Source organism: Convolutriloba macropyga, chromosome 5, assembly GCF_964194025.1.
Source record: "Convolutriloba macropyga chromosome 5, txConMacr16.3, whole genome shotgun sequence".
NCBI classification, from domain to species: domain Eukaryota; kingdom Metazoa; phylum Xenacoelomorpha; order Acoela; family Convolutidae; genus Convolutriloba; species Convolutriloba macropyga.
The window spans coordinates 11348682-11459217 of record NC_134472.1 but is presented as its reverse complement, the minus strand read 5'-3'; the positions used below and the strand labels follow the sequence as shown (position 1 = coordinate 11459217).

The 110536-nt window shown below is 36.1% G+C and overlaps 5 protein-coding genes across 6 annotated transcripts; 4 read left to right on the top strand and 1 right to left on the bottom strand.

Moving 5' to 3' along the window:
• Window positions 1-18764: 18764 nt before the first annotated feature.
• Window positions 18765-20555, top strand: LOC142339138 (D-3-phosphoglycerate dehydrogenase-like). Its single transcript, XM_075388888.1, has one exon. It carries the CDS (start codon window positions 18867-18869, stop codon window positions 20400-20402), a length of 1536 nt encoding a protein of 511 aa, XP_075245003.1. The 5' UTR covers window positions 18765-18866; the 3' UTR covers window positions 20403-20555.
• A 1528-nt stretch (window positions 20556-22083) lies between these two features.
• On the top strand, window positions 22084-24637 carry LOC142339137 (protein-associating with the carboxyl-terminal domain of ezrin-like). The gene has a single exon (XM_075388887.1). It carries the CDS (start codon window positions 22214-22216, stop codon window positions 24425-24427), a length of 2214 nt encoding a protein of 737 aa, XP_075245002.1. The 5' UTR covers window positions 22084-22213; the 3' UTR covers window positions 24428-24637.
• Window positions 24638-29453: 4816 nt separating this feature from the next.
• Window positions 29454-48024, bottom strand: LOC142339135 (uncharacterized). Of its 2 annotated transcripts, XM_075388886.1 has the most exons (8): window positions 47896-48024; window positions 47450-47570; window positions 44629-44812; window positions 43570-43690; window positions 35101-35239; window positions 34552-34666; window positions 30885-31052; window positions 29454-29744 (listed from the first exon to the last, which is right to left on the bottom strand). In XM_075388886.1, the coding sequence occupies exons 1-8, from the start codon at window positions 47900-47902 to the stop codon at window positions 29655-29657; spliced, it is 945 nt and encodes a 314-aa protein (XP_075245001.1). In that variant the 5' UTR covers window positions 47903-48024; the 3' UTR covers window positions 29454-29654. The 2 variants fall into 2 exon arrangements, with proteins under 2 accessions (XP_075245001.1, XP_075245000.1); XM_075388885.1 differs by having other exon boundaries at window positions 47450-48023.
• Window positions 48025-48270: 246 nt separating this feature from the next.
• Window positions 48271-59436, top strand: LOC142339794 (NAD-dependent deacetylase sir2A-like). The gene is made up of 2 exons (XM_075390063.1): window positions 48271-48731; window positions 59143-59436. The coding sequence occupies exons 1-2, from the start codon at window positions 48576-48578 to the stop codon at window positions 59332-59334; spliced, it is 348 nt and encodes a 115-aa protein (XP_075246178.1). The 5' UTR covers window positions 48271-48575; the 3' UTR covers window positions 59335-59436.
• Window positions 59437-60188: 752 nt separating this feature from the next.
• LOC142339134 (uncharacterized) lies at window positions 60189-98718 on the top strand. The gene is made up of 7 exons (XM_075388883.1): window positions 60189-60497; window positions 60817-61007; window positions 79394-79515; window positions 79946-80190; window positions 80608-80811; window positions 86348-86593; window positions 98035-98718. The coding sequence occupies exons 1-7, from the start codon at window positions 60326-60328 to the stop codon at window positions 98118-98120; spliced, it is 1266 nt and encodes a 421-aa protein (XP_075244998.1). The 5' UTR covers window positions 60189-60325; the 3' UTR covers window positions 98121-98718.
• The last annotated feature ends 11818 nt before the right edge of the window (window positions 98719-110536 follow it).

Genomic DNA, 110536 nt, shown 5'->3' with positions numbered 1-110536 from the left:
AAATTGTAAGTGCCTTCTCTTAGTAATTGAATTCTAATAAGTAAATAAATAACATGGCCTTGAAATGCAGAACAGTTTAAATAAGTCGCTTTGCATATTTGTATGAGTTATTTGAAATGTTTTTAAAGGTCTTTTTCCATGCAGGATCAATATGCCTGGTAACAAAACATTGGTCTTTAAACCATTCAATATTAACGGCTCCTTCAAAATATGTATTATTTTTGTGAGGAAATGGTATAATGTTTGTTAATAGCGATGTCAGTTGAATGAGTAGCTTAAATTTCACATTGCCAAAGCAGATCAAGAGTTTGAATATCAGTTGCGACGAAATTCCTTGCCGCAAATAATAAAATGAGGATTTTGGTAATCAAATTTAGACAAATGTTATAATTAGAAATTTATCTATTAAATTTGACGAATGGTTTCGCAACGCCGGAGAAGGGTAGTGGTGCTGAAGAAAAAAATATCAAGTTGTCTGTTCCAATCTTTGAGACCTCAATGTGACGGTCGCAGGTTTTGCTTTTGATGCCTAACTTTTTCGGCATAAACTGAAGTTGAAGTTCGGTGATAAGTTGTGGAGTTCATAAATTACGTATCAAGCTGAGGGATGAGATAAATTGTATGGTTAAACGGGACTTGTTTTGTTTTTCCTTGTGTGTTAATAGTCAGAAGCTATATCATATTTTGTGACACATAGCTTCCTAGGTTGAATTGATTTATTTTTGGTTTTATCTTGTGGCTGTTAACGTCTTGAAGGGGGTAGTTGTGTAGTGTGGAAGACTTATTGGTGACGATTAAATATTTGCTTTCTATATTGAGACTTTTGGTAAAGTGCCATTCGTCTTCGTTTTTTTCACTTCTGGCGCCGTTGCATGGTTAATTACTAGGCGGTTGTTTCTTGGAAATGGCGTCTGCTGAGTGTTTTTAAAGAAGTGATAACTGCTGTGGAGTCACAACTGATTGAAGAAAAATACAAGGTGTAGTTTAATGAGGAAGATATGGCTCGGAGTTTTTTTTAACTCTAGAGTGGAGCTTAGAAGTTGATTTGGTAATGAAGTCATCCAAACGCTCAAGGGTTCCTTTTGAAATGCCGGTGCTAGCTCGTCTTGAACATAAGATTGAGAAAATAGCATTTCTCTATGAGTATTTTTTGATTTTTTTTCGCTAGTATTTTGCTTTTCTTCTAGTATTCTGATTGCAATTAATTCGAGTTTTATTCTTATTTACTTTTTTTCTAGGAAAAAGTTTTAGCCTTTTGACCATTTTACAACTGACTTCAGGGTAGTATGCACGCTCAGCTCATTTTGTTTTTAATATATAAGGACAGCAAAAATTGTATGAATAGGTTGATGGAATGATTATTAATATTGAGGGAAGGGTCACTTGCCATTTTACGATGTTTTCAAATGAAACTGTTTAATAGCTCTCAAACGAAGTTTGTAGGAATTATATTAGTCCTGTTGGTCTTTTTAATGCGATTTTTCGCTTGACCAATTTTTGGTCTGACGCTTTCGACTTTTCGGCCTCAAAAACGGTATAAACAGGTAGCGCCCAGCGGGCATTAAGTAATCTTAGAGCCTTTCAGCTCACTAGTCCTCAAGTATGCGATTCACAGAATCTGTTTTGGAGACTTATACTTATGGTGCTAAGAGTTATTCTGAGAGATTGACCCCCCCCCCCCCTGTTGCCACCCCATCAGCCCCTCAGTGCACCCGCTGCGCTCACTCACGCCCCTTCAGTTAAGCTAAAGCTAACATCACGAAACCGTGCTTAGCTACTGACGATGCCATCCGCTAGCCAGTCGTTTGAGAGCATTTGGGCTGACATTAGTCGGTTATGTCTTCCAATAGTGATTACAAATATTGATAACCTACGGAGATCTTCAACTTGATACACTTGATCTTCACTTGCTACACTTTCATCGGGTTTGAACCGCTTGTAAATCCTCACGCTTCGCTTTAGAACAGCACAAGCTGAATTATTATCGTCATTGATGCATGGGAACGGAACAAAGCAGAGACAAAAGTTGTTAAAAGAAACATAAAAGTCTTTACCTTCTTTTGCAAGCTGTTTTCTGGCCTCGGCCTTCTTCACGTTGGGCAGGTGACACCAGAATTTCTTAGGCCCCAGGTACTCGATGTTCTGGTCAACTGGCCCGCAGCAGCTTCTCCGCATAACTTCACCAAGGTCGCCTGATACGAAGGGAAGAACCTGTCCTGTTTATTGGGTGACAATGATCTTTTTTGACGCGTTTCTTCGATTCCAAGGCCTTTGCAAACATCGATTGTACTTTTGTCCGATCTTGATCCAGCAGACATCGCGCCTCCGATCCAATGACAAAGGCAGGGCCACGCAAAGTGACAACTGAATGCGCGCCCACATTGTTGGCTGAACTACAAGGTTTTTGTGATCCTGAACATGAAAAGCTTCTTCCATTCTAGAGGAGAAATTTTGAGCTCTGAAGGAGATTAAGCTCTGAGCTCTGAATCTCAATGAAACGTTGTACAGTCCTGAGACGTCTAAGCTGCCATTGTGAAATAGTGATCTCGCTTGAGTAGATGAAAACTTTCGTTATCATCAAAACGGCGGCAATTGAGTCGCAGCACAAGCCTATGTGTGCGCTTCAGTGAACCAACTGGATGTACTGAGTTTTCCAGCGACAGCAGAGAACTGAAGACTTGTAGGGAGCTCGAAACTACTCAAGTGATCGACATTCAACGACCAGGCTCTGGTCTTTTCAAATTCGGCATCTTCGTTCTGCAAAACTTGTATGTAAATAATTTGCTGTTTTCCATTTCGTTTGACGTTACAGATCTCTGAAACAGCGTTCAAAGTGGTACACTTGCGGAGCTGGTCTGCAAATGCGTCTTTAGTAACAAACAGTCCAGGGTCCTTGACTTCTCCTGCATGCCTGACCCAATCTTCGTTGATACGAAATGTTCATTGCCCCCACTTTTCAACTTTTCGCAAATTTGAAGCCATGACTTGCAATTGCGACTATAGACTGCCAAACCTTCGATTTCCACGCTTCGATGCTGGAAGTTTTCACTCGAACTCTTCGAATGACAATTTCGTCATAATATTTTGAGAGCAGAATTTGAACAAAAGAAACACTAAATAGCTCTAGAATACGGTAGTGCTGAGACTAAAACGTTAGCGCTGAGAGAACGCAGCAAACAGTTGTATGGTGTCTCAGAATTGGCCGACAGTGCGTTTAGTTGAATCACAAGTCGTTGTATTTAATGCGCGCTCCATCTCCCCCCCCACCACCCTCTGGCGGTAGGCTGAATTTCTATTTAGTGTGTGGTTGGGTGGCACTCCATCTCCCCCCACCCTCTGGCTGGTTGGGTTATAGGCCCTTCCGGCCAATATATGTATTGTTAATAATAGCATTATGTGCTAATGAATATTATTAGTGAGTGTTAATATCTCAGGGGTGTTTATCAAGTAAATGACGCATGAAAGTAGTCGCATTCAAAAGTTAGTCACGTCAAAGACATTTGACGGGACTACCTGAGTGGTTGGGGTACCAAAGTGGGATGGGGGTATTCAAATTGAATGAGCGAATGAGTGTAAATTGAAGATTGTAAGGAAGTGAACGAGTGTAAATTAAAGAATGAACGTGCGGAGGTGAAAGAAGTGAACGAGTGTAAATTAAAGAGTGTGAAAGAGTACCGGTGAGTTGAACGAGTCCCAAAACTGTAACTTGAAGCAAGTTGTTTATTTAATCAAATCCATCTACATAAATTTTCCCTGATACCTATGGATATCTAATTTGTCTGACTTAAGATATTGTGTTACGATTTTGTGTGAAGATGGAGTGAATGATGATGCTTCATCATTCACGCTATCGCTTGGTACTAAAGTGGGAGGCATTGCCGTGTTGGTACCAAAGTGGGGGTTGTGTTGGGGATGGGTTATCAACAAGTAACCCAAGTGGGTTAAACGCAATAAAACAGTCACATTTTAAATGTAGTCCCAACTAATAACATCTGCAGCTGTCATTCAGTTGCTTAATTCAATCAACTGCTACCTGTAAAGATCTAAAATAACTTTTGTGGTTAAGTTGAGTAAAGTTTACAGATTCATTCCTTCAAAAGTAGAAAAGTCGATAATTTCGATGTTGTGCTTGCAAACATTGAGTTTATCTCCTCTCCCAATGACTGAATTTTCCACGTGCACTTAACTTGGCCCAGATTTCTTCATCCGTAAGAGATAGATGAATGTACTTGTAACTGGTTGAGAAGTAATTCCGGAGATCAACTGCTCCCAAACCAGATGTATCCTCAGATCGAATATGAAGATATTTTGATCGCCTCAGACATTCAAAAGCCCCAGTAACTGGCTTTTGAATAATTCCAGTGCTAATATTCTTGCACCTGGCACTTTGTAAATCTTCCACGTGCCTTTCTTTATCACGCAAATGGTTTTTGGTATACCAATTCTTAATAAAGGTTTAAAGCAGCTACAATTATAAAATAAGGATAAAGAAATTTAAGGAAATTTTTAAGAAAAGTAGAAGTTAAAGTCGGAAACAAGTTTAAGGCAAATATGCGAATAAAGTTAAGAGATTAAGAAAGAAACACTGAGTTCAGCAGACTTTAAAGGCAAGAAGCAAATATTACACTCAACGCATAACGTGCATAAAATTTGGGATAGATCACCTTCGGAATCTGTTACACACGCATAACTTCAATCCTTTAAAACATTTAAACATGATGAGTGTTCATACATTCCTTTTGTTGCAAAATAACGCCTCGGAACACAATAGTATTCATACATTCCTTTTGTTGCAAACTAACGCTCAGAACACTTGTTACCTGAAGCAAAACTGAACACAATTTAACTACCAATGAGCAAATACCGTATCTAAGTTAATTTTCATTTTTAAAGAATTGCCTCTTGTTAACGAACTAACCACGCATTAGTCAAGAAAAGAGCGTGTAAGCAATTTATGTAGTCAACAATTAGACTAATTGTTACTAGCTGAAACGACCCGCGGTTTGTTTACACAAAATAATCTTCTCATGAACAAATAATGAACCGAAATTCTGCAATAGTTAAGTCGCCTAAGGAAGTACGATTTTTACTCCCCTATTAGAGAGAATAGCTTCATATGTTTACCCACTCTACAACTCAGACATTATACTTGCACAATCGCTTGCACGAACCAAGTAATGTGTTCAAGCTTGAAACGAATAAAGTAGATGAGTCTGAAATTTCGAATTTGGAATTCATTTCTTGGTTCTTCTAGGTGTTCTCAAACTTTTTGCACGAACACAACTCTATTGAAACTTATAATTTCAAAAATCTAGATGAATTTGCAATCCATTTGTTTCGGGATAATTTTGATATTTCATAGACATAGCGAAAAATACAATTTGTTTTTGCTGTCGAACTCCTCAAATTTCGGAAAATAATCCAAACTGTGCAAAAACTTGCCTGAAGTCGGACAATATTGTAATACTTTTAACGCTCAGGTTGAATATTCATTTTCGACACTGAAGTTGAGACATCACACCTCTGAAAGGCACAAATTGAATGAGAAAAGGAAATTTTAGGGAGTGTTCCAAAAATTAAAAAGTAACTGGATCATGAATACTATCGTATGTCAAGCACACATTTTAGTACTACCATTGTTTCTTTGGGTTTTCTCAAATTCGCTTCCGTAGCAAATTATAACTTTCGCTACTCGGTCCGCAACTATAGAACGAGTTAGGGCCACGCAACGACAACTGAATGCGAGCCCACATTGTTGGCTGAACTAAAAGGTTTTTGTGATCCTGAACATGAAAAGCTCCCCATTCCAGAGGAGAAGTTTTGAGCTCTGAATCTCAATGAAACTTTGTACAGTCCTGAGACGTCTAAGCAGGCATTGTGAAATAGTGATCTCGCTTGAGTAGATGAAAACTTTCGTCATTATCAAAACGGCGGCAATTGAGTCGCAGCACAAGCCTATGTGTGCTCTTCAGTGAACCAACTGGATGTACTGAGTTTTCCAGCGTCAGCAGAGAACTGAAGACTTGTAGGGAGCTCGAAACTACTCAAGTGATCGACATTCAACGACCAGGCTCTGGTCTTTTCAAGTTTGGCATCTTCGTGCTGCAAAACTTGTATGTCAATAATTTGCTGTTTTCCATTTCCTTTGACGTTGCAGATCTCTGAAACAGCGTTCAAAGTGGTACACTTGCGGAGCTGATCTGCAAATGCATCTTTAGTAACAAACAGTTCAGGGTCCTTGACTTCTCCTGCATGCCTGACCCAATCCTCGTTGATACGAAATGTTCATTGCCCCCACTTTTCAACTTTTCGCAAACTTGAAGCGTTGACTTGCAATTAAGATCATAGACTGCCAACCCTTCAATTTCCATGCTTCGATGCTGGAAATTTTCACTCGAAACTCGTCAAATGACAATTTCGTCATAATATCTTGAAGAGCAGAATTTGGAACAAAAGAAACACGGTAAATAGCTCTAGAATACGATAGTGCTGAGACTAAAACGTTAGCGCTGAGAGAACGCAGCAAACAGTTGTACGGTGGCTCAAAATTGGCCGACAGTGCGTTTAGTTGAATCACAAGTCGTTGTATTTAATGTGCGCTCATCTCCTCCCCCCACCACCACCCTCTGGAGGTAGGCTGAATTTCAATTTAGTGTCTGGTTGGGTGGCGCTCCATCTCCCTCCACCCTCTGGCTGGTTCGGTTATAGGCCCTTCCGGCCAATATATGTAATGTTAATAATAGCAGTGTGTGCTAATGAATAATCGTTATGAGTGTTAATATCTCAGGGGGTTTTAACAAGTAAATGACGAATAAAAATAATAGAATTTTAAAATTAGTCATGTCAAAAAGACATTTGATGGGATTACTTGGGTGGTTGAGGTACCAAAGTGGGATGGGGGTATTCAAATTGAATGAGCGAATGAGTGTAAATTGAAGATTGTAAGGAAGTGAACGAGTGTAAATTAAAGAATGAACGTGCGGAGGTGAAAGAAGTGAACGAGTGTAAATTAAAGAGTGTGAAAGAGTACCGGTGAGTTGAACGAGTCCCAAAACTGTAACTTGAAGCAAGTTGTTTATTTAATCAAATCCATCTACATAAATTTTCCCTGATACCTATGGATATCTAATTTGTCTGACTTAAGATATTGTGTTACGATTTTGTGTGAAGATGGAGTGAATGATGATGCTTCATCATTCACGCTATCGCTTGGTACTAAAGTGGGAGGCATTGCCGTGTTGGTACCAAAGTGGGGGTTGTGTTGGGGATGGGTTAACAACAAATAACCCAAGTGGGTTAAACGCAATCAAGTAGTCGCATTTTAAATGTAGTCCCAACGAATAACATTTGCAGCTCTCATTCAGTTGCTTCATTCAACCAACTGCTACCGGTAAAGATCTCAAATAACATTTGTGGTTAATTTGATTAAAGTTCACAGATACATTCCTTCGATAATTATCGACTTTTCTAAGTAGAAAAGTCGATAATTTCGATGTTGTGCATGAGTTTATCTCCTCTCCCAGGGACTGAAATTTCCACGTGCCCTTAACTTGGCCCAGATTTCTTCATCCGTAAGAGCTAGATGAATGTACTTGTAACTGGTGGAGAAGTAATTCCGGAGATCAACTGGTCCCAAACCAGATGTATCCTAAGATCGAATATGAAGAGATTTTGATCGCCTCAGACATTCAAAAGCCCCAGTAACTGGCTTTTGAATAATTCCAGTGCTAATATTCTTGCACCTGGCACTTTGTAAATCTTCCACGTGCCTTTCTTTATCACGCAAATGGTTTTTGGTATACCAATTCTTAATAAAGGTATAAAGCAGCTACAATTATGAAATAAGGATATAGAAATTTAAGGAAATTTTTGATAAGAAAAGTAGAAGTTAAAGTCGGAAACAAGTTTAAGGCAAATTTGCGAATAAAGTTAAGAGATTAAGAAAGGAACACTGAGTTCAGCAGACTTTAAAGGCAAGAAGCAAATATTACACTCAACGCATAACGTGCATAAAATTTGGGATAGATCACCTTCGGAATCTGTTACACACGCATAACTTCAATCCTTTAAAACATTTAAACATGATGAGTGTTCATACATTCCTTTTGTTGCAAAATAACGCCTCGGAACACAATAGTATTCATACATTCCTTTTGTTGCAAACTAACGCTCAGAACACTTGTTACCTGAAGCAAAACTGAACACAATTTAACTACCAATGAGCAAATACCGTATCTAAGTTAATTTTCATTTTTAAAGAATTGCCTCTTGTTAACGAACTAACCACGCATTAGTCAAGAAAAGAGCGTGTAAGCAATTTATGTAGTCAACAATTAGACTAATTGTTACTAGCTGAAACGACCCGCGGTTTGTTTACACAAAATAATCATCTCATGAACAAATAATGAACCGCAATTCTGCAAAAGTTAAGTCGCCTAAGGAAGTCCGATTTTTACTCCCCTATTAGAGAGAATAGCTTCATATGTTTACCCACTCTACAACTCAGACATTATACTTGCACAATCGCTTGCACGAACCAAGTAATGTGTTCAAGCTTGAAACGAATAAAGTAGATGAGTCTGAAATTTCGAATTTGGAATTCATATCTTGGTTCTTCTAGGTGTTCCCAAACTTTTTGCACGAACACAACTCTATTGAAACTTATAATTTCAAAAATCCAGATGAATTTGCAATCCATTTGTTTCGGGATAATTTTGATATTTCATAGACATAGAGAAAAATACAATCTGTTTTTGCTGTCGAACTCAAATTTCGGAAAATAATCCAAACTGTGCAAAAACTTGCCTGAAGTCGGACAAAAATGTAATACTTTTAACGCTCAGGTTGAATATTCTTTTTCGACACTGAAGTTGAGACATCGCACCTCTGAAAGGCACAAATTTAATGAGAAAAGGAAAATTTAGGGAGTGTTCCAAAAATTAAAAAGTAACTGGATCATGAATACTATCGTATGTCAAGCACACATTTTAGTACTACCATTGTTTCTTTGGGTTTTCTCAAATTCGCTTCCGTAGCAAATTATAACTTTCGCTACTCGGTCCGCAACTATAGAACGAGTTAGGGCCACGCAAAGTGACAACTGAATGCGAGCCCACATTGTTGGCTGAACTAAAAGGTTTTTGTGATCCTGAAAATGAAAAGCTCCCCATTCCAGAGAAATTTTGAGCTCTGAAGGAGAATAAACTCTGAGCTCTGAATATCAATGACACTTTGTACAGTCCTGAGACGTCTAAGCAGGCATTGTGAATTAGTGATCTCGCTTGAGTAGATGAAAACTTTCGTCATTATCAAAACGGCGGCAATTGAGTCGCAGCACAAGCCTATGTGTGCTCTTCAGTGAACCAACTGGATGTACTGAGTTTTCCAGCGTCAGCAGAGAACTGAAGACTTGTAGGGAGCTCGAAACTACTCAAGTGATCGACATTCAACGACCAGGCTCTGGTCTTTTCAAATTTGGCATCTTCGTGCTGCAAAACTTGTATGTCAATAATTTGCTGTTTTCCATTTCCTTTGACGTTACAGATCTCTGAAACAGCGTTCAAAGTGGTACACTTGCGGAGCTGGTCTGCAAATGCGTCTTTAGTAACAAACAGTTCAGGGTCCTTGACTTCTCCTGCATGCCTGACCCAATCCTCGTTGATACGAAATGTTCATTGCCCCCACTTTTCAACTTTTCGCAAATTTGAAGCGATGACTTGCAATTGCGACCATAGACTGCCAACCCTTCAATTTCCATGCTTCGATGCTGGAAATTTTCACTCGAACTCTTCGAATGACAATTTCTTCATAATATTTTGAGAGCAGAATTTGAACAAAAACACTAATAGTGCTGAGACTAAAACGTTAGCGCTGAGAGAACGCAGCAAATAGTTGTATGGTGTCTCAGAATTGGCCGACAGTGCGTTTAGTCGAATCACAAGTCGTTGTATTTAATGTGCGCTCCATCTCCCCCCCCCCCCCACCACCCTCTGGCGGTAGGCTGAATTGACGTTACAGATCTCTGAAACAGCGTTCAAAGTGGTACACTTGCGGAGCTGATCTGCAAATGCGTCTTTAGTAACAAACAGTTCAGGGTCCTTGACTTCTCCTGCATGCCTGACCCAATCCTCGTTGATACGAAATGTTCATTGCCCCCACTTTTCAACTTTTCGCAAATTTGAAGCGATGACTTGCAATTGCGACCATAGACTGCCAACCCTTCAATTTCCATGCTTCGATGCTGGAAATTTTCACTCGAAATTCGTCAAATGACAATTTTGTCATAATATATTGAAGAGCAGAATTTGAACAAAAGAAACACGGTAAATAGCTCTAGAATACGTTAGTGCTGAGACTAAAACGTTAGCGCTGAGAGAACGCAGCAAACAGTTATGGTGGCTCAAAATTGGCCGACAGTGCGTTTAGTCGAATCACAAGTCGTTGTATTTAATGTGCGCTCCATCTCCTCCCCCCACCACCACCCCCTGGCGGTAGGCTGAATTTCTATTTAGTGTGTGTGGTTGGGTGGCGCTCCATCTCCCCCCACCCTCTGGCTGGTTCGGTTATAGGCCCTTCCGGCCAATACATGTAATGTAAATAATAGCAGTGTGTGCTAATGAATAATCGTAGTGAGTGTTAATATCTCAGGGGGTTTTAACAAGTAAATGATGCATAAAAGTAATAGAATTTTAAAATTAGTCACGTCAAAAATACATTTGACGGGACTACTTGGGTGGTTGAGGTACCAAAGTGGGATGGGGATAATCAAATTGAAGTAAGGATCTGAAGGAGTGTAAATTAAAGAATTTGAACGTGCGGGGATGAAAGAAGTAAATGAGTGTAAATTAAAGAGTGGGAAAGAGTACCGGTGAATTGAACAAGTCCCAAAACTGTAACTTGAAGCAAGTTGTTTATTTAATCAAATCCATCTACATAAATTTTCCCTGATACCTATGGATATCTAATTTGTCTGACTTAAGATATTGTGTTACGATTTTGTGTGAAGATGGAGTGAATGATGATGCTTCATCATTCACGCTATCTCTTGGTACTAAAGTGGGAGGTATTGCCGGGTTGGTACCAAAGTGGGGGGGGGTTGGGTTAACAAGTAACCCAAGTGGGTTAAACGCAATCAAGTAGTCGCATTTTGAATGTAGTCCCAACGAATAACATTTGCAGCTCTCATTCAGTTGCTTCATTCAACCAACTGCTACCGGTAAAGATCTCAAATAACATTTGTGGTTAATTTGAGTAAAGTTCACAGATACATTCCTTCGATAATTATTGACTTTTCTAAGTAGAAAAGTCGATAATTTCGATGTTGTGCATGAGTTTATCTCCTCTCCCAGGGACTGAAATTTCCACGTGCCCTTAACTTGACCCAGATTTCTTCATCCGTAAGAGCTAGATGAATGTACTTGTAACTGGTGGAGAAGTAATTCCGGAGATCAACTGCTCCCAAACCAGATGTATCCTCAGATCGAATTTGAAGATATTTTGATCGCCTCAGACATTCAAAAGCCCCAGTAACTGGCTTTTGAATAATTCCAGTGCTAATATTCTTGCACCTGCCACTTCGTAAATCTTGCGTGTGCCTTTCTTTATCACTTAAATGGTTTTTGTGTGCCTTTCTTCCGTGTGCTTTTCTTTATCACACAAATATGTTTACACACTCTACAACTCAGACATTATACTTGCACAATCGCATGCGCGAACAAAGTAATGTGTTCAAGCTTGAAACCAATAAAGTAGATGAGTCTTAAATTTCGAATTTGGAATTCATTTTTGGGTTCTTCTAGGTGTTCCCAAACTTTTTGCACGAACACAATTCTATTGAAACTTATAATTTCAGAAATTAGATGAATTTGCAATCGATTTGTTTCGGGATAATTTTGATATTTCATAGACATAGAGAAAAATACAATCTGTTTTTGCTGTTGAACTCCTCAAATTTCGGAAAATAATCCAAACTGTGCAAAAACTTGCCTGAAGTCGGACAAAAATGTAATACTTTTAACGCTCAGGTTGAATATTCATTTTCGACACTGAAGTTGAGACATCGCACCTCTGAAAGGCACAAATTTAATGAGAAAAGGAAAATTTAGGGAGTGTTCCAAAAATTAAAAAGTAACTGGATCATGAATACTATCGTATGTCAAGCACACATTTTAGTACTACCATTGTTTCTTTGGGTTTTCTCAAATTCGCTTCCGTAGCAAATTATAACTTTCGCTACTCGGTCCGCAACTATAGAACGAGTTAATAACTCTAAGCTACGCTCAGAACCTTATACAGTTCAACGAATGTTAACTAATACGAGATATGAAAAACAGCATGATTAAACAAACTAGAAGGAAACCTTGCATTGAAATGGTAAATTAATATTTTATCCGAAAGACTATTAATAAAACAGCTAGTTGAGAACTATGTAGTCCCAGATGATACCGATGAGGACTATGTTCTATATGATAAGCATAAGACAAACATGATGCTAACCGCGGAGCTCATCATGTCCTTCCACATTGGCCTCTATAAGTAACAACACATATTTCTAACCCTAACACTACGCTACAGCCAACCTTTATTTTACCGTTCACAAAAGATTCTGGCTTAAAGTCACTACAAACACGTGTAAATGATAATACGCATTTTCAAGGTGTAAGTTAGTCTAACTTGCTACACCCGCGCATTTCGAACTTATCCAATGGAAAATACAGATTCATCTAATAGCCCCAAAATATGGACATTTATCTGCCTAGTCTGATAATGCCATTAATAAACAATTTATTAGATTTCTAGGACAGTGTATCTAGATTCATTCATTTCACCGGACTTCTATAAAAGTAGGTTTTTTTGAGATTTTCGGGAAGTTGCAAAATATAATTGAACAATGGGGAATATTCCTTGAAGCTTTCATATTCATTAAGCTACTCAGCGATCTTATCCTATGTCTCGTCTGAGCAATGCATATTAAAAAGACTAAAGGGGCATCTTTTCGCTTTGTGAAGCACTCTGCTTTGAAGTTTGATTTACTATCAGTTTTGACGACGCTCTCAGCAGCTAGAGAAATAAATCGCCAGCCAAACTCCAACTGGAAACTCAAATCTGAAGCATCAACTCAACATCCGCCGTTCATCACAATGAGCGCTATGTGCGTGGAGTAATGAATTTTGTGGTTGTTGACGTTCAGTACCTTCGTTCTGCCTTGTTTCTCCGACGGTGACAAAAATTATTTAACTTGTTTGTTAAAACGCATAATTACTTCATGGAGTCGTTTGATCAGATAATTAGTTCCATTATTGGCATTTTTCCAACAAATCTGCCTTTCTGTCTGTATTGAAGAGTCAGGAGAGAATTCATTTATCTGTTCTTTGTATTCTGAACTTTGCATACTTAGTTAACTTCAATGCTCCCAACCAGGAGAGTATAAAATGGTGAGAGCTGCCAGGCTCAACTTGAAAAAGGTTAATTAGCACTATCTTCTAAACTATATCTTTAATAAAATTTATTGTTGGGAAGAAAATAAGGAAGATATTCCAAGTCATCTCAAGCTTATTTTGTGACTTAGATATGTCGTTCCTGAAAGTTTCCATCGTTAAATTTTGGCAAAGACTTAAGATTTTGGAATTTCGATTTAAAAATTTGTGACTGATAACTTAATGATTAGACTTAGGCTGAGTCTATTTAAAAGTAATAAGTTGCACGCAGAAGACGTAATTCTCAGAGTATCTAAAGTTATCCTGTAGTCTTCGAAAAAACTAATAAGCTTAAGCAATATACTTGGCAACGCCCAGCTATTTAATTTAGAATGACTGATGCTCCAGCTTCTTTAAGTATCTCGAACAACATTTTCGAATACTAAATAATGTATCTCCAATAAAATTTTCGAACACAAAATATTTTATCTCGAACAACCGATACTGCCTTAAAGAATGCATTTATTCAAGAAGGCTAACTGATAGAAAAAACTTTCAAAAGAACGTTGTTGGTTGAGTTTGGACAGAAGATTTAACAAATGTAAGTAGAACAAATATACCCGCCGCTGAAACGATGACATTTGTGAGGATTGTGAGGATTTTTGATTGAGCACCAAATAGCACACAATCTAACTTGCATAGTTGTTATTGAAATTTCGGCTAAACAACCGTCAGATAAAATATCGTCTTTAAAAAGCCAAATAAAAGAACTTACAAGCCTAATAACGAGTAGTGATCTCAGTGCGCATCTAGGAACAAATACTTTTACTCGTGGCCAAAATGTAAGAGGACGTGCAGATGATACTCGTTTTTGTGAATATAGTAGAAATGACGGAGATTCAATTTCCACTTCTGTTATCAGAACAAAACACATTGAACTTCTATTTATATACCAACTGAGCAAATTTGCGCAATGAATTCGGCTATGGCATTGCAGTCATTTTAATTTCTTGGAAGATTTTTTCATTTAATTCAGGATTGTATACAAATATTCTGTTTTTGTTAAATTCATCATTGAAATCAATATCGGGATGCTCACATATATTCTTTCAAAGATTTTCTATGTGTACTAAAATAGTTTGAATATTTAAAAATGGGTAAGAATATCTCTTTTCTGACTCTGAATAGAAAACGTTTTATATAGTTCCTCGATTGTTATCACTTTCATTCAAATCAATCTACAATCCAATCAGTTTTCAATTCCCTTCAAACATCACAATAAACTCTTTTATAAATAATTGCAATTATTTGTCATGATATCATTGATCCTTAAATCCGTAGTTATTTTATTCTCACAGTTATTTGCTAATAACATTTTCATTTCCAACCTTTTTTTATCCTTTAGAACTTTTTGAAGCTTTGTAAAAAAAAGCAGAAGCAACCAAAGTTTTAAATAAAATTCATTTAGCTTGCTTTTGCAGAGATGCTAGTTTTCCTGGATTTTGTTGATAGTTATTTGTTCCGGTTGGTATCAGTCTGTTTACATTGTTCAGGACTAATTCGCATTCCCATTGACTATTTATTTACAAAATCGCAGCCAGATCAAAATAAAAGCGCCAGAGTAACATAAAGAAAGAGACAAAGTATTGAACACAACATTTTTACGTGCCACAGTTAGATTTTTTACACTGAAATATTATTTGACTGTCAATATAAGTTTGTTCTAAAATCGTTGTAATAATGGATTCGCGTTGGAAGCAATTTATATCTCCAAATCAGTACTCTATTTCAGAAACTCTCCAGAATACTGAGAATATCGAATTAAATATAGAAATATAGATGAATTTGCAATAGATTTGTTTCGGGATAATTTTGATATTTCATAGACATAGAGAAAAATACAATTTGTTTTTGCTGTTGAACTCCTCAAATTTCGGAAAATAATCCAAACTGTGCAAAAACTTGACTGAAGTCGGACAAAAATGTAATACTTTTAACGCTCAGGTTGAATATTCATTTTCGACACTGAAGTTGAGACATCACACCTCTGAAAGGCAAAAATTGAGTGAGAAAGGAAATATTAGGGAGTGTTCCAAAAATTAAAAAGTAACTGGATCATGATTACTATCGTATGCCAAGCACACATTTTAGTACTACCATTGTTTCTTTGGGTTTTCTCAAATTCGCTTCCGTAGCAAATTATAACTTTCACTACTAGGTCCGCAACTATAGAACGAGTTAATAACTCTAAGCTACGCTCAGGACCTTATACAGTTCAACGAATGTTAACTAATACGAGATATGAAAAACAGCATGATTAAACAAACTAGAAGGAAACCTTTCATTGAAATGGTAAATTAATATATTACCCGGAAGACGATTAATAAAACAGCTAGTTGAGAACTATGTAGTCCCAGATGATACCGATGAGGACTATGTTCTATATGATAAGCATAAGACAACCATGATGCTAACGGCGGAGCTCATCATTTTCTTCCACATTGGCCTCTATAAGTAACAACACATATTTCTAACCCTAACACTACGCTACAGCCAACCTTTAACCTTTATTTTACCGTTCACAAAAGATTCTGGCTGAAAGTCACGTGTAAATGATAATATGCATATTCAAGGTGTAAGTTAGTCTAACTTGCTACACCCGCGCATTTCGAACTTATCCAATGGAAACTACAGATTCATCTAATAGCCCCAAATATGGACCTTTATCTGCCTAGTCTGATGATGCCATTAATAAACAATTTATTAGATTTCTAGGACAGTCTATCTAGATTCATTCATTTCACCGGACTTCTATAAAAGTAGGTTTTTTGAGATATTCGGGAAGTTGCAAAATATAATTGAGCAATGGGGAATATTCTTCGACGCTTTCATATTCATTAAGCTACTCAGCGATCTTATCCTATGTCTCGTCTGAGCAATGCATATTAAAAAGAATAAAGGGGCATCTTTTCGCTTTGTGAAGCACTCTGCTTTAAAGTTTGATTTACTATCATTTTTGATTCTGACATCTATATTTCTTGTAAAAAGTCCACAGTATAATAAGTGGTGAAATTCAGGAACGAGCAATGCCAGTTCCAAACTCTTATAAATAATTATGAGAGTAAAGGAACGTCCTGATTTACCTAATGATGAGAATAATCGAGACGAAAGCAAATAATCACAACGTTCCTGCGTCTCCAGCATTGGGTTAATTCCTCTATTACTACTGATGTCATTGAAGTATGTGATGCATACGTAGAAGACCGACTTTATTCTTATCACTGGCCGATGTTAGATTAGAATACCACATCTTTGTAGAATATGTGCAGCTTCAGTACAACCCGCTACTCATCTTAACTCCATCATCTAGGACTTTTTTTCATTAATCAAAGTCTCAGCATTACAAACTCAAGCAATTAGTTCAATAGCGATTACATCAAAGAAGAGAACTAGATCACCAGATACAATCTCGAAGAAACAACCACGCAATCAATGTATCAGAGATTCATTTAACGTATCGACGCTGCTAGATGTATTTATACCCAGAAAAAATACTGTACCTAGTGGTTCAGCAAACACTACAACTACTGAATCATCCAGACCAAATCTTCTTATTCTTCTATATTACACATCTGCCCGTCTGCAAGACCGCCATCAGAAACAACGTCACGCGGAAATACAAGCAAAACCCCCAATTTCAGTGGACACCCGAGGTACGATCAAATCTCACTAGCAGTTGCAACGGAACATCAACAGATTCTACCTCATTGGTTATCTATCACAAAAGATTTCCTGTTAACTAACTAGTCACACACTATAAGGACAAACAATACAATTGACGTTTAACAACATCACTGCTAGTCTCGCCTAAGCTTTTTATGTTTACTTAGCAAATACAGGAAAACTTTCTCTCGGAAGGACGACGCTCTCAGCAGCTAGAGAAAGAAATCGCCAGCCAAACTCCATTCAAATCAATCTACAATCCAATCAGTTTTCAATTCCCTTCAAACATCACAATAAACTCTTTTATAAATAATTGCAATTATTTGTCATGATATCATTGATCCTTAAATCCGTCGTTATTTTATTCTCACAGTTATTTGCTAATAACATTTTCATTTCCAACCTTTTTTATCCTTTAGAACTTTCAAGCTTTGTAAAAAAAAGCAGAAGCAACCAGAGTTTTTAAATTAAATTCATTTAGCTTGCTTTTGCAGAGATGCTAGTTTTCCTGGATTTTGTTGATAGTTATTTGTTCCGGTTGGTATCAGTCTGTTTACATTGTTCAGGACTAATTCGCATTCCCATTGACTATTTATTTACAAAATCGCAGCCAGATCAAAATAAAAGCGCCAGAGTAACATAAAGAAAGAGACAAAGTATTGAACACAACATTTTTACGTGCCACAGTTAGATTTTTTACACTGAAATATTATTTGACTGTCAATATAAGTTTGTTCTAAAATCGTTGTAATATTGGATTCGCGTTGGAAGCAATTTATATCTCCAAATCAGTACCCTATTTCAGAAACTCTCCGGAATACTGAGAATATCGAATTAAATATAGAAAGCCTAGAAAACGATTTTGATTACTTTCAATCCAATAACAAATTGCATTACAGTTGTTTAATCAGAGATATTTTGATACTGTTGTCATAAAGTAATACAAATGATATGGAAAGGGATTTCAGAATTTTCACTTTATACCAACTTCATTAGTAATATCTGAGTTTATTGCGTAACTTTGTTTTCGGGAATATATTGTATAAATGCGATTGGAGTAATACTACTGATTGAATTGTCTTGGATTCTCAGTATTATATACACTTGTAGTGTGTAGCTGATTATTTAAGTTCATCCTGAAAGGTGCTATTTTTCATTAAATATAAGTTTTAACACTGTTTTTTATCATTAGAATAATATGAATTCAGAACTGAAACATGTGCATAACACTTGTGAACCTATTGAATCTTCTGTTCAGTTTCGCTGATCTTGTATAACGCCACTCTCCAATTAGCTGAGTCATATCAATTTGCGTCGTTAGAAAATGTGGTTAACACAGATCAAGCCAGCTATTGTTAAAGTTTATTTGCTAGCAATATATCAGTGAGGATCAGCATTTGCTCCAAGGTGTCGTCCAGTTTCTAAACTTGTCAGTTTGCAACAGTTAATCAAGGTTATAACTGAGTGACTTTGACCTTGATTGTTAAAATGGTTCGTAATGCGCCAGAATATTTAATGACTTAGATCAGGTTGGTTCAATGACATCGGATCTACCACGCTGACATCTTCTGGCAAACCTTGGGTCGGAAAAATCCACGGCTTATCTCGAGTCGCCTATTGATTTAAGCTAATCGATGTTTGATTGTTTGACATAGCATCATTTAATGCTAGTAAGTACACTGCCAGAGAAATCATTGAAGTTTAAATTATCAATTTTCAGAGTCAATCATGTCTGGACTTCAGCACGTAGTACTTTTGGACAAGATTGATTTATCAGCCAGGGATATTCTTTCAAAAAATGGTATCAAAGTTGAGGTTTTCGAAAAATTCACTGAAATTCCGGCTGAAAGTTTATCAACCCTGGACGGTCTGATTGTGCGATCTGCAACCAAAGTCACGGCTGAAGTTATTGCGAAATGTCCATGCCTGAAAATCATCGGACGGGCGGGAACTGGTGTCGACAACATTGATGTTCCTGAGGCTACTAGCAAAGGAATAATAGTCATGAACACACCTGGTGGGAACACAATCAGTGCAGCGGAACACACCTGTTTTATGATTGTAGCCTTAGCACGAAATGCGGCCAACAACAACGCAACAATGAAAAGTCACAAATGGAGCAAGGGGACTGGTCAAGAGTTGATGGGAAAGACTTTAGGAATTGTGGGTCTCGGAAGAATTGGTCTAGAAGTTGCCAGTCGAATGCAGGCATTCGGTATGACAACTATTGGATTCGATCCTATTGTAGCTCCGGAGGATGTAGCTCCTTTGAACGTGCAATGGATGACCTTAGATGAAATGTGGCCCAAATGTGATTACATCACGGTCCACACACCTCTGATTCCTCAAACGAAGGATCTGATATCATCCAAAACTCTGGCTCTCTGCAAGAAAGGTGTGAAAATAATCAACGTTGCTAGAGGCGGAATTTTGAACGAAACAGAGCTTCTGGAAGCTTTGAATTCTGGGCAATGTGGTGGGGCTGGTTTAGACGTTTTTGTAGACGAACCAGTTAAAGACTGGACTTTGGTGGACCATCCCAATGTGGTTGCAACTGCCCATCTGGGAGCTAGCACTAAAGAAGGACAGTTGAAATGTGGACAAGATATCGCTAATCAGTTTGTCGATTTCTCAACTAATGCTTCATCAGTTAACGGAATTATTAACTCGCAAGCTTTAGTGGCCTCATTTTCAGCGGAATCTGCTCCTTGGCTAAAATTGGGAACTGGTTTGGGCAAACTGCTTTCGGCTATTTGTGGAAATTCATTAGCTGGCGATTGGAAAATTGAGATTACAGGGTCTGATTATCCGGGTAATCTGAAGAAGTTCATAACACCTGCTGTTGCGGCAGGGGCTATGCTCAAAGTTGCAGAGACTGCTAATCTAGTCAGTGGACCAGGTCTAGCTGAAAAGGCAGGTGTCAAGTTCACCTTTAGCGAGAACAGATCGAGTGGCGATTCACAAATTTTAAAAATTTCCGCCTTTGAACAAACAATTTCCGGAGTCATCATCAAGTCAATTCCATATCTGAAATCAGTTAATGGAGCTACGCTTCCGGAATTGTTTGATCTGGAATCGGCCAGTGGTAAATTTGTTGTTGGCGAGATTGATCAATCAAAATTTGCTGACGTCATGACAAAATTGCAAGCCTGTGACCTGCAACGTGTTAATTTTGCTTCGACAGAAAGTAAAATGCTGGTGGTAGGAGTGTGTGGAAAGACAGATGGCAGTTTGATTGAAATGGGAGTGAACTTTGCTGCTTAATTGAATTGATATTGATGTTTAATTATCGATTAATTGGACGATTTTGCTCCTTTGACTTGACAAGCGTAAAGAATTATCTTTTATGGGTGTGCGGAATAGTTATTTGAATTCACTATCATGTTGATGGTATAATTAATATATTATTGAAAGAAATATTTTGGGATTATTCATTTTAGCTTCCTATCAGTGAATAACTGATAATAATATCGCTGTTCCAGAAACTAGATCAGTGCTGTGAAACGTGCTGCAAGTAGGTATAGAAAGCATTCAATCAGCGGAACCGGTAAATTGCTTTACTCTTGTCCCAAAAATGATTGTAAAAAATGGACCCGAGATTTGCATTTCGCCTTTATTGGTTATCAATTCTTTTCTCTTGGACTCTCAATGTTTTAACTTCTGTTTAATGTTTTCACTCTCGTTTTCATGGTTTCCGATTATTCAAAATTTTTATCTCACTCATTTTGAGGCCAAGGTAAACTCGATTTTCCGTCAAAGCAGTGTCGGACTATCCACGGGTAATCAAAAGTATCAAATAAAATTTGAAAAACAACAAATCAAAAATACTGGCACTATAAGACGAGTAGTTACAATTTGTGAAGTGTCGCGTAAGATCATTTTTTGAGGCAGTTTTTTCTTTTTTAAAGCTTTTAGCTGATTTGGTAGATCATTCCAGTCCTCGAGATAATTTTTTGACAATTGAGCGCTCAATTTTTTGACTAGTAAATTCGGAGTTAAAAAGAGTTTCCCGAGTTCTTTTGTGCTCGTTTATACTCCAGGTATGGAGTGTGTTCTCTTCTGGTTTTCTAAATGATGGCAAGAGTTCAGTTTTCAGTTTCCAATTAGTGAACTAACAGTTCAGAATAATGCAAATGACTCAATACGAAATCGTTTAGAACTGTTTTCATTAGTGACACGGGGACGCAATTTTAAAGTGCACAAATGGTTTTTATCCCTCAGGCCATTTTTAAGATGATTTATTTCTGCGTAATCTAAATTTTTATCCAGGTGGACTCCTAAGTATTTCACAAACTCGACTCTTGGATGACTTCCTTACCAATAACTATTAAGCAAAAGAAGCGACTGTTTTGATCGAAAGCTTATCGGTCTGTGAGTAAATACCCTTGATTAAATTTTCCATGACTCAGTGCTGTAGTTAAATGTTTATCCGGTTGTCTTATGGTAATAATTTCAGCTGAGCTTGTTCTCGTTGTTTTAGTTCTGTTGATTTAAATTTTTGTCTAAGCCCGTTCAACCTTTTGTTTGACCGTTTCGATCCATTTTATGACGCTTTATACTAATTGGCATTAACGGCAGACCTTTGATCTCACCTAGCAGCAGCTACAAGCATAAAAGTTTCAGTTTAACTCGCAAGTTAACAGTTGCTCTCAAAAGTTTGTAGCGATTATGTTAGTCCTGGAGTTCTTTTTCTTTCGGTATTTAATCTGACCGACTTAACTTTTTTAGAAGAAAATCGATATCAAGAGGTAAAGCATGAGGGCTTTGCAGTTACGAGCTTCAATAGTAGCATAGATTGTGGCATAAAAAATGCGGAAAACCACATAAAACACAGACTATGTGATATTTCACCGGAATCATTTTAATGAGGGCAAATATTAATCTGCCTTGAATCCACAATTACTGCGAACTACCCACGCTTCTTCTATGATCTAATCATAAAATAACTGCTTAATTTTTTGTTCTAGATAATGAAACTCCCATGTTTTTAGACGCAATGTAGACTTTCAATACTCGAAATAGTGCAGTTTGTTATAATAGGCAGAAGGATTAAACTTATTCCCTACATCCTTGGAATGGGAACGTCAGACTCTTCTCTCCTCAAAGCAAACTTTGATGGCATCCATCCTGTGGAGACAACTCAAAGCCATTCCTATGTTATCCAGAGAGCCAAACCCAAACCGGTCGAAAGCCAGAAAAAGAACTCAGTTCTCATCTTCTCTGGCGATAAGCATTTAATGGAGAACTTGAAACACTTTTCACGGACTATAAAGCATCCAAGTCTGCTTTATTACATGGAAACTCATTCGTTGGAAGCGTCGTTGACCACGCACATAGTTTTTGAGAACGCCGTTCCGTTAGTGCAGTGCATTAAGGATATGACAGCTCAAGAGTTAGTGCACGGTATGCATAATATCACTAATGCACTTTTGTTCATCCACGATATATGCCTGTGCAGTTATAACAATGTTCTAATGTCATCAATTTTTGTAGCTGATAGCGGAGAATGGAAACTTGGATGTTTAGAAAATATGTCAAAGTTTACCAATTCATCCTGGCAGGTTTTTGCACAGAATAAAATTCCGTCTCATTTACTACCGCCTGAAGACAGCTGCGAGGCCGCAGTGCCCACAAACTTTGGATTTACTCGAGATGTATATATGCTGGGTCATTTGTTCAAAAACGAAATTCTAAATACAAATAATTATTCGAGACACAACAAGCTAACTTTAGATACTACTTTGACAGATTTTGTCGATTTTACTTCAAAAAATATGCTCAGCCAAGATTACAAATTGCGACCTAAATGTTCGTCAATTTTGAAACATTCCGTATTTAACAGTTACTACAGTTCTATTGTAAACTTCTTCCATAACTTTGTGACAAAAGATGACGACGAAAAAATTGAGTTCCTCGAAAGTTTGAGAGCAAATATATCAACTTTGGATTCGAAACTTGTTGTAACTAGGATTTTGCCCTTGCTACTTGCGGACTGGGTTGTTTACGAGACCACTGCTCAGAGAGTTATTGGCGACATTCTTAATCCGGCAGTATCCATCAAAAGCCCAAAATCATCGAGGGGGTTTCTTACGGAGAATTTGTACAAAGATCATGTTGTTCCTCAATTCCTGAAGTTACTCTACAGTCGCAGTATAGACACCAGATTGCTTCTGTTGTCGCATCTGAAGCCAATTCTACCTTACATTCCTAAAAAGGAGATTTCAAAAACACTATTGCCTAAGTTACTAGCAGGGCTGAGAGATACAAATGATGATATAGTTTCACTGACCTTTCACTGTTTGGGTGATTTGGTTCCATATTTGGGAAGCAATAGAGTTGTTGGAGGCTCTCGCCGAGTCGTGTTCGTGGAAATCAGACCACGAACGCAGGCCGCTAATGTTCTTCCGACTGTGGATAGTTCGTACTTCGCGGAGGAGGAAACGAATGATACGGATTCGGAAGTTGACTTGCTAGCTGAAGTGTCTCTTTCAAACTTCAGAAAGTCGAAGGTCAAAGCTGAAACGAAAAATCGCAATGAAAGACAGCCTAGCAGAATTCCAGCTGCAAATCAAAAGAGCAATGACAATTCAGCTGAAAATGCAATTCAAAATGCGAGATTAAACTCCAGGTCTGTTAAGAAAAAAGCACTTTCAGAATTGGCTGAAAGACTTGACCCGATCTCGGAAAAAACCGAGGAAGTTATCCCGAAGTCAATTTTAAAGACCTCTAACCGGATACCAGCTGCGCCTCCGATTGAAGAAAGTGCTGCGGTTACAAATTCTGAAAGTGATAATATTTCCATTAACAATTTGGAAACTCTGAGCGATTTGGAGCTCAAAATTATTCAAAACTATTCCACGGTAACCAATGCCAATGTGTCTGAGAATTCTGCGATTGAGCTGGATAATGCAGAATCAGGCATGGATGAGCCAACGCCTGTTATTTATCCCGAGTTAGCAGGTATTTGCAACAGAGTCAAGGTGTCGCTAAGCGATGACAGCGAAAATGACCAGCAGCCAGAAAGACTGTCATCAACTGAGTTTGAAAATGATCAACCTTCTAAATTAAACAGTTCAACGGAGCTTAATGATTATTGCTCTAATGGTTCGTTTGTAAAAGAAAACAGAGTGAGTTTAAGCGAAGGAAACCAAATCAGTCAAAGGAGATTGATTCAACCGAGTCCTGAAAGTTATACTCACTTCGAGTCATCATTATTGGAACAGAAATCAGAAGTTTTGGAGGGCTCAGGGGACAATGGATGGGATGACCTTGACTGGAACTCAGACTGAGCACTCTTATTCCAATTTTAATATCCAATTTGTATAGAGGAGCACAAAGAATGCGTTTACGATTTGTTAATCGCCTGTTATAATTTATTCATGCAAAACTCAGCCCTGATTGTACGGTTCTTTGGGTTTTCAAATGTAAGAACAGGGTCATTGTTTGCAGCATTAATTATCAATTGTAAATTCAGTGATTAAATTGTAGTTTGAAAGAAACTGGTTTTGATAAGGACGTTTACTAAAAATACAAAGAATGGGAGTTTGTCATGGTTTTGATAAGGATGTTTACTAAAAATACAAAGAATGGGAGTTTGTCATGGATTCCATTTCCAACATGTCCAACATATTCCAGAAACTCCAGCAGAAATTTCTCAGTTTGCAGATGATTTTGCATTATTTTACAGGTCACAGTCCAGTCAGTTATTACAAAGCAAACTCCAAGCTTCACTCAACATACTCATAAAGTGGTGTGAAAGGCTGAAAAGCAAAATAAATCCCGCCAAAACAAAATACATTCTATTCAGAAATCCTTCGAAGAAACAAACAAGTCTCAGCCTAAACATCAACCGAAGACAAATTGAAGAAGCAAAAACCATCAAGTTCCTAGGAATAACAATGACGCCACGCCTAAATTGGAGTGAACATTGTAAAAACGTCGTAACCAGAGCAAACGAGCGAATTTTCCAGCTGTGGCGTCTAAGCAACTTCAATATTGAGCAGGAAAGTTTACTTCTGCTGTACAAGACCTGGATCGGGCCTTTATTTCTATATGCGAACGCTTGCTGGCTCAACCAATCGCAAACGATTATCTATATTATGCAAAAAGCGCAAAACAGTGCACTAAGAATTTGTTTAAGTAAACTTCGATGGTATAGTGTGAAAAAATTACATGAAGAATCTAACTCACCATTTATAAGAAGCATTCAGATACGACTGGCAAAAGACTACATCAAGCGCGCAAAAAAAAACAAAATTGAACCAATTTTACGCCTTATAGAAAAGAAAAGGCAATGTCCAAAGAACAACTGTAAAAGCACATAAGACCTTCTGATTGGTTAGGTTACCTGAAAATCAAACATGTTCTTGTGATTTACTGATTTAAAAATCAGAGATCACCGGCTGAGACCCAAAGGATCCTTCGGATCAAAGTCAGGATCAAACCTAGGGTCAGGAAGCTTCTTCGATCCTTTCGAATCCGAAGTCGCCCGCCGTTTCCTAGGCTTTACAACACGCTTCTGACGCTTCCAAGCTCTAAGCCTCCGACAATCCATCCGGTATCAAACCCTCAGAGGAAGCTTCTTTCGGGCAATCTTCCGGGGATCCCTGTCTCCATCGCCGAAGCTTTCGAGAGGAATCACCCGAATTATACCGAGAGAAAACTTCTCCTCTGGAGGAGGACTCTCGGAAGTAATGCGTGCGGACATTTTGATATTCTCCTAAAGCGTGAAAACCAAGCATTTGTATAAGATACGAGACAAGTGGAAACCGGCAAACTTTGGAATCAATGAATTTGGAGTATCTCAATTATGCATATCAAATTCATTTCAAAACTCAAGACTTATTCATCAGCCACAAAAATTGAACGATAATTTTACCTTTAACGCAGTTCTCTAACACAAACGTGTGTATATTGGCGCAACACATCAGTACACGATATGGAAAACACAGCGGGAGTTCGATCCCCCAATGCGCCGCAGCTGTCTCGAGTAAACAGACACAGCTGATTGATGCTCAGCCCTTTTTCCAGTTCTAGCTTAATTCAATTTCTTTTATTTCTTTTCTTTCTCTTTTATTTACCTACTCTTTCTTTCTTCACCCTCTGTGACAAAACTTACCTTCATGCCTAACAACGTCCAATAACAACTGAAAACGCGGCTAGCCAGAAGTACCCAACGACAAGTAATAGCAATCAGGAGAAAAAAACATTAAAAACCCTCCACGGTGTTGAAAATGGTTTCGTACCCCAGTGTAACATTGTACAGTTTAGAGTCAACTTCCCAAATTCAATCTCAAACTCACAAACTCTTGAAACTGCTGTTGTAATAAACTTGATTGTTAGTGGTTGTACATGAATTTCTCTCGCAGATTCCATTTCCAACATGTCCTTCAAATGTTTTAGTTGATATATCATTGTCAGAGCGCCTCCAAATTTGTTTTGGGGGGGGGGGGGTTACGAACTTCGTGCAACTCACGTGGCCCCGTGCAGCCAAAGACCAAAGTTAGCAAAACACTCGTCAGTCGTTTGAGAGCAGTTCGCCCAAAGTTATTCGGTTATGTTTTGTATTTGCTTTAAGATCGTTGATCTAAGAGCTCAAACAAAATCTGGACTCAAAATCTCAAAATATTTCATTGTGTTTTCAATGACCAAAATGCTCTGCTGTCTTTATTTCTATTAGTCGTTTTTTTGTTGTAACCGTTTGATTGCGCGACAGGGAGTCAGGGAGACCTTCGTACTGACTTTGAAACTGAATTATTTTTTGTGATGTTATTTGGTACTCCCATGATGTAAGTTGTTTTGGTCAATCATATGCTCTTTTTTGGCGTTCATGACTTAGCACATGCAAGAAGATGACTTTGCACTCACCTATTGAATTTAAATTGAGAATGTGAAATCTTATTAAAATGGAGGTCATCCGAACTAGATTATTATAAAGCTGTGTTACTGAGATTGGTCTTTGAATTTTGCTTTAAAACTAAGCGAGCATTGTCCGGCAACTTGCGGGCTGTTTTATGAAATGTCGCATATTTAACATTTTTTTCGAAAACAAACGCTTCTTGCTTTCGTTTCGCCAACCTTTTCAATGCGCTATTCTACTGAGAGTTTCTTTATCATTTTTGATAGAAAATTTTATTTGAAAGCATTTTAATTTGAATTCTAAGAAATTGCTTACTTTGCTATATTTTTAGTATGAACCCCTAAAACCGAAATCAAAAACGGAAAATACGTTAACTGAACATTTTTTCAAGCAATTAAAACAGTTGATTTTTTTCATCTGTTAATGGACGAATAAATATTCTTGCTATCGAAAATATATGCTACAAGAGCTGTTGGAAAATAATAATTCTTCATTTTAATGGTTCTTTTTTTAATTTGTAGGAAATTGAATTCGAGTGCTTTCGATCATCATATTACAGTACTATATTCATAATTTTTTGAATATATATGGTTACATTGCCAATGACTACCTATTATTATTATCTTTATCGTTTAACATTGTTTTGAAATTACAACTCAAAATTTTTGGACCAGCTATCAAAATACAAAACTTTTTTTTTGTTTCTTCGCTTTATTTCCTAAAACGGTTAGAAATAGTCGAAGTTGTTAACTTTTGGTGCTTGAGTTGCAATGTTAAATTGAGCTCTAAAGTAAGTTGATTGTTCAGGAAATTTTCGTGCTTTTCAACTATCCTTACTCGATTACAAAGAGAACACAGTGTATCTGTTGTATATTAAATAGTTATAAAGACTTGACTCCGGTTATTTATCTATCAATTGATTGAAAAAGATTTCCTTGTTTTTGGTGTCCTTGTTTTTGATTGTTTTGCCGGCTTCGACTGATTGTACGTGGTATACTTAACGCGCAGAAGTAATTTCTTGATTTCTATTCAAATTGTAAGGTTTAAAGTGAAAAATTATCAAAGTTGCTGTTAAAAGAAGAAAAATTTCAGTCAATTTTATTTTAGCTGTCCTTTAAAATTTTTTCTCAGTATACGGTGAGTTTGACTGTTATCTGCAAATAAATGCGTAGTTTTCCGCAACATAGCGCCGATCATTCTAACAGCTAACCAACCTTCAAATCAATAGTTACTGCTCTAAAAATTGAACGAAATGATTTGTTTATGCGAACTTCAATTGTGCTATTTTAAAGTGTATCCAAAACGAAAAAGACCTGCTCTCCGTCAGTTTGGAAGCGTAGCAACTTTGTTTTGAGGGAACCAAAACATGAATGTAAAATTTCTCAATTGTGAGCTATACTACCGCTTTAATTTAATTTTTAACCTCAGTGATCAGAGGAATGGAGTAATTTGACCCCTTCACAGATTTAGAAAAACAAAGCACGAGAAATTGGGTAAATCGAAATATAAATTGTTTGTCCCTTTCCACTTTTCTTTCGTAGATTCGGCTCGTTGATCTGCTTATTCAAGGTTTTTATTTTCTTACAATCAAAGAGCTGTCTTCAAAATAATTTAAATATCAGGACCTGGAGAATAATTTTGCATTATACGTTTCATGTCAAACATGATTCTAGTTGTTGTGAAGTTTGCATGCTGAATTTCGCAACACCTGCGGATGTAATCAATCTCACAACTTGTCGGATAATCTCGAAAAGCAGATATATGAACAGAACAACTAGTTAGTTCAACTTGAGCGGTATTTTGAACTGACCTCAGTACATCAAGATTGTTCGCTATGCTTTTCTGCAACGGAAAGGAGAATGCTGAGAGAGTCGGTAAGAATGAGCCAGATGTTAGACAGCCAAACTACAAGGAGAAATTTGATCTTAATGGGAAGCTCCTTTTATAGATCACAAAATTGAAAATATTCCAAATTTTATCTTTGTGAAATACTTCATTGCGCAATTTTGAACGGCAGGAGAACAAAGTTCTATTGACGTTGGATAGCTCACAAAATTGGTTAAAAAATACGCTGATCGCCTGAGTAATTTATCACCCTGTAGTTCTGCGTAATCGAATTAATAAAAATTGCGCCATTGATCCCCGACACTGTTGTTCTTGTCTTCCTATTAAACAAGAGATACAAACACAATGGTAATTTACGATATACTTAAATGTAAATTTGAAGTGCATCAAATTTCACTTGAAAAAAAAACCACAAAATTCTTTCAAGATTGAAGCTACGTTTTCTTTTTGACCTATCTAAGTAGCACATTGACGGGGACTGTTTCGTCTGGTTTTTTGGGAATATTTTGTCCGGAATATTTTGGATTTGAGTGTTAATTTGTCTCGGACTGTTTTGTCTGTTCAACAAACTATCATCTTATGAAAGATGGCTCAAGCGGTTCCCAAGCCCAAAAGGATTATATTTGAATTTCAAAGCATACAGTAGTCAAACATAAATAACATAAACAAGAAAGGGTCAAATAAACATAGTCTGTCCTGAGAAGGTGGCACAGGAAACTTAATACAAATCTGTCATTTAGTTCAGTTTAATTGTGCTTAGGTTGCTTCGGGCAATTTAGCTTTTGGCTGATTTTTGCTCTAGAGAGTCCTGGTCATAGTCCCATGCGCATGCCTGTCTGTTTGTAGACGCCTTTTCGACCACTGCTTGAATTGTTGTTGAACCAGTGTCGTATTAAGTACACCTAAAGAAACTTGAATTGGGTCGAGTTTTAAGAGTCTTGAAGTTCTCTATTTTGATGAAAACCGAATTTTCTATTTCAAGTGACAGTCGAAATAGAAAATTTCTCCCCTCATAATTGGGAAAGAAGAGGAAATGCAGATATTTTTCAAGTCGCAATTCTGTGCATTTATCGTTTAAAGAGGGACAGAATGATGCTCGAAACTGAGCTGCAAATACTTGAAATTGAAGAGACCTGAACTTCGAAAAACTCAAGAATACTTAAAATAGACGAAAGGTCAATAGAAATGATTTTGATAGCCTAAATGAGGTACGTTGCGATATCGTATTTCAATTACCAATGGTTTGCGTTCTCCAAATCATCACCCAAATAATCTTTTAAGATAATTTTATCGTTCGGAAGGTATTTTGCTAAATTTGATCGAAGACATTTTTGATGACATCCTGCCAGCTGATGCAAAATGGATTTTTATAAAGTTTTAAAGGAGAGAATTAATCTCGGATGATTCTGCAGATCGCTTTTGCCATTGCCTTAAATAATAATAAGAATCCTAAAAAAGCCTACTCAAATCCAATAGTTGGTTCAGATCATTTTGCTCAAAATATGATGTTTGTTGCTAGGTACGTTTTGTAGTTCTCTGGGCCCGTTACCAATAAAATGAACTTAGAACGCTAAATAAGTAATCTACTCTCAAATTTGAATTTCTGTCGTCCTTTGAGTGAGTGAATATACTGAAATTTGAAAATTTAAAGTATTTTCAGTTATGATATTCAATTGATATTCAATTTAGTTCTAATGAGAAGAAGTAATGGTTATCTAAGAAACCTTAAAAGTTAGGCAACTGTTAACAGACGAATCGAATCGTCCTCTTAAAATAAAAGATCTCTTAACGTTAAAATTCTGGTTTTATATAAAATTACGTAATTTTAATTAAAAATACGTAATTTACTTATCCTGGAGATAATAATATTTGATCTCAATTTTTCGCTGGTGCTCATGGGTTTTGATCAATTTCAGTGGAAGATAAGAACCATAATTTAGAAAATTTGCAAAAACATTCTGTAAAAACTTTGTCAATTGCTGTTTAAAGATGTTTTGTGTAATTTTTTGAAAGCAGACAATCAATCGCGGTTCGATACTCACCTCTGCGAAGTATACGATGAACATAGAGACACAGACCAGACTTGACCAAGAGCTGATCCAAGTGTGCTGGTCTCTCTGGTAAAAGGCATCTGTGCGCATTAGAGACTTCAGACGAAAGATGTACATTTTCGTGCGTCCAATGTTCATCTGCAGCTTCCGTATCACGTTCTGAAATAATTATTTGTTAAGCAAGAAATTTTATCCCAGGCCTTTCAAAATTTTTTGATGTACACATGCCTCGAGCAGATCTAATCGACCCATTAAGTTTTTATATGCCTTTTGCATTTTGACGTATCGATTTATTAATAGATCGAAACGATGCTGGTCGGCCAAGTTTAACATTTATAACCAATGTCGAAAAAGTAGTTATTGTGCACTATAGTGGGGAGGGAGAAACTATATACTCAAATGGGTTCTTTTTGTTCGGACAATTTTGGCCGATCGATATCTTCATCGTAAAGAGTTGTGAGTGCTATCATTAAAAAGCACGTATGTCCTAGAATATGTAAAAAAAATTTTCTAACTTCTTTTTTACAGGGAAAGTTATCGAGGTTTAAGTTTTGTGACTATTCGACACTTTTTATTCACATTTTCAGTAATTGTTGCTAAAATTTGGCACAATTTTGATATAATTTAAAATAATTTAAAGTTTTTAGCAGTAGAGTTTTATTGTTCCCCTTAGACAGAAGAGCGTTGCTGAATTGTTTTATTGGAGTTCCTTTGGATAAAATTTTTGATAAAATTTTCAAAATTCAGACTTTTTCATCAAAAATTGCACAAAGTATGCTTTATTGGTCCACTTTGTTTGATCTTGCCGAATGTGGAGACCTACAAACTGCTGACACAATCTCTTTAAACTCAAAAAGAGCTAGTTGAAACTGGGCGCCCTACAAAATTTTTCTGGAATTAAAATTTTGCCGTTTTTTTGCAAATTTAACTCGATAATTATACAAAAAGCATCATTTTTTTTAAATATTTGAAGTATTTCACTCAACAATAGGTCTAATTCGCAAACATTTGGAACACTTGGTTGGTTTGTTGAGCGAGCGGTAAAATCAGAGATAGGTTTGATATCATGAACTCTTACCATCAGAAACTTCCTAATTTTATTCTGGTGATGCCGTTTTATTCTGGTGACAAAATTTTTTATTCACAGCTCCATTTAAGACAGCTCGCATTTACGTAAAATGAGGTCGAATGTAGATGTAATTACTGACGAAGTTTTCAATTCATGGCTCCATTAATGACATCTCTCATTTAAGTAAAAATGAGTACAAATGTAGATATATGATTTTAGAGAATCTAATGGTTTCATGGCTTTGAATAGTTTTAGAAAACTTTAACACAGTTCTTGTGCTTTGCCTTCAATTTTTCCTTTGCAGTCTGATTAATTTGTCTACAAAGATTCAAATGGCTTCTTAAATTGGTATAAATGAAACTGTACCATGCATTCGGTTGTTAACTAATGTCTCTTAGTTAATTGAATGTGTTTGTTTTAAGGAATTTCAGTGATTTTTTGAACTTGTGATATTTTATATTATTTCTATTAACTTTTAGCTTATTCTCAGTAAAAATAAGTCAGAATTTCTTTCTTATAGAATACAAACCAATTTTGTGGCGGATTAGTTTTAAAAGAACGGTTCCTTGGTTTTGGTACAACGAGTTTTCAATATTTTGGTGATTTTTTGCATTGCCTATTTGTTCTGTTATTTTTGTTTCTTTGGTAGATAGTCTCATTACGTAAGACTCAAACTGAAAAAAGCTTTGCAAAATTTGTAATTGAACATATTTATTGTTTTCTTAACGTATGGTTTAAGGACCTTCGGCACCGTTCTCTTGTAGAGTTTGGCAGAGTTTTATATTTTTGCCCTGTATTTGTTGTTAATTTATCTTGTCAAATGCCAAATTTTGTGTAATTAAAGATCTCAGTGGCCAACTAGTAATTGAGCTTAATAACTGATATAGGTATATAGCCAGTGGATTTATTGACTTTCAACATAAATTTTTTCAAAAAAAATTTAATTATTCAATCTGTCCATTTTTGTTCTTGTTTGCGTTTTTTTTCGTATTTTACAAAGTTGTCTTGAGAGATCTCTTTAATGTTTTGTTGAACCAAACAATAATTTTGTCTGTTGGCTAACCGTTTTGGTTGATGTATTCAGGGCTTAGACAATTTGTTTCAGAATTTTGTGAAATTTAGATACTCTCCAATTTTTGTTTTTTGCTGTCATTCTCAGATAGTTCATTACAAAACTACTTCATGATGTTCAAAGGAGACGCTAGTGAAGATTTAATTTTCTCGCCGTTAATATTTTAAGTTTTTAACGACTTCAACACTGTGGTTTCGTAAAGTTGTTTGAAGTTTTTGAGTTATGCTTGTATTTAATGTTATTTTATAGTCTTATGACTGAACCTCACTAATAGCAGGCGCAATTATATTGTTGAAGAAATAAGCAAGATAAACTGTCTAATCTTTTAGACGAAACCTTATGTTGGCTACGAATTTTGAAATTTTCAAATTTGACATTGGATTTCTGAGATTTGCTAATCTTATTTCTGTTAATTGTAGCTTAGCAATTCTTTAGACAAGTGACATCCCTTTTCTATTGAACCAAAATTTTTGCTCCATAGCAGCTTTATTTTCCTCATGGTCTTTCGTCTTGGTACAACCATTTTTCATGCTCCTCGAAAGTTTTGGTGATCTTTGCATATTCGTCCTTCTTTTGTAGGTTTTTCTTTTCTTTTCACAGTATCACAATAATGGGCGGTCCTCTGATCATTTGAAAAAGAAAACGCATTCAATTGTTTGATTGGCTGGGACATGGTTTTCGTGCATTTTTTGTGCAATTTTTTTCTCTGCCTGTGTTTGTCGTTCTTTTTGTTGTATGACATGATGTAATGATAATGAAAGGTGTCAATCGCTCTCTATGAAAAGAATCTCTCAATGATTTCTTTAGATGCATAACGTTTCGAATCAGTTTATCAGTTTGACATTAATTTTTTTCAAACAAAAACAGCGTTTTATTAAACTCTAATTTGGTGTGACCCAAATGGTGTGACCCTTCTTCACATTTTTAACCTAGTCTTTCCTGGTAGTCATATTATGGTAGTTTCAGGTCTCATTGGCACTCTAAGGTAGGTTGTTTTATTCATTTAGTAGTTTGTTGAACGATATGTTGATACGTTAATTTTTTTGTTTAATTTTTTTTCTCATTTGGTAGACAATTTAGAAATGTAGATGGGCGGGGTCGGAGTTTTGTGCGAACGCACGTTACGGAGCCTCCTTGTTAAAAGTTAGTGTTCTTAGTTGTTCGCACAATGAAAAGTTAGCAGAATTGGTTGAAATATTCCCTTTGGCAGGCTGCGACAAATTGATACAGACGAGCTTGATGAATATATTACGAGCCAGCGCCCCTTCCAATAGTTTTTAACGTATGATACTAATTGTGATGTTTTATTATGGTATAATTTACTATAATCTACTGTTTAATAGTCTAAATCAATTAGTATAATCGATCCCTTGCTGCTATATCCCACTTTTAAGTCCATTTCCCGTGTAGTAGGATACATTTGCTGGAATTGAAACGGTAGAATGGGCGACTTTTTTGCTAGGGGTGCTGGCTTGTAATGGGACCCAGGTACCGAAACCAGAATTGTTTAAACTTACCCGAATTTGCTCTATGGCTGCAAAATCTTTCTCCAACTGTCGAGCTTTTTCCTTAGTATCGTCCTCTTTCAAAAATGGGTCATCTTGCTCGGTACCTGTCGAACCTGGTCTAGTTGTTTCCTGGCAATCCATGTTTCCTCCTCCAAATGTAGAAATATTTTGACATAGCTTGGTGTTTATAGGTAATTTTAGATGGTGTCCTGAAAGAACTGAATAATCTATTTAACTTTGTTGTATCTAGCAGTGCTTTAATAATATAGCACAGTGTATGTATCCGCGCTCCTATTCAATTTTTATGCTTCGGTATGAGAAATGATTGAATTGTCGATTCATGATATAATTACCGATTAGTTTCTAATTTACCATTTCACATTCAAAGCTCAGCATTTATTTGAACGGTGTTTCTCAGGATTTGTTGATCTCCTAGAAAAATTAAGCTAAGCTGTAGATACATTAAGCTGTAGGGTGGAAGCGTGTAAGGTGTAATGGTGGAGCCGCTTAATATTGCATTAGTTAGTCTAAGAGGAGGAAACAGGTTAAAATTGTTAGTTTTCCTTTTCCACTAATTTGGCTCCGTCTTTCCCTTCAACTACGTAGAACTCCTTCTGGTGTGCGATTGATATGTCTACTGAGGCTACCTTCGAGTGAGACACTGACCACTTGTTGCTGATGCAGATGTCATAACTGCCTAAAAGTTTCAATAGTGGTGGAAACTAGCCCTGTCACTCAATAGAAGTATATGTAAGCGTTGTGCACTTGGATAAGGTACGTGGGTTTGTGGAGCATCGAAAAACGTCGACTGCACAAATCGTCTGAAATTGTTTGAAAAGCTTAATGGTTTTCAGTACAGGGGACGTTTTGGACGGTCCACGAAGCAAAGACCTTTTGAGCTGACTTTAGGATGGACATCCGTTTTTTCCATCAATATATTCAACACTGAAGTGATCGAACTCACTCTTGAGTATGACCTATCAGTAAGCTCAATCGTAGTTAAGTATCCCAGTCTCATCCGGCTAACGCAAGTGATTCAATTTCTTGCTTGTATAGCTTGTGTAAGATCTGCATCCGGACTCTAGAATTTTGAGAATAATTAGAACTGAAACAATTAATTGCTCAAAAACAGTTTTTAACCAATTATTTGGGACTTGTTGGTCATTTTAAGCATGATATTGTGCTTGACTGATTTTTAATCTGTAATTGGTAGTTGGTCCTTTGGGTTGGATCGTGTCCGGGACTGTTTTACAATTTAGGACTATTTTCTCTGGGACTGTTTTTGCCAGTAAAGGATTTTCAACCTCGGTACCGAAAAGAATATTGGTAACCTGCATAAATTTATCTGCAAACGTGAGGGCTCTCTCCTTGAATTCGATTAATATTCGATCTTTTCAGGCACTTTTAAATGAATCAGAAACTCTTATCCTGAGTTTAGAGTCCCGCCATCTGTAATCTGTTCATCAGAAAGATGGTTAAATATTAAAGTTGAACCCAAGAATTAATTACTAACTGGATACACCAGCTTTCTCAAAAACAGAAGATTATCGGTCGTAGTGTATTGCTTCAATTTCGTAAAGGTGTTGCTCTCCTAAAGTCGAGTTGCACTTGTAGAGCAGGGAGTATATAAGTATAAGGCAGCTGTTATTTACGTAATTTTCTAACATTTGATTTCATCAGAATTTTTGAGTACTTCCTGGATATCAATAGCTTCGAAGCAATATCTTTTGTTTTAACAGGTGATCTTTATATAGTCGTATAATAAATATTCGCTTGTAAATGACTATTGCAATTTGATTACGGCCAATGCGTTTGAACTAGCAACCACAGGTTCAGGAACACGTTTAGGTGTTCCTGAAATTAAGTGTTTCTTGCCTCCACTTCTTTTACCAGCATATCAAAAATTTGTGTTCTTTTTTAGGACATCTATGTTTTAACGACCATCTTCTTGTTCTGTTTATATGGAAGGTCAATATGGCTGACAGCCGTTAACCAGTAGTACACTTCAGAGGTCTTTCGTTTATCAAAGATGCAGTCAAAGTGTTAAAATATAAAGCGGTACTTTTAAATGAATTTAATAAATTATTCGAACACATTCTAAATTGTTGCGACGAAGGGTTTTGTCTCTTCAGTAATTCCTAAAGACAACGTTTAGTTATGCACATGTCAAATGGAAATTAAACAACCAGAGAAAGATGCCTGAGTGGTTCAACAATTTTTCAGTAAATTCGACTAAAACGTAGAGCTCATAGGCTGAGGAAAAATGAATTTGCTGATATGCAGAAGCTGTCTAGGTTAAAACTGCACAGAGAAAATTGAAAGGATAGTAATGCTGAACAAAAAATTCTAATGAAAATTTTATAGCATGTAAAGGGGACTGCAGACTTACAAGTTGATAAATGATTTAAGTGGAAAAGTTTTGACAGGTAACAACATTCCGACTCTAATTTCTTGCTCTGATTTCAATGAAAGTTCTCTAGACGCCGAGGTTGCACAGGTTGAATAAATGGATTTTTTACCTCAAAACGCACTACTCTGAAACAATTTGTCGGACTTTTAATCGTGCTTTACGGAAGCGAATCAGCATTTACTACTGCAAAGTACAACTACTATTGAATTCGAATCAATGTTGGATAATTTGCGGAACAAGATTTCTTCAGGAGACGATCATGTGTAATATTCTTGAAATAACGATTTCTGAAGTTGCTCGATCTTATCTCACTTGAATAACAGATCGTTTAAAGAGGGAATGTTTCATGGTGAATGTATGTTTACTAGGGAATGTATCCCAGAGATCTAAAGAAAGCCAAAGTTGTCTCAATACACAAGCATGGATCAAAACGAAAAAACTAACTGCTGGCCAATATCTTTGTTTATAGTTTGGAGTAAAATATTTGAAAGCCTTGTTCAACTGGTTCTACAACCATTTAGAGCATTTTATTGTTCTCTACTCTAAGCAATGCGATTTTTGTAGAAAACGTAGTGCATTAGACGCCTTAATTGACCTTTGTGAGAGAATAATAAAGGACAAAAAATGACAAATTCTGTTTTCTCTTAGATCTAACTTTAGCATTGAACATACTTTTAAAGCTGGCAGTTATAGGTGTTCGCGGGCCCACGTTTGGTTTGAGGCCTATCTTGAGAAAATTATTAAGCGAGTATATGTTAATGGAGCTACATCAATGTGGCTGGAATTAAAATGGGTTTCCTCGGGGCTCAATTCTTGGTCCAATTCTTTTTAATTTTTTTTAATGATTTATCTGGAGTATGCCTGTCTCATAGTGTTATGCTTTTCGCCGACGACACAAAATTAATAGCAGTTGAATGCGAAAAAACTGAAATTGATCTTACTTATTGAATCAGTTACTCAAAAGTTAAGTAAGCAATGTAGCATAGGGAAATTGACGCGTTTTCTTCCACTTAAACAACTGATTGACTATTGTAGAAGTAATATTAAACTGGTTATTAAGGACGTACGGAGTCCTTATCTATGGTTGCACTAATTGCTCCTCTAAGCTACCAATTTTTGTTCTACAGAAAAACGTATGAAAATTATTCTACTTTCGAAAGGAAGCAGATATTTTTGTTTTAAATTAGATGCTTTCTGTTTTTTAAACTGCTGCACTCGAACGTTCTTTTTCCTTCTAATTCAAGAGCCAGCTTTCAAAATTTTCAAAGGCAATCAATCAATCACATACAGATGTACGCGACTATTTTTACTCCCCGACTTACTGAATTAATGCCAGCTAATATTCATGATACTTCTGCAAAGTTGATATGTAATTTTTATCACTCATTCAGAGATAACTACTTATTAAACAATACGGAGCTCGTTTTTGGTGAATAGCAAGCGGAAGAGATAGAGTTATTAAATAGTTTGCAAAAAGTGATCTCGGATACAAAGTTCTATATAATACAGTGCATTTAATGTCTTCCTGGTTATGCTTCTTCAATGTTCAAATTAGGCAAAATGCTAGTGGGTCACTTTACTCCGTTTATTTGTCCTCTCCACGCCTATGGTTTTAAACTTATAAGTACTACCATTTTACTTAAAGGAGAAATTATTACTTTTTCTTTCTTTCCTTTCTTTTTTTTCTTTCTTTCCTTTATTTCCTTCTTTGCTGTTGATTTATCTTATTGGAGAGCACGGTTGTGATAATTTTTCCTTGGTCTCATAATTAATCAATTAAATCTTCACGCTACGCTAACTGTTTGGCTTAGTAGTGGCACTGCATGCCAGTCACAACTGTGGTTTAAGCTATTTTTGTAGAACATTTAATGTTTTAATTTTTATCATTTTACATGATATACTTAGATTCTACTGTGAAAACAATTTTGCGTTTAATTTTTTATTTAACAAGGCGGCTCGGTAATGTGCGATTGCACATAAGGTTCCGACCCCGCTTATCCACAATTTTGGCATACTTGTCTACCAAATGAGGAACAGATGGAAAAACACAAAAAATTCAAGTATTTTTCAAAAAAAAAAATTTGGTGTATGAACGAAAAGATAGCCTCCAAAGCAAATAACTCAGTGGAGTAAAAAATGATGTATTAGATATTAAGATATTAAGATATTAAGCAAGCGAGCGAAGACGAACGGCAAAATCAAACAACAACAACAAACATTAATAAAATCAAAAAATTTATGTCCGTTTTAAAAAACAAAATTTAATAACAAAGTCAAAATAGCGTCAGATAAAACTGAAAATAAACAAAATAACTTGTAATTCACCAGAAAAAAAATGGTTATTCACCAGTTCATAATAAAGCTTGGTAACAATTAGAAAAAAAAGAGCAGAAACTTTAATGTTAGAAAGTTCGCTGATTTTTTAGAAAAAAAAAACAATTAGTTTCAAAGTAATGAAAACCATTAGGAATCAACTACAATATCCCATCGGTTTACAATTGCCAATTTTTCTATAGAAGGGAATTAAGAACTCTTGGTAATCAATTTTTTATGCAGTTACAAAAAGGACAACAAATAGACAATAAACTATAAATCAATAAAAAACTTCCAGAAAATGCTTTGGAAGCCGTAAAGCCATACTTTGGACCACAAAATATGTTCGATTGCATCTTCATCGAACAACGATAATGTATTTTGTGGCCGCTCTTTAATGGAAATAATCAACAATTAGAAAAAAAAAGAAAAAAATGCAAAATTATGTAATACTTGTTTTTTTTTCAAAACAAATTTATTTCCAAAGACATAAAAGCCATTAATTACAAAATGAAAAATTTGAATATGTTCGTCCATTTCTCCAAAGGAAGCCCTTGAGACCTGCGATTATCCAGAATATGTCTTACGTCTACCAAAAAAACGTCAAATATGACAAAAGTCAAAAATTCATTTACTTTTTTTTGTGAAAAACCCGTGTGGAAGCCAGTAAAGTCAACGAATTCTCTTAAAACATTAGATTTTGTGACACCAATCTCTTTTGCAACCTTCCCTTGAAATGTATTATGTGAGCTCTCATTAATGAAACTAGGTAAAAATTAGGCCAAGAAGAAAAAAAAAGCAAGATTGTGTAAAACTTTATCGAAAAAAATTTATTTACAAAGACATGAAGGCCATTAATTACATAATAAAAAAATTGAATAGGTTCGTTTGTTCTTCCAAAGGAAACCCTTGAGCCCTGCAATTATCCAGAACAAGTCTTACGTCTTCAAAAAGGACGTCAAATATGACAAAAATCAAAAATTAATTGACTTTTTTTGTGAAAAACCCGTGTCGAAGCCAGAAAATTCATAACGAATTCTTTAAAACCACTAGATTTTTTGACAACAATCCCTTTTGAAACCTTCCCTTGACAAAAATAATGTCATCTTTAACCTTTAATTAAGGAGACCTGGTAACAAACAGACAATAAAAGGAACAAAATTGCGAAATTGCAATGTTTTTTTTTTTCATTTTGGAAAACAATTGTCCTGAAAGCCAATATCTATCTTCTAATATCAGACCATCGGCTCATCTACTCTTCCAGGAAAAGCCAAACAAACAGGGTCATTGTACAGGAAATTAAATACGACTAAAAAGACAAAGTTAAAAACAACAGTTAAAGACAAAATTAAAAAATTCAATTAAATTCTTCGAGAAAGTACTGTCGAAGCGGTAAAGAACCACAATCTATATCATTAAGAACTTAAATATTATCAATTGTGCGTTATTTTGAACGCGAAAATTATGATAATTTTACAAAACTAGAAAACATGAAAAATGGGCAAATACCTAAAAAAAAATAAAAAGAAATGTGAAATCTAGTAGTATCAAAGCCAGAACACCATAACTTAAAGCCTAAAACTGCAATATAGGCTAAATGTGAATTCAGAAGAAAAAAGAGGACTCTTTGATTGCTGACACTAAGCTACAAATTGACCAAATTAAGAGAAAATGGAGGCAAAGTTCAATAAGCCATTTTTTATATAAAAATCAAACATTTCAAAAGTCAAAACGACCATAAGCTTTCAAGCAATCAACTAGATAAACTATTTTGGAACTAATTAGGACGCCAATAAGACCTATCACTAGTGAGCTTTGATTTGAAATGTTCTGTTATTTAATTATTATAAAAAAGATCGAATTTTTTTTTATAAAAAACCGACTGACAATACGATTTTTTTTGGCTTGTAACGGTCCAACATTGGTACAGAACTAGTCCTGCTAATGCTAATTGGCCATTAGGAATGTTTAATTTTTAGAATTTCATTGATATAGATATTTTGTTAGTTAAAAAATCAAGAAAAAATGCTGCGGTTTTGATAATCAACAAATAAAGTTAGCAAAAAACGGCAAAGTTTTATTTACAGAGCACTCTCAACGGAAGTTGAAGTGAAATTAACCCCCTTTTCAGTCTACAAAGATTGTGTTAGTGGTGTTTGGGTGTGCACTTCCTGCAAATTTAATCAGAGTGGACTAAAGAAACTTATTTCGTGCTGTTTTTGATGAAAAAGTCAGTTTTGTGAAATATTTAGCCAGAATTTGTAACAAAAAAAAGTCAATGAAAATAGCCGACAATATCTATTGTCTGTAAGCGTAAAATCAACAACAGTTTCTTGAAAATTTTTATTAAATTTTATCAAAATTGGCAAAATTTTAGTCAAAAATTCCGAAAAAAGGTGAATGAAATCAACGGAATTCACTCTAATTTCTCGAAAGTTTAAACCTCGATATCTCCCTGTCAAAAACGAAAATCAAAAAAATCTTTTTAATTCCGTATTCTACGCTGGACAAGCTTTCTAATGATACCAGTCCCAACTCTCTACGATGAATATATCGATCGGCCAAAATTGACTGAACAAAAAAAAACGCATTTGAGTATATAGTTCCTCCCCCCCTCAAGAGGGGTCGGAACAATTAATTCCGAACAATATTTGATTCGACTTTAACAGGCATTTTGAATTTTTTGGTTTTAAGACAGCTCTGCTGTTTACTTTGATTATAGTTTTCAAATCGTACAGGTTACTGATTCCTAGTGTTAACATCTATAGAGTAAACTGCTGCCAGTACCAAATGAAACATCATGTACAAAGAAAATCGATTTTTATAAAGTTCTTTTCTTTTGCCTACATATTTTTGGCTTAGTTATCCCTGTTTTGCTTTAACAAATTTTGATGTTGGTAACATTCAAAACCACGTTTTTCTATTTTTGAATAGAGAAACAATACAAGCTGATTAAATTATGCCATAGTCTATGGTTTTGCTTAAATGTGAACTCAAACTGTGTCATTAGCTGCAAATGTGCCTTTGTTTCATTTCAGTTGTACGAAAACTGTGGACTTCTTTCTTCCTGCTCGAAATAAAATAGAACGTTTATATCTCTAATCGCTAAAACTTTAATCAGATAATTCTGATGCAATGACGATTGATTTTTTGCTCTCAATCTTTGACCTCTCTGCAATATTGCACACACATTTCAAGGTATGTGATATTACAAAGCTTTCGCAATTTGTTGGAAGGGAACGTATATTGGAGGTCACGTATCATCTTTCGATCAATCTTGTATTTATTACTCACTAATAGTAAAATTTTTCAAAACTTCCTTGTTTTTGATTTTTAATATTGACTTTAGAAAACATGGATTCCATTTTGGGTCCGTTTTGTCAATTTAATGTTCCGATCGCACTTCGTTCGCAAATTTGTTCACTCAATTTCAACGTCGATCGATGTATTTTTGTTGAATGTTATAAGTGGTGCCATTTAGTTCAGGTTACTAAGACTTGAACTTTTTTCGATGTGTAAAGGCTTTAAATTTGTTTAAATTGTTGCTGGTTTTTGAGCTAAAGTTTATAATTTTAGGCATTGTTAAATTCGGCGGCGATTGAGCTGTTCTTTAGTCTACTTTTTCGTCTTTTGTTTATAATCAAGTATATATCGAGGAAAAGTTAACAGATTGGGGAATCGGGGTGTTTTTATTGCATCCATTTGTTGGTTCAAGTTCTCACAAACGTTCCGCTCTAAATTCGCTTTAAAGGTATACACTTCATTTCTGTAATTGTTTCGCAATGCTAGGTGTGTACTTGGGTCCGATTTTTTACTCCTCTTGACAGAATATGTAGGAGCTGATGACAAAATTGAGATCGTTCCTGGGCACACCCCCCCCCCTCAAGTGTTTTAATGCCTAAGGCCACCTTAAAAATATGTATTTTTATATAGCACGTTACTATGCAAAAAACAAGCTCGTGTGGCTGGGGTGGGGGCGTAAAAGTTATCAAGTTTTTGCCCACTAAGCGGGGGATGGGGTACAGAATAGATCAGAAATTTTTTCAGTGGAAGATTATGACATCAAGTTTCCAGGGATCGGGTAGAGTTTGAGAAGATCTGTTGACTTTTTGTTTGCGAAGAATGTTGCTAGAATTCTTTGAATATTTATACCAAGTCTCTTTATGGCGTTATACTATATGAATAACTCCGAAGTGTTAATTGAAATTTTCTGCATGTAAGTCATGTATAATGTACGCCCATAAGGAGGAGTTAACGGAAGTGATCAGTTTTCCTTTAAACAGTAGGTTTGGAAATTAACTCACCGTCTCGAGGAGCGTTGATAACTTTCTGCTGTTCTTTGGCGGGCATTTTGGGGTCTATGTGCACCTTAGTCTGCTGGTCTCGCACGACTAGCCACAATTTACCGTCACCTCCTCGGAGTACCTTAGCACAGAGTTAATCGGTTAGGGAAGTTTGGTTTCAATATTCGATTATGACAATTTTACATGCAACCTTACGATGTACCAAAACTATTGGCGCTAATCTTGTGCTTACAGATCAAACGTAACTATGGAATATTTCACCCACTATCCGCAATTTAAAGCCATGAAGCCACAAATCCATGGTTTCAGTTGGAATCATGAATATAAGTGCTTATTGAGGGCTATCTTTTGATGCTCTTCAGTAAAGTTGATGGCTTTAGTATGTGATGGCAAAAGTGATGCAATTCTTTTTTCTCTTTACTTGATGTGAGAAATTGAACTACCCCCAACAACTCCTCTCTTTGCTTTTACTGGGCTCTTAGTGATTGACTGCAAATATAATTCTTTGTTTGTCCCTGGTGTTAAATGTGATTGTTCTCTAATTGAAATGCTGGCCTGATTTAAAATTTTGTTTTGCCATCAAATTTTTTTCATTCAAACATTTAAGTTTCACGACTAACCAATGGATAAGAATTGACATGTCAGTCCATATGATACAAATCACAGTATCATTTGAAAGTTTGACCGTTTGTCCCCCCCCCCCCGTTCGTCCTAGCTGTTGTTCAATGGAATACCCTTATGCTGCTTTCTTAAGAATTCTGCGTAAGTTAATTGACTCTGCTTGAAGTCTCAAACAACTTCTGGTGTTCTATCGAGGAGCGCGTGGTGATTCAAGATGTTAGGCCAGATTTCGACTTGTCTTTAATGTTGCTTAAAAGTCGATAGGTGCACGTTTTAAAATAACGAAAGGTCATGGAAGTCAACTTCTGGTTATGTATATAGGAACTTTTGGCATTGCACGAGTTGAAAACTTGCAGGTTGAAAAAAATTTGAAGAAGTTAAAACTTGCACGTGTGTGTTTCAAGTTAAGTTCATATCAATTTAATAGGAATCAATTACCAGTAGGTGGATTGTAAGAGTGTCTGCCTTTTTCAAATTGACAGTGAAGCATAGTTCTTCGCGGGCCTGTAAGAAAGGCGTGAAGTGTCGTGATCGGAAAGATTTGCCCGTTCTGACTATTTCTCCACCTTCTGCCGCATCTTCATCTCCGTAATCGTAATCATCAATAAAGTGTTCTCGTGTTCTGAAATTGAAACTCGTGTAGTTTGCCACACAGCAGTTTACTGTTGCAGGTGTGGGCCAATTTGACAATTAGACCAATTCGTGTTGAATAAATAAAAATACCTATTAGTTGGTTTGCATTGAAGCCTTTCGAAAGCCTTTACCTCGAGAAATTTTTTGTCACGTGGAAAGTTTATATTGCCATGCTCGATAATTTTCCATATTGCCTTATTCGTGTTTTTAGAGACAGGAAGCAGTACTGACAAAATAAGCTGGGATTTGGAGAGCAGAGTAGAAAGTTTCATTCTGCCTTCACAAATCTCTTCTTTATTGTGTTCAAAATTTTCACGATGATTGGACAAAGTTATCGCTCGGTTCCTGAGCTAAATATGGGCTACATGACCTCAAAATGGTCAAAATAAAGCGTATTATGAACTTTAATCATTATGCGCATATGAGCTGTATATTTTGTAATTAGCGTTTTTGCTTTTCGACCCCTAATTTTTGTTCCCAGTGCTTATGACTCTTTTGCCGTATTTGCCTTTCATTTTGTTTTTTTTCTGTTTTTGCTATTTGCAATTATGTGTGGAACAAATCTCCAATTTTTTTCAGCTATTTGCCGTTTTGATTATGCGTGTAGTAACAGATGTCAAGTTGGTCGCGGGCATATTTGTCGTGGAATTTTTTTTCTAGTTTTCTTGGTAGACTCGTGCATGTGTTCTGACGTCAGTTAATTTAGACTGTGTGAACGTGGTTTTACGCTCGGACGTCAGAGACCTATCTAATTAGAATTCTTCACTGACGCCAGTGTTAGCGGTATTCGCAAAAACTTGGTGCGATAGTTCATTTTGGCACCATATGTCTTGGCTACCTCTGCCCTTGTTGTTCCTTGACAACCGTTCAAAACATTTGTTAAATTTGCGTTCGTCTAATCGTCTTTTGCGACTCTGAAAAAGTCCTTCATTTATGAAAATAATCATTTATAGAAGTCAACATTCAGCTCAATTTTGCACGGTTTTCAGTCTCTAATTCGTGCCTATTCAATTGAATTAGTGTCCGAGAAATAATTGTTTAATTTCGCCAGAAATTAAACCATTTAGTCATTTTTTAGTGTAAGATCGGTGTTATGTTTGAGTTCATCAATCAGAGAAACTCAATATATAATTGTTTGACAGCGAAATTTGAAAGTTGGTGGAATGCAATTTTTTGAGTGGTTTTTAATTGAAAGATCATTACAAAATATAAACAAAGCGGAGAACAAGTGCAGATCTAGCAATTGAAACCTTGTACTCGTTGACAACTTGTTTTTTATTGTTCAACTATTTGCAACATTTGTTTCCATTGTTAGTTGAATCTCGGCAATTTCTTTCCCGAAAAAATTGTTGGATCTGTCTGTTTGTGCCCCTCCCCCAGGTTGGTGGGGGGCATATTGTTTTATCCCCCTCGCCCATTCATGACATATTTTTACATAATGATTAATTGGTCTCCAACGGAGTTTGAAGCTTTTATTGTGAACATGTCAGCCAATTTTATGCAACATTTTTGTTTGACGCTTCTGAGCTGCTGTTCTATAATTTTCTCACTTGAGTTGTTGATTTTTGAGTGATCCTAGTAGCTCTCGTTCTGAAATAAAATTGTTTGGTTAAAGAGATTGTGAGCAAAAGGAAATCAAAGCCTTTGTAGCTGAGTGGTCAAGCTGTCAGACGGCCAACCCAGTAGGGGAGCTTTTTGGCACCCATGAACCAGTTCTAAGCTATGCCCCCCATGTACACTAAATTGCCCCTGTCTGTAGTTTGAGAGCAATTCATCCGACGGGTATATGTTTTACTATGCAATGACGCGTGCTCTTTAACTATTCAAACTGAGAAGATCATAGTGTTGGTAGCGTTTCAATCGACTACAATGTTTTGATTGTATAAGTTATGCAACTCCATTGAAGTCAGTTCGAACTTCTGGCATCCATTGAGATATGTTAAATAAATTGCGATATATTGGAGTGAACACCGGTGGAAGATCTCACGCAAAGATTTTGCTTAACATTTTGGCAGTGAATTGAATGCCATTTTTTCAAATATCTTCGTGCACTTTCAATACATCAAACAAAAATTTTCGCATTATCCATGACAATGCAGTGATTGTAATGCTTTGGGTATTTGATAGGTGTTCCAAAAAATTCGTTGAAGCATTTTTTGCCTCTTTTATTATTGCCCTGCTTCGTTTCACCCCCCCCCCCCCCCACCCCGGATTCCTCTCAGCTCTGCCTGGTACGCTGATGAGTTCTTACATTCAAATCTAGTACATTCAATTCTCTAGTGGTTAATTGCATTAATATTTGTTCTGATTTTTTGCTCAATTTTTCATTAATTGCTCTTGAACGAAGTTTGAGGCAATTATTGTAACCGTGTCGTCTTTTTATGCAAAATTTTTGCTTGACCATGTTTGCTCTTTAGTTCTAAAATAATCTTTGAGTTCACTGCAATTTTTTACAACCACTAAAAAAATTTATACCCCTATAAATTAAATTGCCCCGCCTGTTGTTCGAGAGCAATTTGTCCGATGTTAGTCGTCTTGTGTTATTTTTTGCCGTTGTCTTATCTGTCGCAAAATATAACTCGCAGCAACTTATTAAGAACTGGAATTGAAATACAAAAGTTCTCACCTGGCTCTGAATGTCTCCTCGTCCAGAGATCTGGGTTGTCTAGAATCCACTACCCTCGAAGGGGGAACATCGCTAACTTGGGCACTAACTTGTTGGTTGAATAGTAATCGATGACCGAGTACTGCGAATAAAAGAAAATGTAAAATTTTTGTGCTAAAGCAAATATACATTTCTGTAAAGATGGGTTTGGTCTAGTTATAGATGCTACTTTTGTTTTAATCTAGAGCAAATGACGTATTGTGTTTTAGTTTGTGGGTTGTTTATACATAAGCAACATATACACGATGGAAATATGTTGACTATAGTTTTAGTATCGTATTAAGTTTTGCTTTGTACTGAAACCTAGTTATAGTGTTGTAGTTTAGTTTGGCGGTGAAGTTTAAAGCTTGGCTGGTAGCGCAAACAAACCGGAGATAAACTAATCAAATACTTATCATATTGCTAACTTTGCATTCAGATAGATACGGCATATGCTTTTGTAATGACTTTTGTGGTATTTCGAGTTCAAACTGGTGAAATGAAATTAAAAGGACAACTTTCAATTGCTTGCTCTCTTGCACGGCAAGTTATTCAACTAACATCAATTCAACTGACTAACGAATTGAACATGGTGACATGAAAATTTATTTATTCTGTGCCTGAATATAGTTGAGGCAATTCAATAAACTCTCAATAATTGTTCACAATAGTTTGAACATCTGTTTGTAAAATTAGTTTTCTTTCGCCATTTGGTGAAATTGTGAACGTTGTGAATAATTCTAGTCACACTTTGTTCATAGCAGTTCTAGTTCAGTTTTTCATGTATTTTATTTTGGGTTTAAAGAGATTAGATGAGAGATATGAGATTGAAATATATTTTTACCTCTATAAATATTTCATCTCAAAAGTGTTGAAGTTTGAATCTCATCTTGTAAAGCAACAGTTCATAGATAAACATGGCTCTTGTTTTCGACATTTTCTTTCATAAGTTAGGAGCACCAACAATATTTATACGAACAGGTTAAACAATCGTTCTTTTGAAGAACCTCCTATATTAAACTACGTGATTTTCAGATCTGAATTGCATTTGGACCTTGACTGAGTAGAATTTTTGTAAGAATTGCCATCATTGCCTTACTATAAAGCAATGTTTGCTGTGAATGTGAAACTTGATTGTGCCCATGTGTTGGCCATGAACGAACAGGACTTGGACTCCTTTTCTGAGAACGACCTGGACGCGGAGTGTTCCTGCCAGTTTCAAGACTGTCAACAGCAGGAAACTTGGATTTGTCTCACTTGTAAGGTCAGTCAGTGCTAAGAGGATATTAGAGTACAAAGTTCCACAAGGTGGCTCGGTGATGTGCGTTCACACAATTTTGTATGCACATTTTTATTGCAAAGATCAGCTTGGTTATCAGAAACAATTCTGCAGGGAGCACTTTGATTTTTATAGCTGCCAAGCTGTAAGCTGAGAGTAGCTATATTGCGGTGCTCTTGGTTTTTTACAATTCAAAGATTTTGAATTGTATTGGGGCGCTGTCTTTTTTTGAGATCTGTTCACAGAGTGAAATTGGAGTAGTGATTTTGGTCACGCCGAAACAGGCAATGGAGCGAAAAATCAAGTGCTTTTGCAGCCGGAAATGTTTCGCTCTATTTTTAAAGTAGAGTGAGAAAACGATGTTGGAACAAAAATTTGCTTTCTCGCTAGTGGTTTTTTGTTCACATTCGGCAATTTCACTTTGATGTTTACTGTGTTTTCGTTTTTTTTGGATCGGTTTTTTAATGCGTTTTCCCAATCCATTCACAGCTCATTCTAGGCCTAGTTTTTTTTTGAATTGAATTTTCATTTCTCGCTAGTGGTTTTTTTGTTCACATGCGGCATTTTGACATTGTTTTTCAGTTTTTTCCTATTTTTTTGATCTGCTTTTTCTCAAATTGGTTTTCTCTACTCACTAATAGTCCACTCTAGGTCTAGTTTTTCTGTTTATCTTATGAACATTCTTTGAATTGTACGTCAGGACTTGTCCTGCTATGTTTTTTGTTTCGTCGTCCGTCGCTCTTTTTTCGTTTTACATTTGTTGACTTCTCAAAGCTGAAAAGTCAAATTTTCTGAATGACTTCATCCTCTCAATAACTGCTTTTGCGCGCTTGACGTCATTTCCCACTCTCTTTAGCAAAAGTTTTTTGCGTGATGAGATTTTGATCATAAGTGACTTACCTCACTCAATAAAAACGACTTTTGCACTCTAAAATTTGAGTTTATTTTGAATTAGTTTAAGGTGAGAGGAACTCATATGTGTAATAAGGGTCCCTAATGAAAAGGCTTCTGCGCAATGAATGTTAACAAGCTTTATTTATTTATCGTTTATTTTTTACATAGCTTTTTGAGCGGCGTCGATAACTTTTTCAACTTATATCTGTATCTGTTTCTATCTCTATCATACGGCACGCAAGTCTATTCATTCGCAGCTATTCCGGCAATCTGCCGGCCATGTTTTATGCTTTAAAAGAGTTTAATGACTTCTGAGACGGCCCATTGTTGTAGTATTTTGACCTTACGTACAAATGACTTCACTCGATGTTCACGGTATATCTATCTTCTGTTTCTGATTTCTGTCTTGTGGTTTACTTCAGTCTTCAGTTCTTACTCCCCGCTCATTGGTTGAGAACAAGTTTGTATGAAAGGTGTCAATATCCTTACAATGGATAAAGCAATGGATAAAGCCCTGTTTGGGCCAGTATTTAAAATATAAAATAGTATAAATGCAGTATAAATAATAGTATATAATAGTATTTAAAATATAAAATTTTTAAAATATATAATATATCTAGGGAGCTCATGCTAATTACATAGTTGCTGATCCCCGAATAGCGGTAATTGATAAGTATGAGTTCACTGAATGCTACGGACAACCCCTGCGACTGAAAAGAACAACTATTATATAAGACAGCCAACATTTTGAGTGTTTGGTTGCTCTCGTAGAGAAGCAATTATTGTAAACGTGTCTTTTTTGCAAAATTTTCGCTTGACCGTTTTGACTTGTCGAGTGACTTTTACGCCCTTGACTTTTTGTGTTTTGCGTGATCTAAAATTCTCTCTCAATCACAATTTCAAGCTGCTGAACTCAATTGGCGGCAACTTAATACTAAAAGTCAAATGAAAAATGCGCCGAAACTGGTGACCTTTTTCACTTTAAATCTTAATAGTGGTATATGTTAATCTCTGTGGTTATTTGAAGCCCAGTATTGAACTTCTTAGTCCCATTGAGGCTCCCTCTCCCCCCCCCCCCGACTGAAGCAGGCTGCAATTGATTAGAGCTCCCACTAGTCGTTCGAGAGCAATTCTTCCGACGTTTAGTCTTATGTTTTTTTTAAAAGTTGCCGATATTCGGCCGAGGATTTCGATTTAAAAAGGAAGAAATGTCATTCCCATTTTTGAGCAGTTATGGAAGTGACATTCTTGTTCATCTGCCGAATAAAGTGCGTATCCTGCATTTGTAGCCGCTTTAGTGAGAGTTGGATTTTAGCGACGAAATAAGTATTCAAATGCGCCAGGTTTCCCCGCTTTCCAAGCAGGGACAGAGATGTCTCCGGGGCGTGATAAGCTCTCTAGAATGATGTTTGTTATCTCTAATGGTGAGAGGTTCGCAGGTGAGCAAGCAGACAAGATTTTTATCTCGAATCCGGTCGTGTCTTGCAATTGCGTCTCCGCGACCGTGGCACGCAATGGCATGATCACCATAGATGTCAAGAACTCCTGCTTTACAGAACGGGCACTTTCTTTCTGCGTTCTAGACAGGGAAACCCAACCTGTATTTTCCACTAGCTCCAAACTCATTCAATGCCATATGAAGCCCAAGAGCTGCCTCAACCAGATTTCCGAAGTCAAAAAAATTATCCAACGATTGATGATAAAATTGATAGGCTTTCGAAACTCACAGGCACTTCAAGTTTCACTAGAAAATTTCAAATTCAAGATATGGGGCCAATAATTTTTCGCTACAAAGGTTGTCTGAATAATGCATGTATACACACTCGGGGAACGTTGTGTTTTGTTAACTGATTATTGAAAAATGTTCTAAACTTCAATAACTTTTCGATAAATACGAAATTCGAAAAAAAAAACAATTAAAATATTCTATGCGCTATGTTAATGGTCTTTCCAATGATACCACTCATATCTTTGTACGGCAAATATATCGATCGTTCAAATAAACAGTATATCGGATTCCCCCCGCCTTCGCATTGGGTGCCGGAACAATAAAATCAGACTGCCAGATTACCCTAATTTTCCGGATTCTCTCCAAATTTTAGATAATTTTCGTTGAGTTTTCCTGATGACGATAATACCAGTTGTTAACTATTTATCATTCAGCCCCGTGTTATAGCTAAAGGTAGCAAATGCATAAATCGGCAATCGGCATATTGATTTTGTGACAGCTTTTAAATCGGCGTTTATCCTTGTGATTCGCTAGGCATGGTTTTACCTATTGACGCTCATTATGTATAGTCAGCTGAACATTTGCTTTGCAGCGAAAAAATTATAATTTTTAAGAATAAAAGTTAGTTGTATCTAATTGTCTTAACTCAAATTGTGACAAAATTTTATTAGCTGGGAATGGAAGTGTATTTTCATTGGAAACAAAGTAAAATACAGTCTTCATATCGTCCCTGTTTGATGCCTGGAACCTTCATCATTTTTGTTGAATGGAATAAAAATACCGAATTTTTTTTTTCTTTGCTTACAACGGAACACTTCAGACAGAGAAAATTGATAGCATGATTTGGTGGTAATTGCGCCTATGATAATTTTTGGGTACCATACGTTTTATGTCGTGAATTCCTCAATACTTCAAAGTTTTTTGTCCTTAATTTTGCATGTTTTGAAATAGTTTTTGCCGGACTCGTATGATTGAACTGGGCCGTTCTTCGCTGGACCGTTTTTGTTTTGTTGGAAGAACGACAGGCGTGAACCGATAAAGTCCAGGTGTCCCAAGTTTTTGCTGTCCTGATTTTTCACCCGAATTGAAGATTCCTATAATTGGAGATATTTATGTCTCAATCAAATATAAATAGTCCCATTAATGGATACCAAAATTCGGTTGAAGTGACAGGTGTGAACATAAATGTTTCAGATGCCTTATCAGTCATTTTACTGCATTTGTTATCTATAAATTATTGTCTGATATTACTCAAGAAATTGAAGTCAGGGTTTCAAATAATAAATGTAAGTTTAGACTTGTCAAATTGTTTCTCAACTGGGCTCTAATAAGGCAATTAAACTAAAAACCTTAAACTTTTAAAACCGTTTCCAATTCAATAGTGACAGTAGAAAGCTTCAAGTTCTGTATTAAGAAGTAAATTCCTCAGCCTGGAAATTCTCCCAATACGGCGGCTAAAATTGCCGCATTTTACATTTACGCACGTTAGCTAACTGATTGGCGTAAACGGCGAGCACATTCACAGTGGTGCTATTGGGAAGCAGGTCACTCGAAAAGTCATTAAGGAGATGATGTTAGAATCTAATTTTGAAGCCCGCAGCAACCTTAGTCTCTGCGAAATTGCCAATAACCAACTCTCTCACAAACCGAAATTAAGGAAATATTAAAATCTTTGAGGTTATTGAGGAAAATTATTGTTGAGTCGAACGCTTTGTTATAAGTCGAAATAAGACGATATTTGTTATTTTTTGGGATCAGCCTTTCTCCAGAACAGTTTTTTAGATTCTCTCATGACATTTGGAGTCAAACGGAAAGTAGTCATAAAAGGTAAAAAAATGTAACAACTGATTGGGTTGATGTTTGGCGTCATGAAGTACAAGCCTTGTTCAGCGGATCCCACCACGGAGTTTGGTAAGTTTTGGCTGGATTTTAGAAAGATGCCATTTTGTTGCTGCCTCGTTGAGTAACGTCGACGCATCACATTGTGACTATGTAGAGATTTTGATCTCGTTCTCTCTATGGTAGGAATTCTAATTGAGAACAAAGTCTAGAAACATTTAGATATGAAAGTTGCATATCCTAGCTGCTAGCAGATTAACTTTCTGTAGCTGCTGGCAAAATAAATTTCTCTAACTTTTCTGTCAAAGGCACTGTTAATTCTGTTTGACCTGCTGATTTGTTTGCCCTCAAAGTACGTCAATATCTTAACTTCACCATTTCAATCGGGAAATAAATTCACTTGACCTTTTCAATCGAGATAAAAATGAAACTTGATTCAGGTTAATATTTGGTTGGATTTTGGGATATATTATAAATTGCAGGGTGAAATAACTAACGGTGAAGACGTACATTTTCATATAATATGAGTTACATATGTGAGGTTTAGAAAAAGTAAAACCACAGTGTTCATGCAATAAAAATGAACAATGCACCGAAAATGCTAGTTACCTTTTTGTGAAGGCAATTTTTGTTATTGGTTGAACAATGCTTACGTTTAACGGTTTTTACAGTCCAAATGTTTTGGATTGTGTTTCTGCACTGGCTTTTTTAGACATGTTCAGACTTTTGATGACTTCTTGATGGCAATGAGAAGTCAAATAATTTCTGAATTCATAATATGTGTTTGTTGGGCCTCATTTTTTGTTAATAGCATCTGTTAAGCTTTGAGCCCTGATTTGAAATTCTTGTCAATAATTAACATAATAAACCATAAATGCGGAATATTTTAAAAGGCTTCAATAAAATCAAAAATTTTTTATTGTAAGGATCCATGGCGAGATCAAGATCAGCCCTAATATTGTTGGGCGTCTAAGGAAGCACCTAATCGTTCACATACTCGCGAATTAGATCAATTTTTAAACAAATTTTTTCATTATATCAAAAATAAATAATGCATTTTGTATCGAGTTCAAATTTGCGAAAAACTGGAAATGTTATGCGAAAAACAGAAAATTCCTGAGGAATCTTAAAGCCAGCGCTATTACAACTGGGTCTTTTTTGAGCTTACAAAGAATATGTCCGCAGTTTTGGGTGTCTACTTCCAGCAAAGTTTAAAGAAAGTGGACTAAAAAAGCATATTTGATTCCATTTTTGACGAAGTCTGAGTTTGGAAAAATTAAGAATAAATTTTAACCAAAATACTCGGATTGAACAATTCAGCAATTTTAATTATATCACTCACAACTCTACGATGATTAAATCGATAGGCCCGAATTTAGTGAACAAAAAACCAATCTGAGTATATATTTCCTCCCCTCACTAATTTGGTTCCGAACAATAATCAGATAATAGCTGATGATTTGTGTTTTCGTATATTGTTTGTAAATTTCTCTTTTTCTGTATAGGACTTTTATAAGCAAATTTATCGAGAAGTTTTTAGTCAAAAAGCTAATGTCTTTAATGAATTTTTGAGAGTTTTTGAATTAAAAATTTCTGAGTTTTTGAACTTCGTCTTTTTTTTGCTTCTTGCCGACTTGTTATCTAGTTCTATTGTGGACCGGTAGCATCTGTTTTGTAGTTTTGTACAATTGAAATTGTGATTTTGGATTTCATCTGATGGTATTCCGAGTTTGATACAATGTGCTTTTAAAATTTACTTTTTGCCTTAAACGCACATTACCGAGCCTCCTTGTTAATTTTTATATTTTGCCTCTTTTTGTGTTCACTGCCTATTCCGATCTTTATGCTGCTTTGCGTTCTAATTTGCACGCCATGCTTTACAATTGTTCAATTAAATCAGAAGTTTTACTAAATGGTGTGTCATTACTCGTTTTAAATGGCTGATATTTTATTTCTATTACTACCAACCGCTTAAGGCCATTCCAATTACTCAATGTGATTCAAGGTTCAAACGAAACTAAATTTGTGCATTTTGAGCCTCCAGTTGAATTTATCATATCTTCCGAGTTATTGGCTTGTTATTGACGACCCCCCCCCCCCCCCCCACACACACACACACACACACACACACACACACACACACACACACACACACATTCAGAAAATTATCGCCCCAATTATGGTATGTATATCGATCGTTCAAATAAACAGTATATCGGATTCCCCCCACCTTCGCATTGGGTGCCGGAACAATAAAATCAGACTGCCAGATTACCCTGATTTTCCGGATTCTCTCCAAATTTTAGATAATTTTCTTTGAGTTTTCCTGATGACGATAATACCAGTTGTTTACTATTTATCATTCAGCCCCGTGTTATAGCTAAAGGTAGCAAATGCATAAATCGGCAATCGGCTTATTGATTTTGTGACAGCTTTTAAATCGGCGTTTATCCTTGTGATTCGCTAGGCATGGTTTTACCTATTGACGCTCATTATGTATAGTCAGCTGAACATTTGCTTTGCAGCGAAAAAATTATAATTTTTAAGAATTAAAGTTAGTTGTATCTAATTGTCTTAACTCAAATTGTGACAAAATTTTATTAGCTGGGAATGGAAGTGTATTTTCATTGGAAACAAAGTAAAATACAGTCTTCATATCGTCCCTGTTTGATGCCTTGAACCTTCATCATTTTTGTTGAATGGAATAAAAATACCGAATTTTGTTTTTTTTCTTTGCTTACAACGGAACACTTCAGACAGAGAAAATTGATAGCATGATTTGGTGGTAATTGCGCCTATGATAATTTTTGGGTACCATACGTTTTATGTCGTGAATTCCTCAATACTTCAAAGTTTTTTGTCATTAAATTTGCATGTTTTGAAATAGTTTTTGCCGGACTTGTATGATTGAACTGGGCCGTTCTTCGCTGGACCGTTTTTGTTTTGTTGGAAGAACGACAGGCGTGAACCGATAAAGTCCAGGTGTCCAAGTTTTTGCTGTCCTGATTTTTCACCCGAATTGAAGATTCCTATAATTGGAGATATTTATGTCTCAATCAAATATAAAAAGTCCCATTAATGGATACCAAAATTCGGTTGAAGTGACAGGTGTGAACATAAATGTTTCAGATGCCTTATCAGTCATTTTACTGCATTTGTTATCTATAAATTATTGTCTGATATTACTCAAGAAATTGAAGTCAGGGTTTCAAATAATAAATGTAAGTTTAGACTTGTCAAATTGTTTCTCAACTGGGCTCTAATAAGGCAATTAAACTAAAAACCTTAAACTTTTAAAACCGTTTCCAATTCAATAGTGACAGTAGAAAGCTTCAAGTTCTGTATTAAGAAGTAAATTCCTCAGCCTGGAAATTCTCCCAATACGGCGGCTAAAATTGCCGCATTTTACATTTACGCACGTTAGCTAACTGATTGGCGTAAACGGCGAGCACATTCACAGTGGTGCTATTGGGAAGCAGGTCACTCGAAAAGTCATTAAGGAGATGATGTTAGAATCTAATTTTGAAGCCCGCAGCAACCTTAGTCTCTGCGAAATTGCCAATAACCAACTCTCTCACAAACCGAAATTAAGGAAATATTAAAATCTTTGAGGTTATTGAGGAAAATTATTGTTGAGTCGAACGCTTTGTTATTGAGAAATAAGACGATATTTGTTATTTTTTGGGATCAGCCTTTCTCCAGAACAATTGTTTAGATTCTCTTATGACATTTGGAGTCAAACGGAAAGTAGTCATAAAAGGTAAAAAAATGTAACAACTGATTGGGTTGATGTTTGGCGTCATGAAGTACAAGCCTTGTTCAGCGGATCCCACCACGGAGTTTGGTAAGTTTTGGCTGGATTTTAAAAAGATGCCATTTTGTTGCTGCCTCGTTGAGTAACGTCGACGCATCACATTGTGACTATATAGAGATTTTGATCTCGTTCTCTCTATGGTAGGAATTCTAATTGAGAACAAAGTCTAGAAACATTTAGATATGAAAGTTGCATATCCTAGCTGCTAGCAGATTAACTTTCTGTAGCTGCTGGCAAAATAAATTTCGCTAACTTTTCTGTCAAAGGCACTGTTAATTCTGTTTGACCTGCTGATTTGTTTGCCCTCAAAGTACGTCAATATCTTAACTTGACCATTTCAATCGGGAAATAAAGTCACTTGACCTTTTCAATCGAGATAAAAATGAAACTTGATTCAGGTTAATATTTGGTTGGATTTTGGGATATATTATAAATTGCAGGGTGAAATAACTAACGGTGAAGACGTACATTTTCATATAATATGAGTTACATATGTGAGGTTTAGAAAAAGTAAAACCACAGTGTTCATGCAATAAAAATGAACAATGCACCGAAAGTGCTAGTTACCTTTTTGTGAAGGCAATTTTTGTTATTGGTTGAACAATGCGTACGTTTAACGGTTTTTACAGTCCAAATGTTTTGGATTGTGTTTCTGCACTGGCTTTTTTAGACATGTTCAGACTTTTGATGACTTCTTGATGACAATGAGAAGTCAAATAATTTCTGAATTCATAATATGTGTTCGTTGGGCCTCATTTTTTGTTAATAGCATCTGTTAAGCTTTGAGCCCTGATTTGAAATTCTTGTCAATAATTAACATAATAAACCATAAATGCGGAATATTTTAAAAGGCTTCAATAAAATCAAAAATTTTTTATTGTAAGGATCCATGGCGAGATCAAGATCAGCCCTAATATTGTTGCGCGTCTAAGGAAGCACTTAATCGTTCACATACTCGCGAATTAGATCAATTTTTAAACAAAATTTTTCATTATATCAAAAATAAATAATGCATTTTGTATCGAGTTCAAATTTGCGAAAAACTGGAAATGTTATGCGAAAAACTGAAAATTCCTGAGGAATCTTAAAGCCAGCGCTATTACAACTGGGTCTTTTTTGAGCTTACGAAGAATATGTCCGCAGTTTTGGGTGTCTACTTCCAGCAAAGTTTAAAGAAAGTGGACTAAAAAAGCATATTTGATTCCATTTTTGACGAAGTCTGAATTTGGAAAAATTAAGCATAAATTTTAACCAAAATACTCGGATTGAACAATTCAGCAATTTTAATGATATCACTCACAACTCTACGATGATTAAATCGATAGGCCCGAATTTAGTGAACAAAAAACCAATCTGAGTATATATTTCCTCCCCTCACTAATTTGGTTCCGAACAATAATCAGATAATAGCTGATGATTGTTTATAAATTTCTCTTTTTCTGTATAGGACTTTTATAAGCAAATTTATCGAGAAGTTTTTAGTCAAAAAGCTAATGTCTTTAATGAATTTTTGAGAGTTTTTGAATTAAAAATTTCTGAGTTTTTGAACTTCGTCTTTTTTTTGCTTCTTGCCGACTTGTTATCTAGTTCTATTGTGGACCGGTAGCATCTGTTTTGTAGTTTTGTACAATTGAAATTGTGATTTTGGATTTCATCTGATGGTATTCCGAGTTTGATACAATGTGCTTTTAAAATTTATTTTTTGCCTTAAACGCACATTACCGAGCCTCCTTGTTAATTTTTATATTTTGCCTCTTTTTGTGTTCACTGCCTATTCCGATCTTTATGCTGCTTTGCGTTCTAATTTGCACGCCATGCTTTACAATTATTCAATTAAATCAGAAGTTTTACTAAATGGTGTGTCATTACTCATTTTAAATGGCTGATAATTTATTTCTATTACTACCAACCGCTTAAGGCCATTCCAATTACTCAATGTGATTCAAGGTTCAAACGAAACTAAATTTGTGCATTTTGAGCCTCCAGTTGAATTTATCATATCGCCCCAATTATGGTTTGTATATTTGTGATGTGGTGATGAGGGGGGGGGGGGGGGGGACAACACTAAGTAAGCCGGGGCTATAATGATATATAATCAATGAAGTATTGTGTTGATTTAGGCGATTCTGTGTAGCAGATACGCCAATGCACACATGCTAATTCACTCAGACGAGCAGAAACACTTTGTGGCTCTCAGTTTCATGGATTCTTCTGTTTGGTGCTTCGAGTGTAACTCGTACGTCGATCATCTTAAGCTCAGAGGCATAACTGAAAGAGCTAACCAAAAGCCAATTTCAGCTCTCATGGAATAATTTAAATAACAAAATAGATTTCCATTTGTTTTTCGATATTTATATACATATCTAACACACTTGTGTTTGTATAGTCGCCAATTAAAAAATAATGAGTTCTTAGTTTTTGATTCAGGTAGGCTTTTTGGCTTCTGAGCTAGTTACGAGCCTCCTTTTCGATGACATGAGCTTAAAGTGACTGATAATTCATACCGAATCTATCTTTTTTTGTCATTTTACTGTATCTGAGTCATATTCAGTTATTTTACCATGCCTTTACAAATCTACGATGCATTTGCGACGAGAAACGAATGACTTCTCAGCAGTCACGTATTTTGTTCTTTTCGGCGGTGTTAATTAATTCACATTTTTGTGGTGAATAATTTCTGTAAAAGTGTGAACCGACCAAGTTTTATGTGATTAATTTTCAGTTGAAGATTGTCATTTCAGAAATCAGAACAGCGTGACGAGAGATTTTTAAAACAATAATCTATTAGTCATGAAAAGAAGTTCAATTTTAGTGAGTAATTATTGTTTTTTTTTGTGGTAGCAAACCGCTTTAATCACCAAATCGTAGATCTAATTAACGAAAAAACAGCTTATGCTGATAAAACTGCAAATTGAGCTCTATGGTGATTGTTTTTCTTAAATGAAAATTTCTTAAAAGAAATGCCGCGCTGTACTGATTTACGCTAATATTAAATGGAAGCGTACCATATGCTCTTTTCAAACTTGTGCGAATTGTACAGTGTAAACTGTAATTTAGTGATTCACATTCGCTACAATTTTCAATTCATTAATTTAAACAGAGAGCTGAAAACCGCTCGAGTTTTCGCTCCTTTAAATTAATTAAGCTGCATAGATTTTTCTGTTAATTTTGTTTTGTAATTTTGTGTTTTTTTTTCAGAGAGATATAGTTATTAATAATAGTTATAGAATAGTATAAACTATAGCCTATTATTATTCATCATATTCCATACAGCAACAGCAATCTCAGCCCGCGAACATCAACATGATCAGCAGTGATTTGAGTTTGACACCCTACAAGAAGAAGCTTTGCACCCACTTCGCCAAAGGGCATTGCAACATGGATCTCGACTGCTCGTTTGCGCACGGAACTGGCGAGTTGAGAACTATGGAGAACCCTGCCTTCAAGACCCAACTCTGCACCGCTTACGAGCAAGGTTAAAAGATTTGAATTTTTAAAATTTCTGTCCTAATTGTGCTATGAATCCCCCCCCCCCCGGGTAATCTTAGTCTTCAAATTTTCTGTATGACCTTGTTTTTGTTCTGCCTTGTTTTGAGATATGTAAGTTCTTAGAAATTATATAACCTGAGAAAATTTCTTTATTTCTCAAAGAAATTTTATACCCCACATCCTCCGGTAGACTCAATGATCGTCTATAATTGATGGTAAAGTCGTACACATTATTTGTAATGCTATCCACACATGTAAAAAGTATATTCAGGTTATTATACGTTCAAAATTTCCATTTCGCTCAGGTGGAATTTGTTCAATGGGCACGGACTGTCTATTGGCGCATGGACAGGAAGAATTGAGGCCACTGGATGACATTGTGGAGTCGGGGGGAACTTCTGGCAATGTCGGAGGAGGCCTTCTCACTCACATGAACGGGTCCGCGACACCTGTACACGAGGGAACTGAGAAGACGGGAAAGAAGGGAGCATACAAGGTAATAACTCTCGCATCCCTGTACACAATGTGATTGACGTTCTGTTTAGTTGACAGTTTTTCTGTGCTCCTAACACGCGAAAGTAGCGCTCAGTACTTTAATTTAACTTGAAACTTGTGCAATTTTGAAACTTGTAGCTCGCTGTTCAATTCTGATGAAAATGTGGATCTGCCCCCCCCCCCCCCATTTCTGCTGCCCCCAACTTTACTATGTTAAAAATATGCTGAACGGCCAAAGGAAGTGTGCACCCCCTAGTTTTACGAAGAAGAAATTCAATTTTTTACACCATTGATCCCTTACACTAGTCCTCTTACCTACCTATGAGATTCAGGTAAAACGCAAAGATCACTTAACAAAATCGCAATGTAATGTTGATGAACTCCATCCAAGTTTCACAGAAAAAAACTTGTCACAAGATATGTTTCAGGTTTGTACAACTATGGCCATTTTGTACTTGTGTTAAGTATTAGAGAGAGAAAAGATGTAAAAAAAATTGTGACATAGCCATAGTTGAAGAAACCGGAATTAATATCACATCTTGTGACAACTTTCTTTTTACTGTGAAACCTGGATGGAGTTCATCAACTTTACATTGCGATTGAAATTCAGATAAATTCAGATAATACGCAGTAAGTGAACGCTGCGTATTATCTGAATTTCATACATAGGCGAGAGAACTAGTTTAGGGAGTCAATAGTGCAAAAGTTGTTTCCGAACTTTAATTTTAAGTAACGTTGCCTCAAAAACTGAATTTTTACCTGGTAAAACTAGGAGGTGCTACCTTACTTTTGCGGTTCAGCGCGTGTGCCCGGGGGCGTAGAAGTTACATGCCCACTAAGCGGAGCGGGGGGGGGGGGGGGGGGTTCAACAGATTAGATCCGAAATGTGACACCTTAAAGCCTGATACCGTAAACCTGGAACTATATCCTAACTCATCAACCTACAGACTCAATATAATTACTTTCAAATATTGTTTGGGGAAAAAACGGGATCGATTTGGTGCAAATCTCGATCGGAAAAATAGATTCTGAAAAGATTTATAGGTTAGACAGAGTAACGACGAGAGCTCCCTAGCCATTGCTGCGCAACTTTTTTGAGAGCTATGATCAAGAATGAGTCGACGCTTGGTGTCAGCTTTCAGAAAGCTGTTGTTCAAAATTTGCCCGCTATGTTTTCGTCGTCAAGATTTTTGTTATGACCATATGACGTCACAACCACTTCAAATCTGTTTTTGTTCACTCGTTCAGGCAATTTGAACTGAAAGGAATGCGTGACGTCACTTCTCACTCTTGTCGAGTGAGTTTTTGTTCATTCGCGTGATTACGTTTTTGGTCACATGTGACTTATCTCACTCTCAAAATTGACTTCCTCACTTTGAAGTTGACTTTTCACCTTCAAGAACGACGCGACGCTTGGCGTCAGCTTTAAGAAAGCTGTCGTTCAAAAGTTTTCCCCAACTACACTCGTTAAGCAATTAAGCGTTCAGATCGGAAAATCACATAGTATTCTACCCGTTTTAGAAGTTAATTTCCAGTAACGTTCCGATTTCTTCAAGTTTCATATGAATTGACTAAAAATCTGTAGATTATCATTTCTAATTGCTCAAACTTCTAGACAATTGACAAGTAGACTTACCGAAGATGACTTACCTAACGTTAAAAGACTAACTGACTCAGGAAAATACTGAAGTGAAAGTTTAACTATAACGACAACGTAAATTTAAGGTAGACGTACTTACGGAAAAAATCCGGAATCAATCATAAAAATGTTTTAAAATGCAAAAAAAATTGATTAGAAGTACAGACATTTTCAGTTTGAACAGTTTTCACGTTCCACAACTAATTCCGGACAACTGGCTAGCCTCAATGAGAATTTGTCCGTAAGTCAATGTCATTTTTCTGGAATTTGTTTACGAGTACAGTTTTTCCGGAATTCTTCTGGAATTTGTTTACGAGAATATTTCTGGAATTTGTGTACGAGTAAAAAGAATTTGTAAAACAACTGAATTTTTACAGCTGTCTAGGAGATTGCGCTGATATTGTTGGGGTGCTGTTGGCTTGATCTTGTTTTAAATAGCTCGATTGACCGAAACTGTCTCATGCTGTATCTGGCGGTGCCTAATCTTCAGGCACATCCCCCCACCACTAACCCCCCCACCCCCCACTCACTACAACGTCCATCCTCCTCCAGTTGGCGATTTCAACCCGACTCGCAGCATTATGCTCCACCGCTCACGCCCCTCGAAAAGAAAAAAAAAACTTTTATTCACTATCTAGTGCGGCACAATTTTAGTCAATTTTTGGGTCCAACTTCCTACGTTTTTATTTACTTGAATTTGTTGAGCTTGCCTTCATTTGTAGTTGTTTTGTCCCCTTTTTCAGCCATATATTTTATAGCTCTTACAGTTTTTAGGGTATGTTGTGATTAACGTTTTGGCTTGTAGCTAAGAGGTTCCACTGTTTTTCAAAAGTTTGAGTTTTGCCAATTTCCTTAAGTTTTTGCCTGTTTGCTTTGTTAGTCAATATTTTCCATAGTTGTTATTTTTTGCGATTCGTAAAACACTAAATCTTTTAGAAAGAATTTTTCTAATTGTTTTTAGATTTTTTGTTTAGTTTTGCACATATAGGGTCAGGGACTTAGTCGAGTGTCTTACTTTTATGCTGCTGTAAAAATAATTATTGTCGGTTCATTGGTCAATTTATTTCTTTGGATTGTCTTCCAGGATTTGTCCTCTTGTTACAACACATGTGACATCACAATCACTTCAAATCTACTTTTATTTCGTTCATTCAATTTAGGTTGAACTGCGCGCGTCACGTCACTTTTCACTACATTTGGAGCGAGTTTGTTCTGCGTTTGCGCTATTAAATTTTTGGTCATACTTGACTTAATCATTCTCAAACATGAGTTCTTGACTCTCAAATTGACTTTTCCTTACATTAGTTGAAGGAGATAAGGTCAAGTGAGAGTGCGTCACTCTAACTGAAGTAATTTAATAGCAACTAAAAGAAGCAACACTAAGTTATACAGATTCCTAATCAAAAATTATTACCTCAGCATTTAATGAAAAATATGTTTTTGAGACTGTAGATCTACGAAGCTATCGCGGCTTGTTCTGGAAATCTGTTGTGATGAACGTTTTGGCTTGTAGTTAAGAGGTTCCACCTATTTTCAAGAATTCTGATTTTTGCCGATTTCCCTCAGTTTTTGTCTGTTTGCTTTGTCTTTCATTTATTCCCACAAGGTTGCATTTTTATGTAACGGTTCTACATTCTAAGCTCGCATGGAGTCAATATTTTCAATAGTTGTTTTTTTTGGGATTCCTAAAACACTAAATCTTTTTAAAAGGATTTTTATTATTGTTTTTAGATTTTTTGTTCGGTTTGGCAAGGAATTAGTTGAGAGTCTTAATTTTATGTTGCTGTAAAATTGTTTATTGTCGGTTCATAGATCGTTTTTTTTGGATTGTCTTCCAGGACGTGTCCTCCTATTTCTTTTCAAGATTTTTGTTACCAACATGTGACATCACAATCACTTCAAATCAGCTTTGTTTCGTTCGTTCATTCAATATCGGTTGAAATGCGCGCGTCACGTCATTTTTCACTATAATTGGAGCGAGTTTGTTCTTCATTCGCGTTATTAAATTTTTGGTCATGCTTGACTTACTCATTCTCAAATATGAGTTCTTGACTCTCAAATTGACGTTTCCTTACTTTAATTGAAGGAGATAAGTTCAAGTGAGCGTGCGTCACTCTAATTGAAGTAATTTAAGAGCAACTAATAGAAGAAGCACTTATTTATACAGATTCCTAATCAAAATTTAATACCTCACTATTTAATGAGAAATATGTTTTTGAGACTGTAGATCTACGAAGCTATCGCGGCTTGTTCTGGAAATCTGTTCCTGTTAGTCGTTCTTCCTTGATTTTTGTAGAGATCCTGTTTCCAGAAGACAAACATTTACTTTTTTGGTGACTTTGCCTCTAAGTAGCTGGATTCGTTTGGGTTAGTTATTGACTGCAGTCTCTGTTTTTGAGGTCAATGTGGTGATAAGTTATTTGAGCATATATGATTTACGTTTCTGAGACTGACCTATTAATAACTTGTTAATAGCCGCACAGCGATAGCTGGGGCTATTATTGGCCTTCTCTTGGTTTTTTTTTATTTCGTCGTCATGATTTTTGTTACGACCATATGACGTCTTAGCCACTTTTTGTTCATTCGTTCATGCAATTTCAACTGAATTCATCTCAATACACTCATAGTCCATTTTAGGTCTAGTTTTTCTGTTTATTCAATGAAAATTCTTTGAATTGTACGTCAGGACTTGTCCTGCTATGTTTTTTTACTTCGTCGAATAAAAAAATAATTCGCTTTACCTCATTTTGCCGCTTTTTTTAACATTTTGCGTGATATCTTTTTGACTTCTCTAGGCTAGTTTCTCTTCTCATTCTGCTAAGAGTGATTTTGAACATCAGTTGCTCAGCAAAGCAATTCAAAATGAACAGAGTCAGTATAAAAAAGTGAAGTCAGAAGTAGAAACGGGATAAACCCATAAAGCCCAATTTTAGATGCCCGCTATTTGAACGTCGTTCCTATAAGTCTTAGTTACCACCTCTAATGCTTATTGGTGTTGATAGTAGCCCCTGTAGCCTCTCTCAAAGAAACAGAAGTTTGTTCTTTTTTGAGAGCTATGATCAAGAATGAGTCGACGCTTGGTGTCAGCTTTCAGAAAGCTGTTGTTCAAAATTTGCCCGCTATGTTTTCGTCGTCAAGATTTTTGTTATGACCATATGACGTCACAACCACTTCAAATCTGTTTTTGTTCACTCGTTCAGGCAATTTGAACTGAAAGGAATGCGTGACGTCACTTCTCACTCTTGTCGAGTGAGTTTTTGTTCATTCGCGTGATTACGTTTTTGGTCACATGTGACTTATCTCACTCTCAAAATTGACTTCCTCACTTTGAAGTTGACTTTTCACCTTCAAGAACGACGCGACGCTTGGCGTCAGCTTTAAGAAAGCTGTTGTTCAAAAGTTTTCCCCAACTACACTCGTTAAGCAATTAAGCGTTAAGATCGGAAAATCACATAGTATTCTACCCGTTTTAGAAGTTAATTTCCAGTAACGTTCCGATTTCTTCAAGTTTCATATGAATTGACTAAAAATCTATAGATTATCATTTCTAATTGCTCAAACTTCTAGACAATTGACAAGTAGACTTACCGAAGATGACTTACCTAACGTTAAAAGACTAACTGACTCAGGAAAATACTGAAGTGAAAGTTTAACTATAACGACAACGTAAATTTAAGGTAGACGTACTTACGGAAAAAATCCGGAATCAATCATAAAAATGTTTTAAAATGCAAAAAAATTGATTAGAAGTACAGACATTTTCAGTTTGAACAGTTTTCACGTTCCACAACTAATTCCGGACAACTGGCTAGCCTCAATGAGAATTTGTCCGTAAGTCAATGTCATTTTTCTGGAATTTGTTTACGAGTACAGTTTTTCCGGAATTCTTCTGGAATTTGTTTACGAGAATATTTCTGGAATTTGTGTACGAGTAAAAAGAATTTGTAAAACAACTGAATTTTTACAGCTGTCTAGGAGTTTGCGCTGATATTGTTGGGGTGCTGTTGGCTTGATCTTGTTTTAAATAGCTCGATTGACCGAAACTGTCTCATGCTGTATCTGGCGGTGCCTAATCTGCAGGCACATCCCCCCACCACTAACCCCCCCCCCCACCCCCCACTCACTACAACGTCCATCCTCCTCCAGTTGGCGATTTCAACCCGACTCGCAGCATTATGCTCCACCGCTCACGCCCCTCGAAAAGAAAAAAAAAACTTTTATTCACTATCTAGTGCGGCACAATTTTAGTCAATTTTTGGGTCCAACTTCCTACGTTTTTATTTACTTGAATTTGTTGAGCTTGCCTTCATTTGTAGTTGTTTTGTCCCCTTTTTCAGCCATATATTTTATAGCTCTTACAGTTTTTAGGGTATGTTGTGATTAACGTTTTGGCTTGTAGCTAAGAGGTTCCACTGTTTTTCAAAAGTTTGAGTTTTGCCAATTTCCTTAAGTTTTTGCCTGTTTGCTTTGTTAGTCAATATTTTCCATAGTTGTTATTTTTTGCGATTCGTAAAACACTAAATCTTTTAAAAAAAATTTTTCTAATTGTTTTTAGATTTTTTGTTTAGTTTTGCACATATAGGGTCAGGGACTTAGTCGAGTGTCTTACTTTTATGCTGCTGTAAAAATATTTATTGTCGGTTCATTGGTCAATTTATTTCTTTGGATTGTCTTCCAGGATTTGTCCTCTTGTTACAACACATGTGACATCACAATCACTTCAAATCTACTTTTATTTCGTTCATTCAATTTAGGTTGAACTGCGCGCGTCACGTCACTTTTCACTACATTTGGAGCGAGTTTGTTCTGCGTTTGCGTTATTAAATTTTTGGTCATACTTGACTTAATCATTCTCAAACATGAGTTCTTGACTCTCAAATTGACTTTTCCTTACATTAGTTGTAGGAGATAAGGTCAAGTGAGAGTGCGTCACTCTAACTGAAGTAATTTAATAGCAACTAATAGAAGCAACACTAAGTTATACAGATTCCTAATCAAAAATTAATACCTCAGCATTTAATGAAAAATATGTTTTTGAGACTGTAGATCTACGAAGCTATCGCGGCTTGTTCTGGAAATCTGTTGTGATGAACGTTTTGGCTTGTAGCTAAGAGGTTCCACCTATTTTCAAGAATTCTGATTTTTGCCGATTTCCCTCAGTTTTTGTCTGTTTGCTTTGTCTTTCATTTATTCCCACAAGGTTGCATTTTTATGTAACGGTTCTACATTCTAAGCTCGCATGGAGTCAATATTTTCAATAGTTGTTTTTTTTTGGGATTCCTAAAACACTAAATCTTTTTAAAAGGATTTTTATTATTGTTTTTAGATTTTTTGTTCGGTTTGGCAAGGAATTAGTTGAGTGTCTTAATTTTATGTTGCTGTAAAATTGTTTATTGTCGGTTCATAGATCGTTTTTTTTTTTGGATTGTCTTCCAGGACGTGTCCTCCTATTTCTTTTCAAGATTTTTGTTACCAACATGTGACATCACAATCACTTCAAATCAGCTTTGTTTCGTTCGTTCATTCAATATCGGTTGAAATGCGCGCGTCACGTCATTTTTCACTATAATTGGAGCGAGTTTGTTCTTCATTCGCGTTATTAAATTTTTGGTCATGCTTGACTTACTCATTCTCAAATATGAGTTCATGACTCTCAAATTGACGTTTCCTTACTTTAATTGAAGGAGATAAGTTCAAGTGAGCGTGCGTCACTCTAATTGAAGTAATTTAAGAGCAACTAATAGAAGAAGCACTTAGTTATACAGATTCCTAATCAAAATTTAATACCTCACTATTTAATGAGAAATATGTTTTTGAGACTGTAGGTCTACGAAGCTATCGCGGCTTGTTCTGGAAATCTGTTCCTGTTAGTCGTTCTTCCTTGATTTTTGTAGAGATCCTGTTTCCAGAAGACAAACAGTTACTTTTTTGGTGACTTTGCCTCTAAGTAGCTGGATTCGTTTGGGTTAGTTATTGACTGCAGTCTCTGTTTTTGAGGTCAATGTGGTGATAAGTTATTTGAGCATATATGATTTACGTTTCTGAGACTGACCTATTAATAACTTGTTAATAGCCGCACAGCGATAGCTGGGGCTATTATTGGCCTTCTCTTGGTTTTTTTTTATTTCGTCGTCATGATTTTTGTTACGACCATATGACGTCTTAGCCACTTTTTGTTCATTCGTTCATGCAATTTCAACTGAATTCATCTCAATTCACTCATAGTCCATTTTAGGTCTAGTTTTTCTGTTTATTCAATGAAAATTCTTTGAATTGTACGTCAGGACTTGTCCTGCTATGTTTTTTTTACTTCGTCGAATAAAAAAATAATTCGCTTTACCTCATTTTGCCGCTTTTTTTAACATTTTGCGTGATATCTTTTTGACTTCTCTAGGCTAGTTTCTCTTCTCATTCTGCTAAGAGTGATTTTGAACATCAGTTGCTCAGCAAAGCAATTCAAAATGAACAGAGTCAGTATAAAAAAGTGAAGTCAGAAGTAGAAACGGGATAAACCCATAAAGCCCAATTTTAGATGCCCGCTATTTGAACGTCGTTCCTATAAGTCTTAGTTACCATCTCTAATGCTTATTGCTTTTGATAGTAGCCCCTGTAGCCTCTCTCTAAGAAACAGAAGTACGTTATGTTCAACTACGAAATGGCATCAAAATAAATCGGACTTAAAAAATGTTTTTGTCCAAATATCTTTTCTTTCAATCCCAATCATGCTTATTGGAATCAACGGCGGCTATTTTCCGGCAATCTGCCGGGTATGTTTTTTGTTTTGTTAAGAGATGTCTTAAGACCATCTGACCTCATGATTACTTCAAATTAGCTTCTGTTCATTCATTCCTTCATGCTTACTTTTTGTTTTTACTAAATTGCATGTGTGACTTCATCTTGTTTTTAATATCCACCCTCATCTTCTCAGCCGGCTATTATAGTGCTCCTTTTTTTGTCTAACTTTTTTTTTGCTTTACCCATTGTGCCGCTTTTTCGACATTTTGCGTGAAATCTTTTTGACTTCTCTAGGCTAGTTTCACTCTTCTGTCATTCTGCTCAAAGTCCTTTTAAACAGCAGCTGCTCAGCAAAGCAATTCAAATTGAAGAGATTCAGTATAACAAATCAAAGTCAGAAATAGAAACGGGATAAACCCATAAAGCCCATTTTTAGATGCCCGGTACTTGAACTTTGTTCTCATAAGTTTTAGTTACTACCTATAATGCTTATTGGTATTGATACTAGACCCTGTAGCCTCTCACTGAGAGACAGGAGTATTTTCAATTACGAAATGTCATCAAAATAGATCGCATTTAAAATGTTTTAATACAAAAATCAATTTTTGTTGAAATTTTCTTTTCTTTCAATCCCAATAGAGTTATGGGAATCAACGGCGGCTATTTTCTGGCAATCTGCCGGGTATGTTTCACATCTATTGAGGTATTTTTCATTTTAGTTTTTAATAGCCGCCGTCGGCCTCTCAACGGCTATTTATTTTTTGGGCGCGCTCTTTAAAATTCGCTTTACTTTTTGATCTCGTTTTTCATTTTACTTAAGTCATGATTTTCACGGTTGACTCGTGACTTAATTCACTTACTATAAATGAATTTTAAATTCTTTCCCGTATTGAAATAAGTAATGTAGTGAATACAGTCAAGTCAAGAGAGGAAAATCAAAAGAAACTGGATAAACATATAAAGCCCGGTCATTTAGTCATAGTGCATTAGGTTATCAAAGTTCAATAAAGCGATTGCTAAATGGCATTAGGATCACGCTTAATAGCCTTGAGTTTGGAAGCTGAATTAAGTGTAATTTTAAAATCCAACCGAATATGCAGAATTTGCACACCAAATAAGACCACTTTGACTCTTAGAAAATGTCAATTCCTATCTTTAAAAATTTTTCTTTTTCCGTTTGAATACCAATGTGCGTGAAGCGATTCACGGTGGCAGTTTTCTGACAATTTTCCAGCTTTTTTCAAGTTTTCCTCCAAGTTGTCTTCACTTTAGATGGGATAATATAACGTTGAATAAGGAAATATTGTGAACATTATTTGATGCAGCTGTGCATTCTTTACATGACAAGTTTAAACCATTACATTTTGTAGAGCAACCTACATCAAATTCTTTCAGCTGAGTAGCTCTCTTAGAACTTTTTGCCTTACTAGTGTCTAAGTTCGAGATTCAACAAAAAGGGATTCCAAAGAAAATTGCCTATAGTCACCTCAATGAAAGAGTAATACGGGTTTGAAGGTTGTTGATAGCTTTAAATATTTTTTGTAGACATAATACGATGTCTTTTTGACCTTTTTTTCAATAAATTCATTTTAAGTCTTCTGCCAGCAATTTTTTCCTTGCGATTGATACCCTTGAATGAAATTACTTATTAGTAACTGATTAAAACTTCAAGAAATCGAAGCAGTGGTAAAACTCTGCGTTGGTTCATTTTTGCTAATATTTAGTTGGGTGGACTCCTTTTTTCTAACATCAGTACTATATGACCAGTAGTGGATTGAATATGACCATTTAGATATTTGCTCTCAAATATAAACTATAGCAATTATATTAGTCCTGTGGTCTATTTTCTGCGATTTTTCGCTTGACCATTTTTTGTCTGATGCTTCTGACTTTCGTCCTCAAAAACGGGATAACAGGTAAAGCAAGGATGACATCAAGTGGCTGAGCAGCACTTTAAGAACTTTATGCCCTACTAGTGTCTAAGTTTGCGATTCAGCGAAACTGTTTTAAGGAGACAATTTCAGGTTGTGAAGGGCGGCTGTTAATCTTAAGTTTGACTGCCAGTTACAACCCCCCCCCCCCCCGCTCCCACTCACCTTCCTCTGAACACTTTGGTTTGAGTTTTCTGGTTAACCTTCGTCAATATGTAAATTTTTACAATCGTAAAATCATGGCTTGCCTCACTCAAGAAAATGACTTCTGTACTCTAATTTAATCTAAATTTTAAACGAAAACTTAAGAAATTCAAACGGTGTTACATAAATTAGATAGTTACAATAATTTTTTGAGTGAAGGCATTTATATTTTGATTTATTTAAAATCAGAATTTAGATGTTTAGTTAGCGACTTTGTCTATGGTCTGGGTAATCTTTTCAATTGCCTCCGCAAAGGGCCGATATCGCGGCTTTTTTGGTATTCTATAGCTTTTTACAGCTGTAAAACTTTTAGCTGAGCTCTTTGACTACATTGGCTTTTGTGAGAGAATTTTGTGTTCATCTGCTGCAATGTGACTTCCAATTTGAAAGGATTTTCTCGTACATGTTATTAAGAGCCAATATATGTATCTTGATCAATTAAGGGAAAATATTGATAGGCAGCTTTTATCTTTAAAGACCTGATTATCAGTTAATTTCGAATGTTTTCAGTTTTGAGCGCATTTTCTTTTTAATTGCCGATAGTTGGTAGCAATTTGTTGCGTCATGTTGATCTTTCTTAAGTCATTTACAGTTCTACAGATGACTCGGCTGACCGTTGTGCCATCTAATTGTGGGACTTCTAATCAATACTTCGGTTTTTTTTAACATCCCCACTCTATACCCTACTCTGGCTGATGAGTCAGTAGAAATGAAATGGCGTACTATGAATTAGTAGAAATTTAAGATAAGTTTTTTCCAGCAGTCGGTAGCTTAGTCTGTGCGATATCCATAGTTGATAGTTGAGCGTGAGTTAGCTATTAATGTCCTTGTTTAATAGCCGCCCTCATCTTCTCAGCCGGGTATTATAGAGCTCCTAATTTTTTTACAATTCAGAGAATTTGAATTGTATTGGGGCGCTGTCTTTTTTTTATGATCTGTTCACACATTTTCATGATTTTTGAAGTCAAATTGGAGTAGTGATTTTGGTCACGCCGAAACAGGAAGTGGAGCGAAAAAGCGAGTGGTTTTGCGGCGTGAAATTTTTTTGCTCTAAATTTTAAGTAGAGTGAGAAAACGGTGTTTGAACAAAAATTAGCTTTCTCGCTAGTGTTTTTTTGTTCACATGCGGCAATTTCACTCTGATTTTTACTGTTTTTTGGATTTTTTGGATCGGATTTTTTTTCTAAATGGTTTTGCCAATCCATTCACAGCTCATTCTAGGGCTAGTTTTCTGTTTGAATTAAATTTTCATTTCTTGCTAGTGGTTTTTTTGTTCACATGCGGCATTTTGTCATCTGAATGCGGCAATGCGGCTTGTTCACATGCGGCATCTCAATACACTCATAGTCCATTTTAGGTCTAGTTTTTCTGTTTATTCAATGAAAATTCTTTGAATTGTACGTCAGGACTTGTCCTGCTATGTTTTTTTACTTCGTCGAATAAAAAATAATTCGCTTTACCTCATTTTGCCGCTTTTTTTAACATTTTGCGTGATATCTTTTTGACTTCTCTAGGCTAGTTTCTCTTCTCATTCTGCTAAGAGTGATTTTGAACATCAGTTGCTCAGCAAAGCAATTCAAAATGAACAGAGTCAGTATAAAAAAGTGAAGTCAGAAGTAGAAATGGGATAAACCCATAAAGCCCAATTTTAGATGCCCGCTATTTGAACGTCGTTCCTATAAGTCTTAGTTACCATCTCTAATGGTTATTGTTTTTGATAGTAGCCCCTGTAGCATATCTCTAAGAAACAGAAGTACGTTATGTTCAACTACGAAATGCCATCAAAATAAATCGGACTTAAAAATTGTTTTTGTACAAATATCTTTTTTTTTCAATATCTCTTCTATTCTTTCAATCCCAATCATGCTTATTGGAATCAACGGCGGCTATTTTCCGGCAATCTGCCGGGTATGTTTTTTGTTTTGTTAAGAGATGTCTTAAGAACATCTGACCTCATGATTACTTCAAATTAGCTTCTGTTCATTCATTCCTTCATGCTTATTTTTTGTTTTTACTAAATTGAATGTGTGACTTCATCTTGTTTTTAATAGCCGCCCTCTTCTTCTCAGCCGTCTATTATAGCGCTCTTATAGCGCTCTTATCGACATTTTGCGTGAAATCTTTTTGACTTCTCTTGGCTAGTTTTACTCTTCTGTCATTCTGCTCAAAGTCCTTTTAAACAGCAGCTGCTCAGCAAAGCAATTCAAAATGAAGAGAGTCAGTATAAAAAATCAAAGTCAGAAATAGAAACGGGATAAACCCATAAAGCCCATTTTTAGATGCCCGGTACTTGAACTTTGTTCTCATAGGTTTTAGTTACTACATATAATGCTTCTTGGTATTGATACTAGACCCTGTAGCCTCTCACTGAGAGACAGGAGTATTTTAAATTACGAAATGTCATCAAAATAAATCGCATTTAAAGATGTTTTTATACAAAAATCAATATCTGTGGATATTTTCTTTTATTTCAATCGCAATAGAGTTATGGGAATCAACGGCGGCTATTTTCTGGCAATCTGCCGGGTTTGTTTTGCATCTATTGAGGTATTTTTCATTTTAGTTTTTAATAGCCGCCGTCGGCCTCTCAACGGCTATTTATTTTTTGGGCGCTCTTTAAAATTCGCTTTAATTTTTGATCTCGTTTTTCATTTTACGGTCACGATTTCCACGGTTGACTCGTGACTTGTTTCACTCACTATAAATAGATTTTAAATTCTTTCCCGTATTGAAATAAGTAATGTAGTGAATACAGTCAAGTCAAGAGAGGAAAATCAAATGAAACTGGATAAACATAAAAAGCCCGGTCATTTAGTCATAGTGCATTAGGTTATCAAAGTTCAAAAAGCGATTGCTAAATGGCATTAGGATTACGCATAATAGCCTTGAGTTTGGAAGCTGAATTAAGTGTAATTTCAAAATCCAACCGAATATGCAGAATTTGCACACCAAATATGACCACTTTGACTCCTAATAAATGTCAATTCCTATCTTCAAAAATTTTTCTTTTTCCGTTCGAATACCAATGTGCTTCAAGCGGTCAACGGCGGCAGTTTTCTGACAATTCTTCAGCTTTTTTTCAAGTTTTCCTCCATTAATTTGTCTTCACTTTAGATGGGATAATATAACGTCGAATAAGGATATCTTGTGAACATTATTTGATGCAGCTGTTCATTCTTTACATGACAAGTTTAAACCATTACATTTTGTTTTTTGTAGAGCAACTGACATCAAATTCTTTCAGCTGAGTAGCTTTCTTAGAACTTTTTGCCTTACTAGTGTCTAAGTTTGCGATTCAACAAAACTGTTTTAAGGAGACAATTTCAGGTTGTGAAGGGCGGCTGTTAATCTTAAGTTTGACTGCCAGTTACAACCCCCCCCCCCCCCCGCTCCCACTCACCTTCTTCTGAACACTTTGGTTTGAGTTTTCTGGTTAACCTTCGTCAATATGTAAATTTTTACAATCGTAAAATCATGGCTTGCCTCACTCAAGAAAATGACTTCTGTACTCTAATTTAATCTAAATTTTAAACGAAAACTTAAGAAATTCAAACGGTGTTACATAAATTAGATAGTTACAATAATTTTTTGAGTGAAGGCATTTATATTTTGATTTATTTAAAATCAGAATTTAGATGTTTAGTTAGCGACTTTGTCTATGGTCTAGGTAATCTTTTCAATTGCCTCCGCAAAGGGCCGATATCGCGGCTTTTTTGGTATTCTATAGCTTTTTACAGCTGTAAAACTTTTAGCAGAGCTCTTTGACTACATTGGCTTTTGTGGGAGAATTTTGTGTTCATCTGCTGCAATGTGACTTCCAATTTGAAAGGATTTTCTCGTACATGTTATTAAGAGCCAATATATGTATCTTGATCAATTAAGGGAAAATATTGATAGGCAGCTTTTATCTTTAAAGACCTGATTATCAGTTAATTTCGAATGTTTTCAGTTTTGAGCGCATTTTCTTTTTAATTGCCGATGGTTGGTAGCAATTTGTTGCGTCATGTTGATCTTTCTTAAGTCATTTACAGTTCTACAGATGACTCGGCTGACCGTTGTGCCATCTAGACCAAAAATTGTGGGACTTCTAATCAGTACTTTGGTTTTTTGTAACATCCCCACTCTATACCCTACTCTTGCTGATGAGTCAGTAGAAATGAAATGGCGTACTTTGAATTAGTAGAAATTAAGCAAAAAGTTTTTTCCAGCAGTCGGTAGCTTAGTCTGTGCGATATCCATTGTTGATAGTTGAGCGTGAGTTAGCTATTAATGTCCTTGTTTAATAGCCGCCCTCATCTTCTCAGCCGGCTATTATAGCGCTCCTATTTTTTTACAATTCAAAGAATTTGAATTGTATTGGGGCGCTGTGTTTTTTAAGATCGGTTCACACATTTTTATGATTTTTGAAGTCAAATTGGAGTCGTGATTTTGGTCACGCCGAAACAGGAAGTGGAGCGAAAAAGCGAGTGGTTTTGCGGCGTGAAATTTTTTCGCTCTAAATTTTAAGTAGAGTGAGAAAACGGTGTTTGAACAAAAATTCGCTTTCTCGCTAGTCGTTTTTTGTTCACATGCGGCAATTTCACTTTGATTTTTACTGTATTTTCGATTTTTTGGATCGGATTTTTTTCTAAATGGTGTTCCCAATCCATTCATATTCCGTTCAAGGTCCAGTTTTTTGTTTAGTCAATGAAAGTTCTTTGAATTGTACGTCAGGACTTGTCCTGCTATGTTTTTTTTACTTCGTCAAACTTTTTTTCGCTTTACCATTTTGCCGCTTTTTCGACATTTTGCATGAAATTTTGACTTCTCTAGGCTAGTTTCTGTCTTCTCTCATTCTGCTAAGAGTGATTTTGAACATCAGTTGCTCAGCAAAGCATTTCAAATTGAACATTGTCAGTATAAAAAATTGAAGTCAGAAGTAGAAACGGGATAAACCCATAAAGCCCAATTTTAGATGCCCGCTATTTGAACGTCGTTCCTATAAGTCTTAGTTACCATCTCTAATGCTTATTGCTTTTGACAGTAGCCCCTGTAGCCTCTCTCTAAGAAACAGAATTACGTTATGTTCAACGACAAAATGCCATCAAAATAAATCGGACTTAAAAAATGTTTTTGTACAAATTTTTTTTTTTCAATATCTTCTATTCTTTCAATCCCAAGCATGCTTATTGGAATCAACGGCTTCAATTTTCCGGCAATCTGCCGGGTGTGTTTTTTTGTTTTGTTAAGAGATGTCTTAAGACCATCTGACCTCATGATTACTTCAAATTAGCTTCTGTTCACTCATTCCTTCATGCTTACTTTTTGTTTTTACTAAATTGCATGTGTGACTTCATCTTGTTTTTTATAGCCGCCCTCTTCTTCTCAGCCGTCTATTATAGCGCTCTTATAGCGCTCTTATCGACATTTTGCGTGAAATCTTTTTGACTTCTCTTGGCTAGTTTTACTCTTCTGTCATTCTGCTCAAAGTCCTTTTAAACAGCAGCTGCTCAGCAAAGCAATTGAAAATGAAGAGAGTCAGTATAAAAAATCAAAGTCAGAAATAGAAGCGGGATAAACCCATAAAGCGCATTTTTAGATGCCGGGTACTTGAACTTTGTTCTCATAAGTTTTAGTTACTACCTATAATGCTTATTGGTATTGATACTAGACCCTGTAGCCTCTCACTGAGAGACAGGAGTATTTTCAATTACGAAATGTCATCAAAATAAATCGCATTTAAAAATGTTTTTTTACAAAAATCAATATTTGTTGATATTTTCTTTTATTTCAATCGCAATAGAGTTATGGGAATCAACGGCGGCTATTTTCTGGCAATCTGCCGGGTTTGTTTTGCATCTATTGAGGTATTTTTCATTTTGGTTTTTAATAGCCGCCGTCGGCCTCTCAAAGGCTATTTATTTTTTGGGCGCTCTCGTTATTCGCTTTACTTTTCGCTTTACTTTTTGATCTCGTTTTTCATTTTACTTAAGACACGAATTTCACGGTTGACTCGTGACTTAATTCACTCACTTTAAATGGATTTTAAATTCTTTCCCGTATTGAAATAAGTAATTTAGTGAATACAGTCAAGTCAAGAGAGGAAAATCAAAAGAAACTGGATAAACTTTTAAAGCCCGGTCATTTAGTCATAGTGCATTAGGTTATCAAAATTCAATAAAGCGATTGCTAAATGGCATTAGGAGTACGCCTAATAGTCTTGAGTTTGGAAGCTGAAATAAGTGTAATTTTAAAATCCAACCGAATATGCAGAATTTGCACATCAAATAAGACCACTTCGACTCTTAGAAAATGTCAATTCCTATCTTTAAAAATTTTTCTTTTTCCGTTTGAATGCCAATGTGCGTCAAGCGGTCAATGGCGGCAGTTTTCTGACAATTTTCCAGCTTTTTTCAAGTTTTTTTCCATTAATTTGTCTTCACTTTAGATGGGATAATATAACGTCGAATAAGGATATCTTGTGAACATTATTTGATGCAGCTGTTCATTCTTTACATGACAAGTTTAAACCATTACATTTTGTAGAGCAACCGACATCAAATTCTTTCAGCTGAGTAGCTCTCTTAGAACTTTTTGCCTTACTAGTGTCTAAGTTTGAGATTCAACAAAAAGGGTCTCCAAAGAAAATTGCTTAGTCACCTCAATGAAAGAGTAATACGGGTTTGAAAGTTGTTGATAGTGTAGAACTTTAAATATTTTTGTAGACATAATACGATGTCTTTTTGATCTTTTTTTCAATAACTTGATTTTAAGTCTTCTGCCAGCAATTTTTTTCCTTGCGGTTGATACCCTTGAATAAAATTACTTACTAGTAACCGATTAAAATTTCAAGAATTCGAAGCAGTGGTAAAAATCTGCGTTGGTTCACTTATTTTTGCCAATATTTAGTTGGGTAGACTCCTTTTTTCTAACATCAGTACTATATGACCAGTAGTGGATTGAATATGACCATTTAGATATTTGCTCTCAAATATAAACTATAGCAATTATATTAGTCCTGTGGTCTTTTTCTGCGATTTTTCGCTTGACCATTTTTTCGTCTGATGCTTCTGACTTTCGTCCTCAAAAACGGGATAACAGGTAAAGCAAGGATGACATCAAGTGGCTGAGCAGCACTTTCAGAACTTTATGCCCTACTATTGTCTAAGTTTGCGATTCAAGAAAACTGTTTTAAGGAGACAATTTCAGGTTGTGAAGGGCGGCTGTTAATCTTAAGTTTGACTGCCAGTTACAACCCCCTCCCCCCCCCGCTCCCACTCACCTTCCTCTGAACACTTTAGTTTGAGTTTTCTGGTTAACCTTCGTCAATATGTAAATTTTTACAATCGTAAAATCATGGCTTGTCTCACTCAAGAAAATGACTTCTGTACTCTAATTTAATCTAAATATTAAATGAAAACTTAAGAAATTCAAACGGTGTTACATAAATTAGATAGTTACAATAATTTTTTGAGTGAAGGCATTGATATTTTAAAAAGCTTATTAAAAATTTTATCACGACTTTCTATTCGCAACGCCCTCGCGAACTTACCAATTAATTCACCTTGGCCTCGGATCTCGATAATTTTAAAAACAACAGTGTTACTTTTCATTAGAGGACCACGTGTAAATAATCAAGCGCTAACAGTTGAAGGCATCCCAAAATATCAAATTAATTTTGGGTTATTTGGTAACATCACATATGTAGCAGCAGATGCTATATAAAAGCTTGCATGCACTGAATGTTTTGCCATGTTTCCAACCCTGATTAAGCAACCCTAACATAATGGCTCTAACATTTGCTATCATTGTTTTAATCGGAAATTGTCGGAAAGAATCAGATTACCTCAAAAAATTCGGATGTAAATTAGAAAAATATTCGACTCATCTTTTGTTTAGAGTTCTCTATGCATCCATTTCTCCAAGAGCGGTTCGTGCAGCATGGGGGCCAAATGCTCCTTTGCTCATGGGAAAGATGACATGGCTACCAGTGTGCCTATTCCGGATAAAAATGACCCCAGGTTTGTGTTATTACTTAACTCCAGTTTGCCAAGAAGAGAAACAGACTCAACGAGCAAAAAAACAATACAGCATCGGACTGGACCATAGACTTAGGCAATTCTGAATTGTTAAAGATTGCAAACAGATACAAAGTAAACTATCTCTAAAAGCATCCGCAACTACCGCTAACTGACCTTATCGTTGTATGCATTTAACTCTCCTCTTCAACCTTTTTTATGTTTCCCAAAAATTTGATCAAATAAAGAATTGATCAAATAATAAAGAATTGATCAAATTTGTTTGCTGTAAAGAATGAAGCACTGTTAACAATGATTGAGCGTCTTTACTGTCATATTAAAGAAGGTACTGTATTCGGTATAATGAAAGTCATGAAAATCTTTTGCTTTGGAATTCCTCCTCTCAACTGTATAGAAGAATGATAATCTATAGGTATAAAACGAAGCTGTGCATGATTTACGAGCGAGCTGCCTTTTGCCCCAATGGAGACTTGTGCTTATTTGCCCATGGAAACGAGGAATTGAAGGAACAGAATATGGAGAACGCATCCAAATCCAGGAAGCAGCTGTACAAAACCTCGTTGTGCACTAACTTCACTACCCAAGGGGTTTGTGCGAGTGGAAAGAATTGTCTGTTTGCCCATGGACGATACGAGTTGAGACCTATCGGATTCGACGGTTTGTGAGCTTTAAGTATTTAACACTTAACATTTTAACCTACTGTAATTTCGTCGCTCACTTCAAATCAATGTATTGGTCGATAATGGGTGGCTTTTAGACCATACCTTGTTTCGTGCTAATTAAATAAAGCCGAAAAAAATCAATCAGACTAGAAAAAAGCTCTCCAGCCCTCCCACCCGACCTTGTCAGGAAAAAAATTTGCCCCCTGTCATTTTCAATTAAACTCAACAAAAATTGAAAATGCGTGTCATCAACCAGATCGCCGGCTGCTCTACTATTTTGACTCTTCATTTTCTGCAGTTTCTTTTGGAACTCTGCCTGAAATTTGTAGAGCTATTTTGGGCATCTAGATTTTGTAAAAAATCAGAAAATAAATTTATGAAAAATATAATGCTTAATTGTTGTGATTTGAAGGCGACTTTGAGGCAAAGGTGGCAGATAACCCAAAGTGGAAGTGTGTGCTGTGCTCCATTTATGAGCAGACGGGTCGCTGTACTCGCACGAGCTGTAACTTTGCCCACGGGGATGACGAGTTGAGGCAGGAACACCCGGAGTCGCCCAAGAGTGCTAAGTCCAACAACTACAAGACTGTCCTCTGTCATCACTTCGCAACTAAAGGTATCGTCTTGAAAAAAACTACCATCGTTCATGTGCAATGGGGATTACAGTGGTCCCTTCGATACATTAAATGAATTGAAGAAAAGCGAAGGATTCTCAATCTCAACTCAAGTATGGTTTACTATCAACAGCCACTCGCAGTTTCAGTAAATTCTATACCTGTATTATGCGCGAAATTTCTTTTTAATAGCCGCACAGCGATAGCTGGGGCTATTATTGGCCTTCTCTTGTTTTTTTTACAATTCAAAGAATTTGAATTGTATTGGGGTGCTGTCTTTTTTTTTAAGATCTGTTCACACATTTTCATGATTTTTGAAGTCAAATTGGAGTAGTGATTTTGGTCACGCTGAAACAGGAAGTGGAGCGAAAAAGCGAGTGGTTTTGGTGCGTGAAATTTTTCGCTCAAAATTTAAAGCAGAGTGAGAAAACAGTGTTTGAACAAAAATTCGCTTTCTCGCTATTGGTTTTTTAATAGCCGCACAGCGATAGCTAGGGCTATTATTGACCTTCTCTTGGTTTTTTATTTCGTCGTCGCGATTTTTGTTACGACTATATGACGTCACAACCACTTCAAATCTGTTTTTTGTTCATTCGATCATGCAATTTCAACTGAAGTGCGTGTGTGACGTCATTTTTCGCTCTTAGTGGAGCGAGTTTTTTTGTTCATTTGCGTGATTAAATTTTTGGTCACACTTGACTTACCCCACTCTCAAAAATGACTTCCTCACTTTGAAGTTGACTTTTATTTACTTTAATTCAAAGAGATGAGGTCAGATGGGTGTGTGTCACTCTAAATGAAGGTTATTTGAGAGCAGCTAATAGAGGCAGCAAAAACTTATACAGATTTTTAAACAAAATATAACATATCAGCCTTCAATGAAAAGACGAATGTTTTTATAGCTGCGAAGCTGTAAGCTGAGCGTAGCTATATTGCGGTGCTCTTGGTTTTTTTTGTTTCGTCGTCTGACGCTCTTTTTTCGTTTTACATTTGTTCACACAGCAACGCTGAAAAAGTCAAATTTTCTGAATGACTTCTTCCTCTCACTAACGGCATTTGCGCGCATGACGTCATTTCTCACTCGCTTTAGCGAAATCTTGTGGGTTATTTGCGTGATTAGATTTTGATCATACGTGACTTACCTCACTCAATAAAATGACTTTTGCACTTTAAAGCTTAAGTTTAATTTGAATTTGTTTAAGGTCAAAGGAACTCCTATGTGCAGTAACGGTCCCTAATAAGAGGCTTCTGTGGAATGAATTTTAACAAGCTTTACTAATTTATCGCTGAATGTTTTTAGCCTAGTGTTTTGAGCGGCGTGATTTTTTTTTCAGTTTAGATCTGTAACTGTTTCTATCTCTATTATATGGCACGCAGGTCTATTCTTTCGCAGCTATTCCGGCAATCTGCCGGCTATGTTTGGTCTGTCTTTTTTTGATTTTTTTAGACTGCAGATCTACGAATCTATTGCGGCTATTTTCTGGCAATCTGCCAGCTATGTTTGTTCACATGCGGCAGTTTCATTTTGATATTTACTGTTTTTTTCGATTTTTTGGATCGGATTTTTTTTCAAAATGGTTTTCCCAATCCATTCATAATCCGTTTTAGGTCTAGTTTTGTGCTTAGTCAATGAAAATTCTTTGAATTGTAGGCCAGCACTTGTGCTGCTATGTTTTTATTTATTAATAGCCGCGTCCTCAATTCTAGGCGGCTATTATAGCGCTCCTATTTTTTTTACTTTGTCTAACAGATTTTTGTTTCGTCTTACCGTGACAACTTGGAATTGACTTTTTCATTGACTTACCTCACTCAAAAAAATGACTTCTGAGCTCACTTATGAAACTTTAGATTTTATGAACCTTTACTTATTAAAGGTCAATAGTGTGCATCTAAGTTGTGCCAAACATTTGCCCTAATTCTTGAATATTAGAGTCTTGAGTTTTTGATTTCAAATATCAATTTTGGGATCTTTTCCGTTTGTCCCCCCCCCCCCCAAATATTGCACGCGCATGGGGGGGTGCAAATAATATGCGCCCACTAAGCTGAGGGGGCACAAACGGAGAATATCCTAATTTTGAAAAGCTCTATTAGTGCTTTCTCATTATAGAGCTTATGTGTCTCATAAAAATGACAGTCCGGAGCTAACCCAAAAAGTCTAGTGGTCTATTAAAGGACTGGTGGTCGATCTGTCTCTTTTATTAATAGCCGCACAGCGATAGCTGGGGCTATTATTGGCCTTCTCTTGGTTTTTTTTATTTCGTCGTCATGATTTTTGTTACGACCATATGACGTCTTAGCCACTTTTTGTTCATTCGTTCATGCAATTTCAACTGAATTGCATCTGTGACGTCATTTTTCGATCTTAGTAGAGCGAGTTTTTTTGTTCATGCGCGTGATTAAATTTTTGGTCACACTTGACTTACCTCACTCTCAAAAATGACTTCCTCTTTTTGAAATTGACTTTTATTTACTTTAATTCAAAGAGATGAGGTCAGATGGGTGTATGTCACTCTAAATGAAGGTTATTTGAGAGCAGCTAATAGAGGCAGCAAAAACTTATACAGATTTTTAAACAAAATATAACATATCAGCCTTCAATGAAAAGACGAATGTTTTTATAGCTGCGAAGCTGTAAGCTGAGCGTAGCTATATTGCGGTGCTCTTGGTTTTTTTGTTTCGTCGTCTGACGCTCTTTTTTCGTTTTACATTTGTTCACACAGCAACGCTGAAAAATTCAAATTTTCTGAATGACTTCTTCCTCTCACTAACGGCATTTGCGCGCATGACGTCATTTCTCACTCGCTTTAGCGAAATCTTGTGGGTTATTTGCGTGATTAGATTTTGATCATACGTGACTTACCTCACTCAATAAAATGACTTTTGCACTTTAAAACTTAAGTTTAATTTGAATTTGTTTAAGGTCAAAGGAACTCCTATGTGCAGTAACGGTCCCTAATAAGAGGCTTCTGTGGAATGAATTTTAACAAGCTTTACTAATTTATCGCTGAATGTTTTTAGCCTAGTGTTTTGAGCGGCGTGATTTTTTTTCAGTTTAGATCTGTAACTGTTTCTATCTCTATTATATGGCACGCAGGTCTATTCTTTCGCAGCTATTCCGGCAATCTGCCGGCTATGTTTGGTCTGTCTTTTTTTGATTTTTTTAGACTGCAGATCTACGAATCTATTGCGGCTATTTTCTGGCAATCTGCCAGCTATGTTTGTTCACATGCGGCAGTTTCATTTTGATATTTACTGTTTTTTTCGATTTTTTGGATCGGATTTTTTTTCAAAATGGTTTTCCCAATCCATTCATAATCCGTTTTAGGTCTAGTTTTGTGCTTAGTCAATGAAAATTCTTTGAATTGTAGGCCAGCACTTGTGCTGCTATGTTTTTATTTATTAATAGCCGCGTCCTCAATTCTAGGCGGCTATTATAGCGCTCCTATTTTTTTTACTTTGTCTAACAGATTTTTGTTTCGTCTTACCGTGACATCTTGGAATTGACTTTTTCATTGACTTACCTCACTCAAAAAAATGACTTCTGAGCTCACTTATGAAACTTTAGATTTTATGAACCTTTACTTATTAAAGGTCAATAGTGTGCATCTAAGTTGTGCCAAACATTTGCCCTAATTCTTGAATATTAGAGTCTTGAGTTTTTGATTTCAAATATCAATTTTGGATCTTTTCCGTTTGTTCCCCCCCCAAATATTGCACGCGCATGGGGGGGGGGGTGCAAATAATATGCGCCCACTAAGCTGAGGGGGCACAAACGGAAAATATCCTAATTTTGAAAAGCTCTATTAGTGCTTTCTCATTATAGAGCTTATGTGTCTCATAAAAATGACAGTCCGGAGCTAACCCAAAAAGTCTAGTGGTCTATTAAAGGACTGGTGGTCGATCTGTCTCTTTTATTAATAGCCGCACAGCAATAGCTGGGGCTATTAATGGCCTTCTCTTGGTTTTTTTTTCGTCGTCATGATTTTTGTTACGACCATATGACGTCTTAGCCACTTTTTGTTCATTCGTTCATGCAATTTCAACTGAATTACATCTGTGACGTCATTTTTCGATCTTAGTAGAGCGAGTTTTTTTTGTTCATGCGCGTGATTAAATTTTTGGTCACACTTGACTTACCTCACTCTCAAAAATGTCTTCCTCACTTTGAAATTGACTTTTATTTACTTTAATTCAAAGAGATGAGGTCAAATGGGTGTGTGTCACTCTAAAGGAAGGTTATTAGAGATCAGCAAATAGAGGCAGCAGTAACTTATAGAGATTTTTAATCAAAATATAACAGATCAGCCCTCAATGAAAAGACGAATTTTTTTGGTCTGTCTTTTTTTACTGTTTTTTTAGACTGCCGATCTACGAATCTATTGCGGCTATTTTCTGGCAATCTGCCAGCTATGTTTTCTATAGTTGTTTGAATTCATGTAACGCCACAAGCGTCTATCGCGGCTATTTTCCGGCAATCTGCCGGCTATGTTTTCGTCGTCAAGATTTTGTTACGACCATATGACGTCACAACGAATTCAAATCTGCTTTTTGTTCATTCGTTCATGCAATTTCAACTGAATTGCGTTCTTGACGTCATTTTTCACTCTTATTGGAGCTCGTTTTTTTGTTCATTCGCGTGATTAAATTTTTGGTCACACTTGACTTACCTCACTCTCAAAATAGAATTGTAAATTGACTTTTATTTACTTTAATTCAAAGAGATAAGGTCAAATGGAAGTGTGTCACTCTAAATGAAGGTTATTTGAGAGCAGCTAATAGAGGCAGCAAAAACATACAGATTTTTAATCAAAATATAACATATTAGCCTTCAATGAAAAGACGTTTTTTTTTGGTCTGTCTCTCGTACTGTTTTTTTTTTGAGACTGCAGATCTACAAAGCTATCGCGGCTATTTTCTGGCAATCTGCCAGCTATGTTAAATTGCGCGGCATCTCAATGTTAAATTGTCCCATCATTATAAACTATCTAAATACAATCTGTTAAACGGTGACGTCTTAACAAATAGATGTAACAAAATGTAGAATTTTCAACGGATGTGATTGGTTGAGAAATTTAAAACTGTACCTTTATTTGTTCACTTAGCCCTAATTGTACATAGCCTTTTTCTAGATTAAATTTTTTACGGCATCTGGCCATGCCTCACGGGCCATGGCCATGCCGCAGCGGCCCGTGGGACTTGATATGGATCTATCACAACCGAACGTGCAATTTTCCTCTTTCGGCTTATCGCGATTGATGTGCAATTTTACGTGAACATTTATATCCTGAATGTTAAAACATGGAGAATTTGTTTAGGAATCAGCTAATCAGAAAACAATATTCCCATTTTTTCAATCGTGATTGGCGAACAATAAAATTCTATAATTTGGTACGTCTGCCATTTTCACTAGCGCCCTATTAAACAATGCTTTTACTGAATAAGAGACATCACATCTTTAAGTCGGCCACCCTTAATCAGTTTTAATGAATGCTCAAAGCAAAGTATGTTTAAGGTTTGTAATTAGATCTTTTGTTGCAGGCGTCTGTTCCCATGGAGAAGCCTGCGCATTTGCTCATGGAGAGGACGAGTTGAGCTTGCTTAGTGGAAGTGCAAAAGAGGCTTTCTTGTCGAGGAAGCGAAATAAGCGAACCATGTCAGGAAAACCGACTGAGAGAGGACTTTCTAACAAGAGCCAGGCTGCTTTAGGCGGCAAAATGGGTGATCAGAAGATGTTTGCAGAGTTTCTTGAGTTCAAGAAATTCAAGATGCAGTCAGAAGAAACGAGTTAGTTTACATATTGCCAACGAGTCCTGTGGTCTTGACCAATTTTTGTCTGATCCATTTGACTTTCTGTCCTAAAAAATGGGATTAACAGGTAGCGCTCAGAGGGCTTTAGGTGGTTGAGGAGCTGTCTTAGAGCCCTACGCCTTACTAGTCTCTAGTTATGCGATTCACCGAAACTGTTTCGATGAGACAATTTCATGGTCTGAAGGGCGGTTGTTAATCTTATATGTATAACCCTCCTGACTCTTCCCGCACTCCTCCTCACCCCTCCCCCGCAACACTCCCCCGTCCACCCTCCTCCACCTGGCGATATGGACCACCTCTTGTCCAGCCCTCCCAACCCCTTTCCCCCATTTTTCCCTTGATCGTTTTTCGATTTACTGAAGTTTGAAGTTGGTAATTAATAGCCGCCCTCATCTTCTCAGCCGGCTATTATAGCGCTCCTTTTTTTTACTTCGTCGAACTTTTTTTTTTTTGCTTTACCATTTTGCCGCTTTTTCAGCATTTTGCGTGAAATCTTTTTAATTGCTCTCAAACGAAGTTTGTAGCAATTATATTAGTCCTGTCGGTCTTTTTTTTTATGCGATTTTTCGCTTGACAAATTTTTCGTCTGACGCTTTTGACTTTTCGTCCTCAAAAACGGGATAAACAGGTAGCGCCCAGCGGGCATTAAGTGCTCTTAGAGCCTTTTAGCTCTGTTTCAGCTCAAACAGTTTTGGAGTCTTATACTTATGGTGTGAACAGCGGTTCTTAGAGGTTGAAGATCCCCCACCCCCCCCCCCCACTGCTGACCCCCCCACTATTGCCCCCCACCGCCCTGTTGCCCCCCACCCCCCCCCCACCCGACTGTCGCCACCCCCATCGGCACCCCCGTGCACCCTCCCCCCACCCGTGGCTAGCTACTGACGAACAACCGCTAGCTAAAAACGCAAATTTATACTAATTTTCACAATTTTTTTCAAGATTTTTGAAAATTTTTGTCAGTTTTTAAAGTTTTTTCAGCCCTAGCAGCCCTAGGTGTCAAGGAATCCACTCTAGGATTTGATAATAGGTTATTGAATAGTTTCTAGTGGTAATAGAATGGTTTCAACATTTCAACACTGCGAATTTTTTGCATTTTTTTGATAAATTTTGCGAATTTTTTCATTGTTTTTGAAAGTTTTTGTCGTTTTTTAGGTTTATCCAGCCTCAAGAGCCAAGGAACCTCCTCGAGGGTTTAATAATAGGTTAATATGTAGTTTCTAGAAGTAATGGAATCATTTTCAAGATTTATAAACATCACGAATTTTAGCATTTTTTGACAAAAATTGCTATATTTTTAAAATTTTTTGACATATATTTTCATTATTCAAGATTTTTCAGCCTCAGGGTTCAGACAACCTCCTGAAAGGTTTGATAATACGTTGCTGCATAGTTTCTAGTGGTAATAGAATGTATTTCAACATTTGAACATCACGATTTTTAGCAATTGTTGGATAAAACTTGAAATTTTTTTTCAAATTTTTCAAAATTTGTCATTATCTAAGTTCTTCCAGCCCCAAGAAACCTCGTATAGGCTTTGATAATAGGTTACTGAACAATTTTTATTGCGATAGAATAGTTTTGAACTTTTTAATATCACAAATTTTATCGATTTTTTTCATAAAACTTATGATTTTTTCAATTTTTTTTTGAAATTTTTGTCATTTTATTTGCAGTTTTTGAGTCCTTTTTTGAGTTTAACAATTAATACTGGCCAACGAAGCTTTTTAAGTCTTGCAGATGGGTTACATGACAAAAATCCAGAGGCAAAAAATGTTCTTTGAACATTTTCGTCACTGCGAAATGTGGAAAGTTTTCTTCTGAATTTTGCACTTTCAGTTTCTTATATGATTGTTACTAACAAGGCTAAAATCTCATGGAAAAAATTTCTAGCTCTCTCTCTTTCTCTTTGTGTGTGTGTGTGTTGTTGGCGTTTCTTTCCTTCTCTTTCTCGCTCACGTTTTACCTCGCACTCTCTCTCTCTCTCTCTCTCTCCTTAACTCTTTTGTTGACTTCAGCGGCTGTTATGTGGCGTGATAATATCGTCTATTACCCTAGCCTCACGCCTCTTCAATCAAGCGAAAGCTAACCTCACTAAACAGTGGCTAGGTGCTGACAACCGCCCGCCGGTCGTTTGAGAGCAATTCGCCCGACGTTAGTCGGTTATGTTCGACTTCTCTAGGCTAGTTTCTCTTCTCTCATTCTGCTAAAAGTGAAGTAATGGTTACGTGACTCTGTTTGAAGTCACTGAGAACTTCTGGCGTTTATCGAGAACCGCGAAGTGGTTCTAGATATTAAGTCAGAATTTTGAAGTGACTTCTGCAGAGTCACGTAACCATTTTAAAACAAGCACTGTGCAAGCTCAGTCGGAAGCTTTGCGGAAAGGATTTTAACCGATTAAACAACCGAAATAGGAATTTTCTTCCGATTGATGAAAAGGAGAATCACTTTCCCAGACAAATGGCTCTTTTGTTTCCAAAGCACTATAGAAACGAAACAATTTCTCAATTTCGTTGTTCTTTGATTTTTCTGTTTGATATAAAAAAAGCCAATTGTCCCTGAAAAATAGTGACCGATGATGATTCCATTCTGGCAAAAACAAGATTCGGTGGTGGGACAATCTGTGGAAACGATGGATTCAAGTTAAGAAAAGGAAGACCCAGAATTTTTCGGGATATCTATGGATATGATTTTCGCCAGGAGTCTTGACCTAGCCGACAAATATCTTTGTCAATTCATACAAGGGATTTATTCCGTTTCTCCATCCCCCAGGAATTTTTTCCGTTTTTGCAAGCCCCCACCCCCACCCATCAGTACTCTCGTCCTCCTGTAAACTAGTAGCAGCGCAATTAACATTACATATTGAAAAATCCAAAATCAAAATCCTGTTAGGGGACAGAATTGTATGCACCAACAAGCAGTGGCAAAAACGGAAAAAACAAGCAGTGGCAAAAAACCTTCTAACAATTAATTTTAAATAAAGAACGCATTTTAAATTTTTTGGAGTTTTTAAAAATTACAACTTCTGGCTAAGTATATAGGAACTTTTGGCATTTAAACTTCTGGCTAAGTATATAGGAACTTTTGGCATTTAAACTTCTGGCTAAGTATATAGGAACTTCTGGCATTTCAACTTCTGGCACTCGCGACGTTCGGCATAGTTAAACTTGCACGTGCGTGTTTTAATTTGAACACCAGTTGCTCAGCAAAGCGATTCAAAACGAACAGAGTCAGAATAAAAAATTGAAGTCAGAAATAGAAACGGGATAAACCCATAAAGCCCAATTTTAGATGCCCGCTATTTGAACGTCGTTCCTATAAGTCTTATTTACCATCTCTTATGCTTATTGATATTGATAGTAGCCCGTGTAGCCTCTCTCTAAGAAATAGAAGTACGTTATGTTCAACTACGATATGCCATCAAAATAAATCGGACTTAAAAATGTTTTTGTACAAAAATCTTTTTTTTCGATATCTTCTATTCTTTCAATCCCAATCATGCTTATTGGAATCAACGGCGGCTATTTTCCGGCAATCTGCCGGGTATGTTTTAGTCTAGGAAGTTTGATCCTCTGTCTCCTTCATTCCCCCAAAACAACACTCCCCTAGTCAAACCTCGTCACCTGACGATATGGACTCACCTTTCGTCCCGTCCTACCTCCCCCCCATCGTTTGCCCCCCCCCACTCCGCTTCTCCCGACCATTGCTAGCATCTCTAAGCCCCAGATGGCTATTACCAAATCCAAGCGTTCGTCGGTCGTTTGAGAGCAGTTCGCCTTATTGGCCTTCTCTTGGTTTTTAATTGTTCTTGAAAGAAGTTCATAGCAAATATTGTAAGCGGGTTCGTCTTTTTTATGCAAATTTTTTGCTTGACCATTTTGCGTTTTTCATAGAGAACGTTATATGTAATCATCTGATTAATGTAGGTAATTTGTCATAAATTCGACACATTGTACAGAAAATGAGTTCCATTTCAATGACACTTTTTAATAGCCGCGAAGCCATAGCTGAGGCTATTATTGCCCTTCTCTTGGTTTTTTATTACGACTCGAAGAGGAGTATTGCTTTTCTTAAGGTTTTTTTTACCGGAAGTACTATTTGGTCAGGCGGCGTTTTTTTGTATCAGTGAAAGTGAGTAAAATTGCCGTATGAACTAACCTTTTCTGAGAGAATCCGATTTTGGCGGGTTTTTCAAGTTTTTTGTTTGTGTTTTGAGTTTAATTTCCATAAAAAGTCTTTTGGTGCACAGTCGGTGGTTTTTGGTTTCTAATTGATAAATTGCTCTTGAACGAAGTTCATCGCAATTATTGTAAACGCGTTGGTCTTATTTATGCAAATTTTTTGCTTGACCGTTTTTGCGATATTCTTCTAAAATTTTCTTTGACTTCTCAAGTGACTTTTTCATGCTTTCGTTCTTCATTTTTTGAGTGATTTCACTCCGAAGTACTGCTTGTTGCTAATATAAAGTCGGTTGCAGTATAGCATCAAGAAGGGCCTGATAACCGAGTGTGCAGTGCATCTGTTTATTGATCGGGAGGTCAGCGGTTCGAATCCCGGCGGGATCAAATGTTTTTCCACCCTCCTGTCGTTTGAGAGCAATTCTTCTGACATTAGTCGGTTTATTAATGGCCGGACAGCGATAGCTGGGGCTATTATTGGCCTTCTCTTGGTTTTTTTATTTCTTCGTTAAGATTTTTATTACCACCATATGACGTCACAACCAATTCAAATCTGCTTTTTGTTCATTCGTTCATGCAATTTCAACTGAATTTTGTTCGTGACGTCATTTTTCATTCTTAGTGGAGCTCGTTTTTTTTGTTCATTCGCGTGATTAAATATTTGGTCACACTTGACTTACCTCACTCTCAAAAATGACTTCCTCACTTTGAAATTGACTTTTATTTACTTTATTTAAGAGATGAGGTCAAATGGGTATGTGTCACTCTAAAAGACGGTTATTTGAGAACAGCTAATAGAGGCAGCAAGAACTTATACAGATTTTCAAACAAAATATAACATATCAGCCTTCAATGAAAAGACGAATGTTTTTGGTCTGTCCTTTTATTGTTTTTTTGAGACTGCAGAACTACGAATCTATTGCGGCTATTTTCTGGCAATCTGCCAGCTATGTTTGTTCACATGCGGCATTTTCACTTTCATATTTACTGTTTTTTCGATTTGTTGGATCGGATTTTCAAAATGGTTTTCCCAATCCATTCATAGTCCGTTTTAGGTCTAGTTTTTTTGTTTAGTCAATGAAAATTCTTTGAATTGTACGTCAGGACGTGTCCTGCTATGTTTTTATTTATTTCGTCTACAAGATTTTCACGACCATATGGCATCACAATCACTTCAAATCTGCTTTTTGTTGACTCGTTAATGCCATTTTAACTGAATTGCTTGCGTTAGATCATTGTTCACTCCTAAAGCAGCTAGTATTTTGTTCATTCGAGCGTTTTTTTTTTGCCGCACCTGACTTGCCTCGCTCTCAAAAATTACTCCCTCATTAGTAGCCGCACAGCAATAGCTGAGGCTATTATTGGCCTTCTCTCGGTTTTTTTATTTCGTCGGTGCGTTTTTTGTTACGAACATATGACGTCACAACTACTTAAAATCTGCTTTTTGTTCATTCGTTCATGCAATTTCAACTGAAGTGCATGTGTGACGTCATGTTTTGCTCTTAGCGGAGCTAGTTTTTTGTTCACTCGCGTGATTAAATTTTTAGTCACACTTGACTTACCTCACTCTCAAAAATGACTTCCTCATTTTGAAATTGACTTTTATTTACTTTATTTAAAAGAGATGAGGTCAAATGGGTATGTGTCACTCTAAAAGACGGTTATTTGAGAGCAGCTAATAGAGGCAGCAAGAGCTAATACATATTTTTAAACAAAATATAACATATCAGCCTTCAATGAAAAGACGAATGTTTTTGGTCTGTCTTTTTATTGTTTTTTTGAGACTGCAGAACTACGAATCTATTGCGGCTATTTTCTGGCAATCTGCTAGCTATGTTTGTTCACATGCGGCATTTTCAATTTCATATTTACTGTTTTTTCGATTTGTTGGATTGGATTTTCAAAATGGTTTTCCCAATCCATTCATAGTCCGTTTTAGGTCTAGTTTTTTTGTTTAGTCAATGAAAATTCTTTGAATTGTACGTCAGGACGTGTCCTGCTATGTTTTTATTCATTTCGTCTACAAGATTTTCACGAACATATGGCATCACAATCACTTCAAATCTGCTTTTTGTTGACTCGTTAATGCCATTTTAACTGAATTGCTTGCGTTAGATCATTGTTCACTCCTAAAGCAGCTAGTATTTTGTTCATTCGAGCGTTTTTTTTGCCGCACCTGACTTGCCTCGCTCTCAAAAATTACTCCCTCATTAGTAGCCGCACAGCAATAGCTGAGGCTATTATTGGCCTACTCTTGGTTTTTTTATTTTGTCGGTGCGTTTTTTGTTACGAACATATGACGTCACAACCACTTAAAATCTGCTTTTTGTTCATTCGTTCATGCAATTTCAACTGAAGTGCATGTGTGACGTCATGTTTTGCTCTTAGCGGAGCTAGTTTTTTGTTCACTCGCGTGATTAAATTTTTAGTCACACTTGACTTACCTCACTCTCAAAAATGACTTCCTCACTTTGAAATTGACATTTATTTACTTTATTTCAAAGAGATAAGGTCAAATAGGTGGGTGTCACTCTAAATGAAGGTTATTCGAGAGCAGCTAATAGAGGCAGCAAAAAATATACAGGTTTTTAATCAAAATATAACAAATCAGCCTTCAATGAAAAGACAATTTTTTGGTCTGTCATTTTTGCTGTTTTTTTTTAGACTGCAGATCTACGAAGCTATGGCGGCTATTTTCTGGCAATCTGCCAGCTATGCTTCTGAATTTGACTTCTATTTACTCGAAGAGATAATGTCAATTGTGTGTGTCACTCTAATTAAAGGTTATTTGAGAGCAGCTACTAGAAGCAACAAAGAGTTATACAGATTTTTAATCAAAATATAACATCTCAGCAGTTAATAATTGTTTTTGGTTAGCTTATTCTACTATCTTGTTGACCAGTGTAAAAATTTAACCTTTTTGGACAGAAATTGTAGTTTTTTATATTTTTTTTACTTTTATTGTCATTATTCAGGTTTTTTTTTTTCAGCCTCAGTAACTGGAAAATTTTCTTGGCCATGGATTAGTTTTCAACTCTTTAATATCGCCAATTTTTTTTATAAAACCTGCAATTTGTCAACATTTTTTTTTGTTTCTGCAGGCTCAAGAGCCGCGGAATCTCACCTTGTGTTTGATAATCATCCCTAGATATCTAGATGTAATGGAATGTTTTTCAAGATTTTAATATCAAGAATTTTTGAGACTGCAGAACTACGAATCTATTGCGGCTATTTTCTGGCAATCTGCCAGCTATGTTTGTTCACATGCGGCATTTTCACTTTCATATTTACTGTTTCTTCGATTTGTTGGATCGGATTTTCAAAATGGTTTTCCCAATCCATTCATAGTCCGTTTTAGGTCTAGTTTTTTTGTTTAGTCAATGAAAATTCTTTGAATTGTACGTCAGGACGTGTCCTGCTATGTTTTTATTTATTTCGTCTACAAGATTTTCACGACCATATGGCATCACAATCACTTCAAATCTGCTTTTTGTTGACTCGTTAATGCCATTTTAACTGAAATGCTTGCGTTAGATCATTGTTCACTCCTAAAGCAGCTAGTATTTTGTTCATTCGAGCGTTTATTTTTTTTGCCGCACCTGACTTGCCTCGCTCTCGAAAATTACTCCCTCATTAGTAGCCGCACAGCAATAGCTGAGGCTCTTATTGGCCTTCTCTTGGTTTTTTTATTTCGTCGTCGCGATTTTTGTTACGACTATATAACGTCACAACCACTTCAAATCTGTTTTTTGTTCATTCGATCATGCAATTTCAACTGAAGTGCGTGTGTGACGTCATTTTTTGCTCTTAGTGGAGCGAGTTTTTTTGTTCATTTGCGTGATTAAATTTTTGGTCACACTTGACTTACCCCACTCTCAAAAATGACTTCCTCACTTTGAAGTTGACTTTACTTTATTTCAAAGAGATAAGGTCAAATAGGTGGGTGTCACTCTAAATGAAGGTTATTCGAGAGCAGCTAATAGAGGCAGCAAAAAATATACAGGTTTTAAATCAAAATATAACAAATCAGCCTTCAATGAAAAGACAATTTTTTGGTCTGTCATTTTTGCTGTTTTTTTTTTAGACTGCAGATCTACGAAGCTATGGCGGCTATTTTCTGGCAATCTGCCAGCTATGCTTCTGAATTTGACTTCTATTTACTCGAAGAGATAATGTCAATTGTGTGTGTCACTCTAATTAAAGGTTATTTGAGAGCAGCTACTAGAAGCAACAAAGAGTTATACAGATTTTTAATCAAAATATAACATCTCAGCAGTTAATAATTGTTTTTGGTTAGCTTATTCTACTATCTTGTTGATACTGCAGATGTACAAAGCTATTGCGGCTATTTTCTGGCAATATATTAGCTATGTGTGCTTAGTGCTGTGAAGCTACTGGGAAGGCCGTAGTATAAGGTTAAAAGGTCATTTTTAGGTTTTGGAGCCCAAAATGTTGCAATTTTTCGTGTTTTGTCAATTTTCGAATTTTTTGTTGGACCAGTGTAAAAATTTAACCTTTTTGGACAGAAATTGTAGTTTTTTATATTTTTTTTACTTTTATTGTCATTATTCAGGTTTTTTTTTTCAGCCTCAGTAACTGGAAAATTTTCTTGGCCATGGATTAGTTTTCAACTCTTTAATATCGCCAATTTTTTTTTATAAAACTTGCAATTTGTCAACATTTTTTTTTGTTTCTGCAGGCTCAAGAGCCGCGGAATCTCACCTTGTGTTTGATAATCATCTCTAGATATCTAGATGTAATGGAATGTTTTTCAAGATTTTAATATCAAGAATTTTAACAATTTTTTAAACATTTGAATTTTTAAAATTTTTGGAATTTTTTTTTCTGGCACCAGTGGCGCAGCGGTCTCTACCATGATTTGATAATAAGCTGTTGCATAGTTTAGAGAAAATCGAATGGTTATCAATATTTTAATGACTCGATCTTTAGCAATTTTTTGATCAAATTTAATTTTTTTTCAAATCTTTAGAAAATTGTTGTTCCACGTTTATGGATCTTTATGAGCCAGTGAAACTATTTAAAGATTGAATTAAGGATATCTGATAGTCTGTTGAGACAATGTAATGGTTCTGGAGATACTAATATTACGACTTTTAGCAAATTTTGTTAAAATTTGCAATTGTTTTTAATTTTTGATTGTTTTTGTCCTATTCTGAATTTAGCGACCATTGCTGGCCGACGAAACTTAATTCATGCAGATGGGTTACATGAAAGAGCTACAGAGGCAAAAAACTGTGTTAAACATTTTTTTCATTGAGAAATTGGCAAACTTTTTAAAATTTCCTCTTTTCAGTTCAAGTTTTCATTTGAAACTTGCTGAGTCGAATACCATCAGGGATAATTTTCCTAGCTCTCTCTCTATCTCTGTCGTCTGGGGTTTCTTTGCTTCTCTTTCTCGTTCAAGTTTGATTGCTCTAACGCTATCTCTCTCTCTTTCTCTCTTTTCGTAACTTTTGATTCCGCACTTCAGCTGCTCTTATATGGCGTGATGTCATCTACTACTCCCATTAACGCTGAATTATAGGAGAATTGTTTTATCATATATGACTTAATTAGCACTTTCTTGAAAATCATGGTTTATTGCTCTCAAACGAAGTTTACCAATGGTATTAATCCTATTGGTCTTTTTCTATGCGATTTTTTGTGAGACCCATGACTTTTCGTCCCAGAAACGGGATAAAGAGCGCTCAGGGACTTTAAGTTATCTTAGAGCGTTTCAGTCACTAGTCCGTAAGTGTTCGATTTACAGAAACTGTTCTTCAGACTCATAGTTATAGTGTGAAGGGCTGTTCTTAGAAATTGATCCGACACCCCCGCCCCCAATTCAGCCCTCTCCATAACCGCCATCCGTGCACATTGTTCAGGCCGAAAAGGCCCCATGCAGCCAAAGATCCTCCCACCTATGCTTCCCGCGTTTATGAACCCCCTCCCCCGCTGCGCTTACCTCACGCACCTTCAATTAAGCTAAAGCTAGCCTCACTAAAACGTGGCTAGCGTCTGACAAAGCCAACCGCTCGCCGTTCGTTTGTGAGCATTTCGCCCGACGTTAGCCGGTTATGTATTCCTTGTTTCGCTGCTCTCAAGCTAATTTCTTACTTCACCATTTTTCCGTCTGGCCCTTTCAATTTTTCGTACTCATGAACAGGTGAAGCCCAAAGGTTATTGAGTGGCTGAGCAGCTCTCAGAGCCTTATGCCTTACTAGTCTCTAGGTTTGCTATTCACCGCAACTGCCTCTGTCACTCCCCAATCGCTTGACTCCCCCCCCCCAATACTAACATCCGTACGCCCCAGCTGGCTACTACCGAAGTCAACCGTCGCCGGTCGTTTGAAAGCAAGTCGCACGGTTTTTGTCGGTGTTGTCTTTTTGTCCAGATCTTTGTTACAACCATATGACGCCAGGCTTGCTTCAAACTTTCTTTATTCATTCGTTCATGCAAGTTTGACTTAGTTGTTTGCGTGACGTCATTTTTCACTCAATATTGGATCGAATTTTTTGTTGATGGTGTTCAATAAAATTTTGGTCACATACGACTTACCTCGCTCAGAACAATGAATTCCTCGCTCTCAAATTGGAGGGATTTAATGTCAAATGAGAATGCTTCAATCGAAATGATGGTTGTTGAGGGCCGCTTCCAAAACAAAATTTAAGCCTGTATCAAGTTGGAATCAGGGTTTATTTTGGCGATCTGCCGCATTGGGAATCTGCCTGCAATATACTTTGGTATTTTGCGGCTACAAGTCTAGAAAGCTATCGCAGCTTTTTTCTGGCAATCTGCCAGCAATATTTGATATTAGTAAAGAAGGGTATCGTGGTTATCTTTTTTTATTACTGACAGTTTTTGATCATCGTTAATTGGTCAAATTTTTGCTGGTTGAGTTTTTTGCTCAATTCAGAATTTTCGCAATTTTACGAAAGATAATGCACGATAACAGAAAGTGAAACAAACTTGGCTGGCGAAAAAAATATTTATAATACCGTGATAAATCTATAATAAGTCTCTATAATACCTTGAGCACTGGCTGTACCGTGGTTCTGTTAATAATGTATGAGGCCCATAGTGAGTTTTGAACAGTTACTCACCACAGGCGGCAATTGCGCCCCTTCTCTTCTCCCCTCCTCATCTCTTTCCCAGTTTGTCGTTCTAGAAAATATTGAACATTAGTCGGCGTCACATGTTCATTTGACCGAATTGCAATTGGAAATAAAAGCATGGTTTCAGGTGGAATGAACTCATTGCACTCTGGAGCTTTCGATCGACTGAGAATGGGTGACCGAAACTTCTCGCGTTCTGACTACGTCTACTGAGACAAATATGTCCACGCGATTTAGGGAGTGTTCGTCAATTGCTAATATGGAAGGCGCACAAGTATTCTTTTGCTAAAACTTAGAAATCGGAAGCTGAAATTTGATATGTCTCACGACTCATTTTCATTGAATTGATCATCACCAAATGAGTGCTAGATAATTTTCTGATTTGAGATTAAGCTAACGACTCTTCTTCTTAATAGCCGAGACTGAAGATTGAGCACTGTATGTTATTATTGATGTTTAAATGTCGTATCCTTTTAACTTTGCCGGTTATGCATATCTTGCTGCAGAAGTTTTATCAATGCTGCGTAATCGCAATTTATTTGTATTTCTCTATAGATATTAATATTCTAATAGGAATATTAATATACATTTTAAATTATAAATCGTATTTGCAGAACAATAAGCAGTCCTTAATTTTACTATTTCTCTTAAATGGGAGTACCTGTCTTTCCCGTTTTGTGTTTTAACCCTTGTGAATGCAACGTCAGTGTTATGTTCCTATGATAGTATGTATATTTAAAACTCATTTGTTGTAATGCAAACGATGCTGTTTGTGTATTCTGTTCATGTCTAATAAAATATCTGTGACAAATCTTTTAATCGCTCTCTAATGAAGTTTGAAGCAGTTATTAGTAGCCGCCGCCAGCCTCTCAAAAGCTATTATTTAGGTGCTCAACTTTTTTTACAATCCAGAGAATTGTGGATTGTATTGCTGCTCTATCTTTATAATTGGTCTCGAACGAAGTTTGAAGCAATAAGTGAAAACATAGGTCTGTTTATTAATTGCTCTCAAACGAAGTTTGTAGCAATTATATTAGTCCTGTCGGTCTTTTTTTTATGCGATTTTTCGCTTGACCGATTTTTCGTCTGACGCTTTTGACTTTTCGTCCTCAAAAACGGGATAAACAGGTAGCGCCTAGCAGGCTTTAAGTGCTCTTAGAGCCTTTCAGCTCTGTTTCAACTCAAATTGTTTTGGAGACTTATACTTATGTTATGAAGGGCGGTTCTTAGAGGTTGACGACACCCCCACTGTTGACCCCCCATTGCCCCCACCCCCCCCCCCCACCGAGCTGTTGCCCACCCCCTCCACCAGACCCCCGGTGTACACCCCCACCCACACCCCCCCCCCCCCCCCCCCCCGCCTCCCGTGGCTACTGACGAACAACCGATCGTTAAAAACACGCAATTTTATACTAACTTTCACAATTTTTTTTCAAGTTTTTTGAAAATTTTTGTCATTTTTTGTGTTTTTTTCAGCCCTAGTTGTCAAGAAACCTCCTCTAGGGTTTTATATTAGGTTACTGCATAGTTTCTAGTGGTAGTGCAAAGGTTTCAACATTTTAACATCATAAATTTTAGCCTTTTTTTCCTTTTTTTTGACAAAACGTGCAAATTTTTCCAATTTTTTTGACATTTATATTTTATTATCCACTTCTTTCCGGACGCAGGGGCCAAAAACGTCCTTAAGGGTTTGATAATAAGTTACTGAAACAATTTTATTTGCCATGGAATAGCTTTCTGTTTTTTAATATGACAAATTTTATCAATTTTTTTTTAAAAAACTTGCATTTTTGTTCAGGTTTCTGTTGGTTTTTGGTTTCTCCAGCCTCAAGACTCGAGAAACCTCCTCTAGGGTTCAAAAGTAGGTACTGTTTATTTTCTAAATGTAATGAATTGTTTTTCCAGATTTCAACACCACGAATTTCAGCATTTTTTTATTACAAAACTTGCAAATTTTTAAATTTATTGTCAATTTTTTATCGCTATTGTCTGTATATTTATCATTATTGTCATTTATTCAGATTTTTCAGCCTAACTGAAAATCTCCTTTAGGCTTTGGTAGTGAGTTACTGAAAAACGTATGTTGGCCATGGATTAGTTACAACTTTTATCACAAATTTTAGCAGTTTTTTGCAACTTCTAATTTTCAAGTTTTTTAAAATTTTATGTCAATTTCTTGGTTTCTCCAACCTCAACAACCACATAACCTCCTCTAGAGTTTGACCTTAGGTTACTGCATAGCTTATAGATGTAATGGAAGGTTTTTCAAGATTTTAAGATCAACAATTTTTAAAATTATTTGCAAGTTTTTTGAATCTTTGACTTTTTTTTATCATTTTTTCCGGCACCAGGGTCCTAGGGACCTCCTCCTAGGCTTCATGAAAATGTGTCGCATAGTTTCTAGATTCATGGAATTGTTATCAATATTTAAATGACTCCAGCTTTAGCACTTTTTTGATAAAATTTAACTTTTTAAATTTACGATAAACTATTCTCATGTTCCAAGTTTGTGGATGTTTTTGACCAGTAAAACTATTTAAAGCTTGAAATAGTGATACTGGATATACTCTTGAGACAATGAAATGGTTTTGAAGATTTTAATGTCTGGAATTTTGGCAGGATTTAGTTAAAATTTGCAATTGTTTTCAAAATTTTTGAGTGTTCTTGTCCTTTTCTGAGTTTAACTATCATTACTGGCCAACGAAGTTTTTCAAGTTTTGCAGATGGGTTTACTGACATAACTCAGGAGATAAAAATAGTTTTGAAAATTGTCACTGCAAAATTTGGAAGCTTTTAAATTTTGCAATATTTTGCAAATTTTTTAAATATCAGTTTTCTATCTGATTTGTTTACTAACGAAGCTAGAAAACTAAAAGTTGAAGAGTCAAATCAAGCTAGCGCTAGCTTCAATAAACCGTGGCTAGCTATTGACGAAGGCAAACCGCTGGCCGGTCGTTTGAGAGCAATTCGCCCGACGTTAGTCGGTTATGTTTCAAAATTTTTGCCTGACCGTTTGGTTCTAGAACATTCTTCCATTTGAAGGGTGGTTTTTAGAGGTTGACACCCCTTTTCACCCCTCTCCTACATCAGCCCCCTCGCTTCACCACTGCTCATGGTTCAGGCCGTAAGGACATCGCGTCGTGCACCCAAAGACACCCATCGTTGACATTTTCATTCCGTCTGAGCGCAAGTCGGCAACGAAACATATTACTACCTTTGGAGGCATTGACACCAAGAATAATTAGCAGCGAGTTTTCTGTTTTTGTTTTGAATTTATCTAGTTTTCTTGAACATTTTTGCATAACAAGAATTGCTTTCCTTGTCTCTGGTGGCCTCTTAGCAGATTTTTTTATTATTTGGCAATTTTCAAGGTTTTTGACATTTGATCTAAAAACTTTGCATTCGACACGCTGATCCCAAAAAACCTGCAATTATTTATACTGTTTTCGTTGTTGTTGCAGCTGTCACACAGAGCTGCAATTCGCAGGTAATTTTGGCGGGATACAGGCGCTTACTTCCATTTGTAACTGGTACTGAAGTTGCATTTGTATCATAATAATAATAGGTATATTAGTAGTAGTGTATGACTGCCTATCCACAACTTGCTTGTGGTGCGGCGACCTTTCTGCATCTACGCCGTGGTGAATGACATGCGGTCCCCGGGTTAGGGGGAACAGGAGGGGCATCGTCAACATCAGGGGAAAGGAAGGCGGATTATTCTGTGGATTGTGGTCGTGTGGGACTAATGGAAATAAGTCCAGCCGTTTGGCTACCTCTACTGGTTCTTCCCACAGGTCAGTTATTTTCAGGTCTGTGGTGTTCTTACTGCAGTTGAGAATGTTTACGTCATGTGGCGGTACATCACATTTGGGACAGCGGTTATCAACATTGTCACGGATCCTACTCAAGTGAACGTTTAACAGGGGACAGTATCGAGTTCTTAGTTGTGCCAGTCGGATACGTGCAATTCGTGGCAGCGTTTAATCTTCTGCTATCTTTGTGGGAGGTGTACCTAGTTGCTTGCTGTCTTTGTTCAACTGGGTATGGACCATGTGTCGGTGGATACTTTTGAGCGAGTTTTTGTATTCTTTACGATTTAATTGCCCTTGATTGTTTGTGTGCTGCTTCACGTGGTCTCTATAACTATCATTTAGTGTCGATCTCATGGGAAGAAAACTGGTTGAAGAGGTTGTTTCAAGATCAGGACGATGGCTCTGATAACTTCCGGCTAAGAATTGTTCTGCTATTTCAGTGTGAGCTTTGACAGGCAGCATTTCACCCTCATTGTGTAAGTCATTGATGTCGGTCATTTTTACACAGCCAGTAATTTTGCGTAGAGCAATGTTTGGTTACGTTTGTAGATGGTTACAATTTGTATTGCTGATTGTGTCAGCCCAAATGGGAGCACCGTAGCTCAGGACGCTCCGACCAATAGCTTTTTAAGTCACTTAGTGTATCTTTTGTGCAGCCCCATTCACTACCAGCAATCTTTCAGTATATTATTGTGCTTTTGTATTTTCTCTTTGGTGTTTTTACATGTTCTCCAAAATTGAGCGTACTATCAAAGGTAACACCAAGTACTTTGACTTTGGACTTTACTGTTATCGATGAACTGTTGATAGTGAGTTGTGGGTTAAACTTGGCCTCTTTGCTCCAGGTTGTGAACACATTCAGCGAGAAACGCGTTTTACAACTGGATCAGGCAAGCCCAGTGTCTCTGGTCCCCAGTATGCTTTTATACTGTTTTTAATAGGCGCCGTCAGCCTCTCGAACCGCTATTCTTTAGGCGCTCTTTTTTATTCACTTTACCTTTTGATTACGTTTTACATTAGTCACGATTTTCCCGTTTGATTTCTGACTTACTTCACTCACTGTTTCAACTGAATGGATTTTAAATTCTTTCTTGCATTGATTTATGCAATATAGTGAATACGGTCAAAGTCAAAAGAGCAAAATCAAAAGAGGCCGGATCAACCGATAAAGCCCGGTCATTAAGTCGTTGAGAATTAGTTTATCAAAATTCATTAGAGTGTTTGCTATCTGATATGGGTATTAATTTATTAGCTTTCAGTTTGGAAACTGAAAAAATCTAGTGTTAGAATCTAACTGAAACTGCACACCAAATTAGAACACTTTTTGACAGAATAATTTTCAGCCAATTTGTTCTTTTTTTCTTTTTTCTGTCTCAATCCCGATGTGCATCAAGCGCGTCAACGGCTACTTTTTTCCGGAAATCTGCGGGTATGTTTTATTTTTTTTGTAAATTTACTGGACTGAACTATTGGTTTGAAAAAATCAGTTTCTGTCTTCTATTCCGGTCTAATAGTATTGAGCCTTTCTTTCAGTTCTTTGGACTGGATCTGGGGACTCGTCCTGTTTTTTTTAATCGTTTTATCTTTATTTCATTTTATATAAGTCACTGTGTTCACGTTTGACTTCTAACATACCGTATTCGCTGTTTCAATCGAATGGAATTGAGAATTCTTTCAGCAAATTTACGCGAATGCGTTCATTGCGAAAAAGAGAAATCAAAAGAAACGGTAAGTCAAGAAATACCGGGCACTAAGACGATGTGTAGTGACTTAGTGTAAAATCTTATAAATTCCTGAGATTAAACTGTTATTTGTTGTTAATATTGAGCGTATTTTCCTGCAATATAGAGTTTCAATTCTTCTTATTTTTTAAACCTGCTGAAGCTGTGGTTCAAATCAAAACAATTTTTGACATAAAGAAAAATTAGGTGGCCTTCAATTTTTCTCTTTATTTTAATCAAAACATTGGTCAGAGGGGTTTACAGCGTTTGTTTTTTTGGCAATCTCTTTGTAGTCGTATACGTTTTATTACCAAATATTTACTTGTCCTTTTTGATAAATTTGTTTTTAAATCGTTCGCTGGCTTGACTGCTTCGCCTTTAATCCTGAAGAACGTGTGAACTGATAACGCCAAATTGCATTAAGTCATCCTTTGTGGCTCTACAAGTCCGGATCACGGTAGTCAATTTAGGAAAGAGAACTTCATTGCTTGAATGGCAATTTCAATTTTGATATGTTTGAACATGCGCCTGCACAGTTATCTGCCAAACAAACCCCCAACTAAATCAGTTTGGCTGGCCTCCATAAGATTAAACTAGCTACAACCAAAGCTGTACTTCAGAACGGATCACCGTGACTAATGTTGAAGCACAATCTCGTGGTTTTGAGGGGAATTTGATTTTTGATAGTTTTGCATATCCCCCTCCACAATTATCTGCCACCCCCCCCCCCCCCGATCAACCAAAGTCGACCTCTAGCCTTTCATTCGAGGGCATTTCATCCAGTGGTAGTAAGTTTGTTTCCACCAACTGAAAACAAAAATTCGTCTTAACTGATCTTGCTCGAAATTGATCAATTCCCTAGAATTTACAAAAATGTATGACGCCTCGTTTTCCGATCTCTTGAAGCCAATCATTGCGCGCCATTTTGATCACAATACAGCGTTTGTTTAAACATTACTTGTTTGGCGAAGAAATATGCTTCAGTTTTTTTAAACAAACGAACTGTCGATGAGCGTTCCATATTTTTGATTACTCTCGAACGCAATTTGAAGCATTTTTTGAGGCAGTCTGAGTTTTTCTTGCAAAATTTTGCCTGACATTCTTGTCATTGTTCCAAAATAATTTATCCCTTGGTGGTATGATTTGGCTTTTTCATAACAGGTTTTCAAATTTAAAAATGCATACTATTTGAAATGTAATGCAGTAACAGACTTAATTGGAAAAAATTTTAGCACTAAAAGCTACGTTATTATCTCAACTAAACGTTCAAACCGTTGGAGATAGTCCTTCACGCATAGTTGATGACTTGTTGCGAATCGGTTCCTGATTGCAAAAAAACATCAATCAACAACATAGGCACTTTGTTTTTATTTCACATGTATGGGCTTTTCTTGTTTTTCTATTTGATTTTTTATATATGATGCATTTTTCAAAAAAACAGCATCCTGAATCCTATAATTCAAAAACGAAAAGCACAAACAGGAGAAAGGAAATTTCTTACGCCAGTAATATGATGAAGCTTTCAAATATCAGCATCCATTCATAATTGCAGAAAATGAAAATTTATTTCTAAAATTTTGTATTAATAACCATAAAGAATAAAAAGGCTTGATATTGTTATTTAACTTTTGAAAAATTGCTCTAAGAGAAGATTTTTCTGTGGAACACAACCATTTTTTTGAATGCGAACACATCAAAAGAAAAATAGAGCCGGTACCAACGAGCAGTTGAAGTAAAATTTAACTTTTGTGGACTTTCTTTTACTTCTTTATTGTTCCAACCCCATTTGTGAGGGGAGGAACTATATACTCAAATGGGTTTTTTTTGTTCAGTCAATTTTGGCCGACCGATATATTCATCGTAGAGAAATGTTAGTGGTATCATTAAAAAGCTCGTCCGGCGTAGAATTCGAAATTAAAAAGATTTTTTTGAATTTCGTTTTATTCGAGGAGTTATCGAGGTTTCAAGTTTTGTGTGAACACATGATATTTGGCTTGATTTTGTTCACTTTTAGAGGAATTTTCTTTCAAATTAAGATTTTTTCTAAAAAAATAGTCATTCAAAATCACATTTCACGCCTCAAACTATCAATTTTGTGGGTCATATAAAGATTTCAAAAAGTTTTTTCAAAATCCAATCAATTTTGTTGGTCATATAAAGATTTCAAAAAATTTTTTCAAAATTATAAAGATTAAATTTCTTCAAAATTTTTGTGTTTTTTTGGTATTATTTTTTGAAATGTTATCACATTATCTGAATATGGATAGCATCCATTGGCTTAGAGAAGACGTTCAATGGATCATGGAGAAAGTTTTCAGAGAAAAACGTATGGTTTAAAGGGCTTTGACACTTTCTTCTCGCACTTTTCAACTGAATTTTTGGATTTTGCCTATATTTTTTTATTGTTTTCTTAGTCATAAGACTTGTGATTTGTTATTGATTACCTATGCTTGACAAACACCCTTGTCCTTTCATCGAGGCATAACTTATTGTATTTTTTGACATTCGTAGAAAGCTATTGAGCTAAATGGCTGTCAGGCCTTAAAAAAATGATTTTTGGAAATTTTTTTTAACATTAACCAATCGTAACTTTTTTTCGTGAACTGTAGGTCAGTCTCAGTAATGTCAGGACCCTTTGCCTTTATACTTCAACCAAAATTTATCTAGTTAGCGGTTTTATCTTCTAACTATTGGTTTTATGACTTCGATGCACGAGTTTTCATATTTTTTTTTTTAATTTTTGCACATTTTTTTTCGTAATTTTGTTCCTTTTGAAATCTTATCACATTATCTTTATATTGATTGCCCCCTTGGTTTAGAGACGTTCAATGGATCATAGTCAATGTTTTCAGAGAAAATCCTATGGTTTAATGGCCCCGAGACTTTCTTCTCGCACATTTCTAATGAATTTTTGGATTTTACCTGTATTTGTAGTTGTTTTCATAGTCAGTGACTTGTTGTAATGTCTTATTGATGACTTATGAAAGACAAGCATCGTTTTTGTCCCATCTAGTCATATTTTGGGGTATTTATTGGCTTCCGTTAAAATCTATTGACTTTGATTGCGTTGATGCTACTGGTTTTCTCAAAAATTTCGTGGTTTTAATTATTTGTTCATATTTGTTGATTTTTTTGAAGTCATATTGTTAAAAAAGAAAAATCCCATTGCTGTTAAAGAATTAATTGAAAATTAAAAAGTTTTTACTGAAAATTTCATTTTTTAAATGGCTTTTCGCTCGACACTTTTCTCGCTTTTTTTAGAATTAGCTGTTTAGACCTCTTTTTTGTTGTTCTTTATGTAGCCGTAAAATGATGACCGGTCTAATAAGCTAGTAATTAAGTATTGAATGGATGATGTTACCTGAAGCAATCAATCTATGGCGAATAGTCAATAAGTTTATAATAATATACATTATCAAAAAATTTTCAAACTTTTCAGTTTTTGTTCTTTTCGTCAACTTGTTACTTGTTCTCATCATTGAGAGGTCCCAACCAATTCTGTGTGTTTCCATAACTAACATATCTACTGATACTATGTAACAGCTGATTTTTTGTTTGTTGGACATTATACGTTCTCAAAGTTTTGTGATTTCACCTCAATATTTCTTCTCTTTGTCGACTTGTTACCTAGTCTCATTAAAGAAAACTTCCGTCTGCTGTATAGTTAGGAAAAAGTAAGTTAGTGTAGTTAAAGTTTTATCTGATTGCATTTTGAAGTTGTTACTAGGTGCTTTTAAATTTAGATATTGTGTTTTTGCTTATTTTGTTATTTTTTCTCGTAGTCTTCTTAACGGCAGATCTCGTGAGTGTTGTAATGAGGCATGGCATTATGTAGTTCAATCAGTAGTTAGGTTTTGTAACGAGTTTTTTTACACTCAAACATCTATTTTTGTTATCTCTTCATTTGGTTGACAATTAAGTCAAAAATGTAGATGAGCTCGGGACGGAACATCATGTGCGAACATTAATGAGCCTCCTTGTTTTACTGCATTTTAATAACATAAACTGAGAAAAAAATAATTAAGTTTGTCATAAGGTACAACTCAGAATCAATTATTCTCAATAAATTGCTTGTCGTTTTTTGACAGCTGTTTTTAGTTTATTTTAACATTTTAAATTTTGTTCCATTTTAAATGTTGTTCTCAACTTTTTGAGTGTCGGTTGTTTTTAGACTCCTATTTCGAAAATATTTTTTGGTTATCATTAAGACAGCGATATAAATATCTGCGAACACAAGAAAAAAACACTATTTAAATGAATTATAAAATTTCGATTGCTTGGCCTCGCTTTTCTTCAACAGCATAGTTTCATTAGAATGCTTTAATAACAAATCAACTAAATTGATGCCCGGAATATGGTAAATTTTGGTAATAAAGAAAAGAAATGATCGAAATAGGACAGTTTTTCGTCCATTTCTTAACATCTTGTTTTTAAGAAGATGAAAATAATTGATTTGTTGCTGTAATTTATGCTATAATTATACCATATGGTGGATACAATTTCAAAAATTCTTCAGCTAATAAGTTTTACGCTTTACGAGCTGTCCTGTAATGCCAATCAAGTTATTCTATAAAACGTATCGGTTGTCTACTCTTAACTGAATGACAAAATACTCTTCAAGCATACAGCTCACCTCCACCAAAGATGAGTAGATATTAGAAATTAGTGAGCTGCACCTTAAGTATAGCTTAAGCGACTCTGCTGGAAGTCACTGAGAACTTCTGGTGTGTTTCCTTGTTTATCCAGAACCACCATAAGTTTTGACATGATTCCAAGTTATTAGTTATGACTGATGAAATAAGAGCTGTTAGCGATATGAATAAAGAATTTCGGAGGAGTGACTTCTGCAGAGTCAGGTAACCTTGCTTAAAACACGCCATATGCACGTTTTAAAATGACGAAAGTTCATTCTAGTCAATTTATTGTAGTCAACTTCTGGCTAGGTATATAAAAATTTCTGATAGTTTAACTTCTGGCACTGCAGACTCTCGGCACTTTATAACATGCACTTGCGTGTTTTAACTCAACGGCACGTTAATTGAATTACCAAAGAACTGTGCTTAAAGTTAAAGAAAACTAATCCATGCCAAAATGTATTAATTGAGATTCGTACAAATATATTTCTCAAAAGCAATTTCTCAATTTAGTATATTAAATTATTTAGTATCCTCTCAGCGGGTCCCAGTATTTCTTTTCCTCCTCTTCATCTTCTCGTTTGTCGTCCATAGTCGGGTACCAGTTTCGTTTCTTTTCCCCGACTTGTGGGTACCAACTCCTCTTTTCGCCCACTTGGGGGTACCAACTGCGTTTTTCACCAACTTGTGGATACCATTTCTTCTCTTCGCTTTCTTGGGCGGAGCTTCTGAGAGAGAAAGATGCCAATAAAAGGGCTGCGATGAAGTAAACAGAGTAATTTGTCGAATTCATTTCTAGGAATCGCAAATTGGAAGTTTGAGCGGACAGAATTGCAGCTTTTCAAGTTTGATACTTTTTGTAATTTGAACTTTGGTATATTACTGGTATACGTTATAAAAATGTGACAGACTAAATGGAACCAAAAACAAAACAAAAATGTATGTAAAGGAGCCCAACCCAATATTATCAGACATTTTAATTTCACTCTGTTCGAGATAACAACGGACATTTTTATGTGGTGTGTTTGTGGGTTTTGAGATAAATGGGTTGATGACTAATTGAAAGGAACTAGTGCTAGATACCATAAATTCTGAGGAGATGAATCAAATTAATTTAATCAATCACTTATGACTTGGAACTGAGGAAGAAGTATATTTCCCTTTTCCCCGCTTTTCAAAGAGTGAAAGTGTACTTATCGGCATTCGCTGCTCGCATTGTTTGTGTTTGTTTTATATTTTAGGAAGGTGCTCAAATTTGTAGAAAAAACTTATCTAAATGATTCAAGGTAAACTTTAAAAAATGTTTTTTATAAATTGTTTTTAGTCTATTGATGTTTTTAGTTCATTTTAATCAACAAAATTCTGTGAAGTAAATTGGCTCAACTTTTTGCGTTGAATCACTTTAAACGGTGTAAACTTTTTGTTAAAAAGAGTTAGAAAAAAGCAATTTTTGTATAGGTCAAAGTTTGAAAAGCTGCAATTTGTCTAAATGGAGAAAATAAACGCAGCAAGCCCTGAATGCTAATAAATTTTTCCGATATGGCTAATTTAAATGAAGGTGCAGTTAGCTGGGAAAATCTTGAGTCCAACTTGAGCAAACTTACTCACTTTCCCCAATGGTGCAAATAATGAATATATTAAATTTGTTTATTTTGTAAACAAGCCTGCTACTATTTTGGCCCCAAGAGGAAAGGTGTGCTTTTTTGTTTGTTATTTTAAATGCAGATTTCCTGTTTTAAAAGTTAGAGCAGTAGATATGAATAAAATTTTAATAGTTACACTTATTTGCTCAAGTATGCTTCTAGTCTTTTGCTAAAAGAGCTCCGGCTATCCGGTATTAAAAATCCTCCAAAAAGTGGTTGAAAAAATTTTGAGCCAGACGGTGGTGCCTTTGATAGGAAGTTTTTACGGGCAATTGAGAAAGTGGGTGAGAACTTGAACAATCTCCTTTGCAGACCCACTTATGTCAAGGTAATTTCCATAAAATCTCTAAAGCTGTCTCAAGCTCTTCCCGCTGTTTCCTTCCTTAAGTGACAAATATGCTAGGTTTTATAATGAGTGCTTGCCACTCAGTGGCTTTGTTTGTTTTGTTTATTTTGTTTGTTTGTGTTGCGAAAGTCAATACGCAGGTGTTTAAACTTTCCCTTCTTTCTTCATTTCCATCTACAAACAGCCGTGAAAGTGTCACCAAACAAACCTGAAATCGGAAGAAAAGCTTGCAAACACAACCAAAATTTAGGCTTCCAAACCAAAGATTTAACAGCGCAAAATTCACTTGAGACAAAAATTTTTGTCAAAAAATGAAAATAATTCGGAAAAACTGGCTATTTTATTGAGCGTATAGCTTTTGAGATTTGGCATCGTAAGCGGTTCCATATGAATCTATGATTATTATTAAACTAAAAAAGAAACAAAAAAACGAAACTGAAAAAGAAACAAAAAACGTTGATAGCAAATTCCAA

Bases quoted from the DNA above. Each gene is read 5' to 3' on its own strand.
- LOC142339794 (XM_075390063.1), top strand. From the start codon at position 48,576: ATGTTTGCTGTGAATGTGAAACTTGATTGTGCCCATGTGTTGGCCATG. The intron at 48,732-59,142 runs GTCAGTCAGTGC...GTGTTGATTTAG, and splicing joins GGATTTGTCTCACTTGTAAG to GCGATTCTGTGTAGCAGATA.
- LOC142339135 (XM_075388885.1), bottom strand. From the start codon at position 47,619: ATGTATATTTGCTTTAGCACAAAAATTTTACATTTTCTTTTATTCGCA. The intron at 34,667-35,100 runs CTAACAATTTTA...TTGCCAGGAAAC, and splicing joins AAATTAGTGGAAAAGGAAAA to AACTAGACCAGGTTCGACAG. The intron at 29,745-30,884 runs GTGAGTATCGAA...AAGTTTCTTTAG, and splicing joins TCATCGTATACTTCGCAGAG to GTGTACTTAATACGACACTG.
- LOC142339134 (XM_075388883.1), top strand. From the start codon at position 60,326: ATGATCAGCAGTGATTTGAGTTTGACACCCTACAAGAAGAAGCTTTGC. The intron at 79,516-79,945 runs GTTTGTGTTATT...GATAATCTATAG, and splicing joins CCGGATAAAAATGACCCCAG to GTATAAAACGAAGCTGTGCA. The intron at 86,594-98,034 runs GTTAGTTTACAT...GCATGGTTTCAG, and splicing joins GATGCAGTCAGAAGAAACGA to GTGGAATGAACTCATTGCAC.
- LOC142339137 (XM_075388887.1), top strand. From the start codon at position 22,214: ATGGGAACGTCAGACTCTTCTCTCCTCAAAGCAAACTTTGATGGCATC.
- LOC142339138 (XM_075388888.1), top strand. From the start codon at position 18,867: ATGTCTGGACTTCAGCACGTAGTACTTTTGGACAAGATTGATTTATCA.